This window comes from Sminthopsis crassicaudata, chromosome 4, assembly GCF_048593235.1.
Source record: "Sminthopsis crassicaudata isolate SCR6 chromosome 4, ASM4859323v1, whole genome shotgun sequence".
NCBI classification, from domain to species: domain Eukaryota; kingdom Metazoa; phylum Chordata; class Mammalia; order Dasyuromorphia; family Dasyuridae; genus Sminthopsis; species Sminthopsis crassicaudata.
This window is the reverse complement of record NC_133620.1, coordinates 102,108,076-102,222,065: the sequence shown is the minus strand read 5'-3', so window position 1 is coordinate 102,222,065 and position 113,990 is coordinate 102,108,076. Positions and strand designations below refer to the sequence as shown.

The following is a 113,990-nucleotide window of genomic DNA, read 5'->3' as shown; positions in this document are numbered from 1 at the left end:
TCTTCAGGCTTTTCAGAACTCACCCTGCTCATTATTTCTTATAGAACAATAATATTCCATAACCTTCATATACCATAACTTATTCAGCTATTCTTCACATGATGGGCATTCATTCAGTTTCCAGTTTCTTGCCATTATAAAAAGGGTTGCCACAAATTTTTGAACATGTGGGTACTTTTTTCTCTTTTATAATCTCTGGGATACAGGCTCAGTAGAGATACTGCTAAATCAAAGGGTATGCACAATTTGATAGTTCTTTTGGCATAGTTCCATATTTGGCATAGTTCCAAAATGATTGGATCAGTTCACAATTCCACCAACAATGTAATGTTCCAGTTCCAACATCCATTATTATCTTTTCCTGTTATCTTAGCCAATCTGAGAGATGTGTAGTGGTACCTCAGAGTTGTTCTAAGTTACATTTCTCTGGACCAATAGTGATTTAGTGTATCTTTTCATATGACTAGAAATATCTTCATTTGAAAATTATCTGCTCATATTTTTGACATTTATCAAATGGAGAATGGCTTGTATTCTTATATGATCAGTTTTATCTTTAGGTATGGATAGCATTTTTTTTAACCTCGGTGTACTCATTAAGAAATATAGATTGTCTCCCAAGTACTACTCTGGCTGCATTACACAAATTTTGGAATGTTAATCCATGGCTATCATGGTCTTTAATAAAATAATTGATAATTTCTATTATTTTTTCTTTGACCCACTCATTATTTAGGATTAGAATATTTGACTTCCAATGAACTTATAATCTTTGCTTCCATGGCCCTTTATTAAATATAATTTTATTGCATTATTTTCTGAAAGAGATGCAGCTCATATTTCTGCTTTTCTGCATTTGGTTGTGACCTAATACATGGTCAATTTTTGTGAAGATGTTATGTTCAGCTGAGAAAAAGGTATACTCTTTTATATGCCCATTCAGTTTTCTGAACCAGTAACATTTTTATAGAAATTGGTCTTTTAAGCAAGCTAAGATTAGATTCAGTTTTTTGGCTGCAACATCCTAGCGTTGACTCACTGTGCTTGTTCTTCCTTCCCCCTCTTGCACGTACTCAACTACTTCTTTAAACATAAGTAGTTCTTAGGGAAATGACAAATAAGCCAAAATCTAAGATGAATACTGCTGGGGCACTATATGCAGGGATCTGCATGAGAGATATTGTAAGAGCACAAACACTCTCCATACCAGAAGCAGAATTTGAATCAGTGCTCTTTACACTATCCCATACTGCTGTTGTTTGATTGGACAGGACTCAATCTTGGGTCCTCCTCAATTTCAGTTATTTGTTGACTGTGCTGTTATATAATTCATAACCATACAGTGGGTTGTATATGGCAGATATTGTATATAGAGGAATATTGGGGAAAAGATGAGTATTTGTTTCAGGGGAGGGTTGGAGCACAAAACTATAGAATTGGAGCTGGAAGGGACCATTTAGCTTAACAGACTCATTTTACAGATGAGGAAACTGAGACCAGGGAGACTAAGCCACCATGATAATAAATGGCAGAGCCAAAATTTGAATCCAAGCTCTCTGATTCCTGTGAATAATTATGGATCTCTTTTACAAGGCAATGTCACATTCTACAATTTAAATAAAACAACAGAATTACAACCTCCACAATAGCATCTGGAGAACTTCACCAGCTATAAAGAATCTATCATTAACTCTTTGTTGGACCTTCACTACAGTGGTGAATAACTTCAGCAAACATATGTTTAAAATTTAACCTGTTTAAAGTTATTTCTGTCATCTCCTTTAAGGACTTTTGTATAATATTTATATCTGTACAGGATATAGCTTGCTGAAGGGTTATTAAAGATCACACTTTATTCTACCAAATCAAATGAGAAGTAATATGTTCTACTTTAGAATTGTTCACTTTTTTAGGAAATTCTTCCTTACATTATTCTAAACTGACTTCTGTGTTTTCTGTTCCTTGCTCCTGGCTCTGCCTTTTTGGATCAAATTGAATGTAACTAATTCTATTCCATATGAAAAGTCTTCAGATAGCTATCATGTGTTTTTAAAATCATCTCTTCTTTAAGTTGAAATCTCCCAATCCTTTCAATTTATTCTTAAATAGTACAAATTTTAGGTCTTTCAATCAGCCTAGTTGCCCTTCTTGAGATACCCAGTTTATCAAACTTTGGGCTTTTTTAGTCAATATTCCTTTGTGAAAGGTAACTGATGTCAATTGATTGGCCAGTATTGAGGGGATCACATTGGATAAGGGTTCATGAGTAGCAGATGATATTAAAAAATGCAACTTTTCGAGGTTACTCTTGAACTTTGAAGGGAGAAATAAGCAGACTTTCTAGTTGAAGTAGGAAGAGGGGAACAGTCCCGAGGGGGTGCTATATCAGGATGAGAATGAATATTTCCTCATAATAGTTTGAGGGAAGATGGAAATGGATGACTGAGTAGCATAACACCCAACTAATTTCTGAGGACAGTCATAAACACGGGGTGAGAAAGGAGGGGTAGCAGCATCTGGGAATGGAGGAGGATCCCACTTGTTCAACCAATTTTGAGTCATTCATCCTAAAACACCATATCATTTGAATTGCCTCCCAACATTTATTAAGCATCTATTATAGCCAGAAACAGAGCCTTGTTTGCATTTACTAGGAAGCTAGCAGGATATACAGCAGGAGGAGGTGATGTTAGAATTCAAAAGAAAGATCCCAGCAGTGGAGTGGCCACAGAAAGAATGGATGACAGTGCATAATTCCAAAGGGCTTCATGGTTTTTGATGCCTTTTGTCATGTCTCATTTTCTCAGGTGATTAATGCAAGGATTCCAGGAATCAGAATATTGTCTCTGAGGCTTACTGTCTCTGTGATCTCAAACAAGTTACTTAAGCTCTTGGAATCTCAATTTCCTCATCTGTATGTTTTTAAAAATTGGATTATTTTTCCAGCTCTACATCTGCAGTTCTAGAATTCCTCATTGTAGTGAGGAGGAAACAAGCTAAAAGAGAGAAAGTTTTTCTGTAAAAAATGAGGGAATCAGACTAAATGATATCTAATATTTCTTCCAGATCTAATATTCTAAGCCTTTTTGATCTTTTTCAATAAACCAAGGGGGTGCGTTGTTAATGGCCAGTGCCCTCCCCCTCAAATTCCCTTGTTATTTGTGTGTATGTTTATGGGCATATGTGGAATTATGTTGTATGCACATATCAGAAAGGCAGTGTGGAACAGTAGATAGAAAGCTAGCTGAAGAGCTGGGAAGACATTGTACGAAGTCTTGCTTCTGACATAGAATAGTTGTGTGATCTTGGGAAGTTATTTAGTTTGCTTTTTTTGTTGTTCTTCAGGCTTGCTGTAATCCCATAGACCATACCGTCCATAGGGTTTTCTTGGCAAATAATGGAGTTAATGGAGTGTTTTGCCATTTTTTTCTCTTGTGGATTAAGGTGAACAGAGGTTTAAGTGACTTGTCCAGGTTACACAGCTAGGAAGTATCTGAGACTGGATTTGAATTCAGAACTTCCTGATTTCAGGTCTAGCACTCTATTCTCTGGGCCATCCAGCTGCCCTAGTGCTCAAGTTAACTATTTAAGACTATAACTTACACGAAGGTACCAACTTGCACTGTTTCATATACTAATGAAATCACAAGTTGAGTCCCTATTCCTATTCTTTTGTATCTATTGTCTTCCTCAGCAAGATTACAAAACTCTTTATATTATTTTTTTTAAGGGGAGAAATTATTTCTCTTTTGTCTTTCTTTTTTTTTCATTAAAGCTTTTTTATTTTGAAAACATATGCGTGGATAATTTTTCTACACTGACCCTTGCAAAACCTTGTGTTCCAAATTTCCCTCCCCCTCTTCCCCCCCACTCCCTCCCCTAGGTGGCAAGTAATTCAATCTATGTTAAACATGTGCAATTCTTCTACACATATATCCACAATTATCGTGCTGCACAAGAAAATTCCAATCAAAAAGGAAAAAAATGAGAAAGAAAACAAAATGCAAGCAAACAACAAAAAGGGGAAAATGCTATGTTGTGATTCAAACTCAGTTTCCATCTCTTTTGTCTTTCTATCCACACATATTAGGTGCTTAATAAATATTCATTGATTATTGGAGTGGGTGACCAAGAAATGTTATGAACCTTTCTTCTAGTGACTTCTTGAAGAATCAATTGTGGATTTGGAGTCCCTAAATCTGGGTATGGATTCCAGATTGTCACTTACTGGCTATATTTCTCTAAGTAAGAAACTTCAATTTTCAGATTCCTTCTCTGGAAAATGTCAAATTGATAAAAAATTCTTAATTTTTTTCTTAATTCTACTCTTCATCAACGGATGGAGCAGAAGCCTGATATCTTTACCTTGTTCTGCAAATGAAGGAGTGAACCCCAGGAGGCATGACCTCTTAACTAGATGTAATCAGCCTACAGAGAGAAAGAGGGAGGATCTGGCTTGGCCCATTGCATTCTGCACAGTCATCCTTCCTCATTCTTGGAGGGAATTCTTCCAGGGAAGAGGAGAGTAGCAAAACCAGAAGCAGGATCTGGGAGCAAGATGTAACTGAGTGTAAGGGATGGTAGGGTTGGTGGGAGCAGGGAAGAAAAAGTAGCAGGTTGTAAAAGCAGAACCTGGCACTCCATCCTCCCATAGCATCTCTGTCCAAGTGAGGAGTGGAACGAAGCCAGTCTGGTACTGAGGAGGCGTCATTCCTGCTGGGCTGCCAGCTGCCTTGGCTGTGGGGTCAGGAATGGCTGGAAGCCCATCTGTTTTTTTTCCCTGAAGGGGAAGAAAGGCAGGGAACAGACAGTCCTAAGTCCTGGGTCCTATCCAGGATGGGAGCTGTGTGCGCAAGTATATGTGTGTGTATGATAGCTTATTCCTGCCCTAACTATCCTTCTCTCACAAACTGCTGCCCCACAAACCTTTGTGGACTCAACCTCCTGCTATAGGTCATCACTTAACTCCTTATCCACCAAACTATAAGGAATTATTCCCTTCTCTAATTTCGCTAATCATTGATTGGGTATCTGTATTTTATTATTGTTCAGTCACGAACAACTCTTCAAGACCCCAGTTGAGGTTTTCTTACCAAAGATACAAGAGTGGTTTGCTATTTCCTTCTCTAGCTCATTTTACAGATGAGAAAACTGAGGTAAACTAGGTGAAGAACTTGCCCAGAGTCACACAACCAGTAAGCGTCTGAAACCAGATTTGGACTCAGGAAGATGAATCTTCCTGGTTCTAAGCCCAGTGCTCTATTTACTAAGTCACCTAGGTACTCTTCGTATTTACTAATTACATTATAATTTATATTAAAATTCATTTTGCACTTGTCTCATCTCCATAAATCCTCTTTGAGGCCAGTTTTTATCTTCTCTCATCTTTGAATGAAATTATACCTGATTGATTGCCCAGTCCTTGATATAGGTACTTGATAACTAGAGATGTATGGTATCTCAAGATTGTTTTATAACTAGATCTTTGGGAGGAAAATGTACCCACAATTCTCTTTAAGTTGAATCTACATTTTCTTCATTTTCTTAAGTCCAGACAAATGACAAAACAATAAATTGAGCCCTGATTTCTCAGGTGTAAATGCTCCCATTGAAAATGTAACAATTGACTCCTATTGATGCATTTTGAGTTGGTTTCAGCAGAACATTGATCTTCTATCCCGTACCTGACCACATCATTACCAATAAGTAGTTATTTGGCCTTTGCTTGAAGACCTGTAGTCAGGGGAACTCACTCCTATCAAGGCAGCCTGTTCAATTTTTGAATGACTTTAATTGTTACTAAGGTTGTGGATCTGTCTGTTTTTCTATCTGTCATTTGTTTATTTTTTATCTATCTATTCATTTGTTTATCTGTCTACCTATCTTTCTATCTATCCATTCATTTGTTTATCTATCTTTCCATTCCTTCATTTGCTTGTTGATCTAGCTATCTTTCTATCTGTCCATCCATCATTTATCTATCTTCTGTTTATCTATCTATTAATTTATCAATTTGTCTATCAAACTCTTTGATACTTTTGCTGTTATTTCAATGAGATTAAATCTGCCCCTCTGCCACTTCCCCTTATGGCATCTAGTTCTTCCCTCTTGGGAAGAACTAGATCAAGTTAATCTGTTTTTTGTAAAACAACTCTTCAAATACCTGAAGACAGCTAATCTAAGCCTTCTCTTCTCTTCTCCTGGCAGTCAGTCAGTAGGCCTTTGTTAAGTGCTTATATTTGCAAGGCACCTGTCCAGAGTACTCGAGATACAAAGAAAGTAATAGTCTCAGGAAGTTTATGTTAATGGAGGAGACATCATACAAAAGATTGGGCATATAAAATAAAGTATAAGTGAAAAGTAATAGATGTGACTGGCAGTGGAGAGACTGGGGAAAGAACTTCTACAGGGAAGGTAGGAAATAAGTAGGGAGAGCAGAGGAACAGGGGGGAACAGAGAGTGAAAAGGTAGAGTTGGAGCATTATGTGTGAAGAGTGACAAGATGGCCAGTGTCACTGATTATTTAGTGTTTTTGTTGTTCACTCATTTTTTCAGCCATGTCCCACTTTTCCTGGCTCCATTTGGGGTTTTCTTGGCAGAGATACTAGAATGATTTTTCTTTTCCTTTTCCAGCTCATTTTAAAGATGAAACCAATAGGGTTAAGTGATTTGATCAGGATCACACACCTACTAAGTGTCTGATGCCAAATTTGAACTCATGAAGATGAATCTATCCACTATCCACTGGATCACCTAGCTGCCTCATTAAGTATATAGAGGGGAGTAATAACTAAGAGGCCTTGGAAGGTAAGAAGGGGCCAAGTTTTGAAAGGCTCACAATTTTGGTTATTCACTTTTGGTTGTATTCTTGTTATCATTCTTCCCATAATGCAGTGCTTCCAAATGAACATTATTTATATCCAAGACCAAGGCCGAGGTCCAGGGGAACTATCAGCTTCCATATTCTAGACACACTACCTCTGTTAATGTAGCATGGGACAAATAGATTCTTTTTCTTGGCTTCCATAACTCCATTGATTCATATTGACCTTTTAATCTGGTATGAGCTGACAATAAGACAAAGACAAATAAGACATAAAATAAAGTTGATTTTTTGAATCTAAATGTAGGTTTACATTCACCTTTGTTAAATTTAATTTTCTTAGATTCTTCTTATCTTCTTAAATGGTTGCAGCCTTTCTAGACCCTTATTCTATCACTCAACATGTTAGCTTGAAGAAGGAAGGCCCTCAATGCAAGTGTGTATTGTTTTCACAAAGACTTTGAAAAGATGAGAAAGGTCTATGGATTGGTACTAATATTAACTCAATTGTCATTATCTGGTGATAATAATGTCAAAGATTTTGCCAAGCATTTGATATGTCTCTCAGATATCTTAAGAATCAATATCTCAAGTATTTCAAAATTGTTATTTCCTTGACAGTTATTTCCCCTGTATCCTTTGTATTTGGTCCAACTCTTATTCCCATTTTAAAAATTGCCATTTCTATTCCTCATGCATGTGTGTGTGTGTGTGTGTGTGTGTGTGTGTGTCTGTGTGTGATGTTAGGTCCCTCAATGTGGTGGTTCCATTGTCACTGATAGAGAAAAGATTTTGTTCTAGAAATCTTTACAGATCCTTGCCATTTTTCCATCTTTTGTTCACCTTCCAACTGCATTAACTATACAGAAACAAGATTCAGGCAGGATAAGTTGGAGATGGGAGATACTAAGATTAAGGTCTGAGAAAGGCTTCTTGAAGAAGGTGTGACTTCAGCTAAGACTTGAAGGCCAGATACTTAAGATATTGAAAGGTATACACTGCAGTGGTCCTCATACTTTTTAAATAGGGGGCCAGTCCACTGTCCCTCAGACTGTGGGAGGGCTGGACTATAGTAAAAACAAAAACTCACACTCTGTCTCCGCCCCTCAGTCCATTTGCCATAACCTGTTGGGCCGCATAAACGTCCTCAGCCGGCCAACATCTGACCCACAACCGTAGTTTGAGAACCCCTGGAGAGGATACAAGATTTAGATGTACTTGTTGCTCATTGATGGTTAAAAGGATGTTAGAGCAAACATGGACTCTCTTCTAACACAGTGTATCCATGACTATGTCTAAATCATGCAAGATGCTCCGAGATATAAAATCACAGAGAGATGGAAGTGGATATCTTCAACATAAAGAAGATCCAACTCACTTCCAGCTGATCGATGATGGACAGAAACAACTACACCCAGAGAAGGAACACTGGGAAGTGAATGTAAAATATTAGCACTACTGTCTATCTACCCAGGTTACTTATACCTTCAGAAGCTAATACTTAAAGTGCAACAAGAAAATTGGATTTACACACATATATTATATCTAAGTTATACTGTAACATATGTAAAATGTATGGGGTTGCCTGTCATCTAGGAGAGGGAGTAGAGGGAGGGAGGGGAAAATCTGGAAAAATGAATACAAGGGATAATGCTATAAAAATTACTCATGCATATATACTTGTCAAAAATGTATAATTATAAAATTAATAAAATAAATAAAATAAAATAAAATCACAGAGAGAATTTTGTTCCATGATCCTAAAAGTGAGAAATGTCAAGTGGGATATGGGAATTATCTTTTGTCATCTGGAGAAGAAAGCAGGTTGATATAGTAGATAGAATCTTGGTCCTGGAGTCAGGAGCACTGAGTTCAAATTTGACCTCAGAAACTTATTAGCTATGTGAGCCTAGGCAAGTCACTTAACCTTATTTGCTTTGGTTTCCTCATTAGGAAATGGCAAACTACTTCAGTATCTTTGCAAAGGAAACCCCAAATAGGACCATGAAAAGCCAGACATAGCTGAAAAACGACAGAATAGAGTTCAAATCAAATCTCCACAAGTAAGTGAAGAATGTCTACTGTCCAGATTGTGATGGACAATTGGATGGATAGCCCAAAGATACAGTCCATCCATCTATCTATACATCCATCCATCCATCCATCTATCTATCTATCTACCTATCTATCTACCTATCTATCTATCTATTAGACAATGGAAATAGGCCATGAAGTAGACCCAAAATTGACTAGGATAAGGGAAGCAGATTAGATTGTACTTGAGGAACTTCATAGAGCTTTTAATAAACCCCAACTCCTTACTGACACAAAGACCAACATTTTTAAACATTAATATTCTCCTGCTGATGCGGTATGACTGCAGGTCACAGAATTCCTGACCCATGTTCTCTGAACACTTACAGTTATTAGGCATTTAAAGGATAGCAGAGAGCTCCATGGTGGGTGTGAGTAGGTTGTAGTATATTACTGATGAGGAAGTATATATAGGAGAAGTGGTATAAATGTTATCAGAGATGTGTATGCTTTTCTCAAACCCAAAACAACCAGGTTAAGTGCCTCTGCCCTATTGGATTTCTTTTCACCCTGACAATAACTCCACTTCTACAATTTCTTCCTCTTATTAGTGAATGTCTCACTGAACCTCCATTTGACGGAACGTTCAAATCAACTCCTACACTCTCTTCAAATCTGGACCTGTGGATAATGCTCCCAGACTATCCCTTCCTCTTGTCCCTGTCTGGGTAACATCTGTAATCTCTCCCTCCTTCTATGTCCCTCACCCACCTCCTTCTTTCTAGGTTTGTGATATTGCAGGCTCATGAGGAGGCTGTTCTCTTCCCTGTCCTGTTCCTGCTTCACTCTGACTTTTTCCAGGGGTTACTCCCTTATGCCATCACCACTACTATCTTTCCCAAAGGCCTCATAATGTTAATTATAGCTCTACCACATGCAGCTAGATTGCCTTTTTGTCCTGTAAATTTTAGTGTTGGTGTCATTTAGCCTGGGAGCCTTTTATGCATCTGGTGCTCACCAAGCAGAGACCTTCCTCTGGGGGGCATGTCTGCTGGTGCTTAGGACAGGTATCCCTGTTCCCTAAAAAAAGTAGCCAAAGACTCAATATAGCTATAAGACAGTCCAAGTAAGGAAAGGGCCACCCCAAAAGTCTGTTTCCATCCAAAATAAGGTTGTGTGGATGTGGATATGTCCACACTGTCTCTTCTGGCTAGACTGGAAGTTCTTGAAGGATAGGAACCATTTTCACTTTTGTTGCTGTATGCCCAGAGCATTTTAAAATTTACTTGTTAAATAAATCCTAAAGAGACCTATCTCTCTCCCTTCCTCCTTTCCTCCCTCCCTCTTTTTTTCTTTCTCCTTTCCTCTCCCCTTTCTTCCCCTTCTCCCTTCTCTCTTCTGTCTCTCTCCTTTCCTCTTTTCTATTTTCTTCCCTCCATCTCTCTATTTCTCCCTCCCTTTCTCCCCTTCTTTCTCTCTATTCTCTGTCTCTCTCTTTCTCCTCCTTACCTCCCCTTCTCTCTATTCTTTCTGTCTCTCTTCATCTCTCCCTTCCTCTCTTTTTGACCCCTCTCTATGTACCTCCTTCCTTCTCTGTCTCTTTCAGTCTCTCTATCTCCCTTTGTCTCCCTCTCCCTCCCTCTCCCACTTCTCTCTCTCAAAGAGAGAGAAGCTTAGGAAAAAACTATGGAGCTGGGCCAGAAGCATTCTGAGATTTGATTCCAAGTACCTTGAATTGCTAGCTTTGCCCTTTCTGATAGGAGCTTCCTTGTTAGATGACACAGCTGAGCTAGATCCCAGCACCCACTGCCTTGCAAGGGAGTCCCAAGGCCCACTGGTATAGCCACTTGGAGCCCCTTAGCACTTTTTCAAGGTCATAAGCAGGAGTCCGAAGCCTAAGGCACATTACCTGATATTATTCTTAACTACGGGGTGTGCTGGAGCCAGCTGGGATCCCTTTAAGAGAGCCAACTGTTAACTCGCCAAATCAGGGCTTGATTTGTTGTTTTATTGATTATCTATACTTAAGAAAGTGATGAAGAAAATATTAATAATGAAGACTAAATGTAAAAGTGAGTCCCACATACATTTTTTTTTCTGGAGAGTTGATTGTTAAACATTTACCAGCACAGATATCAGTGAGAGGTACGGGGCAAAGGGCCAAGAAGCCCTGGATTTGAAATCTGTTTTTGATATATACTGACTGCGACTTTGGCCAAGACAATCAATCTCTAAATGTTCCAGACAAGTCTCAAGGACTCTGAGTCAAAGAAGGTCTTTTACTGGTTAGAGGAATTTCTTCTTCCAGGAGTTCTCTGCATCAATGAAATCATAGGTTCAGTCCTTAGCCCTAGTTGGCAGAGGCTGCCCCCTCCCCACCATCACCCCACACCTAATGCCCTTTTTGAGGCCATTCTCCTTGACATAACTATTGAAATCAATTTCTTCTGCATCAAATCTCTCCTCCCTTCAATCCAGCTCCCACACATCTGTTTGAACATTTGAACATTACTGTCACCTTTAAACTTTAGAAAAGACAGGATAGGGGCAGCTAGGTGGCACAGTGGATAGAGCACCAGCCCTGAAGTCAGGAAGACCTGAGTTCAAATATGATCTCAGACTCTTAACACTTCCTAGCTGTGTGACCCTGGGCAAGTCACTTAACCCCAATTGCTTCAGAAAAAAAAAGAAAGGATAGGCTCTAATTGCCCATTGGATAAAACACAAACTCCTTAGTCTGGCATCCAGCCAGCTTTTCCAATCTTTTCTTATAGCTTCCCACCTGATGCACCCTATATCCCTGTCCACTGACTGAGTGGGAGACTTGGAGTCTGGAAGAACTGAATTCAAATTCAACCTCAGACACTCAGCTGGGTGACACTGGGAAAGGCAATTAACTTGTCTTCTCAGTTTCCTCATTAGATTCCCCATCCAAAGGGACTAATAATCGTCCCTCCCTCCTAGGGTTAGATGAAGATAAAATAACTTTGGAAAATATTTTGCAAATGTTAAAGCAAAATACAAATGCTAGTTATCATCATCACCACCACTACCATTATTACTATCACCATTGCCATTATTTCTTCTACTACTACTTTTTTTTCTTTCTTCTACTACTACTACCATTACTTCTTCTAGTCCTACCACTGCTATTACTACCAAAACTACCACCATCACCATTCTTTCTTCTACTCCTCCTCCTCCCCCCACTGCCATTACTACTACTTCTACTATTCTCATTACCATTGTTCTACACTATTCTATTACTTGTTTCTATTTCTGCTCCTATTTCTACTCCTGTCATTACTACTACTACACCACCAGCACCACCACAATCACTACTATTATCACTACTACTACTATCACCATTAGCACTACCACTACTCCCATCTTTGTGCATTTACTCACACCATTTCCCATTTCTGGAATGGATCATACTCTTTTCCAACTTCCCATTTTTCAGCTCCCCTAAAACTATTAACTCCTCACTTTTTTGAGATTCAATTGAAATGTCACTTTCTCAAAGAAATTCTTCTTGTTTCCCCTCATGTAAAAATGATTTCCTTCTCTCTTCAAACATCTTCTAGTTCTTTGCTTGGTTGGACCTCTACGTATCTCTTAATTCAGTCCACTTGCCTCTTAATTTTTTCAAATCAACAAGCATTTATTAAGCACTACCACCACCATTACTTATTCTACTATTATTATGTTCAAGGCATTGAGGATACAAAAGGGAAAAAAAAGTCTTCATACTCAAATTGCTTATATCTCATCCCGACCCAATCCGCTTCCATTGCTACTGAGGGCACCATGATCCCCTTAGTCACTGAGATTTCCAACCTGAATCAGTCACCTGTATCTGTATCCTTTCAATGTCAAATACTGATGATTTCTTCTTTGACATCTTTCAACTTTCAAACCCTTCACCTACTTACACATACCTCATTCTAGGCCAGAGCTTCATTCTTTCAGAAAAGATTGTCTTCTCCAGCAGATAACCTCATTTACCATCCTCACTCTCCCACTTAACTTTAGTCTCTTCTTGTCTACTGTCTGTTTTCTTGATGCCTACAAGCACACCTATTTCTCCCCCCATCCTCAAAAAAATCCATCTATCCTTGGTATCATTCTCTAATTCTTCTCTTTTGTGGCTAAACTCCTTGAATAAGTTCTATACAATTTATCCCCTTTTTCCCCTCCATTCTCCTTAATTCTCTGCATTCTGGCTTCCAACCTCATCATTCAGCTAAAATTCTTTTCTTCAGTTACCAGTGATTTTTTAATTCAAAAATCTAATGGCCTTTTCTTGATCCTCATCCTTCTTGACCTTTTTGCAGCTTTTGACACTGTCTTTGACATCTATCTTCTCTCTAGATTGTCTTAAGCTCTCCATTAGTCTAGGAACTACTCAAAGACAGATATGGGTTTTTTTTTTTTTGTATCCCCAGAGGACATAATAAGTACATAATGCATGCTTATTGACTCAAATTGAATGATTTGATTCAGGTGTTTTTCTTGGTCCTGTGTCATTTAATATTTTTATGAGTCACTTAAAAGAGGACATAGATGGATGTTCTTTTGGATTTGCAGACGATGCAAAACTGGAAGACACTCTCAGTGACAGGATCACAAAATTCAAAATTATATTGGCTTTGGACTAAACCTAATGAACTGAAATTTTAAAATCTCAAGCAAGTTTTTTAAAGTCAGTTTCTCAAATACAATATTGTAGAGGCATGGCTAGACAATTCAGCCAAAAAAGAGATTTCCTTTTTGTAAAATGGCTAGTAAATTCAGTATGACTCATTGGGATATAATGCTAGTGAAGAAAGCTAATTCAGTGTTGGATTGCACTCAGATGTAGCTTTCAGGACTAGGGAAATAATAGTCTAAATACTACCTTGGTGATAAGCCTACTTATATTGTGTTTGGTTCTGGTTTTCATGTTTTAAGAAAGACTCTTCGATAAACAAGGGTCTATACAGAGGAGAGCATTGAGGACTGGGAAGAAGCTATTTGAAGATCAAAGGAAGGCATTTAGCATTTTCCTTCTTTATCAACAGCCAATCTACTAGGTGTAAGATAATACCTCAGAAGTATTTTAGTTTGCATTTCTCTAATCAGTGATTTAGAGCATTTTTTTTTTCATGTGGATACCAATAGTTTGGATTTCTTCTGAAAACCATTCCTCAACTGGGGAATGGTTCTTATTCTCATAAACTTGACTCAATTCCCTACATGGAATCTTTATCAGAAAAACTTGCCGAATATCCCTGCATTTCCTGCTTCTCATTTAGTTGCATTGATTTTGTTTGTGCAATTAAAAAATGTCTATGTAATAAAAATTATTCCTTTTATCTCCCACGAACCTGTCTTGTTTACTTCTAATCCTTCTGACTGGGGATATTCTTAAAACACAGCAAGTACTTGATAACTATTTCTACAGATTTGCATAAGTCATAAAACTTGGGAGAGAGATTAATATTGTTCTGTTTAGCTCTGGAGGGAATAATTATTAACAATGTGCGGAAATCACAGAGGCAAATTTAGATTTTTTTGAATGGAGGAAAAAAACCTACTTGTGAATAATTATAGAATCGTCCAAAGGTAAAATAGGCTGACTCAGGAAGTGGGGTATTTCCCCTTCACTAGATGTCTTCAAGCTAAAGCTGGAAGATCCCTTGGAGAGGGGATCAATGGTCAGGTAAGGATTGGACTGAATGACCTCTGAGACTCTATTAATACCTTCTCTGCTCCCAGATTATTCCTTCTATATAAATAACATATAGCTGCCACAACGCCTTTCCTAAGGTTTGACCACCTCAATCACCTCTGCTTAAAATATTTGGTGGTTCTCTTATCATCCCTTGGGTAAACTAAAATGTCTTTTGCTTGGTTTATGAAGCTCCATAATCTAGTTTTAACTCCCTTTCTAGCTTCATTTCCCATCACTCCCACCTCCTTCTCAAATGATGTTCCAGCCGAACTGAACTCATTTCCCAAACTTAATGTACCATTTCCCATCTTTCAGCTTTTGCTTAATCACAGCACACTTCCCTCTTTCTCTTCCAACTTCTTCCCTCTGAATTCTTATCTACCAATGAGAGAGCATGAGGGCAGTGGAAACAGCCCTGGATTTGGAGACAGGGACCTTTGGTTCAAACTCCAGTTCTGACATATAAGATCTTCATGACCCAGACAAGTTACTCTTTAGGTGAAAATTTCCCAATCTTATTAGATGAAGGTATCAGGCTAGGTGATCTTTCCAATTCTCATCCTTCAAAAGTTCAATGTGAATGTATATCTCCCCAATTATTCACATTTTCTCATTTTACATTCCCCTGTAACTATCTGTATTCTTTGTTTCCTGAGTAGAATGTAAACTCCATGAAGGCAAGGACTGTTTAATTTTTGTCTTGTTATCACCAGTTTCTGGTAGACAGTTCTGTACATAGTAGAAACTTAATAAATATTTGCTCGTGGACTATATGTAAACAGAGAAGTGAATGCCAGATTGTTGGAAGAAAGACATGGTACAATGAAAGAACCTGTCCAGAGGAACTAGGTCCATATCCCAGCTCTTAATGCGTGATTTATGTGATCTTAGCAAATCATTTCACCTTCTCAGGGTCTCATTTTTTTCAAGCTGTAAAACAAAGTTGTAAAAGGCTTAGATGACCTCTTGGATCTTCTATGGCCCACCCTCCCTAGTATAATAAGCTTTTTGTGCTGCCAGTTTTTCCATTAGATAGCAAGTTCACTCTATGTCCAGGGTCTTTCCTAACCCAATCCTTATATATAATTGCTACTGAATGAATAAATGGCCTTGATACAATGAGCAGTGACCCAGAAGCTGTTGGTTCTTGCTTTCATTTCCCAAGTAATCACACCCACTTCAGACATGATGATTTATTTCTGGCCCTTTGCCTGGTTGCATTCACAAAACATCAGGTCAAGGTGTCAGGGAACCCTCCTCGTAGAAAAGGCCTCGAGATATACAAAAATCAAATTCTCTCTTCATTAAAAAAAGACCTGCATAGACCCTGACACCCACCCACACTCTTCACACATTCACACATCTTTCCCCTTTCTTTGGAATCAGCCTGCTTAAAAAAAAATCACCTTGTCTTCAAGGGATCATTTGCTTCTTTTTTGTACAATATGAGTTAAATAGATTATCTGTCTTTGCACTGAGTCACAGGACAGGAGACGGACTTCACAGTACAGTTTAGGGAGAGAGGGGAGAAGGGGTAGTCCCTAGGTCCTCTCTCTGGGGAGAAGCAAGGCAGGAGAAACATGGCTCAAAGGGGTTGGTACTTTGGTGGAGCAGGGGGTTGGTGATGGGGATTCAGGGATATGGAGGATGGTTCTCACATGGCACAGAGGTGGGATGACATAAAAGTATTTCCTTGGAATTAAGGATGCAGAGAATGAAAGACTTGGACTGGGGAAATGGAGTGCTGCGAGAAAGATAGTGCATATGTCCATTTACCAGATCCATTTACCCGTTCTAAAAAAAGTATTCCAAATTTAGATTGCCCTTGAGGGTAAATAATTAGCTTTAGTGGCAGGGGGAATGTTGGAAGGAAGAGGCAGGACCCTTCATAGAGGCCAGTCCTAGTCAGGAAAATCCTTATCCTTCTCATTACTGTGACTGTTCCTGCCCTTGACCATCCTCTGGGGCAGCCTTATACACAGAAGATGGCCAGGGGCTCAGTGACAGCCCAGGACCCAGAGGCAAGTGGAGCAAGACCAGATACTGAAGAGGCATGGTGGCCCAGGGGGACTCCAGAGAACACAGAGATCAGGATTAACCTAGTTTCTGCTCTCACCCCTTTGGCAGACATGGAGTAAGAAGCAGCTAGGATCAGATGCTCAAATTCTGATGCTGTTAAGAAAGGAATATTAGGGATGGTCCCCAGAGGCAGGGCCACTGGAAGGAGATTTCCTGGAAACAATGAGCTCTCTGCTACCCGTCAATTTAAGGAAGTTCCATTCAAACTCAATGGAAACAGGTTACTTACTGGGGCAGCCTCTTGCTATATTTGGTATTAGAAGGAGATACTATTCAGTGGAGACAGCTGGGCACTATACCCTGTCAGAATGATAGGGCTGCCAGAAGGGGAGAAGTTAACAGGGCCCAGTGGTGGGGAATGGGGTAGGGGGAAGGAGGGATTTGGGGGAGTCCAAGCACTAACCCTCTCCAATCATGGCTGAGGCTGCTAGCTTCCCCAAGACTGGAGAGGGAAGCCGATGAGGGTTAGGGAATAAGGACCTTTGGCACAGAGAAAAGTGCCCAGGATTTTCGGGTCCTGGGGAGGTGAGAACATTCCTTTTTCTAATGTAGGGGGATAAAAGAAACTGGGGTGTTAGGGATTGAGGGAAGCTATTTTAGCCTTGAAGGTACCAATGAGCCAGCAGGGACATGCCTACAATTGGCCCTGCTTATGTCAGGGGTATCAGCCAAAATCTGCCTGGTCAGAGAGGCCTTGTGCAGAGGAGCTTCCGATCCAGGAGAGGTGAGGAATAGGGGCCAGCCATTGCTCCATTTGGGATATTCCATCTTCTCCCAGCTGAGCACAGATGGAAGAATCCTGGCTTTTCCTTTCTTGCCTCGTTTCCTAGCTTGGCCTGCCAGGCTGGAGCTGGGGTAACCCCCCTGTGAAATATCCTTCCAAACCACAGTGCTCACGCCCTGGGGAGAAGGAGCTAGGGGATGGATCCAGGGGCTCAGAACCCCACAAGAGGGCTTTTGAAAGGAAGGGGATGGGACACACCAGCAGCCAACAGTGCTAATGGACTTCCCTCCCATCCAGCTGGGACCCCCCTCCAATTCTCTATAGGCAACTCTGGGCCCCTAATCCCAGCCGTAGACAGTTATGCTGGGTACGTCTCATCACTTTTGTGGTCTGTGGTGTGGGGATGGGGTCATCTAGCTCAGAAGATACTCTGTCTTCGATTCTTTCCTCGACCTGAAAGACAGAAGAGGGGAGAAAAACAAGAGAGTGAAATCAGTAAGGAACCTGGATTCAGGAAAATAAAAAAAAAAAAAAAAACTTCTCAAAATGGGATAAAGGATATGGAAATCAGAAGCAATTTTTGTTAGGGAAGCAATGAAGTTAATGAAGGAATGTGCTCCAGGAACTACCCAAGAGAACTCAGGAAAAATAGGGCTTAGGGTACCAAGGAGGATTTCCCAACCCAGCAATCTAGAGTAGTTCTAGTGTATTTATTGAGAGAGGGGTGTCTCTGCATATTCATTAGGCAGGATTAATTGGGAGCCCTAATGGGTGGGATTCACTCTGTTGGGAGAGGAAAGCTCGATTTAGGGTTCATGGAGAAACTGAGGAAAGATCAAGCACCTGGATAGAGGAAGGAGTTGGGAAATGAGATGAGGCACACTAACCTACTCCCTCAGACAAGCTGCTGTTTAGGAGACTCTGCAAATCTCCATGAGAAGCATGGGGAGCTTACATAAGAGCCACTCTTCCTCCTAGACAGAGGACTAGGTATTGACTGAAACAGCTCATGGATCACAACTGAGCAACAGATCTGGGGGAGGAGGGCATGGAAAATAAGGGATGTTACCTGACTGCTGAAAGGATAGTCCCCGGTAACCTGGATCTTTCTGGAGCTGAATTTCCTTCAGAGAGAAGATGGAGGCAGCTGGGGGTAACAAGAGACAGAAGAGGGATGGGAGGAACAAAAGGAGAGGGAAAGGAAGATCATTAACATTTATATAGCACCTACTGTATGTCAGCCACTGCATTGAGAAACTGATTTGAATGTCACAGTAACCCTAGGAGGGAGATGCCCTTATAATCCCCATTTTGCCAATGAGAAACTGAAGCAACCAGAAGTTAAGTCACTTGGCCAGGGGACAATCTAGGTGGTCAGTCTCACAAAACTGGATAGACCAGAAAACATCCCCAGAGGTGCTTCCAGTGGGCACCTAAGTCTGTTTCTACCTCTAGCCCTTCCTATACCCATAAGTTCTATCCTTATCATTCACTTAACTTCTTCAACAAGTGGTTATTAAGCACCCACTATGTGCTGGCTGCTGCAGTAGGCACCAAGGTGGGAGACTCCTGCCTTTCAAGGAGCTTATGGCATGTATTTAGTTCGTTGGCTCACAGGTCAAGGACTGGAAGTGTTTATAGAGATCTGGTCTGACTTAGTCCTTCTGCAAATGAGGACAGTGGAGTTGAGGGAGGGGAATGGTGCCATTGATGGAAGTGTCTCCAACTTATCCCCTCATGTCTCCTCTCCTAGCTTGCCTGCTGGAAATAGGGGCATTCAGCTGTAGAGAATCTCCATTAACCAGGGTGGTCAACTTCCATGGGCTGGGGAAAAGGTGCCAAGGAGACAAGGCACAGAGGAGCAGGGCACAAGTGTTCTGTTTCACAAGGTTGGAAATGGCCCGGCCCAAATCCAAGACCGGTCCTAGGTCTTAGTATGGATGGGGAGAGAGAAAGGGACATGCAAATGTGGACTATATATGAGTTCTCTTGGAAACTGTGGGCTGAACTCAAAAGCTACAAAGAATGAGTGCTTGGAAAAGTACAAATAAATATGATAGGGAAGCTAGCAAAATGGAGAGAGCACCAGTCATGTCAGGAGGACCTGGGTTCAAATCTGGCCTCAGACACTCCCAAGCTGTGTGACCCTAGGCAAGTCACTTAACCTTAATTCCCATACCCCCCCCCAAAAAAAAAGAAATACGGAAAAATTTATGTAGAAAAAAATAGTAAATAAAGAACACAAAACCAACTGGTGAGCATATAGACCAGCTACGGAAAAGAAAAAGAGAGAAACTCTAAGGGAAAGGAAAGAGACAATGGAAAGAGATAAAATAGGAGAAAAAGCCTGAGATGTTAATGATTTGTGTGATTATGGCCATTTTCTAATACTTCAAATAGTTTCACATGTAAATAAAATTGTTTTTATTACTGTTTAAAGCTAAATTAATAATGAATTACATATATAAAAATCATATATATTTATATATATATAAATATATTTTATATATTTACATATATAAAAAAAGGTCAAGGAAAGTATAGTGAGGGACTAGAGTTTAGAGACTAGATAGCTAGCCTCAGACACCAAAAGACCCTGGTTCAAGTGTGACCTCTAACACTTAGTGGGATCCTGGGCAAGTCCCTTAGTTAACTGGCCCTCCATCCCCCAGCCAATCCCTTTGGCCATTCTATTGGTCAGGGCTTCTCTCAGGATGCCTTTCAGAATATTGGATGTCTTTCCATTCCAGCTAAAAGAAACCTTCCAGCTTTGCTTAATTACATTTTTCTCATCCGGCACATGTAGGATGGCACATGTCATATTTGCAAAACAAACTAAAATTGCCTGCTGCACGTGCCCCATTATCTTAAGTGACTTAAAATCCACAAAGAATTTAATTAAAAAAAAAAAAGTCTGCCCTTGTTAAAAGGAAACTCTGCATGTTGAGTCAGTCTACAGACTCCCCCTTAAGGTCAATTTAAATGTACAGGGGCCATATTCTTCACTGGCAGGGAAAAGTGTGTTGTTAACACGTGTATACAAACACACAAACACACACACATCCAGAATCTGAGAACTGGAGACTAGATCAAGGGCCCTGGTGCAACAAGAGGGATTCCCTATGAAAACCCAGGTCAGATTTCCCCAAACTTCACCTCCCCTCCCCTTTCTCTCCTTCTTTTCCTATCCTACCTACTGTCAAGTTCCTAGCCCCTCCCAAAATAGAGAAATCTCAGCTAATCTCATAAAAAACAAATTGAAAGAAACTGAAGAATATGTAGTTATGAAGGACTCTGGAGAAAGATTGGGGGGGGGGAAGCACTTTCCTTCTTTCCTTATAAGATGATGATCTACAGGTATAGAATTTTGTATATATTGAAGTGTGCTGATTAGGCCTATTGATTTACATTTTTTTTTAAATCTTTGTTTACAAAGGATGGATTTCTGGGGAGGAGATTCTGCAAGTGAATGCAATGTAAAAAACAAAAGATATCGATATCAGTGCTTAGGACAAAGTCTGGCACTTAGTAGGTATTTAATAAACACTTGTTGACAGATCATTAAAAATAAGATAAGCTTCTCTTTTTCAAGAGAAAGGATATTAGAGCTGGAAGTGACCTTACAGACGATCTTAGTCCAGTCCTTACATTTTACAATGAAAGAAACTGAGGTCTCAAGAAGGAAAATGACTTGCTGGAGGTTCCATAGCTCGAGACTGAATGAATACACTTTTGGCTTCCAGTCCATAGATCTTTCCACAAAAACATCCTGACTCCTGATACAGAGCCCTGTAGGCCCTTATGGGATCATGTATTTTGAGCTAGAAGACCTCATTTTTTAATAGATGAGGAAACTGAGACACAGGGAAGTTGAAAGAAATGCTCAGGGTCACACATTTTGTAAGTGTCTGAGACAGTGACTACAAGTCCAATGCCTGTCCAGTCTGCCATGCCAACTTCTTTAGACCCACTTACTGTCAGGGAGTTGGTGCACACGCTCCCCCAAGGGACCAAAGTAAGGGTGTCTCAGGGCTTCCTCTGCCGATATTCGATTCTTGGCTTCATACTGAAAAGCAAAGGGTCAAAGAAGTAAGAAGACCAGGAATGCTGGAAAGAGTGTGATTAGGAAGTAGCAGGGACAAAGGGGCAAAGGTCTCAAATGCCCAGAGAAAGGGGGCAGATGGGATTAAATGTTTTCTAGGCCATGGACCACAGGATTCAAAGCTTGAGGATCTTAGAGACCACCGAGTTCAATACCCTCATTTAAATGTAAAGAAGCGAGGCTGGAGGATGAATTCAGAAAGGCTTGGAGAGATTTGCATGAACTGATGCTGAGTGAAATGAGCAGAACCAGAAGATCACTATACACTTCAACAACAATACTGTATGAGGATGTATTCTGATGGAAGTGGTCATCTTCAACATAAAGAAACAACTACACCCAGAGAAGGAACACTGGGAAGTGAATATAAATTGTTAGCACTACTGTCTATCTAACCAGGTTACTTATACCTTCGGAATCCAATACTTAATGTGCAACAAGAAAATTGGATTTACACACATATATTGTATCTAGGTTATATTGTAACACCTATAAAATGTATGGGATTGCCTGTCATCTAGGGGAGGGAGTATAGGGAGGGAGGGGAAAATCTGGAAAAATGAATACAAGGGATAATGTTATAAAAAAATTACTCATGCATATGTACTGTCAAAAATATAATTATAAAATTAATTTAAAATAAGAGATATAAAAAAAAAGAAGCGAGGCTGGGAGGGGAAAGAGATTTGTCTCTAATATCAAGCAGTGGAGTCAGGTTTCTCGACTCCAAATTTAGACTTTCTACTATCCCACACTTTCTCCTGGATGAATCCTGGTGGTCCAAGGGACAGGGAGGATGAGACCCAGAGGAGGCAGTGTTCAGGGCCCATCCAACTCTTTGAAGTTTCAGCTTTGGCTTGCCTGCTACTCTTGGACCCCAAAGTTGGGAAGCCACTCACCAGGAGGAGACTGGTAAGTAGATCAATGCCATCTGTGTCCAACCTGTAACATGACAATGTCCAGATGGTGAGATGGGGAAGAATGAGCTGACAGAGGTCCTGTTCACCCACCATTTAAGCCTCATAGCATAGGATTCAGGACCCAAGGTCCGAAACATACCCACATCCATTTCGGTGCCAGGACTGCAACTAAGAGTTGGAAGGGACCTAAGAAGTCACTGAGTTCAATCCCCACTTGAGGAATGAATCTTTTCTACAATATAATGGTCATCCACTTTAAAGGCTTCCAAAGACCACCTCAATTTGTAGATAGCTGACTTCTGTTAAATTCCTTTTTATAGTAAACACATATCTGCCTCTATAACGCTTATTCATTGACCAACTGGTTTTGTACTTTGACAAAGACCTTGTTTGACAAAGGTTATATATGATGGGGGACGACAAAGATACTTGCATCTGATTTCCAGCTATAGGACAATAGTTTAACTGGACTCTGTTTCTATCTTCTTCATGGAAATGGTGCTATCTTCTTGCATTAGAATCTAAGATCTTTTGAGGGCAGGATTGTATTGCTTTCTTGTATTTCTTATCCCAGTCTTTGACACATAATAAGCATTTAATAAATGTGTGATCTATCTCTCTGTTGGTTAATTATTTCACAGAAGGAAGGGTAGGGACTGGCTTGTGTGGGTACCTGGGAGCGTGGTTGATGAGCGGCTGGGGTTTGTACCGGGGAAAATTGTAGGCTCGGAATTCTGGCAGAGATGTCACTCCTGGCCAGGTGTCCTCCGTGGGAGTCCCTAAAGAAATGACATGGTAGGGGGTGGCAGAATTGAAAATCATTGGGAAAGGGAGGGGCCAAGCAAAGAAGAACATAGATAGCTCTATGGGACCCACAGAAATCCTGCCCGTATTTGAGATGAGATCCTATAAAGACCTCTCTGCTGGTGGTGAGAGGCAGGTAACAGGCAGGGCACTCACCAAGCAGGCGGAAGATAAGATGCAATTCTTCCTTGACAGTGGAGCCAGGGAAGATGGGCCTCCCAGTAGCCATCTCGTAGAGGATGCAGCCCACACCCCTGTGGGGAACAATTAGGGAGGGAGGTCACTGGAGTCTGATGGGGCCCAGTTTTCCCCAGGGGCACCATCATGAAGGTCATACTTTCTGCAATAAACCCACACTGAAGCAAGGGAGTCCTGTGGGATGGGGATGAGTGGCAATCAGGGGAAAGAGAGAAATTCATTCAACAGTCATGTTATAAGGCACCAATTCCGTGCAGATCCTTGTGCTCAATGGGAAGGAAATGGGAGATGCAGAGTTAGCTAAAACTGGTTCCTGCTCTCAGGGGGATTACAGTTTATTTCTGATATTTATTAACTGCATGACTCTAGGGAAGTCATTTAATGACTTTTTGCCTAATTTACCCATCTTTAAAATGATATGGCATTGAACTTGAGAGCCTTTAAAATCCCTTCTAATTCTAAATCTTGGATCCTAATTCCCAAATCTTGCCTGTAGTAAGGAAGAATAAGCCATCAATGTAGATAACTATAATGCATATTTTTTAACATCCCATTCATCAGTTACTGTTCCAAACTTTCTATTCTTTCCTCAAACCTTCCATGAGTTCTCTTAACTCCATCCTCTCATCTGATACTTCTTTTTAAAAGTTTAACTAAATTTAAAATTTTTATTTATTTTAAACTTTAATAAAATAGGTAAAAGAAAAGCAAATATTGCCATAGGCACAGTTGAAAATAGGAGAAAATTCAAAATATAAAGCAATAAATTTCCTTTTCAAGAAAGCCTATATAATAAAAAAAATACACATTGTGTTTAGAGCTGTCCATCTTTTCTTTATTTCCTTGTAGATTTTCTTTTGTTCTCTGCCCTACACTTTTTATTTTATCCTTTTCCCCTCCCCACAAAGGCTAATTAAGCACAGATGTATATGCATTACATACATATATACATACATGTAACACATATATCTACAATTACACACAAATACTCATATGCATCTATGTAAAATAATACTATGCTTGCCTGTCTTGTTTCTTTGACGGTGGGCTAACATCTTCCTTCATAAGTCCAAGTCTTTTCATGTTTTTCTAAGTCCACAATTCATTTCCTACTCTATAGCAATATTTGAACCTTACCTATTTAGTTATTTAAAATAGTCTAAATAATATTGATTAATATGGTTGACATATAGTATAGTGCCCCTATTTTTCTCTTTTGAGTAAATCTATTTTAGCTTTAATCTTGTGTGAGATTATGATTATTGCCCCTGATTTTTGCAAGATAAATTCTAGTCATGATCTTTATTTTATGTTTGAGTATATTTGTTATTTCCTCTTCTTAACTCCTATACTTTATTTTTACCTGCTACCCTGCCCTCCTATTACTTAACCTATCCCCTCTTCCAAGGATCCCTTCCTTATCCCCCCCACCCTATCCCTCTTTATCCCATGCCCATTAATCTACATACTCTTGTATACTCTTCCCCTTTTCCCATTCCCTCACACTTTTACTTCTTTATAAATTCAGAAGACTTTTATTTCCTCCTAAATACATACGTTGTACTCTCTTTTACCTAGATCTGATGTGAGTAGTCTAACTGGAGAGAGTCTCCCCTCAGCCACAAGAATTGTCATCTCCCAGACAGTGTGGGAAGTTGGGAATCTGAGGGGGGAAGAGTGAGGGAACCTCTGCTGATAAGGGACGCCAGGGCCATCTTTGCTGCTGGGAGACACCGGGCTGGGTGAGAAGGAACCAGCACATATATGGTGCTGGCTTTGGGCATTTATAGGAGGGTAGAGTAGATCTGACAGGAGAACTGAACTGAAGGAGGATCTCCCTTATCATATCCACCTCCCTTTTCCCTTAACCTTTTATTTCTTTCTGAATTTAGAAGACTTATTTATTTCCTTCTGGTATATATATATTGTTCCATTGCTGATAAGAGTAGGATTCCAGAACTACTAGTCCTCCTCCCCCATTTCATTCCTCTGAGTTACTTCTCAAATTTCATTTGTTCAAGATAATAACTCTTTTTACCTTTCCCTTTATTTTTGCTTTTCAGAATTTTATCACACTAAGCTCTATTCCAATCTTTGTTTCATACTACCCAATTACTAATGATAACCTTAAATATACAGTTTACATTTTCATGGATTTTTTTGTCCTCATTGAGTGCCTTGTAATTAGTCTTTTTGTTTACTTTATAATTCTCTTAGATTTTGTATGTCAAATTTCCTATTAAGTCCAGATCTTTTTTGTCACAAAATTTTACAAGTCTGGCAATTCATTGTATATACATCTTTTGTTGTTATTGTTGTACAAGATTATATTGAATTTTGCCGAGTATATTTTTGACCACAAACCCAGTTTTTTTTGCTCTCCGATATATAGTGTTCCAACACTTGTGGTCTTTTAATGTAGCTGCCACTAGGTCAAGATCTAGTTATGATTGTGGCTCTGCTGTATCTGAATTGTCTTTTTCTTGTTGCTTGTAATATTTTTTCCTTGACCTGAGGGTTTTGGAATTTGGCTATAATGTTCCTATACAATTTCTCCTAGGATCTCTTTCAGGTGGTGATCAGTGGAGTTATTTTTCTATTTCTATTTTTCCTTTTTATTCTAACACCTTAGGACATATTTCTTTATTTCTTGTATTATTATATTAAGCTTCTTGTTTTGGATCATAGCTTTTGCACAGTTCAATTATTCTTATGTTTTTTTCTTCTTGATCTGTTCTCCAGAACAGTTGTTTTTCTTATAAGGAGTCTCACATTCTCTTCTATTTTCTCATTTTTTATATTTTGTTTTATTATTTTAGTCTCTTATAATTTTGCTGGCTTCCCCTTGACCAGTTCTAGTTTTCAAGGAGTCATTTTCTTTATTAAAATTCTGGATTTCCCTTTCTAATTGGTTGACTTTCTTTTCATAATCTTGTTTTTCTTGGATTGTTTTTTTTTTTTCATTTTCCCCCTCTTTCATTTTTTTGAGTTCTTCTATGAATTTCTTTGGGCAGGCAACTATTTGAGGTTACTCTTTGGGATAGGAGAGGCTTTTATTACTCCATTTCCCTCTGAAGATAATCTCCCATCTTTTCTATTCTCACAGTAACTTTCTATGGCTAAGTTCTTTCTTCTTTTCCTGCTCATTGTTTTTAATTTACAGGAACATGTTAGTGTAATCATCTCTATTTCTGAAGCGTGGGGATGGGGCCTCTGGCTTTAGGTCCTCCTTCATTTCAGTTCTTCTGTCAGACCCAGAACCAAACCCCCATACTATAAATGCCTGCAGCCAGCACCACATATGTGCTGGCTCCTTCTCACCCAGCCCTATGTCTCAGCAGCACAGCTGGTCCTGCTGTCCCTTTATCACAAGTTCCTTCATTCTTCCCCTATCAGATTCTCAACTCCGGATACTGGGAGATGACAATTCCTGAGGCAAGATTACCTCTCCCATTAGTCTGGAGGTATTTATACTTCACATGAACCATTCGATCTTTGGATCTTCAAAGGTGTCCCAGAAGGACCACTATTTTGACCTAACACTTGTTTATTTTTAATCATTCTCTGCTAACCAAGAAGCTCTATATAGTCTTGTTTATGGGGGAAATCTGGAGTTTGAAATGTTCTTCCTAGATTTTCTGTCCTCTTTGGGATTATATGACACAATCCTGCTTCCCTTTTGGTCTGAGTCTCTTTGCTAGTTACCTTTGCTGGTTGTTCATCCATGTCATTCTCATCAACTGTTGGAAATCTCTCAAGGTTCTGTCTCACATCCTCTTTCTATACTCTCTTTATGCAGATATCTCAGTGTTATTTTCATTCTTACACACTCCATATACAAAATCAGTTGCCAAATTTTATCATTTCTGTCTCCATAACATACATTCACTTATGCCCTTCTCTCACACAATCATCACCCAAGGTCTGGGCTTTTTTTTTTTTTTTTTTTACAGTAGTCTTCCTGTCTCAAGTCTCTCCTTGCTCCGATATATCCTCTATACAATTGTCACAATAATATTCCGAAATGTATAAGCCTGACCCCACTGTCCTCTCTGTCCCCTCACCATCCTACCAAATAAATTTTAGTGGCTCCCTATTACCTCCAACATCAGATACAAAACCCTCTTGGCTTTTCAAGCTATTCACAATCTGTCCCTTCCCTTCCTTTCCAATCTTACACTTGTCTCCCCTCCATTAAACACTAATGTTCAGCCATATTCGCTGCTCCTCACACACACACACCCTGCTCCATGCCCCATCTTGATATCTCTTTAGTGGTCCTTTCCCAGACCTACAATATTTTTACTCCTTACCTCTATCTTGTAGACTCCTTGGTTTCTTTCAAGACTTAGCTTAAATGCCACCTTACGCTGTACACCTTCCCTGGTCCTCCCACCCCTTAGTTCCTTCTCCCTCTATTCTGAATGTATGTGTACTTATTCTCATGCTGGTTGCATCTTCATTAGAATGTAAACTCTTGAGGGCAGGGACTGTCTGTCTGCTTTGTATCTTCAGCATTTAGCATGAGACCTGGCACATAGTAAACGTTTTTAAAATGCTTGCTGAACAATGTGTGATGCTCAAGTCTGACAACCCAGCTTTTTTCAGCCACACAATGATCTAAGACAATTCCAAAAGACTAATGATGGGAAATGCCATTTAGACTTGAAGAAAGAATTATGGAGTCTGAATGCAGATATTATATTCATTTTTTCCCTTCTGATTCATCTTTCACAACATGACCAATGTGGAAATTTGTTTAATATGATTGTATGCATATAACCTGTATCAGGTGAATTCCTGTCTTGGAGATGAGGGGAGGAAGAAACAAAAATTGGAAATGAAAATCTTAGAAAGGTAAATATTGAAAACTATCTTTACATGTAATTGGGAAAAATAAATTATGATTAAGTGAAAAAATGCCCCTGAAGGCCCCTTCCCCTTCTCTTCTTCTGTTCTCACTTACCACATATCGATGGGAGTAGAATACTCTGTGGAGCCCAGCAGGACATCAGGCGGCCGGTACCACAGGGTCACTACTTCGTTGGAGTAGGTCTTGGTGGGCACGGACTTGGCTCGGGCCAGGCCTGGGGACAGAGGTATAACTAAGCTGTCTGTCTGATGGAGATGCCCTCTGCTTTGCCCCACCCCCAGGCTGCCACACAGGAGGGGAGATGGAGCTGTATGTGCCCCTGGCCTGGACCTAGGCCACAGGGGAGCTGTCCCCTCACCCTGGCTGGCTCCTTGCTCTCACCGAAGTCTGCCAGTTTTAGCTCTCCCTTCTCGTTGATGAGCAAGTTCTGAGGCTTCAGGTCCCTATGTAGGATCTTCCGTCGGTGGCAATAGGAGAGTCCCCGGAGCAGCTGGAACATAAAGACCTGAGGAGGGTGCAGAGGAGGGGGGGGGGAATGTTATAAAAGTCCAATCTGGCAAGCTCAATGGTCTCTTGGGGTGAAGTGAGTCCCACATGGACGGGTGTGAAGAGAAGAAAAATACATCAATGCTAGCAAAAACTGATGGCCTCTCATCACCCCGTCTCTGTCTGGGTCCTCTCTGGTCTGGGGCTTTCTCTGAAGGGAGGCTGTCTTTGACAGCTACAGCAGCAAAGACACCAGAGTGTGGGGAGGTGAGGAGAGTTCCTGGAAATACCTCCCCCTCCTCCTGCTGGCATTTATATAGAGATGTAAGGTTTGAAAGGCACTATTTATACACAATCTGATTTGGGTTACTAAGGGAAACAGTGGACAGACTGAGCATTGGGGTATAGAGTCAGAAATAACTGAGTTTTAATCCCGCCTCAAGCACTAGTTGTGTGACTGTAGACAAGTCGCTTCACTGACCAGCCTCAGTTTCCTAATATAGGAAATGGGATAATAATAGCACCTCACTCCCAGATTCCTTGTGAGAATCAAATGAGATAGCATAGGAAAAGGCAGGCAGGCATTGGACAATGAGAATGTACCAGCAGACATGCTAAGTTTGGGAAACCCTAATGTGCCCTTTAATTGTTAGCCATTGTGCTAAGATGACAGGGAAAGATAATGATGAATGTTGGAGATGTGGGAAAACTGGGACACTGATGCATTGTTGGTGCAGTTGTGAACTGATCCCACCATTCTGAGAGCACTTTGGAACTATGCCCAAAGGGCTGTCAAATTATGTATACCTAGCAGTGCAGTTGCTGGGTCTGAATCCCAGGGAAATCATAAAGGAGGGAAAAGGTGCAATGTTCAGAGCAGCTCTTTCTGTGGTAGCGAAGGATTGGAAAATGAGCAGATGTTCATCAGCCGGGGAATGGCTGGACAAGCTGTGGTCATGAAGGGAATGGATTTTTCTTGTTTTATAAAATGATGAGCAAGCTTCACACGAACTGACGCCGAGTGAAACGAGCAGAACCGGGAGCACCGTACACAGTAACAGCAAGAGCGGGTTGATCGGCTGTGAGAGGCTCGGTTCTTCTCAGTGATCCAGAGCAGTCCCAATGGACTTCGGACAGAAAGTGCCATCTGCACCCAGAGAGAGAACTGAGGAGACTGAATGTGGATCGGCACGGGCTCCGTTCACTTCTCTCTGGTTTTCTTTTCTCTCTCCCATGGTTTTTCCTTTTGCTCTGACTTTTTTTCAACATGGTTCATAAAGCAATGAGTGTTAAAGACAAGCTCACTAATCCAGTCCCAGACACTGAACACTCCCTGGGCAAGTCACGGAACCCAACTGTCTCAGGGGAAAAAATAAAAGTAAAAATAAACTTATTACAATAAAAATTAGTTATCCATTATGATCCTTATTCTTCGAGCCTGATGACAGCCCGGTAGAATAAGTACTCCAGACATCACTGCCTTCGTTTTGTAGCTGAGGAATCAGAGCAAGGAGCTGGATGACTTGTTCCAAGCCGGGGTCCCACAGACAGTAAGCAAAAAGAACCCATGTTTTAGCGACAAATACAACACTCAGCCATGCTGCTTCTCCACTAGCAGGGGGCGGATGTGTGCCGGGAGAGCAGGGGAGGGGGGAGAGGGAGGGTTGAACTATACAAGGCAAGAAAGTCTGCTTTAAATGAGACTGGGCTGCTTAAACACATCCACATAGACTCAAGGGGAGCGTCCCTTCCAGCGAGTCCCCTCAGGAGGCTACGAATCTGTTTCAAAGACGCAGCTTTTGCAGAATCACTTTGGGAAAACTTTGTGAATATTTAGTTTTTTCTATTGCCATTCTATTTTTTATCTCTATCTTTAGAACATATTTAGCAGTGGTGAATCCTTCTATTCTGTAGGAGAGTTTCTCTCAAAAGAAAAGATAAAAAATCATGCAGCACTAAGTTGGGTGATGTTGTGATATTATTAATAGTAGTAATACTAATGTTAATAATAATTAACCTAATAATAATAAATAAAATAATATTAATAATAAATAAAACAATAGTAATAATATTAATAATAATTAAACAATAGTAATAATAGCAAAATGTTTAAAATAATAATAAATAAATAAAACAATAGTAATAATAATATTTAAAATAATAATAAATAGTAATAATTAAAATAATAATAAAGAAATAAAATAATAATAGTTATGATATTACTATGTTAGTAGTATTAAGACCAATAACCACAGGCGTGTGTACAGCATCTGCTCTGTGCCAGGCAGTGTGTTACATGCTGTATGAATGTTATCTTATTTGATTCTCCTAATAACTTGGAGGGGTAGGTGCCATTATTATTCTATCTCATTGTTAAAGACACTGAGAGAGAGCTTCCGTGATGTTGTGAATAAGGTACCTTCCTGGATGCCCAAAATGAGCCACGACTACAAAGCAACAGGCCGTTCTTTTCTGTCCTGGGAAATGAGAAAAGGGCTCGAGGGGGAGACCGCCAGGGTCAGACCTCATTTCCAGCAGTATTAGCCATGCGCAGGCTCCTGCTGGCGTTTGGTTTTCCCCTATATGACTGACCTCTGTCTAGGGTTAGAGGAGGAAAAGCAGCCTCTGAAGCCCTTACACGTTTGCAGATAAATGTGTTACTACTGTGAGTAGGACAGCCAGGTGGAACAGGGATAGAACCCTGAACCTGGAATTAGGAAAATTCCCCTTCCCGAGTTCCATCCGTCCTCAGACACTCACTAGCTCCTGACCCTGGGCAAGTCATTTAACCCTGTTTGCCTCAGTTTCCTTCTCTGAAAATGAGAGGACATGGCCAACCGCTGCTGAGAAAACCCCAAATGGGGTCTCAGAGTTGCACGTGATTGAAGTGATTCAACAACAACTATTGTTCTGGAGTTCAAGGCACCTCTAAGGGCTGTTCCTCAAATAGCTGAACCAGCAGTTACAAAACTGGAATCAGAGAAGTGCCTCTCCAGCTCACTGGGATTTATGAGCTCTGGCACATTGTATTGGTTGTTTTTAAAAGATCTGAATGAACCAGAGACCAGGGAACCAGCATAACATCCATGGATTGCAATAATGGAAATGAAACTAAAGGCGGAGTAATTATAATGGCCAATCTTAAAGGTGGAGGTCAATGAGTGCAGAATGCTACATACACGGTTGAGCAAAAATGAATGACAGAGATGGCGCTTAACTGTCTTTCTTTGTTACAAAGTTAACTGAATATGGAACAAAGTAACTGGACGTATCTAGAAAGGATTTATAAACAAGTCAACAATGTTTAAAGAAGAAAATTAATGTGTGGAAATATGTATAGAAGAATTGCACACGTTTAACATATATTGGATTACTCACCATCTGGTAGGGGGTAGAGGGAAGGGAGGGAGAAAAAAATTTTGAACACAAGGTTTTGTGAGGGTAAATGCTGAAAATTGTCTATATATATATATATGTTTTGAAATAAAAATCTTTTTCAAAAAAGGAAAATTAATGGAATTATTAATAGAGGATAAACGATAAAAGTGGAAAATAACAGTTTCAATCGGGTGCAATCACTCTATTGCTTAGCTATTTGCAGAGGATGTACTTCAAGGAAGGCATGTTTGGTTATTTACTGGGTTTGACATCTAAATTAAAATAAAATAGATGAAGTTTTTAAAGTCAAAAAGTCAGGCTTTGTGCAACTTGTGACTTGTGTGAGCTGACTGGAGGCAGCCGCTGCAGGGGCTTCTTCCTGCCTTTCCTTGAGGTCTGCTTTGGTGAGGGTCTGGGCCTAAGGTCAGGGTGGGGAGAAGGGGAATGGGGTCCTCACCTTGACATTGTGCATGCTCATGAGGTTCCCACAGTGGTCCAAGTAGTGCTTCAAGTCGCTGTCCTAGAACACAGCATCTGGCTTGTACCCACTGCATAACAGTCAGAAGGACCCTGGCACCCCAAGCTCCAGGGCAGGAGGCCTTAGTCAGGAAGAGCCTAGATGGGGAGGGGCTGGAATACTAGGTTCCGGCCCTGACTCAAATCCAATCCCATCTCATCATTCTATAGTCTAAAGGAGGTGAGTTCCTGCAGAGCTAAAGATTAATGGCTCTCCCAGCCAAGGTCACCCAGAGGAAAGAGAGACAGAAGTAGAGCTCTATGAAGGGACACAATTTCTTTCTTTCCTTCCTTCCTTCCCTCCTCCCTCCCTTCTTTCTTTCTTTTCTACCTTCCTTCCCTTCTTCCTCTTTTCTTTCCTCCATATTCTCCTTCCCTTCTCTCTTCTGTTCCTCTTTCTTTTCCTCCTTTTCTTCCATCCTCCCTCCTTTTCTTCCTTCTTCCCCTCTCCTTTCTTTCTTCCTCCTTCTCCCTTCTACAAGACCCAGCTCTGTCTTACCAGATACTCAAAGACAAGGGTGAGGGATCGTTCCGTGTGGATCAGGTCATGCAGGGTCACAATGTTGGCGTGTTTCAGATTCTTCAGCAGTGACACTGCAGGGAGATAGGCACATTTGGGTCTTCCAAGCCCCTTGCCACCCTGCTCACCCTGGGATTTTCCTTGGGCTTGGAGAATGCATACTCAGTCTCAGCACTCACCCACCCCATTTCTCCCATCTTATCTTGGGGGCACAATGCCAATTGTCACTCTTCCACCCCCACAAATTTCCCTCCCACATCACAAGGTGGCAAAGCGCCATGCCCCAGGGGTAGAGGTTTCAGGAGGGGCCCTAGTGAGGAGGCGAGGCAGCCAGCCCCAGATGCTTATACCCTCCCGGATGGCAGTGCATGGGGCACCCTCCTCATGCTCCAGTCGGATCTCCTTCAGTGCCACCAGGTTCTCAGTGAGTTTGCTTCGCCCTTTGAAGACAGTGGCATAGGTGCCCTGGAAACAATCAGGGCACAATTCAGGTCCTTCTTGCCCTTCTTGCCCAGCAGCCTGGAGTGTGACAATGACTGAGGATTCATAGCCCCTTCCTTTCATGCTTTACCTCCAGGCCAATGGAAAACAACACCATAAGACACAAGGTTTGGGGCCCCAGATGGGCCATGGGCACCAAGTCGGGCACTGGCAAATGGAGCAAGTTATTTCTTTTAAATCAAAATATCTTTTGCTAGATATATACCCCAAGATGGGCAGAGACAAAAGGGAAATATTTATAGTAGTACTTTTTGTAATAACAAAAAAACTGGAAGCAAAATAGATACCCAGTGACTGGGGAGTGGGAAACAAATTGCAATTCATGAACCTAGTGGAATATTATTATTTTATAAGAAATGATAAATATGATGAATATAAAGAAGCATAGGGAAATGTATATGAATTAATACAAAAGGAAGACAAGAAAAATACACAATAACCCTAACTGTAGGGCATGGTTATCTGGGAGAAGGAAGCAAATTCTAAACAAAGGTAATAAAAAATGAAAAATTCTAAAATGAATTAAAAAATAAAAGTCTTAGATCTGAACCTCATATACTTTTAAGGTCTTGCTAGACTTACAAAGGCTCAATGCTTAATGAGCAATGCCTCTTCTTAGGGACAAGGTCAGCCTTAATCAATTCTCTATCCTGGAAAGTCCCCCTCAGATCTCCCAAGAATGCCCAGCTTAATTGAGGGAATGCCCATTAAGTGGGGAATGACTCAGTCAAGTGTCTGTGATAATTGTTCTATGGGAAATGATGAGCAGGATGCTCTCAGGGAAAAAAACAATTTTGAAAATCCTCCATGAACTCAAACAAAGTGAAATGTGCTGTACACAACGTAATAGCAAGGTTCTGGGATGACCAGCTGTGAATGACTTTGCTATTCTCAGCAGTACAATGATCCATGACTACTCTGAAGGATTTATGGATGAAAAAATCCTATCCATGCCCAGAGAAGAAAGTGATTGTGTATAAGTAGTTTAAATTATACTCTCTTTATCTCTCTTTTTACAAATCTTTTGAAAACTTTTGAGAGTTTTCATTTTCATTATGGTGGGAGATCTGTTTTCTTTCACAACATGACTTTTATGGAAATGTTTTGTGTAACTTCACATGTGGTTTCTTAATTGTAGGTGGGGATAAGGGAGAGAACCGAGAACTAAAAAATCTTAAAAACAAATGTAAGCTAGTTCCTGTGAATCAGAATCCTGAAGGACCAACTTTTGCTAATAAATGGATTGGCTCTTCACTATGGGGAAAAAAAAAAACAGATGTAAAAAAAATGTTTTAAATGTAACTGGGGAAAAATATCAACTACATTAAAAAAATAATAAAATAAGGACAAAAAAAGAAGAAATTCCCAGCTCCTCTAAAAGCCCAGCTCAGTCTCTTACCTCTCCTAACTTGTCCAGTTTCACATAAGTTTCCAGTTTCCCAAAGCCGATATCTGACTGGAGAGGGAAGAGAGAGAGAAGTCATACTGTAGGTATGCTCTACTAAGTGGCTGTCATTAACTTTCTCCATGGTGACCCCACTGACTTCCCACAAATTCCACTCCCTCACTAACATCTCTACCCTAGTGTTAGTTCTTCAACAGAAAAGGGAATGAGTCACTCCTAGGTTGTATCGTGGAATGGAGTGCCGGCTTTAAAGTCACTTAATCTCATTCAACCTCAGTTTCCTCTATATTCCTGTATATATTATAAAATGAGGATTATAATACTGTCTACTGCCCAGGATTATGAGGATTGTTTGTTTTTATATATATATATACACACACACATATATACATAGCTTTATAAACATTAAAGTGCTCTACATAAATGCTACCTATTATTATGACCATTATTATTGTGTGGTAGAAATTAATGATGCTATGAAAGGGAAGGAAAGATTTTAACAAAGATCTCTAACAAAGAGATCATAAACTCTGGTTTATGTCTGTTAAATCACCATCATCATCATTTTTCCAGCCTAGCTTTGAATCAGGGAAGAGACCCTCCCCCCCCCCCCGAAAACCCAGCTCCCAAGTTCTATCAGCCAGTCTGATCCTCCCTCAAAACTCACTGAAGTGACCCATTTGCCCTGAAAACGGAGAGGGGCAGTAACCCAAAGTTAGTATGCAAACTTCCTGCATCCCATGGTAAAGAACTCCGAGGGTCTCTAATTCACCTCCATCTTTCCAGTCTGGGCAATTCAATGGGTTCAGAGCTGGATGGACTGACTTAGGGGTGTGAGCCTGCAGTGCAATATTAAAGGAGACTGTGTGGGATAGGGGAAAGCCAGGAATTCGAACCCTGCCTTCTAGTCCCTGATCAGTTATTAACTAGATATGTGATTTTGGTCAAGTCATTTAAAGCTCCTAGGCCTTGGTTTTCTTCTCTGAGAAATGAGGTTAGACTCATGTAGCTGGAGTCAGTGGGAACCAGCCAGAGCTCACTATTACATTTTCCGAGTGAGCATTCACACCTTAGAAAATGGCAAATTCTGTAATGGTTTTGTTGATTCTCTGAAAATGATGGAGAAAATGTTAATAATGTGCTGTCCCTGCCCACCCCCACCTCCCTGTTGTTAAACATTTTCCAACACAAGCCAGCTCTCAATGATCTCTTTTAAAAAGCTTTTTCAAACCTGACTTGCTTTGACCAGCAGGTGGAGCCACAGGCCAGATTTCCCCAGACAGGGAATTTGCTATCAAGACAGAAAGTGGGAACCCATTCAGCACCCCCTGGCTTCTCCCACAGGGAAAAATGCAGGCCGGAAGTGGGACCTTTCCCAGGCCGCTCTGCCCCTCCTCACCCTCTGTGAAGGGACTCACTAGGGATGCTCGGCGGGACATTCTGCTGAGGGGCTTGGGCAGCTCCGGGCTCTCCAGCTGAAGCTTCTGCAAGAACTCTGGGGGCAGGCGGATGTCCATAGGCAGTGAGAGCCGTTTGCTGACATCCTGGATGGGATAAAAGTCTTGGTGAAAGTCACAGAACTGGGGTGCCCGAAGGCTGCAGCCCCAGGTCCCGCCCTCCAGCATCCTTAGAGGCTCGGGTCAGGGGACTCAAACATCCTGGGAGCCTAGCTCCAGCCCTGCCTCTGAAAGGTGATGCGCTGTGTGACCCTGGGCAAAGAACTTCACCCATCTGAGCCTGTCTATTCCTATAAAATGAAGGTGTAGTCAAAAGTAGTTCAAGGCTCGTCTCTGACAAATTGGCTGGATGACTTGGTAAGTCTAGGCAAGCCATAATTTCTCTGCGTCTGCGGTAAATCTCCAGAGCTATAAGGTAAAGGAGTTGCTCATGTGTATCAGCAGAGAGTATTTCCTCTTCTGGAATTCTTTACATCAGCAGGCTGAAAATGGACAAAAAAATGGGGATAGTTGTACTTACATTATTTATTTCATAAAGATGTGAAACTCAAATGGAAAATTTGTGTGAACCTTAAAATATAATCAATGATTATGGTTTGTAAATACATACAGATAAAAACATAATCTTGTAACTCTGAAGAAATGATTTCACTTTTGGCAGCCTCAGTTTCCTCATCTGTAAAATGGGGTTAATAACAAAGCACCCATCTCCCAGGTTGGTAGTGAGGCTCAAAAAGGTATCCTGCCAAATTTAAAATGTCCAATGAATGCTAGTGATGAGGGTTTCCACACACATGTTCTGTGATCCTGTTGAGCTCAGAGCCTACCTTGCATGTAAGCAGGGAGTCCGTCTCTTACCTCCATGGAGAAACGGCGCTGGTTATGCTTCCGGTAGCGTACACCTGGGGAGGATTGCTGGTGGTTGTCCCCAACTTCCTCTGCCGGGGAGATGGCACTAGGCTCTGGCTGAAAGTCTCCTCCCACCAGGGGGCCAAGTTGCAGGTGCCCTTGGGCTAGGTCTAAGGGGGAAAAGGAGCAGGAGCTCTACCTGGGAAGGTGAGTTTGCCCCAGGCCTCCTCCTCCTCCCTCCTGGAGCAGCTGTCCACCTTTCCCAAGTGCAGGATGGGAGAAGTTCAAGACCGGAGGTGACATGAAGAAGTCAGGATTGAAATAACAGGGGCTTACTAGAGAGGTATCAGGATAACAGGTTCAATAAAGGGTTCGAATGCTGTCTCAGAGACTTACTAATTAAGCCTTTCTGTGCCTCAGTTTCCTCATCTGTAAAGTGAGAAGGCTGGACTTTTACTGTCCCTTCTAGCTCTAAAGCTCTGAGCCACACCCCCTCGCCACACCTACAGACGGGATACTGTGGAGGAATGATGCTCAGAACCAAAACCGAGGATTACTGAACCCCAGTGCCCTCACCTTCATTTCTCCGGCTGTTAAGTTGATTGAACTGCTCAGTAAATTCAGCCAGAGACTCCTCAATGGTCTCTGTTCGGGGCACAGAGAGAGAGAAGCGACGCTTGAAATTCTTCATCTTGTTCATGGTCAACTGGGGCCCCTGTCAGCTGGATCCTGTGTGGGCACAGAGAGACACTTTGAGCCAGGTGGGTCAGACCTCCCCCGTCCCCACTCTTCTGCCCTTTCTGTACATTTCCACAAGAGAACTGCAATCTGCCCCCTCGGCTCTTGAAAGCTCCCTCCTGCACACATCCAGGGCAAAGAACACAGGACCTGGAGTCCTCTGCAACTGCACAACAGGAAAATCTGAGTTCAAATCCTACTTACTGGAACCACGTGGCCCACAAAGCTGCTTCAGAGGCTATATATACAGATATACAAAGTATGTGTATGATATTTGAATATGTATATGTACATATACATACTATACAAATACTTAGAGTGACTATGGGGCAAACCCTAGAACACCTCAGAATCTCTCTGTCTTTACCTTTCAAATGGAGCTAATAACAGCATCTACTTTGGAGTTGTTATAAGGATAAAATGAGATAATGTGTGCCAAGTTTTTTGCCAAATATATGTGTATATATACACAGACACATATATGCATAAGCCTATATATGGACTATATAAATATATACACAGAGCTATGCATTTATACATAGTATGACAATATACATATACACACAGTACATATCTGTGTGCATATTACTTTGTTGTTCAGTTGTATTTGACTCTTCATGATCCCATTTGGGCTTTCCTTGGCAGAGATAGTTTGTGATTTCCCTCTCCAGCTCATTTTACAGATGAGGAAACTGAGGCAAACTAGGTGAAATAACTTATAGCTAGTATTTAAAGCCTAATTTGAACTCAGTTCTTTCTCTTTAGGCCTGGCACTCTATTTACTGAGCTATATAATTACCTTGATACTTAGATACATAAACACAAATCTGTGTGTACATGTGCATAAATATATATATGGGTGTCTATGAACACATACACATGTGTATATGTGCATGCATATTGTATATATGTATATACACATACTTATATTGTATAAAAATACACACACACACACATTTGTTGTTTGGTGCAGACCCCTGGGATTTCTTTCAATTCAGATCACAGCTTCTCTGTGGTTACAGTGTGGAGCGGCTTTGAGCACAGAAAGGTCACCTTACCTCTTGCTAGTCACAAAGCATAGACAAAGCTTGAACGTGGATGTGGCTAAGACTAACCCCTATGATCATTACACAGTCAAATTCATTGTCCAGAAAAGCTCCACAGTGTTGCAGAATAGACTTCAAATGTAACTGAAAAATGTTCAACAAAATAAATAAAATACCACATAAATACTGTTAATTTGTAATTTTCTAAGTCAACATGTGGCCTACAGGGATGTTTTCATTTGGCACTGATGTTACTGGTTATCTCCTATGACAGCTGTTATTATTGTTATTATTAGTCTAAATAAAGGGCATTTGTTTCTTTGCTCATGACCTCTGTGTGTAAATGCTCTCTTCCCCATCAGACTCGTAGCTCCCTGAAGATCCAGACTGCATCTCTGCTTGCCCTGAATTCTGTAATGTCTTCCCTAGCATAAAGGGTAGGGCTCTCTATATCCAATGCACGATGCAGACAGATCTTCTGATTTGTCTTAACTGATGCAATATTGTTTCTCTCACAACACTGAGGGAGAGCAGAAGCAGAGAGATGGATGGAATGGGAGAATGTGGACCAGAAGGGGGTTGATTCTCCCCTTCTGTGATAGTTATAGATCCAAGAGTAGTGAAAATAAATGTTCAGGGAGAAAAAGGGTTCAAGAAAAATAAAGAGCCCAGAGAAGGTGGCGTGGGAAGAAAGGAGAAAAACAAAAACTAACAGGTGTCATTCTTAGATGAAGGCTTCAGAGTTGAATTAGGAAATCTCTGTTCTCTCAGCTCAGGAGAACCAACCCAGCGATACTGTCAGCTAGCTGTGTGACCTTGGACAAATCATTCTGTCTCGCCTTATTCCCTTGTCTCTAAAATGAGCTTGAAGGGGCAGCTAGGTGGCGCAGTGGATAGAGCACCAGCCCTGAATTCAGGAGGACCCGAGTTCAAATCTTCTTTCAGACACTTAACACTTCCTAGCTGTGTGACCCTGGGCAAGTCACTTAACCCCAGCCTCAGGAAAAATAAAATAAAATAAAATGAGCTCAAATAAGACAATCTCTAAAGTCTCTTCCAGATCTTAGAAATCTTTATAGAAGGAAGTTCAGGCAAGCTCCTGTGGACACTGCCCTAACCCCTTGGAGACACTGCCTGCTGTCCCTGTCTAAGGTTCTTTCTTCTTTGATTCCCTTCCTCCCTTCTCCCCTCCTTTCCCCACCATTCTCACTACTGTCTCCACCTCAAACTGTTTCCTTCTCCCTTCTAGCCCTGGAAAACTGCCCTGTAGTCTGCTTATGACCCTGACTCAGATAGTCTTTGACCTCTCCAGAGCCCTCCCCTAAACTGAGATGGGTTCCTAAGGGGAGACACTCCACCTCACATCCCCTCTGGGCTTTTTACTTATACAGCAGTCAGAGCCAATTCCAGACTGGATATTTTCATCCCTACCGCTGGCCGTGGTATTGTTGCCATGGCAACCAGGCCCCTCCTGGATCCTCTTGGCTTAAGGGATTATGGGTCAGTACCATGTTTGTTTTGCTCAATGATCACACTCCTCTGTCCTCAGCCAACCTAGGGAGGTTCCACTCTCCTGGCCCACAGGAGCTGTTCCCTGCCAATTGCTGGGAAAAGACCTCAAACTCATCCAGGAGGGATGAAGTCCTACCAGAAAGGATGAAGGAACCTTCATCTTCATCTTTCTCTAACTTACAAGGATCCCCTAATGGGAAGCAATCACTTGACATCATCCTCTGAACTTTGTACTATATGCAAGGGAGAACAGCTGAGTGGTGCAGTGGATAGAACACAAAGCCTGGAGGCACAAAAACTCATCTCCCTGAGTTCAAATGTGGCTATGTGACTTTCACTTAATCCTGTCTGCCTCAGTTTCCTCATCTGTAAAATGAACAAGAGAAAAAAGTGACAAATCACTCTAGCATCTTCCCCTCCCCAAAAAAAAACCCCAAGTGGGGTCACAGAGTCAGACCCAATTGAAAATGATTAAATACTACAATATGCAAGGGAGGAAGACTCACTTTTGTTTGGGAACTTCAAGAACAAACACTTAAGAGATCCTCAAAGGCTGGGGAGAGAAAAGTGAGAAGGGGCTCATGGGCTCTCTCAGATGGTTATTGTTAGATTAAGTCAATCAGGACCTGAAGGGACCTTAAGAAATCCTCTAAATAAAATTTCCTCCTTTTACTAAAAGGGTAATTTTCAGAGCCAGAGGAGGATTGATTTGGCAGGGCATGCAAATGGCAGAACCCGGACCTCAAATCTGATATTATTTTCATTGTTCCTCTGTCTTGGTGCTTGAAAAACCCAAAGTGACCCTCAGAGGGTAATCCTTTGCTACTATAGAGGATACTGCAAATATGATGTCAGAGGTTCTAAAACAGCTCCCAAAGAGAAGCTCTCAGGTCATTATGAACAATGACTCCCTAAAGGGAACGTTTGATTCCTAGAAGGGAACAACATTCCTTTAAATTACAGAAATCTAGACATGAATGGAAGCACTCTATAATCTAGCTCCAATTTACTTTCCTAACCTTATTTTATATGTTCCTTTTTTCATGAATTTTATTTCAAGCATTTTTCTGTTTCAAACTGGCCTATTATTGTTCTACATATAACATTTCATTTCCATCTCCAAAGGACCAGGGGTACTGCCATTACTGAAATTCAGCCTGTCTTCATCTCTGCTATACAGACTCCCTAAATGCCTTCCAAGCAGGTCTCAAAGGGCCCCTCCTGCACAAAATCTTTCCTGACATCCCCTTTCTTACCCCATCCCGCACTCAGGAGTACCCAGTCATTGATGTAGTCTCCCTCTATTACTTGGCACAAGGGCAGCAAGGTGGCATAGGGCATAGGGCATCCTGGAATCAGGAGAATCTGAGTTTGTATCAATCTTCATATCAAGCTTCAGCCACTTGTGTGATTCTGAACAAATCACTTAACCCAAGTGCTTTTTAAGAAATTACTTTGGATATTGTGTACTTTATATTTACATCTCTGTGCAGCATTCCCCCAAGTAGGCTGCCAGCTCCCTGACATGAGGGAATATTTCATTTTTGCTTTTGTATCCACTATATCTAGCACAGTTTCTAGGGCATAATAAGCATTTAATAAATATTGGTTAAATTGAACTGACTTTCGGGGATGGGTTGGAGCCAGCTCATAGTGGCTTCCAAGAACTGATTGTTAAATTTTAGGTGTGGGCATTAACAACTCAGAAACTGGCAAACATTACAAATCCCAGCTTGATTTATTCTTTTGTTTATGAAGACAAAACATAAAAGTGTGGAACATGGGATTTGGATTTGTTGGGGGGTTTTTGGATAGCCAGCAGTAAAAACTTTACAAACATATCTCTATCTTACTGTGGTTCTCATGTTAAAAAAAATTCATCTTATTACTTTTATTACTTTATAATCATTTCACGGAGTAAAAGGAAAACATGATACTAATTGATAGGAGCAGGTATGCTCTAAGTTACAAACATCATATACATTTCAAAGATTAGGCCTTTGAGGGTGTAAAGAGCTAATGATTGGGAGATTGGGGAGAAGAAATTGGCTGAGACTTACTGTGAGTGGATGAGAAAAGCACAGCAGAGTTCCTTTCTGATCCACTTAAGAAGGCTTATAAAAGATCCTAACTACCTTTTAAAGGCATTTTCCTCTTCTCCGCACAACCAAATCATTTTGGTAACTGCTGGCCCAGTTAACTACACATATGTGTGGTCAAAACGTAAGTCACAATTTTTAAAAGACCACAGTCTTTTTTAATGGTAAATTAGTAATAGTAAAAATAGTGAAAAAATAGTAAATTAGAGGGGTGTTAGGAAAGTGAGGGAGCCACTGAGGATGGAGCTAGGGATGTTTGTATTATAGAAGAGATGACTGCCAGAACAGGGATGATAACAGCCTTCTAACATGTACAGGACTGTGGGTAGCAAAGAAAATCAGTGTATTTCTTTGTTTCCCACCTCCAGAGGGCAGAGGCAGAACCAATGTGTGGAAGTGCCAGGCAGACAGATTTGGCTCAAGACCAGGGAGTTATTTAATGATCAGAACTATGCAATGACAAAATGAGTTCCCTGAGAACCGAAGTATTCAAGCAGATCCTAAATAACAATGGACATTTCTATAGAGAGCTTTAAACTTTGCAAAGCACTTACCATCCATTATCTCATTAGTGACTGACCACCTGACAGAGATGCTTTCGAGGTCATTTCTGTATTTGGCAAGAAGTTGGTCTAAATGGTTTCCTAGAGCTCTTTCAACACTGAGACTTTCTGCCTTGACAGCTCTTTCCTGCCAAGGGATTCCTGTCTCATCATTTCAATGGGTCCTAAAATCCTACTTCCTAGAATGTCAGAGCTGGAAAGAACTTTAAAAATTGCTTAGTCCAATTCTCTTCTGTCAGGGGAAAAAAAACTGAGTTCAGGAAGTCTCACACAACATTAAACAGAAAGGACAAGAAAACTCAAATATAGCATAATTATAATGACCAAGCCTGACTCCAGAGAAGAGTTAGAAAAAAAGTTACCTTACTCCCTTTCTTGCAGAGACACAGAAGGGCTTATGGGTAATGAATACTGCATATCCTATCAGATCTGTTCAACTGTTGATTAGTTTTGCTGAAGTGCTTTAACTTCTCTCTTATTTTTTTTTAATTTAAAAAGGGATGACTTGATTGGGGGAGTGAGGTGAAGTGAGGAAAAGATACTTGGAAATGGATATAATGTAAAAAACAAAAGATATCAATAAAAAGCAGATTAAAAAATCATAAAATGCTAAAATTGTAAGTGACACTATGGGTCCAAAGTCCCATGCAAGGCAGTAATCTCTTCCCTAGAATCTGTGACAGGCTTTGCTTGAGAAAGTCTACCTTATCTTTAACTGTCCATCAGACTGGAAGGGAGGTATATGAAAAGCATTCACTCTTAATATCAATAATGCTTTTGTTATCCCGTCTGTGTATTTCATCTGTTAGACTATAAATTCTCATCTGCGTTCTGAATTCTAATCTAAATTGTTTTAGACTAGAAGTTTCTAAAAAGCAGTTTTTTCAGACTATTTCTATACAGTGCCCAGAATAGTTTCATTTATCAAAAAAAAAAAAATTTTTTTGTGGATGCAGAAATTTTTCCACCCAATTGGAATAGCCTTGGATCACTAAACTGCTGAAGAACCAAGTCTATTATAATTGGTCATCACACAAACTTGTTGTTGCTATGTACAATGAAAACTTTTAAAAAATTGATAACGAACATCAAGGGTAAATGACCATGAGATGACAAGATGACTGTGGATAAATGGAGTGATATATCTCCAATTTCTATCCATGTACACACATAACTCCTCCCACCATGTTGAGATAGCCTAGGTCCAGATGGCAAAATATCCATTATCCAGATGGTAAAACTAAAGGTCAGAAAAGATATGGGAAATAGTTCAGGTATAATTGGTATAGGGGTAGGGCTACAGGTATCCCCCAAGTACCAGAGAATCTTATTTTTTTCCTACTAGTAAACTCTTAGGACTTGGCTTTGGAGTGTCTCCCACTGGTTTCTTATTGTGAATACCTCTCCAGCAGTCCTGGATCCCTCACCATCCAGCTGGGCTCTCAAGAGAGGAAAATGCATGTTGTTGTTTTTTCCCCCAGCTCCAAAGCTTTCAGACTGATGAGTCATCCTCAGGTTCCCTCCCCCAATCATCCCTAGGCCTCTGGCTCCCTAGAACACCCCTTCCCTACAGCTAGACAATAGAAAGAATGCCTTATGTACGCATGATGGGAAGGGCAGAGTCTTCACTCAGGCCAGTGAGGGCCTGACCGAGTGCAGGACCTAGCTGTCCTGAGTCACAAATCAGATGTATTAGAATGAAGGGGGGAGATGTTGGGGAGATGTTTTTTTAAGAGACCACCAGAAGTGGGGGAAGCCCAAGGGAGACAAGAGGAAAAGGAAGAGTCCTCAAGTAGAAATGGGAAATATCTTTGCCCTAGAACAATAGGATAATAATAACTCACTTCTGTCTCATGCTATAAGGTTATAAAGCATTTTCCTTATGACAGTCTTGTGAGGTGGGTAATCAATCCATCCATCAAGCAAGCATTAAATAAACACTTTAGTGCTGAGGTTACTGAAGGTAAAATCTAAAAAGTCCCAGCCCCAGGGAGTTCATGTTCTAGTAAAGAAAACAATATGTACATTAAAGAGTCTATACAAAACATAAGAAAGGTGTTTCCATTGGCATAAGTAATTCTCAAGCCAGGAAATTCTTTCATCTGTATTAGACTATAAATTCCAATCTGCATCTTGTATTTTAATTTAAATTGTTTTAGATTAGAAGTTTCTAGAGGGCAAAAGCTATGCCTGAAGCATTTCTATACAGGACCCAGAATAGAGGTTTTTTTTTTTTTTTGTTTTTTTTTTTAAAGGTCTTTCTGATTTCAAAGCCAGCTCTGGCCTTGCCATGCTGACTCTGTACACAAAATAAATATGAGGCAACTGGGGAAGAAGGTACTAGCAATTGGGGAATCAGGAAAGTCTTACTTAGCTGACTTTCTTTTCTTTTTTTCATTTCTTTTTGAAGGCAATCGGGATTAAGTGACTTGCCCAGGTTCACACAGTTAATAAGTATCTGAGGCTACATTTGAACTCAGGTCCTTCTAACTCCAGGGTCAGGACTCTATCCTCATTTAGTTAAATCTTGAGGGGGAAAAAGCATTCTAAGAGTCAGAAGTTGAGGAGAGAGTGCATTTAAGAAGTGGAAGGTCGACTCATATTGGCAAATACGTGGGGATGGGAGAGGATATCTGTGAGAAATGTGAGAAAGTCAGTTTGACTGAACTGTGGAGTATTTGAAGAAAAATATATATAATAAGGTTGGGGAGGTAGGTTGGAGCCAGATTATGAAAGACTTTAAATGCCTAATAAAAGAAATAGCATGAATATTTTTATCCTTCTTTTACAGGAAAAACTGAGAAAGAGAACTTTTAAGGTTAAATAAACCTGCACATCTATGGCCAAATCCAAGTGTCTCCTGACTCCAACTGGAAATGCTCTTCCCTCTATCCTGTAACTCTCTCTCCTGATAGTATCATCCTAATAGTTTAATGATCTCTCTAATCATTATTACCTCCTTGTCTTACAGGGAAATAAAGGAAGAGAGGAGTAATTCAACTTGGGGTAGCTCTTCTCTAAATATAACTGGGGTCATGGCTTAGTTTGGGGGTCAACTCAGAAGCTCTAGACCTAGTGTAAACTCCATCTTTGCCCCCCCAAGGAGTGGCCGACCATTCCACTCTCTGAAATAGGACATCTCCATAAAGCCATCCTATAACCAAGGATTTATGGGGTGACAAGTTCAGTTTGTGGCTCAAGAATCCACCAGTAGCCACCATAAATCTTTCCCCAGTTTTTTCCCATTGTGGGAAGTAGGGAATTGGTTTAAGGCTTTCTGGGAAGGAAGCAGTCAATCCCCTAAAACAAAAGGGAACATGCTACAGCTACTCTTTTCAGGGTACCACACTAAACTCATGGGTAAAGGATTTCAGTCTTGGATTCAGAAGACTTAAGAGCAGAGGAGGGAAGGATTTTCTCCTCTGATGATGTCTATTCTTTCGGGAGTTTTAGCGGTAGAGAGATGTAAGTTTGAACAAACAAATCATTTGGCTGGTGAGAAGTGGAAGATAAAGAAATTAAGAATCGGCTATTCTCTGGGTTCTTTACCTTTTTTGTAACATGAACTTCTCTGGCAATCTGGTAAAATCTACAGACCCCTTCTCAGAAAGTTCATAATTGGAGGAAATGCTAAATTTAAGTCACAGATTGGGAAAAAATAAAGATACAATTTCTCCCCATTCAAGTTCACAGACTTTTCAAAATTTATTCACAACTCTTTGGAGGATCCATAGTCTTCAGGTTAAGAACTCCTATTCTAGGAATGCCCTTCAATTAGGGAATGGCTGAACAAGCTGTGGTATATGATTATAATGGGATTTTATTGTGCTAAGAGAAATAAGAAGAGGAATGATTTCAGAAAAATCTGGAAAGACTTACATGAACTGATACAAAGTGAGTAAAACCAGGAGAACATTGTACACAGTAACAGAAACATTGTACACAGTAACAGTAACATTGTACAATAAAATGAATGACAGCTCTTCTCAATAATCCAATGATCCAAGACAATCTCAAAGGATTCAGTTTAGAGTTTTGTTGTTTTTTCTGAGGCAATTAGGGTTAATGACTTGCTTAGGAAGTGTTTAAAGTCTGAAGTCACATTTGAACTCAGGTCCTCATAACTTCAGGGCTGATGCTCTATCCACTACACCAACTAGCTGCCCCTCAAAGGACTCAGGATAAAAAATGCTATCCAAAGAATTGATGTCTTCTGAATACAGACCAAAGCAAACTTCCTTCCTCCTTCCTTTCTGAATTTTATTTGAACAACACAACTAATATGGAAATGTTTTTCTGGCTGCACATGTATTTTTTAAGTAGATAGAGCACCAGCCCTGAAGTCAGAAGAACCTGAGTTCAAATCTGCTCTCAGACAATTAATGCTTCCTAATTGTGTGATCCTGGGCAAGTCACTTAACCCCAAATATCTCAGGGGAAAAAATAGAACCCCTGTTCTACAGTTGGGAAGAAGAGGATAGGAATTAGATCTGTAGCAGGAAAAATGATGAAAAGACACATGGGGAACAGGCAACTGGCAAAGAGATGACCACAACTAGAGAGTGGACGCCTTCTTTCTGCTAGGGACAATCAGGGTATTGAATCCAGCATAGTCCCTGGTATGACTGGTCAGCCTAAGTAGTGAATGAATTATTGTTCCTCAGGTTGAAACACAAGCTGCCTTCTGTCAAGTTTTCCTGGGGAGAATCAGCTCCCTGAATTTGTGGGGTGAGGGGAGGAGAGTCAGGAAAAGAGCCCTGTCACCTTGGTGCCGTCGTCTTCTCCTCAGCCCTAAGCTGAGGACAGAAGGTCTCAGTATGACCCGGTTTATAGCTGGACCAGGGCAGGGTGGAGTGGTACAGAGTGGCCTTTGTCCCTGGAGCTGAGGAGCCAGCCGGAGCTGTCACTGACTGATTGGTGCCAGGGTAAGGAGGGAGATGCTAGTGTTGGGGGTGGGAGTTAGTTTGTCTGGGTTTGTTAAGGAGTTAAAGGGGCTGTCAAACTGTCTGGGGTTTGTTGGGGTGACCATAGTTAGGGGTAAAGGAAGGGACACAGAATAAAGGTACCTAATTTGTCAAGGAAATCTCAGGTTTGATGCCCATCAGACTGGAGAGGGCTAAGAGTGTCCCTGCTTTGGGTCATGGGACCCTTCTTAAGGAACCATCTTCCTCCCCCTATCCAGGTCATTTTGAGAAGTTTCAGCTCTACTCTCCCAATCTACTTCCTTCTGAGCTGACAACAGTCTACCCATGTACTTCCTGCTGGGACAAGGGTGGAGGAGGAGGCGGCTATGTGGCATGGGCAGGGGAGGGAGGAGCTTGAGGGAGAAGGCCTGGAAGCAAGCCAAGCATTCATGTATTCACAAAAACCTAGATGTGGTTCACTCACTCTTGTTTTCCTTTTAGTTTGAAAAAGAGTAGGATCGTAATGTGTTGATAGCAAGAAGAGATTATAAAAATCGAGTCCAATATCCCTATTTTACAGATGAAGAAATTAAGACTCACAACGGGAGAATAATTTGCCTAAGTTTACATAGTGAGCTAATGGCAGACCCAGTTGTCCACACCATCATATTGTTCTCCTCCCCAAAAATTTAAAGGCTATTTTTCCCTGCCAACCCCTTTGCCATCAGTGGCATCTATTCTGACCCCAGTCTGACCTGAATCTTGATTCCTTGCCAAGCAATAAAAGTACCCCAAGAAAAGAATTCCAGGAAGAGTTCCTGGTTACAGGCCCTTCTTCCTACCCTATGCAGCCCTGAATGCCAGATCTATTTTCCTGGTTTTTTCCAACCAAAGGCAGGCTCAGCCAAGTTGGCAAGGATTTGCTTCCCTGGCACCCGAGATCTTCAGATGAAAGATGTAGGTGGAGGGAGGGAAATACAGAGCATGGTCAGCCATGGGGTGAAGAACTGAAAAATAGAAAAGACAAAGGGGATGAAGGGAAGAAGAAGGCAAGAGAAGCAGTGACTGCTACCCTTTTACTCTCCTGATGGTGAACTAACAATTCACAGCATCAGATAGAGCTGGGCCCAGGAATGACACTCTTTATTCCCCCTCCCCCTAGTCCTCCTCCCCATCATGGAATGTTGGTTTAGAAGGAACCATGGCGCCCAGATGGTCACTAAGTAGAGTGTCTGTCAGAGAAGGGAAGTTATTAACCGAAGGTCATGAAGTAATTGAATGACAAAGCCTGGAATAGTCCCTAAGTCTCATGACTCCCAAACCAGGAGGAATCTTTTCATTATATCACATTGCTTGAGAATTCAGAAGGTCATGAGTCAGTTCGGCAGAAACCCTTTTCCCCAGCCCCAGCAGGCCAGAACAAGCCAAGCCTGGTTCCCTTGCCTTTCCTCCACCCTGTTCTCCACCCCTCCCTCTACCCCCAAAAGTAAAGTATGCCCCACCCCCACTCAAGACCACAAAGATGAACTCAATGGTTTGGGGACTGCCTTGGGGACTAGAGGGCTGAGAGAGCCACAAAGAGATTGCCCAGGCAGCTCTGGCAGAGACTGGCACTGAGATTACTACCCTAAAATCAGGAAAGGATGGACCCAAAGGCAAGCTCAGAGTTGGACTAACAGGAGCAGGGGAAAATTATCACATGGCTAACGGAGGTAAGCTAGAAGAACAGGCAATAGCATAGTACAACAGGAAAAGGGCGCTAGGCCAGAGACCTGAATTTTAATTTTTACTCTGGTAGTAATGGGCTGAATGACATTTAGGAAGTCAATAAGCTTCCCTGTGCCTCAGTTTGCTCATCTACCAAATGGAGATAATAATCCCTGTTTTCAATCCATACACTGTTTACAGGGACCTTATGACTATCAAATGTATAAAACGGATTTTTAAATTAAGAAGGACTCTCTTGGTTTTTCCCTTTTGTTCTGATTTTCCTCTACCAACATGATTCATAAAGAAATGTGTATTTTAGGGGCATCTAATTGGTGCAGTGAATAGAACACCAGCCCTGAAGTCAGGATAACTTGAGTTCAAATCTAGTACTTAACACTGCCTGGCTGTGTGACCCCGGACAAGTCACTTCATCCCAATTGTCTCAGGGGAAAAAAAAAGAAACATGTATTTTAAAAAGTTAATATACACATATAACCAGAAAAAAATAATAAATTTTTAAAAATAAATAGAGAGGGATCACCTGGGATAGGGAATGAAACTGATTTCACTGGTCAAACTCAAATACAAATAGCTGCATATTAACCTGGAAAAAAAACAAATTAACATTGTCTATGTTGTATTTAAATTTTTTTTTGCTAAACATTTCCTAATTACACTTTAATCTGATGTGGGTAGTACTTGAGAGTTCTGCAAGCTGCCCAACTGAGCTTGACATAGCTAAAACAGGGGACTCCCAGGTGAGGAAAACTCTCTACCAATGCAAGTTGGCAGCTTTTCTGAGACATGTGTGAGCCAGTGAGAGGTTAAATGCCTTGGCCAGAGTCATACAGCTAATATGGGGCTGGACTTGAACCCTTCTAGGCCGGATCTCTATCCATTCAATCATGCTGGTGCCCCAAAGATTATCGCTAAAACTCCATGGGAACCAGAGGTGGAGTTGACAGTAGTTTGTTTTCCTTGGAGAAATAAGGCAGACCCATTTCTCAGCTGCAGAGAAGAAAACTGAGGTAAGGAGAAGGTTGACGGTCCTGACCCAAAGGAATGGTATCAGATTAGAAACTCTATAACCTGTGCACCCTTAGGCAGGTGTCTTTCCCACTATGGGCCTTAGGTCTTGACGGTCTCTAAAGTCTCTTGCAATCCCAGAGAGGCAGCCTGGATCATGGAGAGAACCCTAGTGCTAAAAGGTGAAGCTGCGCTAAGTCACATCCCATCTCTGACACTTCTCACTGAGCAAGTCTTTTCAGTTTCCTCTCCTGAAAAATTAGGGTAATCATGGTATCTACCTCATAAGGTTGTTGTGAGGCTCAAATGATGTAATATATTAAAAATGGGCTTTGTCAACCCTCAAGAACTACAAGAATGCCAATTAATTAATACAATAATGATGATGATCCTAAGATCCCAATGGTCCTTGCTCTTCCCTGTATCCCTCCCCCTCCCTTTTCATTCCCTAACTTTATCTATTGACCTCTATCATGGAGGTACCTGACCTAGAGGAGAATGACCTACCCCATTCTCCTTTCCTGGTCCCTTGACATTCAGAACCCAGACATTACTGGCTCAGACCCAGAAGGAAAGAGGAGGTGACTTTGAATTAATTCAGGAAGACAAGAAGGTCCAACAGCTGGTTCCCTCGCCCAAAGAAAACGTCAAAGTGAAAGCTTGGCCTGGGTCCAGGCAAATGTGTTCTATCACTCTGTACCTCCCTGCCAGCTTTAGGAATGTTTCAAAAGAGCAAAAGACCGTGGTCGGCTGAGCTTTACAGACGTCACAACCATCTTTGGACGTTTGTCTACATGTCTTTTTGGAGACATTCCCTTCCGACTGGGGAAACTTGGCCACGGTTCCAACAGGAGGATTGCTGATTGAACTGATAACATTTCTTCTTCTTCTCTACAGCAAAGATTATGGCTTGCACCAAACAGCTTTGTTCCCCTGTACCGGGTTTTAAGTCCCTGTGTCTTCATGAAGAAAGTCAAGCTCTCCAATGCTTCCCCAACAAAACTCTTGCTCTGGGGGGTGCTGTGCCCTTCCCCCTAGCTTTGCTCAACTCTCAAGGGAGATAGCTGTTAAGGTAGCAGAGGCTGGAGAAAGGAGGTGGCTCAAGACTTTATCCCCTCAGAGGTCACTTCCCCTGGGGAAGACAACTTGGAACTCTTCCTCCCTCCCCCACCCTTCTCCCTCTCCCTTTCTGTAGGAGATGCTTTGGAGGCAATGATTGGAATTCAAAGCAGACTTTTACAGCCTCTGTTTGGAATGAGGATTCAGGGTGGGATGACCTTCCTGGATGGACCAGGCAGTTCCACAGAATATCAAGTTAGGAGGCAGACTTTCGAAATCAATCTCTCCTTGCTCTAAAGTGGATGCTTTTGGACAAATGACCCTCTGAGGTAGCCTTGTTCTAATAACAGGCCAAAGGACCATAGATCTTGAACTAGAAAGGACCTTAAAGGTCATCTTACTTTCATTTTACCAAAGAGGAAACTGAGATTCAGAGGGCAGTCTTCCAAGGTCACACAGGTAGTAAAAAGCAGACCTGAATAGTTCAGGATTTGAACTCAGGTCTTCTGACTTAAAGGCCAGCACCTCTTTCTACTGTACTACACTGACTCTAGCTTTCCAGCAATGAACCTAAATCCCTAGATGTTCAGAGCTGGAATTAACCTTAGAGAGCAATCAACTTGTTTAATGCCTTACTTAAACTAAATGGTAATTTCCCTAAGATCACACAGTTAGTTAATACTAAGGATGGATTGTTCTTGTCCTGCATTACCAAGGAAAATCATTGATCTTTGTTGTATCTCACCTTCCCTCTTTGGAACAAGTTTGTTTTGGGATTTTAGCAAGATCCAAGAAGCCCAAATTAACACAATTCTGGTCTTTCTCTTATACTCTCCTCAACAGGTAGGGAATTACCAAGGCTATTCATTTATTCATTTAACCAATACGGATTGAGCACCTAATATATGAAATGCATATGGTAGTGATGTAATGTGATTTTAGGGGGACTTCTGTTCTAATAATAAATAAGTCCTAAATCTTCTGGTTTTAGAGCCTGCCTCAGGGACTTCCCACACTCCCAATGTGAGAACAACACTGTCTAATTCTGAATAGACCATTCCTCAATTCATTACTGATTGATAATCTGGACAGTGAGAACCAAATTCTGGAGACCACTCCTCTCCTACTTCTGAGTCACAGAATTAGCATGTCAATGATAGAAAAGCTGGATAAATGTGTCTCTTTGCTTCTGTTTCCTTGCTAATTTCTTCTGGAGTTAGCCCACTTGTAATGGAGTTACAATTACAATAAATTTTGGCCCTTGACAAGGAAATGAGTTCAAGTCTGCAAATTCTTTTGAGATACCTTACGACATTGGTCTGTGACTCCAAACTTTTGGAATCCTCTTCCTAACCTCAACAGTAGGTACTGTAATAGGCATATATAGATAGCTTTTATTTTTAAAAAAGGATAACCACAAAGATCCTATGAAGAAAGGTGCTGTCTGCATCCAAAAAACTCACAACCCCCCCTCACACCCACATTTGTGTCTAATGATAACCATCTCAAAGTTTGGGGTGAGAGGGAAAAAAGAAAATTATATAATAACTGTTGAATATTTGAAAGGAATAGCAAATTTTCATACTGGATCTACAATTTCAGGTGCAATCCTGGTTTTCTATTCCACTTTGTTATGGAAATACTTGTTTTATTTCTTAAGTTCAGAATAAAATAAAGAAAAAATTTTAAAAAGGATGGAAAGTAAAAGGTGGAATGATAGTGGTATATTTCAAAAGGAGTAATGGAGATTACAGCTCAGAAATTGATGGGAGGGATGAGACTCAATCACCTTTCCTAGAGATCTTTAAACTTCTAAAAGACTATCCTATTGTTAGGTTAGATAGGAGCCAGGATACTGCCAAGAGTGAGAGGTGGGGAGGATTATGGACAAAATTACTTCCAGCCAAAGAATCTGAAAATTCCTTAGAGCTTTGTCACAGACTAATGACAACAACAAACACAAAGCAGACAGTACTGAGCCCTGGGGGAGATACAAAGTTTAGACATAACATAGTTCTTGCTTTCAAGGAGTTCTCAGGCTAAGACACATATGCAGATAAATAATACAATAGGTTGGCTTGGTGACAAGGCTAGGTTCCATCTACTGAACAGAAAGGGGTCTGGGATGGGTGGGGAGAAACACTGTTGAGTCTCTGGAGGCAACATGGAGTCCTTAATGGAGAAGAAACTAGTTTTTACCCTGTTCTCTCTGGTTCCCCCAACTCAGTCTACATCCTAAGGCATCTTGAGATGACTCATGACCAGGAAGGATGCCCACAGCCCCACCTGGGAGAGCGCAGGAATGGGGGGCTGACTAAGGAAAGGGTGGAATCCTAATGGGAGGTTCAAACCTCACATTAAAGATGTCATCCTGCTAACAGGTAGGGTGGGGTCACTAGGGTAGGATAAAAGCTTTCTTCTCAGTCTCTTCTTAAGGGATAGATTTCTAGACACTCATTGTGCTGTCTAACTCCTTTTCTCCTTCACTTTAAACCCAAGCCCATCAGAAGACAACTTTCCCTGAAATATAATTATGAACACTAAAACATCTGGGAGCTTTACAGGACCTTCCAAATCTCTGAAAGACAAGTTCAAAGAAGCTTTAGCCTCTATCCTTAAGTAGAACCTCTCCCCATCATTCAAACTCCCCATTGTTTATTGCTATTGCTCAATCATTTTAGCCATGATTGATTTTTCACGACCAACCACATTTAGGGTTTTCTTGGCAAAGATATGGGAGTGGTGTGACATTTCTTTCTTCAACTCATTTTACACATAAGGAAACTGAGGCAAACAGGGTTATGATTTGTCCACATTTAGTGAGTGACTATGGCTTGTAACTAACCTCTTTAAGCTGTCCAGCAATTATTTTTCCCCAAATGTGAATCCCACCAATAGAATCTATGTTAATTTTATGATTCAATTTACTGCAAAAAAATTGTGACAGCTATAAAAGGAGACAAAGATGAAACGATCCTTGCTAATTCTTACATCACTATTAGCTTATGCCCATTTTCCTACTGCTCTGCTCTTAGTTTACATTCTCCTGAGCAAGTTTTACTTTATTTGTAAAGTAAATCCTCAGGCTCAAGTTATAAAACTCTCCTTGAGATATCATTCAAGAAAATCATAGCATTAAGGAACTGGAAGGGACTTTAAGAGGACATTAAATTCAGTCCCTTCATTTTACAGATGAGTATGCTGAAGCTCAAAGGCTAAATGCTTTGTACAGGGTTACACAACAGATAAATATCTACTGTGATCTTTGAATTGAGATCTTTGAATCCAGCTCTTCTGAATTCCTAGTCTGTCCACAATACCACACTCATACTCCCCTTCTCAATAAATTCCTTATTTTGGCACTTAAAGCCTTTACAGACTACCTTCAATCTACCATTCCAACTATATTATACATTTCTTCCCTCTGTAAGCAACTAGCTGATATAGTGGACAGAGCACCGGGCCTGGAGACAGAATTGTTTCTCTTACTGAGTTCAAATCCAGCCTCAGATACTTACCAACTTTGTGATCTGGAGCAAGCCACTTAACCCTGTTTGCCTCAGTTTCCTTATTTGTAAAATGAGCTGGCGAAAGAATGACAAATTACTCCTATATCTTTGTTAAGAAAATCCCAAATGGGGTCACGGAGTCAGATATTCCTGAAAAATGAATGAAAACACTTCCCTTCATGCATTCTACAGGTCCAGCCAAAATGATATTATTGTTAAATATATATGATACTCATCCCTCGTCATGCTTCTACTCAGGCCTGAAATGCAGTCTTTCATTTGCTTCCATCCTAAAGACTCCCTAGTTTTCTTTAAATTTTTGTTCAAATGGTCCCTTCTTTCTACATGTGATCTTTCTTGATTCTCTAGCTGATAATGACTTCCCCAAATAATCACTTTGTTTTATTTTGTATGTAGGATGTCCCAAAAGTCTTAGGGGAGTTTTTTGTTATTAAAAGTTTAAAACTGAGGCTTATATACATATATGTTGTCTTCCTGACAGATTACAATTCCCTCAAAGGCAAGGATTATTTTCTTTTTGTCTGTGTTCCAGTACATGGCACAGTGTCTGGCACATGGTAGGTGCTTAATAAATGTTTATTGATTAAATAATTGACTGAGATGTTCTTTGGGAAATTAGCCCAAAGGCATACTGCCCAAGAGATGAACTCAGAATTATAGGGTAACCACCAAATTCTGCTTATCTCTCCCTTTGCCAGAGACAGATGCCAGGATAGTCCCCATATGCCATTCATCTATACTGGGGCTGCCCTTCTGGCAGTCATCCCAGTGGAGGCACGGCTAGACTTGACCATTCCAGGTAGATCCATCTGCCTCCTACATACTCAGAGATTCTAATATTTCCTCTCTTGGTCTCACATTCATGGAAGAAAGTTCTTTCTTGGATATAATTTAAATCTCTTCTTAGACACGCCTGATGGTGCAATTCTGAGCAAGTTATTTAACCTGAGTTTCTATAAAAATCGGAATGATAATAATAGTAACAACACTAGTTCCCAGGGACATTGTGATGATCAGATGAGATACTATACTATATATAAATACTTAGTGTATGTAAAATAAAACTTAAAAGTATTATATAAATTCAGGCTACTATATTCTTATATCATTATTAACTTATGCCTATTTTCCTACTGCTCTGCTCTTAGTACAGGTTCCATCAATCAGCATATAGCAAGAGTCTACTACACAAGCACTGGGTAATGAGAGATAGATGGAAAGTTTCTCACCATCTTTTGTCTAGGAAGATATGGAGTGACAACCATTAAGTCACCTTCTCCTTGGCCTTCACTTTCCAGGGTAGAAGAATTCCAGTTCTATTTATCTTTCTGTGCAGGATAGTTTCCCATCCCCATATCTCTCCCTACTGCCACTTTCAGTTGTTGCTCAGAAAAGTCCCCATCTTGATGAAAGCATTTGGGTACAGAATCAAGAGTATTGGTTTTGAGGTCAGAGCAAAATTTCACCTAGGTTCAAATCTCACCTCTGATGATAACTATTTGTGGGAAGGAAGAAAGGAAGACAGGAAGGAAGAGAAAGATGAAAAGAGGGAGGAAGAAAAATAGAAGGAAAGAAAGAAGGAAGGAAGAGAGGGAGGGAGGAAGAGAGGAAGGAAGAAAGGAAAGAAAGAAGGAAGGAAGGAAGGAAGGAAAGAGGAGAGGGAAAAAGAAAGGAAGGAAGGGAGAAAAAAGAAGGGAGAGGAAGAAAGGAGGGAAGAAGGAAGAAAGAAAAGGGGGAAGGAAAGAAGGAAGAAGGAAGGAAGGAAAGAAAGGGAGGGAGAAAAGAAAGAAGGAAGAAAGGAAGGGAAGGAGGGAGAAAAGGAGGGAGGAAGGAAGGAAGGAAAAGGAGGGAGGGAGGAAGAAGGAAGTAAGAAGAGAGGAGGAAGGAGGAAGAAAGGGAGTTAGTAAGCAAACTAATTATTAAGTTCCTACTACTTATCTGGCACTATGCTAAGCCTTTACAAATATTATCTCATCTGAGCATCACAGGTAGGTGTTAGTATAAAATCCATCTTACAGATTAAAAAAAAAAAAAACTGAAGCAGACAGAGGTGCAGTGACTTTCACAGGGTCACATGGCTTCTGTCTGAACTAAGATTTGAATTCAGGTCTTTCTGATTCCAGGCCTGATGCTCTGTGCCCTATGGAGCCACTTAGACATGTGACTTTGACAAATCACTTAACACCCCTGAGAGTCTTTGCTCCCTCATATTGAAAACAAGGGAATTACCCAAGACAGGGCAGCTAGATGGTCCAGTGCACAGTGTCAGCCTGAATTCAGGATTCATCTTCCTGAGTTCAAATCTAGCCTCAGACACTAGTTGTATGACTCTGGGTAAGTCACCTAACCCTTTTTGCCTCAGTTTCCTCATCTGCAAAAGGAAAAGAAGAAGGAAATGGCAAAGCACTTCTTGCTGAGAAAACCCAAATGGGGTCATGAAAAGTCTGACATGACTAAACAACAGCAACAAAACAAGAAGGCCTCTGACGTCTCTTCCAGCTCTAGCTCTATGATCCTAGGATTTCATGGCACCTTTTGTCACATTCCTATTTATACTCCCTTCCTACTCTTCCTCTTCCCCCCTCCTCCCCTCAGTCCACAGGCCTCTTGCACGTCAATCCTGGATTCCTATAATAGCTTCCTAGCTGACAGCTAGTCTTTCTCCTCCTGTCTTTCACACAATGTCAGACTGAACTTCCCAAAACACTGCCTTCATCATGTCCTCCCCAACAGTCTGAGATTGCTCCCGACTGCCTATCTCCGTCCAAATCATACTTCTCTAAGGAATACTCTCCCTCAGTCCTCTATGACCTTCCCTCCACATTCATCCTCTTCTCAAATCTTTCCAAAAGATCCCAAAATTGGAAAGAATGGTAGAGATCATTGATCATTTGTACAGCATTCATGACAAGTGTTCTCCAGTTACTGTTTTGATGATTTTCAGGGAATCTTCCTTCCTTCTTTCTTCCTTTTTCTCTCTCTTTTTGTCTTTTCTTCTTTCTTTCTGGCAAGTGCAGTTAAGTGACTTGCCCAGAGTCACACAGCTTGTAGTGTCAATTGTCTGAAGCTGGATTTGAACTCAGGTCCTCCTGATTCTAGGGCTGGTACTCTATCCATTGTACCACTTTGCTGCCCTTTCCATCCCCGTTTCTGAATTTCCATTGCCCTGTTCTCTTCTCTAGGCAGGAATCCTCACCATTCCCATTTTCCTTCCTTTGCTTATATCGCTCCCCCCCCCTCGACTGGAAGACCTATTCCCGCCTTACCCTCATCCATTTATCTAACTCCTACCCATTCTTTTAAAGGCCAAACTCCTCCACAATTGTCTCAGATCTTCTTTGACTTTCTATCATATTGGCAGTTGAGCAAGTATTTGTCCCTTAAATGCTTCTATGGGTTAGTTTTGTCTCCCCCCAAGAACCTGTGCTCCTTGAAGACAGGGTCTGCTTCCAACCCTCCTTTATCATTCTCCTCTGCACCCAGCCTGGTGCTGGACTCATATCAGGAGCTCAATAATTACCTGATTAATATTGCAGGATCATTTGAGTTGAGGCGTTGGAAAGAGAACTCTAAGATAATGACAAAGGAAGCCTTGAACAGGGAGGGGGAATGTCTGGGCTTCAGACATCACTGCACTCGGCTTTATTCTGCCTGATGTGAGGGGATGCTTTCTAGAGCAGAGGGCTCCTCCCTTGGATGGAGCCTCAGTTATTCCCATAATCCTGGAGGAGATCCTGGAATGAACTGTTAGGGCTTTACGCCACCTTCTCTGCAAAGCTCCCCCCCACCAAGGAAGTGAACTTTCCTTCTTTTGAACCCATGCCCTCAACTCAATACTTATCAGTCTACCATATATGAGAGTCTAATGCCTCAATATTTATTAGCTGTATGTCCCTAGGCCAGTCAGTATACTTTCTGTTAAACAGGAATCATGATATGTGTAGTACCCAAGTAGCACTTATTAGAATCAACTAAGACTTAAAGGGTGTTTGTCTGCTATTGTGTAATCCATATCACAATCATCTTCTTAGAGATAAAAGGCCCCTTAGGGGCCATCTGGTTCAAGCCCTTCACATTACAGTTGAGGAATATGATGCTCACAGAGGCACAGAGCAATTACCCCAAGGTCACACAGGTGCCAGGCGGTCAACAAGCAGTGCCCTGATTAAACTTGGTTCATAGGACCATAAATTTCGAAGTACAGATGGATAATTAATAATGATGGAGGGAATAATCTGAGCTACACAATTTATTAACAAAATAGGCATAACAATTGGGTCAGTAGAGTTCCCAGTCTGAAGACCCTTAAGAACAAAGTGAAGCAAATTTTATATATTAAAAACAATTATTCAAAAATGTGTTTGATTGCTTAGTCATGTTTGACTCTTCATGACCCTATCTGGGGTTTTCTTGGCAGACACTGGAATGGTTTGCCATTTTCTTCTCCAATTTATTTTACAGATGAGGAAACTGAGGCAGAGTTAAAGTGACTTGCCTAGAGTCAAATAGATAATAAGTACTTGAGGCTATAATTGAACATAGGATCTTCTGACTCCAGGGCCAATGCTCTAATCACTTCACCACCTAGCTGCCCTATTAATCAAATAAAACCAATTAAATAAAAAAAAAATAATTGCCCAAGATACAAAATTAGGTGATGTAATTTTTATCTGGAGAAAAGAGTAGGGACTTTCCAAGTTGGGAGGGGAGAGCAAACAGGTGCAAATTCCTGAAATCAGATAAGGAGATGTCCCACTCCCCAAAGTGTCTGTACACAATAAAAGGAACATGGGAACAATAACCAACTGAATAGTATGGGCCAGTTTTCAGATAAGACATGTGAGGTAATTGAGATGTACAATTATGAGAAAACTTGCATCAGTGTTTGGAACTGATTGGGATTTTGTTCAGCATAACCTGGGTCCTTGATCAAGGATCTCTAAGCAACTGGTAGAGGCGGTCCAGTTTCCCAGCAATGCAGGAGTAGATTCAAACAATGCAATAACATTTTCTCACAGGACAGAAATTGGATTAGACCCATAATTAAATCAAAAAAGGAACTGAGCTAGATCCAGAATTGAGTCACAAATTGGAGTCAGTGTGCTTCACTCAATTCCCACAATTCCCTGAGAAGGGACTTTGGAAGCCATCTAGTCAATCTCTTGTTACAGATGAGGAACTGAGACCAAGAGAGTGTGTGAGTGTTTAGTCCAAGATCACTTGGGTAATTAAGAGCAGGACTAAAATTCAAATTCAGTTTCTCCGATTCCAAATGCAATGCTCCCTCCATTGGACCTGACTGTCCCCTCCCATCTCTGAAAATGCCTCCCCACCTTAGCAGACACTTGATTACTGCTTCATTATGGTCTAGAGATGAGTGTGGACTCTTGAAAAGTCTGTCAGTGGAGATCTAAATGTAGCAGGTCCTAACTAAGCAGGAAAGGCTAATCTGACATCCACAGACCAGCATAGTTAGGTTCAGAGTTTTTTGAGATTTCAATTACCAGGTTAGTTGCTGAGGGAGCTGGAACACACTTTTCAACCACAGTAATTCTTGAAGACTATCTTTTTCATTGCAGAGGGAGGCAACAGTAGATAGTGATACACTCATGTTCTATTTCTTCAATAGATCATGAATGAGTCCAACTTTGTACCACTCATTGGGTAGGGTTCAAGGTCATACAGCTAATTGAGTAGAGTTTGGATGCTCATTCCAAGAGTATTTGTACTACAGGTTAGCTATGGTAAAACCAGGGGAACCTATCTGGTTCTCTATAGACTTTAATGTAGTGATAGTCAACAACTCACCAAATGCTTGCACTCTCTGAGGAAGGCGTAATAAATACTAAGGTATGGCAATAGCTTAGAACATGGTGCCCACTCCAGACTCTAGTGCCAAGGACAGGCAGGGGTTGTTTGACACATGTGATTGCCTATAGACAGTGCTGTCCTAGAGATTAAATGAGACAACTTAGGGAAAGCTTTGTAAAGCCACTAAATAAATATTAACTATTATTTACGTAATTACTTACATGTTATCTGTAAGCTCCTTGAGGTCAGGATGTTTTTAATTTTCTTTGTATCTCCAGAATTTAGCACAGTGCCTGGCATATAGCAGGCACTTAATAAATGCGTGTTAATTTGACTTGACTTAATCACATCTCTCCTCTACAGCCTGCAATTACTTCCTATTACCTATCCCCATCAAATTCAAGCTTCTCTAAGGAGTGATCTCTCCTGATCCTGCATAACGTGGACATCGAATGCCTTTGTTTGGAAGCAAAGCTTCTTTCTGATTGGTGGGCAGGGGTCTGCTCTGCTTGGCCAGGCAGAGGAAGGCAGAACAGGCTGGCCCCCCACCATTATCTTGTTATGCTGAGGGAAAGAAGGGGGTGCAACCCAGGGGACAACAGATGGAAAAACAAGTCCTGGAGTCAGAATGGGGAACTGACTTGCTAGGACTTAGAACAGCAACAATAATAATATCTGACCCTCCTAGAACTCTTTACAGTACAGCTTTCAGTACCAATGACCTGACCGGGTTATTACAAATTTCAATGGTGCCTGTTGTACAAATGAGGAAAATGGAGATTAAACAGAAGTCAGTTACCTACAGGGTCTTGGTTGGAATGACCTAGAACTGCTCTGCTCTGGGTTCAAGTTCACTGCCCCTTCTACTTTGCCAAGCTGTCTCCATAAGCCCTTTCAACAGCTTTGGTAAAACTTGAGGCTCTGGAATGGGGGTGAGGGATTGATGAAATCAAAATTCATAATTTTGATATTACATAAGAACCTTCATTTAGGGCAAACTAAAACACAGTATATTTAGCTAGAGCCTTTTAGACCGATCCTACCTGATTCTCTGGAGAGCCTATCTCCATTGCCAAAACTGACCAGAAGAGAACCAACAATGGTCCCTCGGGGCTATTTACTCTATTTTCCTGCTACTGGATAGAATTCTAGCTCTCCTAGTTGAGTGTTTAAGGAGGGCTTACCTGCTCAGAAAGACCTTAGAGAAAGAGGATTCTACTCTCTCATTCATTCATTAATTCAATTGTTTTTTAAGCATCTAATGTCTACAAAGCACTATGATAGCTTCTGGGTAGAATTCTACCTCTCCTAGTTTAGAATATTTATTGGGAGCTTTACCTACTAAGAAAGACCTCCAGGGAAGGGAATTCTACTCTTATTCACTCATTCGTATTCAATTGTTTTATTAAGCACCTAATGTGTACAAAGCATTATCATAACTTCTGGGTAGAATTCTACCTCTTTTAGATCTGAGTGTTTATGGAAGTCTTATCTACCAAGAAAGACCTTAGAGAAGGTGATTCTACTCTTATTCATTTATTCATATATTCAATTGTTTATTAAATACCTAAAGTGTACAAAGCACTATCACAGCTTCTGAATTAGAATTCTATCTCTTCTAATTCTGAATGTTTGTGGAAGTCTTACCTACTAAGAAAGACCTCAGAGAAGGGGATTTTACTCTCTCATTCATTCATTAATTCAATTGTTTATTAAGCATCTAAAGTATACAAAGCACTATGATAGCTTCTGGGTAGAATTCTACCTCTCCTAGTTTAGAATTTTTTTGCGAGCCTTACCTACTAAGATAAAGAAGATTCTACACTTTAATTCACTCATTCATTAATTCAATTATTAATTAAGCACCTAATACATTTTTGTACATACATAACAAACCACTGTGACAGGTACTACAGATCTACAAAGATAACAAAACTTTGCCTCAGCTTCCATTAAGTTTCTTCTATAATCAATCAGTCAACAAGCACTTATTAAGCACCTACTACATGCCAAGATGCAAAAAGAAAAATGAAACCATTTCTGCCTTCAAACAGCTTTAATTCTTTTGAAACAACATGCAGGTAAATAAGCACATATATCATATATACAAAAGATTCATCAATGCTTGAGCATGTGCCAAGATTGTGCTACCAGGAAGTGGTTTTTCCCTGTGTCCCCTCAATTTCTCCTTCAGGGCAGAGAGTATTGGGGTCTATTTTTGTCCATGGCTATATCACGGCTCTGCTTCTCTCTTTCTCCTTTGACCCTGAGCAGAGGAGACTTTCAGAACAGATGGATTTTCTTTCAATCAGGAGGTTCGGTTGCTTCCTGTCTTCCCAGAGTGGTGCTCTGGTCTAATTCACCAACCACCTCCCCGCCTAATCCAGCAATGAGCTCCGTGGCCATATGTGAGAAGTGATCATAAAAGTCTAGGGACTTCTATTTCCTCAACTATGAAATGCTAGGGTTGGTGCACTGTTGTGGAAAGGATCCTGGATTTGGAACCAGAAGATTACAGTCCTGATTCTAGCTCTGGTTCAGATTTCAACACTAAGACTTGACCTTGGATAATCTATACCACTTCTCTGGATCTCAGTCTCCTCATTGACAAAAATTAAGTGATCAGTAGACTAGATAGCCTCAAAAGTCGCTTTTAGCTCTAAATCCATGACCTTGAGCCTAGATAATAAGGACGGTTTGAACAATGTTTCAAAGTCTGCAAAATATCTGGTCTTTTATCTCATTTGACTCTCATTAACAACCTTGTGAGTCTGGTACCACAGGTATTCCACTGACCGATGAGGAAACTGAGGCTCAGAAAGATGATGTGCCCAGACTGTGGTCAGTCAAGGACAGGGGCAGAATTCCCTAATCCCAACCTAGGGAGTCTATTCCCGTATACTCCTCTATCAAATTGCCTTACTTGGATAATCTCTATGGTCTTCTAATATTTTATGAGACTAACTCTTTCTGCATGGCTTGATTCTGAGATCTAAGCTAAAGCTTAGAGAGGAGGGAGGGAAGGAAGGAGAAAAGCTGACCTCTTTCTGTCCCCTCCCCTTGGACATGTGAAAATGCCCACTCAGCAGGTACTGTCAGAAGGGCACAGGGTCCAGGTTTGGGGGAGTCGGGCAAAAGGCAGGGAAAAGGAGAGAAAAGGTCAAAGCAGGACATTGTGTATGAGGCACAGTGTGTGAATGGGAGGGTGTTTTGGGGAGAGTCTGGCATGACTGTGTCCTAAAGGACCAAAGCTAATCACCCAGGTCTGGAGCAGAGCCCACTCCAGAACAGTCCAGAAAAGAACAGTGGCTGTAATTAATTAAGAATTGGGGAAGGCATTTTGCCCTGCAGGGGCAGTTCTAGAAAAAAAAAGAGACCCCAGGATGGGAGGGCTTTTGAATCCCCCCCCCATCTACTTACACCCCCATCATATCAACATGACTTATTAGTCCCTCCCTAACAAGTTAGTTAGTGCCCCTTTCTGACTCCAGGTCTCGTTTCTTCATCTGTTCTCTAGCTGCACCCCCTTCTTTCCCTTGACATAATAAAAAAGATAGTCACCTAGTAGTTCACCTTGAGGTGGTGGGCGAGCCTGTTCCTGCCTTCCTCTGCCTGGCCAGGCACAAAGCAGACCCCTGCCCACCAATCAGAAAGAAGCTTTGCTTCCTAACAAAGGCATTCAATGTACAAGGTCTTTTTTCTGCCCTGGAGGGCCCAAGCATGAGTTAGGAAAACCAGAAGGGAAAATGAGTGCTGGGAGTATCCCCATTAAGCCCGGAAGTCTGGAAAGAAGGGAAGGTGACGGGAGCAATGGTAGGGGCTGAGTTTTGGTGTTGTTTTTTTAAACCAGGAGTTTAGAAAACCTTTTCCTGAAGAGGGGGCAGAGGGCAGCAGAGAACAGAGTCCCTGGAACTGTAGAGGAAATAAATGCAACCTTAAAAGGCAGCTCTGTCTCATCCCAGTCAGAGTGTGAGACTCCCAGGCAAGAAACCTGACCCTGGCTGGAGATCGGCTCCAAAGACCTATCTGCTTCCCAATCCCTCCTATCTGGATTCTGATCGGTGCCAAAGGAATGAGAACTTCATCCTTCTGTTTCCTCTCCTAGTTCCATCCCTGCCCTCCCTGGGGGTCCCAGTGCAGAGATAATCCTCCAGTGTTAAAGCTGGATGGAATCATAGAGACCATCTAGCCCCTACCCTTATCTTATGGATAAAGATGAAGTGATTTATCGAAGTCCAATTTGTTTTCTGAAAATTCAGAGGGACCCTGGGATGGATCAAAACTTCAACAAACAGGCCAGGGGAGAGGGATGTCTACTTAGCTATACATCCAGGGAATACAGAGACTCTTACCTAGGCTAATACCATGTTGAAAGGGCTTTGTATGTCAACCCCTTAATCACAGCCCATTAGAGGAGCAAGAAAGACAGCCTGAAGAAGCCAGAGTAAGGACTGAACTCAATATATTTTTAGTGCTGGAAAGTTACCCTCTTTCTAGACAAGAATAGAAAGTTTTAGGGATCAGAATGGGACTCAGACATGACTTTCCCATCCCAAACACACAAGCAAAGAAGTGCTGAGATCTTCTCGGTCTCAACCCTAAGTTCATCTTCCCAGCCCCATCCTACAGGGGTAATGGAATAATTGTATAATTCCCTCTTTGGATCACAGATTTAGATTTAAGATCCCTATAAGGAACTTTATACATCATCCAGTGCAACTCCCTCTTCTTACAGAGAATTACCTAATTCCCCTCTCTCAAAATATCCATTTCAGTCCCAGTCAACTAGTACTTCCCTAGATCCATCTCTCACTGGCCCTTGGTTCTGCTCTCTCAGATCACTATAATGGAATGTATAAATACTCAGTGCTTGGAGGGGGAGGGGAAGGGACAGGAAATCTCCCGAGGAGCTGACACAGGATGGACAGGGCAAGGTGTCAATGAGTCATCGAGTCAGGCCCTGCTGTCAAGGAATCATGGAGGGCCAGAGGAACTTGAGGCAGGGAAGTCATTGAGAAGTGGCCCCAGTGAGACCTTTGGTGCCCAAGATCAGGGTGGGGCTAACCTCTCCTCCACCCAATACCTGCTCTTAGAACTCTCCTACATAACAATTAATTGCACAAATTAAATATGATTGACCCCTGGATCATGAATCCTTAGCTATCCAGACTCATTTTCCATTTCCCCTTCTACATCTGCACAGTGCACATCCGGAGGCCTGGGTATCTAGAGATGGCACAGAGGAAACAGAAAAAGGCTGTAAAGAAGGGTTTTCCCTCCAGTGTGGGATTTCAGTTATAACATCACCCTTTTCTGATCAGTTCCTGCCACCAGATCACCCCCTGGGACAAGGAAGACTTTTCTCCCACCCTCTGACAGAAGAGAAGGCTCTCCTCTCAGGGGTCTCAAACAGAAGTGATCCACCTCTGATTCTTAACTTATCTCCCCACCCCACTCCCCACACGTTCAGTCCTAATCCTTGTGGACTCAGAATCCCCTAACTGCACATCTCTCCCAGAACCAACCCCACCCCAAGACACTTCCAGCCCCTAACACTGAGCCTTTGCCTGCTGGCTGGAGGTGAGAAGTGGGGTACTCCTCCATCTGTCTACCCCAGATCCTCCATCCTTTTTCCACACCACCAGCAGACATTCATTCCCTGAGGAAGAATAGGCCACCAACTCTCACAAGTCTTGCCCTTGGGCTCTGGACTAAGTTCAACCACAAAACGCAGGAAGGTAAACATATGGGCAATCCCCAAAGCCTTTGCCTCCCCCTCCAGCAATATTTCATTGCCTCCAGCACACATCCTCAGTCCCTCAAAGCTCAGACAGAGCATTTGGCCAGAGCTCAGGCCTTGGGCTCTCTTCTGCATGGCTTCTAGTCCGGATGCCTGAGTCTCTTGGGTTCATAAAGAGACCCCTGCCCCAAAATCTTTTTCCATTAAAAGGACGATTAAAGCTTGTTGAGAAGAGCTTTAAAAAGCAACAACAAACTTTGCTTTGTGGAGTGGGTACTAGAGTCCAAGGGCTTCTAAACTGATCCGGATACATGAGTCCGATTACAGAATCCTAGAACGGAGGAGGTTAAGAGCTATGTGGGGTGGGGGTGGGGGGGCTCGAGAAAAGGAGGGTGGAGGTATCTGAATGTGAGAAAATGCCCCAGCTCTTACTCCCGACCACCTGGAATTTGGCGCTTTCCGGCGGCGCCCTTTGCCCCCCTCCAAAAATGCCACACACAGAGTCCGTCTCAGCTTCTCCTTCCACCTTCCGCCCCAGGGCACAGAGAGCGCGGCCCCTTTAAGAGTTTCTCCGCTGTACCTTGCTCCGTTTACACGACGGGCAGCACCCCCTCCTTCCCCTGCAAACATTCCCCCACCCTGCCCCCGTGCACCCCGGGCCGGAGCCGGACCCACCGCGCAGCTCGCAGGGCAGGACTCACCGCTGGGCGCCCCGGCTCCGCTTCGGATCCCTGCCCGGGGTGGGTGGGAGATGGGAGGAGGGCCGAGGAACTCAGTGCCCTGCGCCCAGCTGCTCTCCCCGCCCTGGCACGGCTGCGCCTTCCCCAGCTCAGGAAAGGTGAGCGGCTCCCCAGAGAAGCTGCAACCTGAGCCGGAGGGGGAGGAGGGAAGGAAGAAGGGAGGGAAGGGGGACGGGCGGGAAGGGGAGGAGGAAAGCAAAAGCCCAGCCCCCGGCCGGAGTTTTTCCACTTGTCCAAATTGGCTCCACCCCCTACCCAACCTCCTCCCGGCGCTGCCCTCCGCCGCTGCCAATCCCCGGGGCCAGCTCTGCCCAGGTGCCCACCCCCTCCTCCCAGCTCCGAGAGCTCCGAGACCGCAGCCAGCCTTAAAGATCATGTGGTCCAGCTTCGTTTACCAGAAAACGGAAAATTCTTTACCCAGAGTCCCACTGTGGAAGGCAGAGTCGGGATTCGAATCCAGTGCCGCGTCTACACCACGCTGTCGCCTCTCCAGTACTTCTGAAATAGGGAGTCTCCGTTGTGTCCTCATTCCTGATTCCCTTCTCCTTGCGGTGCTGCCCTGCCCAGTCCTCCCCAGCTAGAGATGCAGGGGCGTGAGGGAGGCTTTTGCTGGAATGTCTTGTTGCTTCTAGTTCTCCCCAAGCCCAGCTGAGCCAGCCACTTTCGTTCGAGGAGTGCTTCTGCTCCACCGCACTCAAATAGCATAGAATATTCAACCTCATAATTTTTATAATTTAATAATGTTGGCGAAAATTACCCCATTTATCTTCACAATATCTTCACGATAACTCTGAGAAATAGATGCTATTATTCTCCCCACTTTACAGATGAGGAAACTGAGGCAACAAAAAAAGTGACATGTACACCTACTATAGCTAGTATTTAAGCTGAGATCTTGACTCCAGTTCCAGGCTTCTATCCGCTGCTGACTAGCTGCCAACCCGGAAAATTATAAACTTGAAAATCGGTTTATTGTGTTCATTTGTGTGATGGCCCCGTTCCCTGCGGTTTTCTTGGCAGAGATACTGAGTGATTTGCCATTTTTTTTCTTCAGCTCATTTTACAGATGAGAGAACTGAGCTAAACAGGGTTAAATGACTTGCCCAAAGTCACACAGTTAATAAGTGTCTGAGGCCAAATTTGAACCCAGGAAGATGAATCTTTTAGATGCTAGACCAGAAGCTCTGCTTTTTTGACTTTGACACCTAGCTACCCCCAGAAATCAGTGGCCTGGGATTCAAATTCTGCTTCAGATAATTCTTGCTATAGGATAATGGGCAAGTCATGGCCTTTCAGAGTCTGGGTTTCCTTATTTGTAAGATGGGGATAATCATATTTACTACTATTATTAACAGAGTTTTGTGAGCAATATATTCTTTTTTTTTTCTTGCCTAAGGTCAGACAGTAAATGTCTGAGGTTGCATAGAAATTCATATCTTCTCTACTCCGGGACTGATACTATATCCATGTGACACCTAGCTGCCCCAAGAGAGCAATATATTCTGCAAACCTTAGAGGAATATATAAATTGAGTGATTGTTAATGAAGAGAAAATCAATTTTATCTTTCACATTAAGGATAGTCGAATAAGTGAACTAGTGTAGAAAGATGAAAAAACTATACCACAGATCTGGTCGTGTGTTCGTAATGGTCCTTTTTTTTTTTTTTTTTTTTTTTTTTTTTTATCTTGGTGAAAGGGTTATGGCCAGAAGGAATTTTCTCCAGAAGGGTCTACAATGTAATGGTTGTTCCCGACAATGACTTTGCCCAACATTTGCTGAGACCCAATTATTCCTTTGGTGTCAATAATAATAGGAAGCAATGGTCTTGCTGTTTGTACTCTGCTCCTGTTAGACTGGTCTCAGAGATTTTCTTTTAATTCTGGGCACCACACTTTCAGGACAGACATCAGCTGAAGACTGGGCAAAGGATGATCAGAGTTCTCTGATCAAACAGTATATGTTATACTATATAACATAATCATCGTAAGACATACCCATGCACAAATCGCAATTTTAAAATATTTGAGAGCTCAATAATCAGTTATGATTCCAGGGGACTAGTGATGAAAAATGCTACTCAAATCCTGACAGAGAAGGGTTTCACTGTCATGCCATGAGGATCTGAAAGAAATGGGAGTATTTGGTTAGAAAAGAGAAGATTCATGGGATAAAAAGGGTTAGACTTGTTCTATTTGGACCTAGAGAGGAGAACTTGTAGTAGTGAGGTGAAACTGCAAAGCAAATTCAGTCTTTCTCTCTCTCTCTCTCTCTCTCTCTCTCTCTCTCTCTCTCTCTCTCTCTCTCTCTCTCTCTCTCTCTCTCTCTCTCTCTCTCTCTCTCTCTCTCTCTCTCTCTCTCTCTCTCTCTCTCTCTCTCTCTCTCTCTCTCTCTCTCTCTCTCTCTCTCTCTCTCTCTCTCTCTCTCTCTCTCTCTCTCTCTCTCTCTCTCTCTCTCTCTCTCTCTCTCTCTCTCTCTCTCTCTCTCTCTCTCTCTCTGTCTCTCTCTCTCTCTCTGTATATATATATATTTTTTTTTTCTGTTTGTACATATTTTGTTTATTTGTCTTCCCCAGTGGAGGAGTGTAATAAGCTCATCAAGGGCATCATTTGCTTTTTTTTCTATCCCCAGCACTTAGTACAATTTCTGACACTTAGTGGGTGCCTAATAGATGTTTGTTGACTAACTAATTTCATGTAAGAAAATACAATCAGAACTCTACGAATGTAGGATGGGTTGGTCCTCATCTGGACATCTTCAAGCAAAAGCTGAATGACCCTTTATCAGGTATGTTGGAGAAGGGATTCTTTTTCAGATATGAATTGGACTACTTGGCTGTTGAAACCCTGGCCTACTCTGAGATTCTGTATTTCTTAGAGGTATCCTAGTATTGGAAAAAAATAATTCTAGGCTCAGGGACAGGAGCCTACATCTGAATTTTGGCTCTTACACAGTAAGTAGGAAAGAATGAAGGAAGCAAATTTACTAAGCACTTACCAAGTGCCAGGTACTGAATTAAGATTACTTAGTAAGATCAATAAGCAAAAAAAAACCTGGCCAAATCACTTAATAATAATAGCTGACATTTATATAGCGTTATGAGGTTTGCCAAGCATTTTACATGTCATCTCACTTGACTTTAAAACAACCCTGTTTTGATTTACATCAGGTTGATCATCCACTGTGGTCAAGTCTTGGGTTTTTTTTTTTTATTTCTACAACAGATATAATACAAAAAATAAATATAACAGATATTGGCAGTGTAAAAAGAGACACATTGATGCTGTGTTGGTGAAGCTGTGAATTGGTCCAATAATTCTGAAGAGATCATTTGAAACCATGTGCACAGAGTTACTAAACTGTGCATAGCCACTGACCCAGAAATGCTGCTACTAGTTCTATATGCCAAGGACATCAAAGAAAATAGAAAAAGTCTTATATGTACAAATATATTTATGGCAGCTCTTTTTATTGTAGCAAAGAACTGGAAGCTAAGAAGGAATGTCCATCAATTGGGAAATGCTTATCCAAATTACAGTATGTGAATGTACTGGAATAGTATTTTGTTGTAGAATTGAAAAAAAAAAAAGTCAGTTTCAAAGAAACTTGGGAAGAACTGTATGGACTGATGCAAGATGAAGTGAGCAGAACCAAGAGAGAAATTTATACTATATAACATGATCATTGTAAGAGACACCCATACACAATATTAAAATACTTGAGAGTTCAGTGATCAACTATGATTCCAGAGGACTAGTGATGAAAAATGCTACTCAAATCCTGACAGAGAAGTGATAGACTAGATACTCAAAATAAAATAAAATACATTTTTAGACTTTGTTAGTGTGATATTTGTTTTGCTTAATTCTGTTTATTTGTTATAAGGAGCTTATTTTCCACTTTTCTTTTTTGGACAAGAGGGAGATGGAAAGAAAAAAAAAAGAAATGCCTAATGATTTTTTAAAATGAAAAAATAAATGTAATATCTGGTACATTTAACTTATATGTAAATGAATTATGATCACAGCTGACATTAACATAGCATTATTGTTGCTTTTCCTTTGTTCTCGAAGAAGACCATGACATCAGACAAAAGATGCCATGACATGCAAATGAGTTGGATTTTTTTTATTAAAGCTTTTTATTTTCAAAACATATGCAAGGCTAATTTTTCACCATTGACTCTTGCAAAACCTAGATGGCAAGAATCCAATATATGTTAAATATGGTAAAATATATGTAAATCCAATATAGGCATACATATTTATACAATTATCTTGCTGCACAAGAAAATCAGATCAAAAAGGAAAAAATGAAAAAATAAAATTCAAGCAAACAACAGAAGAAGTAAAAATGCTATGTTGTGATCCACTCTTAGTTCCCACAGACCTCTCTCTGGATGCAGATGGCTCTCTTCATCATAAAATCATTGAAACTGGCCTGAATCGTCTCATTGTTGAGAAGAGCCACATCCATCAGTACTGATTATTGTGTTATCTTACTGTTGCTGTGCACAATGATCTCTTGGTTCTGCTCATTTCACTCAGCATCAGTTCATATAAGTCTCTCCATGTTTTTTTTTCTGAAATCATCCTGCTGATTCTTTCTTATAGAAAAATAATATTCCATAACATTCATACCATAACTTATTCAGCCATTCTCCAATTGATGGGCACCCACTCAGTTTCCAGTTTCTTGCCACTACAAAGAGAGCTGCCACAAAGATTTTGGCACATACAGGTCCCTTTCCCTTCTTTAAGATCTCTTTGGGATATAAGCCCAGTATAAACATTGCTGGATCCAAGAATATTCACAATTTGGTAACTTTTTGAGCATAGTTCCAAATTGCTCTCCAGAAAGGTTGGATCCGTTCACAATAAGTGAGTTGGATTTAAGTGAGGGAGGGCTGTGCACAATCACCAGCCTCACTTTTTCCTCTGTAGACATCTGGATCAGTGTCCAAATATAGATTAGAAAGACTGAAGAAGGTTTTTATAAAGGTAATGTTACATAATGTCTACAGAGCTGATCTTGAAGCCAGGAAGACCTGACTTCTAATTCTACCTTTTAATGCATACTAGCTGTATGAGCCAGGACAAGTAACATGACCTCTCAGCACTCTCAGGAGACTCTCTACGATCATATCTGATCTTTATAGAAAAAGGAAATTCTTCACCTGGCATTTCTTTTACCAATGAAATCACAGCTCTAATCAAAATGAACATATTTTGTGCTGTACTTAAAATGTCTCATTTGCTCCTCACAGCAACATTGCCTCAACTCTGAGGAACTGAGAAGTGGACCATTCATACAAGGTGGGGTGTGGGGGGAGATGAAAGTGACCAGGAAAGGGGGAATGAGGGGCTGGCTTGGAAAGAATGTTGGGAATGGATTTATTTTTTTTCCCAGGAAGCTATGAGCTTGAGGTACATTATGAAGATTGGAAACTCCCATCTTCTCATTCTCCAGGAAAGGTATATACTTATATCCAACAGAAGCTAGTGAAAGAACAGCAGGAAAATGGGAAAGATGTGTGTGTAGGGGGAGGAGGGAAGCCTAGGGGAATATCCAAAGAAGGGCCTCTCCACTCTGCTTTCGTTTTGAGTTTTTGTATATTTAGAGCATGCAGATTTCCCCAGCACAGACACTTTATATAAAAATAAAGGCGATAAACAAAGCTGAAGTGTCAGGATGCTAATGACTCCACCAGGTTCCCAGAGAGGAGGGGCCTGGGCCCTGGTTCTGACTGGGTAATTCATAGGCAGATAACTGAAAAAGGCCATTGGATATAAAGATGAGGGGAGAGCCTCTTTTGGGAAGAGATGAGGTCAGCTCTGAGACCAATAAATCCTGCCTACTATGGGGAGGAGGCTAGGTAGAAGGGAACAGAATTTAAGTCCTGGCAAAGGGAAGAAGGACAGAGCTCAGGTTACCCATACATTTGAGCCCAGAAATTCAAGTAATTATGCACAAAGCCTGAGGAAAGCCAGGAAGGTCAGGAAAGGCCTTATGTTCTGGGTGGCACCTGATCTGGGCTTTCAAGGAAACTAGAGATTCTCAGAGGCAGAAGACCAAAGAGGGCATTTGAGGCATAGGGGACAGCCTTCAAAAAGGAATAGAAGGGGGAAAAAAGCATAGAAATGTTTGTCCATGTGTGAGGAACAGCAAGGAAACTAGTTTGGCTAATCCAAGAGCACATGACACAAGTGATATCTAATAGACCTAAAGGTAAACATTTATTAAGCTCCAGTGTATAAGGGATGTGAAATTAAACAATAATAATTCACCTCTATTATGCTTTCTTTTCTCACCTTAGACTTGAGATGTAGATGATATAGGTATTATTATTCCCATTTCCCCCCTCATATTTTTTCTAATATACTGTGCTGTTTCTCATACAATACAGTTCTTACCTTTCAAGAATTTATAATCTAATTTCAACATGCCTATATAGGACTGGTAATAAGACCTACAACTAGATGAAAGCTTAGGAGTGCCTTTAATCCAATATATTCATTTTACAGAGGAGAAAACTGAGGTGCACAGAGCGGGAGGCAAATAGTGGAGCTGGGATTTGAAGCCAGGTCCTGTGATTTCTAATTTTTACATTTATGTGACCTGGAATCTCCCACTTGTTGAAGGAGAGTCTTTAAGCTAAAGCTGTATAGCTTGAATGGCCTCTTCTCTCCATCCTTTGGGTCTTCATCCTCCATTCATAGGAGAGTGAAGATAACAAGCGCATTACTAATGGTAGAAAAGCTGTTTTCCTTTGAGTCTGCAGAGTACTTATGTCTCATAGGTTGGATTGGAAGACTGAGGTTGACCCAAAGCTCCTAGCTGATGGAAGAGGGCTCTGGATGCTCTGAATCTCAACCTAGGGACTTCCTTTGCATTCTAGAGCTAGGAGTGAGAGGGCTAGAAAGGGACAGATATACCAATGGAGGCTAGAATACTGGATGCTCTCAGACAGATGTGTATGTTTATACAGTGGATTTGCAATGCTTCCAAATGCCCATATTTCTAAACTTTGGGCTCTTTGTTTCACAGGGCACCAACACTCAAACTCTGTGTGTGAGTGTGTGTGTGTGTGTGTGTGTGTGTGTGTGTGTGTGTGTAACTTATACCTTTATGTATACGATTGCCCAAGCCTAGCTCTACACTTCCTCTCCAGACACAAAGGAATCTCTTCTCTGAAGGAGAGCTGCACTTCTTACAGCCCATTTCCCCTTCTCTGCAGATGTTTCCCACCAGCCAGGAAACCTGGCTCATTACCATACAATTCCAAAATAAGGGGAGAGGAGGAACTCCTGAACATCTCATTCAGCTCAGTCACTTCTAACCCCAGTCCCCCATATCCCATTCACAGAGAGGCTTCTGGCCAGATGCGGAGTGGGGGAGGGGTCAGGGAAGGACACAGAGCTTCTGCAACCTTTTCTTTTCCTCTTATCCAATTCTAGAGGGATGTGGGAGGTGGAGGCTCTTGTAATTCCCCAGCCCCAATGCTGAGATAGAAAGAGATCTGAGTAGCATGACAATCTCAGCCAAGAGCCCCAGGGATGACAGCAGTACAGACCTTTCCTCCTCCCCATTCAACTCCCCCGCTCGGCTCCCAACAACATGCCTGCTGCTCTGCAGATTGGACAGGCATCCCTGGCCCCCGGCGAGATCTGTGGGGGAGCTAGAAACAGTCTCCCTCCTTGACTATGTGGGTAGCAGAGGAGAGTAGCGCCTTAAAAACCCAAGCAAAAACATTCCTCTCCCCTGCCCCCACAGATGATCCAAGATATAAATCAAGAAAGCTGAGGGGCTTCCCCCTTTCAGCCTATCATCACATGGCCCTGATGGAGACCTGGGAAACTCCTTGGCTTAAAAAGGCTGAGGTCTCCCAGTGCACAGGAGTCATGATCCAGAACTGACCACTGGACCCAGATGTCTCTGGAGGCTGGTGACACAGCCCTCCCTCCCTCCAATCCCAATCATAAACTCATCTTCCTGATGCTACAATCAGCAGCAACATGCTCCTACGTTGTAAGGAAGAGCTGGGTAAGGTCACCGTGGGCCTGTGTGGTATCCTGGAAGCAGCAGTGAAGTTAGAACTGGAGATCAGGAGTTCAAACCTTAATTCTGCTACTTACTCCTTGTCAATACTTCCCTTTCCAAGGTCTCAGTTCCCTCTCTGCTGGACGACAATATGAGACCAGATGATCTCTAAACTCCCTGCTAGCCTGGCCTGGTCAGCTAGGGTCATCTCACGCTGGCCGGAGTCAGATGATTCTCTTGGCCAACAAGGGTTGCCTTTTCCTTGGTCTGTGTTACATGGGAGCTGATGAATGATGCTAAGATCCTTGTCATTCATGTTACAGCCTTAGTTCCTGTGGTGAGAAGGACAAATAAATGCAGCTAACATGTATTTACCTGCAAGGCAAGGCTGTTCAAAATAAGGAGCATGAGAAATCGGCTCACTAAACCTCCTGAACTTCCTCCTCCTCCCCATCTCCAATATGTGCTCCTTGAGACCACTTCACATCGGATGAGGGCTGTTTGCCAGGGGGCAGGCTGAGCATGTAAACACAACCATCCAATCACAGCCCTGTTGATCCTAGCAACCAGCAGAAGCCATTGGACCCCCCCCCCCCCCCCAACACACTTCTCTCTAGTAGTACTCTCTTATATCTGCCTGAGTTTTTTGCTTCTCCATGACTACAGAGGCCTGGCAAATGGGAAATTTGTGCTTAGTAACAGGGCCAAAAACCAGGGGAAGGACTAGGCATCTGTAGGGCACAAAAAGGGTTTTGAAGCCAGGAAACTGAGAGAAGTATCACTTTTGAGTCCATGTCAAAACCCTGAGCCTTAGTTCTTCTTTCTAGAACTGGGATGAACAATGCACACTGTATATAGAATATACAGTCATGTGTCTGTATATAATACATATACATACCCATATATGTATATACACATATACATATATATATATATTCAATAGATATTTCAATACTCAGTTGGTAATAGTTTATGGAAGAAATAGTTCAAGGGCTTTTGGGATCACTGAGGGAGGAAGAAGTGGTTGAATCCTCTGAATGACTGGGAATTATATTGAATAATCCAAGATACAGGTATATCTTTACATATATGATCTGTATTATGAGACTAGCTTCCTTGCACATCTAAAACAAAAGCAAACATAGCAAAAAATAATCAGAGCTGCTTTGGAGTCATATCAAGGAGGGTCTAGTTGTGTTAAGTCATCTTGCATTTATTAAGTGCTTACTGTGTGCCAGGCATTGTGCTAAGCACAGAGGATAGCTAAGGAGTTCCCAGTCTAATGGGTGCAAATAACCATGTATAAACACACCCTATACTGGAGACATTGGAGATAATCTCAGAGGGAAGGCACTATAGTTAGGGGGCATTTGAGGAAGACTTCCTGCCCAAGATAAGATGTTAGAGGGGATTTAAAGAAAAGCAGGGAAATAAGGGGAGAGATGAGGACACAGCTAGAGAAAAAACACCAATGGAGTGTCTGGTAAAAAGAACAACAAGAAAGCTGGGGTCCCTGGGATGGAAAGTTTGTAGAGGGCAATTAGGCCTAAGAAGAAAAAGGCTAGATGGTACAGTAGATAAAGCCTAAAGTCAAAAGAACTTGAGTTCAAGTTCAACCTTAGATACTTAATACTTCCTAACTGTATGAACCTGGGCAAGTCACTTAATCCCAAAACTTTGTTGTGCCTTGCAAAAAAAAAAAAAACAAAAACCTGAAAAGGTAGAAATGAACTAGATTATGAAGGAGTTTAAAAACCAAAGAGAAGTTTTTATGTAGATCCTTTTGACTCGATTATCCTAGATAGGGTATATGAATATAGATGAGTTTCTTTGATAGAAACTGAGTGATTAGACTCAGCCCCTCTTAGAATAGGTTCTCTTCTCATTATAATATTCATTCTTCTTATCAATCATTAGCCAATCAGCATCAATTGCCTCAGGAATATCCACTCTTCCAAGGGCATAAGCATTGAGGTTACATGAGGAGTCTTTGGCATTTGAGAGTGTCATTGACCCTTTTTATTAATTATTGCTAGCATGATTAATAAAATAATTGCCCAGAAACTAAGTTACCCGTTGCAGGGAGATAGCTAGAGGGAAAATAAGCAGATAAGAGCTCGAATGCAATGTGTTGAGGAAAGACATGAGGGCCAATTAATCTATTGAGTGTGGGAAGGAGAGTGTGTACACTTTCTAGTGAGACTGGGTTGGGTTCAGGTTAAGAAGGACTTTGGAAGCCTAATGGGCGTTTTAGTTTATCTTAGAGACTACGGGGAACCACTGGACTTTATTGATAAGGGGAATGAATTTTCAACCCTTCACTTTAAAAAAAATTCATTTTGGCCACTGTCTGGAGGATGGATTGAAAAGAAGAGAAGACTTAAGGCTGGCTCACCAATTAGGAAGTCATTGTAATAATACAGGAGAGAGGTATTGTTGTATGAGTCACCAGATGGATGTAAAATGTTGTAGAAGTAACATGGAAAGACTTCCACTTAGATCAAGGTCTAGACATAGAATCAAGAAGATCCAAGTTCAAATCTTGCCTCAGACACTTAGCTTTGTGACTTTGAACAAGTTTCTTCTGCCCCAGTTTCTTTATTGGTAAAATGGTGATGATAATAGCAATAGATTTGATCCTCTAGGGACTCTAGGACTCTTGTGGTATCTGTGTTATTTATTAAGGGACCATAACATCAGGGTGTAGATGAGATAACAGAAAAGAGGGAAGTTGGTGGAGGCATTGGCCCAAATCCTAGAAGAGGGGGTGGATGGTGGACGCTGATGAATACAAGTTTGAGTCTATCTATTAGCCATGTTCTGACCAGGAGTCTAGGAATGAAACAGGGACTTTCTGATTCTTAGTCTTTTAGATGAAGAAACCAAGCCAGAGAGATTAAGTAAATTGCCCCAAATCAATTGCCTGGCTTCAAACCTATATCTCTGTGCCCAAAGGGCTATCAAATTGTGCATACTTTTTGATCTAGAAGTATATTTACTGAGTCTGTATCCCAAAGAAATCATTAAAAAGGGAAGGGACTTACATATACAAAAATGTTTGTAGCCGCTTTTTTTGTAGTGGCAAAGAACTAGAAAGTGAGTGGATACCTGTTAGTTGGGAACGGCTGAATGAGTTATGGTATATGAATGTAATTCATATTACTGGTCTATAAGAAATGACGAACAGACTGATTTCAGAAAGGCCTGGAAAGATACACAAACTGTTACTGAAGGAAGTGAGCAGAACCAGGAGAACATTGTGCATAGTAATAGCAACATTGTATGAAGATCAATTTTGATAGACTTAGCTCTTCTCAGTGACACAGTTTCTAAGATAATTCCAATAAACTTTGGATAGAAAATACCATCCACATCAGAGGGAGAATTATGGACACTGAACACAGAATACCACTGAGAAAATAAATAACTTAGGTTTCCTAAGACACTGAAGTCTTTCTACTATACTGTAGGATTCATCTACTTAAAATCACAAGATTTAAAGCTCTTTGGGATCTTTGAGGTCAGCTAGTTCAACTCTCATTTTTTTTTAAGAAGGACACTGATATACATAGAGGGCAAATAATTTATCCAAGTTCACACAAGGCAATAGTGGAAGAGCTGGAATTTGAACTTTTTGGTTTGATTTAACCAGAAAGGACTTATAGAGAACTTTAGTTAGGGGTGATACAGTACAATAGAGGATGTTACATTCTATTTTCCCAGTAAGAAAAGTTTTTAACAACCATCTCCTTTCTGCCTCTCAAACCATCCTGGCTTTAGGTTGCTTTGAGAGCAGTCTCATCCATAGCAATTAGACAACTGTAAATTACAGAGGCAGAATGTGTTGGCTTCCTATCTGTTGCTCATTTGTTAGCCAGGATCCAGAGAGGCTACGTACACCCTCTCCTGGTGATGAGGGCCAAAATGATGATTGGTATTTGTGTCCTCCAAAAAACCCAGACTTTTGCCTCTCCTATCTAAGCAATGTTGTTTCCAGGGATTTTTTTTTAGCAACAAGGACATTGTCATAGATTTTCCTAAAGCTTCAGTCTGAAAACATATCTTTTTTTAAAAATTTAATTACAATTTTTATTTACCAGATATATGCAGGGGTAATTTTACAGTATTGACAATTGCCAAACCTTTTGTTCCAATTTTTCCATTCCTTCCCCCTCACCCAGATGGCAGGTTGATCAATATCTGTTATATATGTTAAAGTATAAATTAAGTATAATATATGCATACTTGTCCAAACAGTTATTTTGCTGTACAAAAAAAAAAAATAGACTTTGGGATAGTGTACAATTAGCCTGTGAAGGAAATAAAAAATTCAGGCAGACAAAAATAGAGGGATTGGGAGTTCTATGTAGTGGTTCATTGTCATCTCCCAGAGTTCTTTCACTGGGTGTAGCTGGTTCAGTTCATTACTGCTCTATTGGAACTGATTTGGTTCATCTCATTGTTGAAGAGGGCCATGTCCATCAGAATTGATCATTATATAGTATTGTTCTTGAAATATATAATGATCTCCTCGTCCTGCTCATTTCACTCAGCATCAGTTCATGTAAGTCTCTCCAGGCCTTTCTTAAATCATCCTGTTGGTCATTTCTTACAGAACAATAATATTACATAATATTCATATACCACAATTTATTCACCCATTCTCCAGTTGTTGGGCATCCACATAGGATGTCCACTATGGAAACCCATAGTTTCCAGTTTCTAGCCACTACAAAGAGGGCTGCCACAAACATTCTTGCACATATGGGTCCCTTTCCCTTCTTTAAGATCTCTTTGGTATATAAGCCCAGTAGTATCACTGCTGAGTCAAAGGGTATGCACAGTTTGATAACTTTTTGAGCATAGTTCCAAATCACTCTCCAGAATGGCTGGGTATTCACAATTCCACCAACAATGTATCAGTGTCCCTTTTTTCCCACACCCCCTTCAACATTGTGCATTATCTTTCCCTGTCATTCTAGCCAATCTGACAGGTGTGTAGTGATATCTCAGAGACTGACAATATATCTCAAAAGAAGTAAGAGATTCTAAGTGGAGGTGAAGTAGGAGTACAATCTGGAGAGAGAGAGAGAGAGAGAGAAAGAGAGAGAGAGAGAGAGAGAGAGAGAGAGAGAGAGAGAGAGAGAGAGAGAGAGAGAGAGAGAGGAAATAAGGAGACAAAAGAGAGAGGGTGGTATGTTGAGGAGCAGCAAGAAGGCCAGTATGGTTAGATTGTGTGTGGGAAGGAGAGAGTATGTGTAATAATTTTTTGGTGAGACTACTCAATAATGTATCTCCTACTCAATAATGTCCAATGGTACCCTAGTACCTCTAGGTGTGAACAAATCCTTCTTGACATTTAAAGCCCTTCACAACTTGGTTTCAAACTCCCTTTCCAGCTGGATTACAGAGTATTCTCCTTCACTCATATAATGCCTTTTCATCATTCCTTATATTTGTCTATTTTCTGTCCCGTTGCCTTTTAATGGTTTTCCTCTATACCAGGAATGCATTTTCTCCTTACATCTGACTCTTGGAATCCATAGTTTATTTCAAGAATCATCTCAAGCACTGTTCTCTGTGTGAAGCCTCCTTTGACCCCTGGTGCCTTCCCTGAAAAATATCTTCTATCTACTTTGCAGTTTACCTTTCTATCCCTTCTCGGTCTTTGTATATCTCTGTCTCTCAGTGTCTCTCTGCATCTCTCTTTCAGTCTCTTTCTGGCTCAGTCTCTCAATCTCTGTCTCTATCTTGCTTTATGTCTATCTGTCTCTTGCTCTCTCTCTCTCTATGTCTCTCTCTCTCTCTCTCTCCATATGTATATATATATATATATATATATATATATATATATATATATATGTATGTGTCTCATCAGCTAGATTGTAAACTCCTTAAGGATAGGATTTGCCTCCTAGTGGGACACAAGAGGTGCTTAAAAATGCTTGTTGATTGATGAATTGGAGGATTGAGAATCATGGAATCTTAGAATGTGAGAACTGGAAGAGGAAATAGTCCAAATCCCTCCTTTTAAAGATAAGGAAACAAACATTCAATAACCTGCCCAATGGGACATATTTTTGTGTATAGCAGTCAGGATTGAATTCATGGCCACTGATTCAAAAACCTGTGTCCTTTTTTACTGTAAACATGCCTTTTTTGATCCTTGAGGCTAAGGAAAATCATGCAGTGAGGGTCATAGCTCTATCATTGGGAATTGAGAATTGGGAGACAGCATAGTGCAATGGAAATAGAGTAAGGGTTCCAATCATAGTTATGGCAAGGGGGGGATCTTGGGCAAGGCACTTAGCCCTCTGGACTTCAGTGTCTTCCTCTGTAAAAGAAGAGATTTGGACAGATGATGATTTACAAGGTCCCTTCATGTTAATAGTTATGATCCAATGATTTTCCTATGTGATTTTTAAATTAAAATTGAGAAAACCTCTGGGAAGAGGAATGAAAAAATGTGAATTGAGAAAAGGGCTTTTATCTCTTTTTTTCTCTGCTTTCCAAAGAGCAAGAAGGAGGAAAGTGGCAAAGGCTGCAGCAGGGAGGGTGAAGATTGGCCACCAGGAAAAACTGGCCCCTAACGGAGGAGAGGGGGGAGCCAGTAGGCTTGGAGTTTTTTCCATCTTACACAGATATCTGTACAGAGAAGGAGGAACCTCACTTCTCCCATCAGCCAGAAAAAGGGGAGGGAAGTACCATATGGCTGGGATGCTGCAGGGCAGCCAGGGGCATGGATGAGATGAGCATCAGTGGGCCTTGACTGTTGATGGAGACTGATTTCTGCCAGCTGTGACCTACAGGAGTATCTCATCAAAGCACTGTTGCCATAGTGCCAGGCTCTGATCAGGGGCTGAGGCCATCTTCTGTTGGGGCCAATTTGGAAACTACCAGGAGGAATCCTGAGTAGGACTGTGTCATTGTCTAGAGTGACCTCCCATTAGAAGGAAAGAAGCTAGATTTCCTAAGATCCTTTTCCCCCCAGGGCATTCATGACTCTGGCAGGAGACAGAGAGCTGCTTAGCAGTTCTGACAGCCTGAGCTGATGGGGAAGGACAGAGCCAGAAGGAAAAGCAGGAAGGAAAAGAGCAGAGATGAAGGAAAGAGAACTGCCCAGGAAGACGGAGGGGATGTGGGAACCTGAGGCGTCAGAAGGTCTGGGTGTCAGAACAGTGACATTGCCATGCTGTTTACATATATTTTACATGATATTTTATGTTAAAATGCCACATGGAGTTTAGTGATCAATACATAGGGGGTGCACAAGACAATGTTACAACCTGCTAGAAAAACATTCCTCTGGTCCCTGCAGTTAATCAGGTTCCTCTCCCCAGTGTGACCTCCCATCTCCTGATTCTTCTCTCCAGTGCCAGCCTTTCCTTCTCTCTTCACGAGTCTCATTTGATTTGAGGAGGGGAAACATTCTAGTTGTGACTCATTATGAGATTAGCTCAGGCCAGACTCATCCCTCCCACTCTTTCCTTTCCTCCTGCTGGCCCAATCTGCAGGTGTCCTCCCTCCCCTGAAAGCAGAGGTTCTTAACCTTATAGATCTGGGCAGTCATAAATGCATAACTTTAAATGTATATGATGAGAATTGCAAAGGAAACCAATTACACTGAAGTACAGTTATCAAAAAATAGTCTCAAACAACTTTCCAGACCCTAGGTGCGGAACTCCTCTCTTAGAGAATCTGATCTGGGAAATCTCTGCCATAGAGAGAGCTGGTCAACTGCAGGAGAGAGATAAAAGCAGGGGCCCAGAAGAATCCCATTTTCTGGGGTGGGAACAGACAGCTGGGCTGCAAGTGACCTAAGGCCTTTCCCCTCTCAGAGTACAAACCAGCTGTGGAGCCAGTCCCAACCTCCCCAGAGGACTCCACAGGAATGTGGGCCCCATGGGACCTTGTCCTTAGCAGCATCGTGTGAATCAACCCCTCTGGAGACAAGCTGTTCTCTGGAGTCTCAGTTAATTTCCCTGGGGGCCCCTCCCTGACTAGCTTCCCTTTTTCTATTGCTTGGAATGGGCTGGGCCTGCAGTGGAAGCTGGAGACCAGCCAGGTGTAGCCTAAGGGAATGGCCCTGGGACCTGAGGAGTAGAGAGGGGGAAAGAGAGGGTTGATGTGGACAGAGAGGGGCTGGGACGAAGGAATGAAGGGTGGAAGGTAGAAGGAAGGATGCTTGTGCAAGGAAATGCCTTCCACACCTAAACCCTTCACCCCAGACCCCCAAGGAAATCTGTTAGGTTTCCACTAACTCTCTGGGTTGTATTGGTTAATAAATGCTTGCTTCAACGGGACAAGATTTAAAGAATTTTTTTAAAATATGGAATTTAAAGGGAAAAAAGAAAAATTCATTTATTTATTTACAACTTCATGCATTGATCAAAAGGATCTGGCTGCTTTGTGAGACAATGAGTTCCCCATCACTGGAGACGTTTTAAGAGAAGCAGAAGACCACTCTCATAGAAGGTTATAGAGAGCTTTCATGATTCAGGTTGGACTAGGTTACCCCTGAAACACCTTCTAATGTCAAGATTCTATGACTAAAACAAAACATTTTGAAGAAACATAGGAAGAAGCCCGCTGACTACTTTCAGAAAAAAAAATCACATTCTGATGCTGGCATTTACTACCCTTCTGACATTGGGCAGGGCACTGAAATCTCTATGGGTCTCAGTTTCTTCATCTGTAAAATGAAGGGCTTGGACTAGCTCAGGATCTCTTAACTCTCTTGTGTGATGGGCTACTTTGACAATCTGAGTCAGGACAAGTTTTTAAATTCATAAAATAAAACTCAAAGGAAACCAATTATATTAAAATAGTTATCAAAATATTTTAAAAATATATTACAATTTTTATTAAATTAAAGCTTTTTATTCATAATATGTACATGGATAATTTTCAACATTCACCCTTACAAAATCTTGTGTTCTAAACTTTTCTCTCACTTCCCCTTACTCTTTCCCCTAGACAGCAAGTAACCCAATATATGTTGAATATGTGCAGTTCTTCTATACATATTTCCACAAATATCATACTGCACAAGAAAAATCAGATCAAAAAAGAAAAAAATGAGAAAGAAAACAAAATGCAAGCAAAGAACAACAAAAAGAGTGAAAATACTATGTTGTGATCCACACTCAGGTTCCACAGTTCTCTCTCTGGGTGCAGATGCTCTCTTTATCACAGGATCATTGGAACTGGCCTGACTCATCTTATTATTGAAGAGAGCCATTTCCATCAGAATTGATCATTGTATAATCTTGTTGTTGGGGAGTATAATGATCTCCTGGTTCTGCTCATTTCACTCAGCATCAGTTCATGTAAGTTTCTCCAGGGCTCTCTGAAATCAGCCTGCTGACTTTCTTATAGAACAATGATATTCCATATCATTCATATACCAGCCATTCCCCAACTGATGGGGATCCACTGAGTCAATACAAAGAGGGCTGCCACAAATGTTTTTGCACATGTGGGATACTCTGAGAATAAACATTTATTGAAAGGAAGTGGAAGGGCAGGTAGCAGCTCTACAGCACACCTGAATGATCAGCTAAGTATAGAAAGACTCCACCTGAATGAACAAGCATGGCCAGTGCATACAGTCCTGAGCACATCAGGTACAACAAGATAAAACCGAGAAATGGAGTGAGCAGGGAAGTGGAAGTAAGATGCACTGAGAAAACCTGGGGTGATGAGGAGAAATGCCTGAATGCCCCTGGCTGATCCAACTGAGGACTCTGCTTAGCAAGAGAACTATCTCCTTAGTAAAGGAGCAGGGCTGGTCACTCCTAAGAGTCAGGTCTGATTTTCCAAAGTAGGGACAACTACCTCAAGCTACAGGTGGGTGAATGGAAGGGTGTGACCATGCCTTACTCAGGCTTGTTTTCTTGGCTGGAAGATTTGTTAGTGGATTCCCTCAGGTTAGGAATCACTTAACTCTTTCCTGATTTTTATAAGCCCTAGAGCAGCTAACTAACCACTTGGTGACTTAACTGATTTCTAATCTTAACTTCCTAAGGGGAAACAAAGCACCTTGGTGTGAGCATCCCTGTGTCCCTCCAGAGGCAGCTGGATGGGAAGTTCAAATCCAGCATCTGGCACTTACTATCTGTGTGACCCTGGGTAATCCTCAGTATCCTCAACTGTAAAATAAGATATAATAATGACACAATAGCACCTACTTCCCAGAGTAATATTTGTAAAGGCTTAGCACAGAGCTCAGCATATAGTGGATATTTAATAAATGCTTGCTTCTTTCCTTTATTATTTTTTCTCTTTTACTTTTTAGCATTTTTATTTAAAGTTTTGAATTCCAAATTTTATCCCTCTCTAGTCCCTGAGATGGCAAGCAATCAAGTATATTATACATGTGCAATTATGTGAAATATTTCCCATCATTCTATGTGTGAAACATTCCATATTCTACAAGAAGAAAAAAATGAAAGAAATTGAAAAATAGTACTTTTGATTTGTATTCAATCAATGTCAATTTTTTCTCTAGAGGCAAATAGTATGTTTCATTCTTATGGGGATTTGGGGGATTGTCTTCAACTACTCTATTGCTGAGAATAACTCAGTCAGTCACAGTTCTTCATCAAATAATGCTGCTGTTACTATATACGATGTTCTCCTGATTCTGTTCACTTCACTTTGCATCAGTTCATGTAAGTCTTTCCAGGCTTTTCTGAAATCATCGTGCTTGTCATTTCTTAGAGCACAATACATTACATTAAATAACTATCCTTCAGCAACCCCAGCCACCGGAGACTCCAAAGAGGAAGTCCCATCCTTCCATGTCTTGGTATTATTAACTGGGGCAGCATCAAAATGGATACTGTCTTATTAGTGAAAATAACATGTACCTTAAGGACCATGAGAATTTTTCATCCTACTTGGCTATTGGAAGTTCTTATATGTGTTGTCTCTCCAATAGGAATGTCAGCTCCTAGAAAAAGAACAAATTAAAAAATCTCAATTAAATGCCAAATTTTAAATTCTGAAAATAAAAGGAGAGATTTCATAAGATTGAAAGTAAGAAAACTATCAAAGTAGTAAATAAAACAAAGAGTTGGCTTTATGAAAAAGCCAACAAAACAGACAAACCTTTAGTTAATTTTGAAAAATTAACTTAAAGAAGAAAACTAAGATTAATTTAGATTAAGAAAAAAAGATTAGGAAAAAAGGAAAGAAGCAAATCAAATTACTAGTATCAAATATGAAAAGGGTGAGCTTATCACCAATGAAGAAGAAATTAAAGCAACAATTAAGAACTATTTTGCCCAACTGTATAGCAACAAATCTGATAATCTAAGCAATGGATGAATATAGATATATGGATCTATCTCTCTATCTCTCTATCCATATTGCCTAGATTAACAGAGGAGAAAATAAATTACTTAAATAGTCTCATTTTAGAACGTCAGCTCCTGGAGAACTGGCACTGTTTGGCCTTTCTATTTGTGTTCCAGGGCTTTGTCTAGTAAACACTTAAATGCTTTTTCATTCATTCATTCACTAATTCATGCATTCCTGGTAGGCTTCCCCAAGATAGTGCTACTCAGGCCAAAAGGACATCTAGTCCAGTTCTCCAGGAAGGATTGCTAAAGCTCACATTCATGGAGTTCTGTTCATGGCTTGAAGACCCATCTTCCCAGCAAATGTTCTAACCTTTTACTGACTAAAGGTCTTTGGTGCTTAGGAAGTTCTCTCAATGGTTAGCTCCCATTCTTCCATCCGTAGCTTGGGGTAAAAACAGAGGCAAGAAAGGGAGATACCAATCCTAGCCTGTCTCATCTTTCCCCAGGATGTACAGAGTCCTTATTCCTTTTTGAGCTAATGAAAAAAGCATGTCATGGGACTAACTCATGGAGAACATTGAACCACTTTGGCCCTGGTGACAATCCCTGGGAATTGGACCACTACCAGCCTGGAGTTAGTTTATCAGTTCATCATACATAATTGCAAGCCTCTAAATCTCTTCCCTCAGCCTCCTTTCCCTCCTGCCCCCAGGTGATTCACTTTCTCAGACTTTCCAATGGACATCTCTTCTGTCAGCCAAGATGGCCCTGCCCTGGCAAGGACTGAGGGCTTCCCTACTCCCACCCATAGCTGGCTGCCTTCCTAGGAGAAATAGGCTGAGATAAGATAGATAGGATAGGGAAATGAGTCAAGAAATTAAAGGGATTTGCATGGACCTTCCAGAGCTACCAGTCAATGTAGTTATCAAGGACATGATATAGAGAAAGAAATCTCAGTGACACTCACCCACCCTCTCATTAGCATTGATCTAAAGGATCTGACCTCCACATTCTCTGTTTATTAGCTGTTTTTGTATTCCCTCACCTCAAAGGCCCTGGCTTCCAATAATGTGTCCTGTTTATTAAAGCAGCCAAGCACACTGATCCAGCTCCACAGGAAGATGGAAATCAGCAGACAGGTGAAGCAAAACATGGTTTAAAATGGAAAACCTCATTCTCTCAGTGATCTGTTCTCCCACTCCCCTAGCCCTAGCCCCAAACAAATAACAACAACCAAAAAACCCACAAACCCAGGCCTTTTTATTCCTCTACATTCTATATTCTCTGGTATGGGGATGGGGAAGGGAGTTAGACAATGAGGATGGGGCTGCATGTAAGGCAGGGAGTGGTGAGCCTGTAAAGAGAAGGGAGGGGGAATCTAGAGCATGAAGTCTGAGACTTTATCTTTTAGAGAGGGGTATTAGAGAGGATATCATATATAATACATTCATTAAATTTGTGGTATTTGTGAAACACTTAGCACAGTTCCTGGCACATAGTAGGTGATTATCAAATGCCTATTTCTTTCCTTCTATTCATTTATTCACTTAACAAACATCTATTAAATACCCAATATTCAGTGTGCCCTCACTAAAGTACTCCCCTTGGCCATTATGGGATAGAGGTGACCATGTATTCTTTTTTTTTCCATAATTCTAGTAAATCACAAAATCCTATCATAATCAGTGGGATAGATATCATTATTCCCTCTTTCACAGATATGAAAACTGAGACTTAGAGAGAATAACTGACTTATCCAATGTGATGACTAATTTAATGAACAGGCCTTGAACAGAGAATGTCTAATTCTTTCCAAGTCATCATGTTGCCATTTTTTCACCAGAGGTGTTGGTGACCAAGTATTCTTGAAGACTTTCAGAAGAGTGTAAGGTAGAAAGGGTCTTGCTGGCAGCCTCATGGTATTTCTGTAGACTCAGGACCATCCCACCCAAGTACTGAGAGGCTCATTCCCAGTGGTTTGAGCACCTGCCAACAGGAAGTCATTCAAACATCTGCAACAGTACTCTAGGAAGGCCTGCTATCTCAAGTAGGGAAAAGAGTATTCTCCTGAAATGAAATAATGAATACTTAGGATATTCAAATAACTTCTGGTCTAACCTTCCCATTCTACAGAGCTGATACTTTCTTGAGCTGTTAGATCTTCTTTGTCTAGATAAAGGTAGACAGAAGTATATAAGCCCATGGATACTGAGAGAACACAAGCAAAAGGAGAAATGTGAGACTTACTTTATAAATATATGTGCACAGGGCAGCAGTGGATAGAGCACCAGCCCTGAATTCAGAAGGACTCAAGTTCAAATCTGGTCTCAGACACTTAACACTTCCTAGCTGTGTGACCTTGGGCAAGTCACTTAACCCCAGCCTTGGGGGGGGGATATATATATATATGTGTGTGTGTGTGTGTGTGTGTGTGTGCACATGTATATATATATGGGTCATTCTCTGCAAAAAAAAAAAAGTGTCTGAATGCACCTGTATATGAATGACTATGTGTGTGTATCTGTGAATTACCCTAGAAGGATGCTATTTGTATCTAGGCAGAGAAACTGATAAATGCATAGGGTAGGATATCAGTGTCAGATAGAATGTCAGACATCACAGGGTTTATAGCATAGAGCATCTCCCAAAAGTCTGAATTAATATATATGCTTAGGGATGCATTAAGACTTTTGGAACACTGTCTATTAATATGTAGGGAAAGCTAGGTGGATAGAGTCCAACACCTGAAGTCAGAAAGATTCATCTTACCTGAGTTCAAATTTGGCTACCTGTGTGACCTTGGACAAACTGCTATTTGCCTCAGTTTCCTCATCTGTAAAATGAGCTGGAGAAGACAATGGGAAATCATACCAATATCTGTGCCCAGAAAACCCATGAAGAGTCAGACACGATTGAAAAATAAAACAGAATCAATATGTAGGTATACTTTAAAGGATTTTATTGATGGTATACTTTAAAGGATTTGTTGATAGATGCTGCCAATGGGGTAGATCCCAATCTCGCTGTCTGAACATTTGATGACACCTAACCTGTATCCTCCTATAAATAAAAACTTCATAGAGATTCTTCCAATACCTTAAAAAGCCTTCCTGTAGGTTAGGACTCTTAATATGGCTCTTTAAATTTACTTTTCTTAGGAGGGGCTGTGGGAAAACTGGGACACTGATGCATAGTTGGTGGAGTTGTGAAAGAATACAACCATTCTGGAGAGCAATCTGGAATTATGCTCAAAAAGTTATCAAAATGTGCATACCCTTTGACCCAGCCATACTACTACTGGGCTTTTATCCCAAGGAAATACTAAAGAAGGGAAAGGGACCTGTATGTGCCAAAATGTTTGTGGCAGCCCTTTTCATAGTGGCTAGAAGCTAAAAGATGAATGGATGTCCATCAATTGGAGAATGGTTGGGTAAATTATGGTATATGAATGTTATGGAATATTATTGTTCTGTAAGAAATTACCAACAGGAGGAATACAGAGAGGCTTGGAGAGACTTACATCAACTGATGCTGAGTGAAACGAGCAGAACCAGAAGATCATTATACACTTCAACAATGATACTGTACGAGGATGTATGCTGATGGAAGTGGATTTCTTCAACATAGAGAAGAGCTAATCCAATTCCAATTGATTAATGATGGACAGAATCAGCTACATCCAGAAAAGGAACACTGGGAAATGAGTGTAAACTGTTATTTTTACCTTCTGAATCCAATTCTTCCTGTGCAACAAGAAACTTGGTTCTACACACATATATTGTATCTAGAATATATTGTAATATATTTAACATGTATAAGACTGCCTGCCATCTGGGGGAGGGGGTTGGGGGAAGAAGGGAAAAAATCTGAACAGAAGTAAGTGCAAGGGATAATGTTGTAAAAAATTACCCATGCATATGTACTGTCAAAAAAAGTTATAATTATAAAATAAAATAAAAATTAAATTAAAAAAATAAATTTACTTTTCTTTTCTAAATAAAACAGCTAAGTGGTACAGTGGATAGAGTGCTGAATTTGAACTCAAGAACACCTGAATTCAAAGATAATCATAAGCTATGTGATGTTGGGTCTATCTTTTCACTTCTGGCTACCTCAGTTTCCCCATTTGTAAAATGGGGATAATAATAATACCACTTACCCTTCTGGGTTGTAGTAAGGATAAAATAAGATAATATTTGTAAAATTATTTTATAAACTTTAAAGCAATATATAAATGATAGCTATTATTATTTTGGAATTATATTTCAATAATTCTATTTCAATGGAAATAGTTTCCTTTGTAGTTCTATGTTTTTTATGCATTAAAAACTTAAATATGAAAACATTAAAACACTGGTCTGCCAAAACATCTATTGGATTAAAAAATAAAAATAAAAAAGGTAAAGAATCTCTGAGCTGGGTCTTTTTGCCTTTATAGATAGCATGACAATGTGCTAACTTTGGAGTCAGTTCAGGGCTTGACTTTGGTTGAGCCTTGAACAACATTCTAAAACTAAGTTTTGTTTGTTTTAAGCTACTATATGTAGCTTAGCCTTCAAAGTCATGGGCAGCTAGGTGGCTCCACAGTGGATAGAATGTCAGACCTCATCTTTCTGAATTCAAATCTGGCCTCAGACACTTATTAACTGTGTGACCCTGGGCTAGTCACTTAACAGGTTTGCCTCAGTTTATTCATTTGTGAAGTGAGCTAGAGAAGAAAATGACAAACCACTCTAGAATCTCTGCCAAGAAACTTCCCTCTGCCCCCCAAGAGGAGGTGGTGCAGAGTGGAACAGTACCGAAGCAGATGAAAAAATTAAATCATAGCCAGAAGGGATTCCCACAACAATAAAATCACTCAGTCTCTCCAAGTTCTATCTCTCATTCTGTGATTAACCCAGTTTCCTTCAAGGTTCAGCTCAAACATCTCCATGATCCTCCCCAGCTGCTAATGTCTAACCCACAAATTACCTTGGATTATTTCATCTCTACCTATATTTGTTGGTATTGCTTCCCTTGGATTGCCTGTCAAAGACAGGGATTGTCTCATTGTTATCTTTTTATCTCCAGTACCCAGCTCAGTGCTTGGTGCATGTTGATTATTTGATTAAAATCATATTCCTTGAAAGTATTTCCTGGATTATATCAATGGGAAAATGCATAATAACACTAATAATATATATAATATATAATATAATTATAACAATATTTTATAACATTTCATAATTTAGGAAAGAGGAAGGGGAAAGAAGCAAGCATTTGTAAGATTTATTAAATGCCTACTTTATGCCAGACACTATGCTAAGTACATAAAAATATCTCATTTGAGAATAATAATAGTTAATATTTATGCATCCCTTGCTATGTTCCAGGAATTATTTTTTTAATTAAATTTTTTTCCTGAGGCTGGGGTTAAGTGACTGGCCCAGGGTCACACAGCTAGGAAGTGTTAAGTGTCTGAGACCACATTTGAACTCTGGTCCTCCAGACTTCAGGGGGTGCTCTATTCACTGGGCCACCTAGCTGCCCCTTGTTCCAAGAACTGTTAAGGACTTTACAATTATTATCTCATTTGATCCTTCTAACAACCCTAGCAAGTAGGTGCTTTACTACCTCCATTTTAGAGTTGAGGAAACTAAGGTAGACAAAGACTAAGTCATACTGCTAGTCAATATCTGAATCTGAATTTGAATTCAGGACTTTTTGACTGCAGGTTAAGCTGTACCTCCTAGCTGCCTTGAAAGAACACTTCCAATATATCTTTTGATGCTGAGAACACAGAGAAGCAGATACTATCAGCATTATTGTCCCGATTTACAAATGAGTAAATTTAGACCTGGAATGGCAAAATGACCTGTCCAAGGTCATACACCTACAAAGTAGCTAAGGTGAAATTTTAACTCAGATCTTCTCACTCTAGGTTTAGTACACACACACACACACACACACACACACACACACACACACACACACTCACTATTTGTCTCCATTAATAGTTGACATGGCCAGAGAATTCATGATCCCAATGAACCATCTCCTAGTGAACCTTTCTAAGACTCAGGACCAAAGTCCTGCCTGGGATTAGAGTTAGGACTCTAACCATGTGAGGACTGCTTAATTTGATGAGTGACCTTGAGAAAACATGACTGTATAAACCAGCCTCATCCATGGATACTTTTCCATTGGTAAGAAGGTGGATACATGCTGTCACCTACTGGCCACAAAGAATCAGGGCTCTCAGAACTGCCCTTTAGTTGGGCTGTTTTTAACTAATCTCACATTGAGATGAATCATCTACTATGTGTGTAAGACATCTTGAATAGGCTGTAGCGATTTGGGCAATCACATATGTTTGCATATACACAATAATAGATACACACATTTCATATATATATATATATATATTTATATGTATGCATTCATGCACATATTCACAAGCCTTGGACTTAGGAACCTTACAACCTAGTGGGGGGAATAAGATTTCAAACACTAGCCTAATCTATACAGCATATTCAATCCAAAGAAAGAACTAATGGAGTCTGAATGCAGATTAAAACACACTATTCTCACCTTATTTTGTGGTTTTTTCTTTTGATCTGTTTCTCCTTTCAAAACATGAATAAAATAGACGTCTTTTACATATTGCACATATATAGATAGTCTATATCAAATTGTTTACCATTTTGGAAAAAATATGCAACTGAAATATTATTTTTAGTAGAACCCCCCCAAAAAAAGAATAGCACCAAGGACAGGAAAGTCACTATTTCTTTTTTTTCCCCATTTTTAAAAATTAATTTTATAATTATAACTGTTTTTGGACAGTGCATATGCTTGGGTAATTTTTTACAACATTATCCCTTAGACTTACTTGTGTACCCAATTTTCCCCTTCTTCCCTCCACCCCCTCCCCTAGATGGCAGGCAGTCCCATACATGTTACATATGTTATAGTATATTCTAGATACAATATATGTTTGCAGAACCAAATTTCGTGTTGCACAGGAATAATTGGATTCAGAAGGTAAAGATAACCTGGAGAAAAACAAAAATGCTCATTTCCCAGTATTCCTTCTCTGGGTGTAGCTGATTCTGTCCATCATTGATCAATTGGGACTGAATTAGATCTTCTCTTTGTTGAAGATATCCACTTCCATCAGAATACATCCTCATATAGTATTGTTGTTGAAGTGTATAGTGATCTCCTGGTTCTGCTCATTTCACTCAGCATCAATTGATGTAAGTCTCTCCAACTTTCTCTGTATTCACCCTGCTGTTCATTTCTTACAGAACAATAATATTCCATAACCTTCATATACCATCATTTACCCAACTATTCTCCAATTGATGGACATCCATTCATTGTCCAGGTTCTAGCCATTACAAAAAGAGCTGCTCCAAACATTTTGTCACATGCAGGTCCCTTTCCCTTCTTTAGTATTTCTTTGGGATATAAGCCCAGTAGTAGCACTGCTGGATCAAAGGGTGTGCATAGTTTGATAACTTTTGGGGCATAATTTCAGATTGCTTTCCAGAATGGTTGGATTCTTTCACAACTCCACCAATAATACATCAGTGTCCCACTTTTCCCACATCCCCTCCAACATTCATCACTATTTTTTCCTGTTATCTTAGCCAATATGACAGGTGTGTAATGATATCTCAGAGTTGTCTTAATTTGCATTTCTCTGATCAATAGTGATTTGGAACACTTTCATATGAGTGGAAATAGTTTCAATTTCATCATCTGAAAATTGTCTGCTCATATGCTTTGACCATTCATCAATTGGAGAATGACTTGATTTCTTACAAATTAGAGTCAGTTCTCTGTATATTTTGGAAATGAGGGCTTTATCAGAAATTTTAACTGTAAAAATGTTTTCCCAGTTTGTTACTTCCCTTATAATCTTGTTTGCATTATTTTTGTTGTACAAAAGTTTTTTAATTTGATGTAATCAAAATTTTCTATTTTATGATCAATAATGATCTCTGGTTCTCCTTTGGTCACAAATTCCTTCCTCCTCCACAAGTCTGAGAGGTAAACTATCCTATGCAAATGAAACATTTTTAAAGAAATTAATCTTAAAAATTGTTTTAGCATGTAATTGGAAGAAATAAAATGTTTTTAAAAATAAAAAATAATAAGAAAAACATCTACTTGGTGTTTTACCATGCTATAAGACACTTTCCTCAGAAGACTGTGAAGTACCAAAGGTAATATATTTATCACACCCATGTTAAACTGAAGGAACGTCACAGAATCAGAATGGTCTAGAGCTTACTGAAGACTCAGAAATCATTCAGTTTATTATCTTCATTTTATAACTAAAAAAGTTGAAATCGGTGAAATAAGTGGCATTAGCGAAAATATTTTCTGACACAACTCTTCCACAAAATTCCAGCTGCCTCTTAGGTACATAAAGAAAGATGACAATTCTAGGAAGTGTGTGATGTGGCAAAAAACAAAACAGAGGAAATACTGTGGCTGAGGAATGGGAGATGTTCATGGTATACAGGTCAAGGCAGCTTCACAGAGGAGATTGGCCTGACTCAGGCTTGGAAGGTTGGCTAGGAATAAGTTAGATAAGGAATGGGGTAGCAGATCTGGGAAAAAGTTGAAGATTTCATAGAATTACAGGAAGATACAAGTAAAAATATCCATCTGGCAGTTAGGGCTGCTCGCTCTTAATTCCACTGCCTTCCTGTTTATTAGTTCTTATTTATACTGCATCTAGCTGGTTTTGTATATTTGTTTGCATGTGATTTCTTCCATTAGCTTATAAGCTCCTTGAGGGTAATGACTGCTTTTTGCCTCATTTTTGTACTCCCATTGCTTTGCAGAGTGCTAGGCATATAGTAGGTGCCTAATAAATGTTGATTGATAGCTTAGGACAGAGGCCAAAAATGGTGATAGAATTTGGAGATTAAATCACATAGAGACTACAAATAAATTTGGATAAGTTCTCCAAAAAAAGAATACCAAGATATAAGGCCTAAACACTATATATAGTTATTTCTACATTAAGAAAACAGAGGAAAATCGGGAAAGGAAGCAAAGAAAGGATAAATGAAAAAGCACTTATTAATTGCTTACTATGTGTTGGACTGACCTGAGAGGCAGTAGAGGAAAACAGACCCATTGAGAAATGAATATCTTGGCTGTCTTATAAGAATAAGAAGGAAAGGAAAGAAAATAAACATTTACTAAGCACCTGCTGCATACCAGATATTGTGCTGTACCTTATGAATGTTATCTCATTTGATTTTTGTAATTTCCATTAAAGGTAGGTGTTATTATTATTCACATTATATACTTGAGGAAACTGAGACAAACAGTGATTAAGTGACTTGCCCAGAGTCACACTGTAAGTAAATGCTTGGGACCAGATTTAAATCAGGGAGATTTCAATTAAGAAAAGGGGACAGCTGTTGGAAGGTGTGAGGCTGCTCATTGGGGCTAAAGAGAAGAAATACTGGAGAAATCAGGAGAATGCAGGTACTTAGAGACCAAGCCAGGAGAGTCTCCTTTGAGACCAGAGGTGCCTATTTTGTTAATAAAGATCCAATGTCCTGGGGTGGATCCCCCCCACACCCCCCAAGAGCATAGGAGTTTCTTGTCCAGAGTGCAGATGCTTATCCTCTATGTGGCCACTAGAGGGCAGAAGGGGCCCATTAGCAGAGAGGGGATCCAGTATGCATCCAAGATGGAAGCTCCAAAAACTGGGTGGTTTTCCTTAGTAGGGGACACATGTTCTCCTTGACCCTAGTCTTACAGATACCTAGAACACTGAGAGGTTCCATGTTCCCCCAGCCAGTATCCAAAGTAAGACTTGAATAAATCATTCTGCTTCAGAAGCCGGATGTCTATCATCCCGTGTTATTTTTGCAGATGGGGAAGATTCTCTCTGTCTAGCTCTTCTCTTTTCTTTTTCTATCTATGTATCTGTCTGTCTCATCCCAAAAGTCTTAGTTCAAGTTTAAAACTTAAAACACATACTAGTGTTTAATAAATGCTAGTTGACTGACTGACTGCATAGTTATTTGCATGTTATCTCCCCCATTAGACTGGGAACTTTTGGAGAAAAAGGACAGGATTTTGTTTTGGGTTTTTGTTGTTGTTGTTGTTGTTGTTTTTGTTTTTTTGCCTTTCTTTGTAATCCCCTCTGCTTACACATAGTGGAGGGAATGTCATGACTGTGTATCCAGATGGCAACTCTTTCAACATGCTGAAAAACCTCATCATCCCCAAGAATTAATTCAACTGTGACGAGACAGGAGAGTGTGTCATATCTAACTAAGATTAATTTCAAGCTAAAGTGCATAGCCACCTGCAAATACATTCCTGCTTTATTTCTTAGGTCTTTCCTAAGCCCATTAATCAGAAAGTTCTTTTGGGATTGTGGGTGCTTGAAGTTTTTCCCTTAATGACTTTTCTCCTGCCTTTTTGTTACTTTTTGTTTACTAATTATTTCTCTCTCTTTAAGAAGAGTCACCTGCCTTTCCCTTCTTAGATTGAATTTGGTGTATGTTCATACATGGAGCTCTTTTATGGAAATAGTCCAGGGAAATTTAGATGTTTCACAATAGTCAAACCCTCCTTATTGCTCCCTTTGAATAGGGAAAAAAATCAGTCCCCCATCTTGAGTCATTGCTCAGTTATGTGGGATGGTAATGTCCTTTCTACTCAACTAGGGAGATATTTTACAAAAAACAAAAAAAATAAACAATAACAAAAAAACTTTTTTTTTAAAATTTCTTCATTAAAAGAAGAAATATAAAAAAATTTTCAGAGATGGTGCTTATTTATTTGTCATTTGTTATTCTTAAGTGGCTAGAGAAATTTAATATTTGTGAGTAAAGGTCAATGGTATACCGGAAAATCAGTACTTTATAGTAAATGTCTTTGGCAATGTATTTCATATATTGAAATTTACTCAAAAAGTTGAATAATCATCATATACTTTAACAACAATACTATATGATGATCAATTCTCATGGACGTGGCCATCTTCAACAATGAGATGAACCAAATCAGTCCCATTAGATCAGTAATGAACTGAACCAGCTACACCCAGCGAAAGATCTCTGGGAGATGACTATGAATCACTACACAGAATTTCCGATCCCTCTATTTCTGTCTGCCTACATTTTTTATTTCCTTCACAGGCTAATTGTACACTGTTTCAAAGTCCGATTTTTTTTGGACAGCAAAATAACTGTTTGGACATATATACATATATCGTGTTTAACTTATACTTTAATTTAACACATGTAACATGTATTGGTCAACCTGACATCTGGGGAGGGAGTGGGGAGAAGGAGGGGAAAGTTGGAACAAAAGGTTTGGCAATTGTCAATGTTGCAAAATCACCCCTGCATATATGTGTTAAATAAAAAGTATAATAAAAAAAAGGAGTAACTGTTTCATTTTCGTGTTTGTTGTCGTATTCTCAGTGGCCACAACATTATCTGAAACATAGTAATAAGTCACAAATGATTGTGCATTTCATTCACCCATCAAGAAAGCATTTATTAAGAATCTACTAGCACAGTGTTTAACCCCTGTGTTAAGTGCTTGGGATAGAAGCCCCCAAATCATACAATTTCTTTCTGCCTTTAAATCAACAAGCATTTATTAAGCCCCTACTTTGTGGCAGGCACTATGCAAAGCACTAGGGATACAAACAGAAGCAAAAAGATAGTCCCTCTCCTCAAAAAGCTTACCAAATTCTGAGAGGGGGAAAGATAACACAACCTTGGAACTGAAAAAGGAAAGGAAAGACAGGGTAGTCATAGGCAGAGAATTCAAAATGCAGCTTGGGAAGAATGGTTGATCTGAGATCCTTTCTCTAAATGGGCTCAGAGAATGGCCCAATTCCATCTCCATAAGAGAACTAAGGACTAATGTTCACAGAGAAGCAAAGAAAAGACACATAGAAGATTAAAGCACCATACTAGGGAAGGAGGAGAGTACAAACAATTGAGGGCTTCAGAAAGGACCTCTTGAAGAAGATGATACTGGAAAGGAGCTAGAGCAGAAGGGAGAAGTAACTTTTCTGGCATGGGCAATAACAAAGGTACAGATGAATTAGACCCAGTGGTCCTCAAACTTTTAAATAGGGGGCTAGTTCACTGTCCCTCACACTGTTGGAGGGCAGGACTATAGTAAAAACAAAAACTCACACTGTCTCCGCCCCCCAGTCCATTTAACACAATCTGGAGGACCTCATAAACATCCTCAGTGGGTTTGAGAACCCCTGAATCAGAGTCTGAGGAAAAGTCACTGGGGCAGTGTTAGGGTTCTGACAAGGTGTTAACTGGGTTATTAGCATGGTACTTAGCTGTTCTCTAGTTCAGAGTTCACACCTTTCCCTCCTTTAAGAGTTCACACCTTTCCCCCATTTAAGAATTCACACCTTTCCCCCTTTAAGAGTGCACACTTTTCCCCCTTTTAAGAGTGCACACCTTTCCCCTTTTAAGAGTGCACAACTTTCCCCCTTTAAGAGTGCACACCTTTCAAAGAGCCTATAAAAGGGCAAGCCCACTGGAAGCTCCAGGAGATTCAGAGCAGGATTCAGTGGGGAGATTCACTGGACCAGAAAACCCACAATCCCACCCTCTTGGAGTCTGATCTATTCCGACTTGTATTTTGGGGCTGGCTTGACACACTGGGAGGACATTGAGAGGCTGAAGCTGGCTGGAGGCTGGAGGACAAATCTTTGGATTCGGAGACATTCCAAGGGAGCTCTTGGAACCAAGGACAGAGGTAGGCTCTAGTAAAGCTCACAGGGCTCAGGAAAAGATTCAGGACTTTGAAAGACAAAATCAGGAGGCTGTTGTAGGTGGGGGGAGCGCCTGGAGCCGAGGATCGTCCTTGTCCCGTCGCCGCCGGCTGCGCCTCGCGCCTCCCCTCCCTCGCTGCCCACACCCCTTCCTCCGTCGCAGTGCCTCAGCGCAACCATGTCCAAGCGGCACCGGCTGGACCTGGGGGAGGATTACCCCTCCGGCAAGAAGCAGGCCGGGACCTATGGGAAGGATCGAGATCGGGACCGGGATCGTGAGGATCGTTCCAAAGTTCGTGACAGAGAATGTGATAGGGGAGACAGAGAGAGAGAAAGAGAGAAAGAGAAGGAAAAGGAATTGCGTGCCTCTACTAATGCTATGCTCGTTAGTGCTGGATTACCACCTTTAAAAGCAATGCATTCAGCACACTCAACCCACTCAACACATTCTGCTCAGTCAACACACACGGGACATGCAGCACACACATCACTTGCACAGTGTATTAATCCATTCACTAATCTACCCCACAGTCCTCGTTACTATGACATTCTAACGAAGCGGCTTCAGCTCCCTGTTTGGGAATATAAGGATAGGTTTACAGATATTCTTGTTAGGCATCAGTCCTTTGTACTAGTTGGTGAGACCGGCTCTGGTAAAACAACCCAGATCCCTCAGTGGTGTGTTGAATACATGCGCTCCTTACCGGGCCCCACGAGAGGAGTGGCCTGCACACAGCCCAGGAGAGTGGCTGCACTGAGTGTGGCTCAGAGAGTTGCTGATGAAATGGATGTGATATTGGGCCAGGAAGTCGGGTACTCCATTCGATTTGAAGAGTGCAGTAGTGCAAAAACGATTCTCAAATATATGACAGATGGCATGTTACTTCGAGAGGCTATGAATGATCCCCTTCTAGAGCGCTATGGTGTTATAATCCTCGATGAAGCTCATGAAAGGACCTTGGCCACAGACATTCTCATGGGAGTTCTGAAGGAAGTGGTGAGGCAGAGATCGGATTTAAAGGTTATTGTTATGAGTGCTACTTTAGATGCAGGGAAGTTTCAAATGTACTTTGATAACTGTCCCCTTTTAACTATCCCTGGCCGTACACATCCTGTTGAGATTTTTTATACTCAAGAACCAGAGAGAGATTATCTTGAAGCAGCAATTCGAACTGTGGTTCAGATTCATATGTGTGAAGAGGAGGAAGGAGATCTTCTTCTTTTTCTTACTGGACAAGAGGAAATTGATGAAGCCTGTAAGAGAATAAAGCGTGAAGTTGATGATTTAGGTCCAGAAGTTGGTGACATTAAAATCATTCCTTTGTATTCCACACTTCCACCTCAACAACAACAGAGAATTTTTGAACCTCCTCCTCCAAAAAACCAAAATGGAGCAATAGGACGAAAGGTAGTCCTGTCAACCAATATTGCAGAGACATCACTGACAATAGATGGTGTTGTGTTTGTCATTGACCCTGGATTTGCAAAACAAAAGGTATATAATCCTCGAATCAGAGTGGAGTCTCTTTTGGTGACAGCAATCAGCAAAGCTTCTGCCCAGCAAAGAGCTGGTCGAGCTGGCCGTACAAGGCCTGGAAAATGTTTTAGACTTTATACAGAGAAAGCCTATAACACTGAAATGCAGGATAATACTTATCCTGAAATTTTGAGGTCTAATTTGGGTTCAGTGGTGTTACAGTTGAAGAAACTTGGTATAGATGACTTGGTACACTTTGATTTTATGGATCCACCAGCTCCTGAAACTCTGATGAGAGCCCTAGAGCTTTTGAATTACCTAGCTGCTTTAAATGACAATGGAGACTTGACTGAATTGGGATCCATGATGGCAGAATTTCCATTGGATCCACAGCTCGCTAAAATGGTTATTGCAAGTTGTGACTACAACTGTTCCAATGAGGTCCTATCTATTACTGCTATGTTGTCAGTCCCACAATGTTTTGTTCGCCCCACGGAGGCCAAGAAAGCAGCAGATGAAGCCAAGATGAGGTTTGCCCACATAGATGGAGATCATCTGACACTGCTGAACGTTTACCACGCTTTTAAACAAAATCATGAGTCGGTTCAGTGGTGTTATGGCAACTTCATTAACTACAGGTCCCTGATGTCTGCAGACAGTGTACGCCAGCAGCTCTCGCGAATCATGGACAGATTTAATTTGCCTCGAAGAAGTACAGATTTCACAAGCAGAGACTATTACATTAATATAAGAAGAGCTTTGATTACTGGGTATTTTATGCAGGTGGCACATTTGGAACGGACAGGGCATTACTTAACTGTAAAGGATAACCAAGTAGTGCAACTACATCCTTCAACTGTTCTGGATCACAAGCCAGAATGGGTGCTTTACAATGAATTTGTCCTGACAACAAAGAATTATATCCGGACATGTACAGATATCAAACCGGAATGGTTGGTGAAGATTGCCCCTCAATATTATGATATGAGCAATTTCCCACAGTGTGAAGCGAAGAGACAGTTGGAACGCATCAATGCCAAACTCCAGAGCAAGGAGTAATCACAGTACTGAAGCAAGTGCGAGAAGATGAGACAAATGAACTCAAAGTTCAACTTGTGCTCTTCAAGTTGGTTCAAAAATGGCCTTTATTTGAAAGCTTTTTAATTTTTCTTTACATTAAATATTCCATTCTGAATTCATATAGGAAACATTTATGCCTCCCTTAAAAAAAAAGACAAAATCAAAGATCTGGACTTTCACTCCTGCTTGAAGGAAAGTGGGCAGACTGTTGTTTGCCATTAGCCTGCAGACCTGGTGAGCCTTAGAAGCTAGTTGCTGAAGCAAGTAGAGATCACTTCATGGCATTGCATTCATGGAAAACAGACTCCGATTGGATAGTGCAATGGGACCACAAAAGATTGCTTCTGTGCATCTTCAGGCCCCGGTGCTAAAAGAACTACAGTAACTGACAGAATCCAAGATCCACTACATAGAATTGCCCATCTCGCTATTTCTGTCTGCCTGCATTTTGGCTTTCCTTCACAGGCTAATTGTACACTGTTTCAAAGTCCGATTGTTTTTGGACAGGAAAACAACAGTTTGGACATGGATACATATATCATAATTAACTTATACTTTAATTTAACATATGTAACATGTATTGGTCAACCTGACATCTGGGGAAGGGAGTGCGGGGAAGAAGGGAAAAGGTGGAACAAAAGTTTTGGCAATTGTCAATGCTGCAAAATCACCCCTGCATATATGTGTTAAATAAAAAGTATAATTTTTAAAAAAAGGAGTAACTGTTTCATTTTCGTGTTTGTTGTCATATTCTCAATGCCCAAAACATTATCTGAAACACAGTAATGAGTCACAAATGATTGTGCATTTCATTCACCCATCAAGAAAGCATTTATTAAGAATCTACTGGCACAGTGTTTAACCCCTGTGTTAAGTGCTTGGGATAGAAGCCCCCAAATCATACAATTTCTGCCTTTAAATCAACAAGCATTTATTAAGCCCCTACCATGTGGCAGGCACTATGCAAAGCACTAGGGATACAAACAGAAGCAAAAAGATAGTCCCTCTCCTCAAAAAGCTTACCCAATTCTGAGGGGGGAAAGAGAACACAACCTTGGAACTGAAAAAGGAAAGGAAAGACAGGGTAGTCATAGGCAGAGAATTCAAAATGCAGCTTGGGAAGAATGGTTGATCTGAGATCCTTTCTCTAAATGGACTCAGAGAATGGCCCAATTCCATCTCCATAAGAGAACTAAGGACTAATGTTCACAGAGAAGCAAAGAAAAGACACATAGAAGATTAAAGCACCATACTAGGGAAGGAGGAGAGTACAAACAACTGAGGGCTTCAGAAAGGACCTCTTGAAGAAGATGATACTGGGAAGGAGCTAGAGCAGAAGGGAGGAGTAAGAACTTTTCTGGCATGGGCAATAACAAGGGTACAGATGAATTAGACCCAGTGGGCCTCAAACTTTCAAATAGGGGGCCAGTTCACTGTCCCTCACACTGTTGGAAGGCAGGACTATAGTACAAACAAAAACTCACACTCTGTCTCCGCCCCCTCAGTCCATTGAACACAATCTGGAGGACCTCATAAACATCCTCAGTGAGTTTGAGAACCCCTGAATTAGAGAGTCAGAGGAAAATCATTGGGGCAGTGTTAGGGTTCTGACAAAGTGGTAACAGGGTTATTAACATGGTACTTAGCTGTTCTCTAGTTTAGAGTTCACACTTTCCCCCCTTTACGAGTTCACACCTCCTCCCCACCCTTTAAGAGTTCACACCTTTCAAAGAGCCTATAAAAGGACAAGCCCACTGGAAGCTCCAGGAGATTCAGAGCAGGATTCAGTGGGGAGATTCACTGGACGAGGAAACCCACAATCCCACCCTCTTGGAGTCTGATCTATTCCGATTTGTACTTTGGGGCTGGCTGGACACACTGGGAGGACATTGAGAGGCTGAAGCTGGCGAGAGGCTGGAGGACAAATCTTTGGATTCGGACACACTCCAAGCGAGCTCTTGGGAACCAAGGACAGAGAAAGGCCTCTAGTAAAGCTCACAGGGCCCAGGAAAAGATTCAGGACTTTGAAAGACAAAATCAAAGATCTGGACATTCACTCCTGCTTGCCATTAGTCTGAAGACCCGGTGAGCCTTAGAAGCTAGTTGCTGAAGCAAGTAGAGATCATTTCATCACACTGCATTCATGGAAAACAGACTCCAATTGGATAGTGGTTTGGCACCCCAAAACATTGCTTCTGTGCCTCTGCAGGCCTCGGTGCTAAAAGAACTACAGCCACGGACAGTATCCCACATCACAGAAGTGGAGGAGTTTCACATCAAAGCAGAAATGTTGGAGCCTTTGAGAGACAGGGATGACCAAAAGATTCAAAAGGAGGAGTATCGTCGGAAGAAAGGCAATGCTTGTCAGCAAGAAGCCACCAATGCATGGGGAAAAGGAGCTGGATTGGATGAATACCATCACTTCCATCTTTCAAGCTGCCTGGAGTGTTTGGGACTAGAAAGCAGCACCACTGAAGCTGTCAGATTGGCATCTGCAGAAGACCTTGCAGATCTTCCTCATGGTTTCAGCAGCAGCCAAGAAGGCAGTGTTAAGCCAACTTGCCAACCTGGACGAAGGAGAAGAGTCAATATTCCCGAGAAGCCACCGAACATTTTACTCTTTGTGGGCTCTGACTCTCAGAAAGGACAGCAGAGATTCCAGCAGCTCCATTCCCTTCTGAAGGATTGTATTGACACTGATTGTTATGTCATCTCCCAGCTGAAGGAGAAAAATGTGCTCAGCCATCCATGGCTGCATCACTGTTTATTGTTGATCATTGCCACAGAAGAGCCTATTTCTGAAGCAGTTTCCCAAAAGTTCATCTTGTACCTGTCCCAAGGTGGGAAGGTTTTGGGGCTATCTTCCTCCTTCACGTTTGGTGGCCTACAGCTGAAAAGCCAAGAGGAACTGAAGAAGAGCATCCAGACATTGGTTTTTTCCAAGGCTGATGACAGTGAAATGAAACTGAATGTAGTGACAAGTGGGATCCTATTTGAAGAAGGCCCTGGACAGCTGCCTAGCCATCCTGGACAGCTAGAGGGTTACTTAGAAAACGTGCATCGAGACAGGATGATTGTTCACCTGCCTTGTGGAACAAACGGAGGAGAAGCAATTCTCTGTCAGGTGCACTTGGAAATGTCTCCCAGCACTTTGATAGAAGCTCCAGCTGCCTTTAATTTGCTGAAATCAAGCCATTTCACCCGATTGGAAGTCCTGAAGGAGATCCTGAGGGTCCTTGGCCTAAGGTGTGAATTAAAGAAAATTCCTCCCCTGACTCCTCTCTATTTGCTCACAGCTGATGAGGAAGTCCGAACTTCTTTTATGCAGTGGCTGGCAAGAAATGTGGGACCCGAAGGAGTAATGCAATTCAGCAAGCTGACCCTTCAGTTTGTTTCATCCCATCCACCAGAATTGGAAGTGACCCCATCTCATATGCCAGTTATCACTGCCACAGAGGATTTTGCCCCAGAACATTTTCACCTGGAGCTCTATCAAAAACATTTGCACACAAAGCAACTGGGAAAGATCATTCTGTTTGCTGAAGTGACTTCATCCACAATGGATCTTCTGGACGGCTTGATGGTTGAGGTGCCACCACACCTGGGTTTAGTAGCGATTGCAGCCCAGCAAACTCAAGGAAAAGGTCGTGATGGCAATGTCTGGCTTAGTCCTGTGGGATGTTCTCTTTCCACCTTACACCTCCACATCCCCCTAGATTCTCATCTGGGTCAGAGAATCCCATTTGTTCAACACTTGATGTCTTTGGCAGTGGTGGAGGCAGTTCGATCCATTCCTGACTATCAGGACATCAATTTAAGAGTCAAGTGGCCCAATGATATCTACTACAGTGATCAAATGAAGCTTGGGGGAGTGTTGGTCAACTCAACGCTTATGGGATCAACTTGTCATATTCTTATTGGCTGTGGAGTTAATGTGAATAACAGTCACCCTACTCTTTGCCTCAATGATCTCATCATAGAATATAATAAGAAACACAACCAAAACCTCAGTCTGTTACGTGTGGATTATCTTGTGGCAAGAACAATAACTGTGCTGGAGAGCCTACTGGATGCCTTTCAGGACAAAGGACCTACTGCCATTCTTCCTCTCTATTACAAATACTGGATACACAGCGGTCAGCAAGTCCGTCTGGGAAACGACGAGGGCCCACTGGGATGGATTGTTGGGATTGACGATTCTGGCTTCCTTCAAGTCCATCGAGAAGGAGGGGATGTTATGACTGTGCATCCAGACGGCAACTCTTTGGACATGCTGAACAACCTCATCATTCCCAAGAATTAATTCAACTGTCCTGAGCAAGAGAGCAGAGTGGGCCATATCGAAGTGAGTTTCATCTCAGGCAAATGTGCATAGCCACTTGCAAATACATTCCTGCTTTATTTCTTAGCTCTTTCCTACCATTCATCAGAAAGTTCTGTTTGGGATTGGGGATGCTTGAGGTTTTTTTTCCTTAATGACTTTTCTCATGCGTTTTGGTTACTTTTTGTTTACTAGGGATTTCTCTCTTTTTCAGAAGAGTCGCCTGCCTTTCCCTTCTTAGACGGAACTTGGTGTATGTTGATACCTAGAGCTCTTTTATGCCAACAGGACAGGGAAATTTAGGTGTTTCACAATAGTCAACCCCTCATTATAGCTCCCTTTGAAAAGGGAAAAAATATCAACCCCCCTTCTTGAGTCATTGCTCAGTTATGTGGGATGATAATATCCTTTTGACTCAACCAAGGAGATATTTTGAAAACAAACAAACAAACAAACAAATAAATAAATAAAAGCCACACAAAATACAGAAAAAAACCTTTGTTTTTATTTCTTTATTAAGAGAAGAATTATAAATAATCTTTCAGAGATGGTGCTTTCCTTATTTGCATTTGTTATACTTAAGTGGCTAAAGAAATTTAATATATGTGAGTAGAGGTCAAAGATATAGTGGAAAATCACTACTTTATAGTAAATGTCTTGGCCAATGTAGTTCATATATTGAAATTTACTACAAAAGTTGAATGAATATCATATAGTTCAACAACAATGCTATATGATGATCAATTCTCATGGACGTGGCCATCTTCAAAATGAGATGAACCAAATCAGTCCCATTAGAGCAGTAATGAACTGAACCAGCTACATCCAGCGAAAGAACTCTGGGAGATGACTACGAGTCACTACACAGAATTCCCGATCCCTCTATTTCTGTCCGCCTGCATTTTGGGTATCCTTCACAGGCTAATTGTACACTGTTTCAAATTCCGATTCTTCTTGGACAGCAAAACAACTCTTTGGACATGGAGACATATATCGTGTTTAACTTATACTTGAATTTCACATATGTAACATGTATTGGTCAACCTGACATCTGGGGGAGGGAGTGGGGAGAAGGAGGGGAAAGTTGGAACAAAAGGTTCGGCAATTGTCAATGCTGCAAAATCACCCCTGCATATATGTGTTCAATAAAAAGTATTATTAAAAAAAAGGAGTAACTGTTTCATTTTCATGTTTGTTGTCATATTCTCAATGCCCACAACATTATCTGAAACATAGTAATGAGTCACAAATGATTGTGCATTTCATTCACCCATCAAGAAAGCATTTATTAAGAATCTACTGGCACAGTGTTTAACCCCTGTGTTAAGTGCTTGGGATAGAAGCCCCCAAATCATAGAATTTCTGCCTTTAAATCAACAAGCATTTATTAAGCCCCTACCATGTGGCAGGCACTATGCAAAGCACTAGGGATACAAACAGAAGCAAAAAGATAGTCCCTCTCCTCAAAAAGCTTACCCAATTCTGAGGGGGGAAAGAGAACACAAACTTGGAACTGAAAAAGGAAAGGAAAGACAGGGTAGTCATAGGCAGAGAATTCAAAATGCAGCTTGGGAAGAATGGTTGATCTGAGATCCTTTCTCTAAATGGACTCAGAGAATGGCCCAATTCCATCTCCATAAGAGAACTAAGGACTAATGTTCACAGAGAAGCAAAGAAAAGACACATAGAAGATTAAAGCACCATACTAGGGAAGGAGGAGAGTACAAACAACTGAGGGCTTCAGAAAGGACCTCTTGAAGAAGATGATACTGGGAAGGAGCTAGAGCAGAAGGGAGGAGTAAGAACTTTTCTGGCATGGGCAATAACAAAGGTACAGATGAATTAGACCCAGTGGGCCTCAAACTTTCAAATAGGGGGCCAGTTCACTGTCCCTCACACTGTTGGAGGGCAGGACTATAGTACAAACAAAAACTCACACTCTGTCTCCGCCCCCTCAGTCCATTGAACACAATCTGGAGGACCTCATAAACATCCTCAGTGGGTTTGAGAACCCCTGAATTAGAGAGTCAGAGCAAAATCATTGGGGCAGTGTTAGGGTTCTGACAAAGTGGTAACAGGGTTATTAGCATGGTACTTAGCTGTTCTCTAGTTTAGAGTTCACACTTTCCCCCCTTTACAAGTTCACACCTCCCCCCCCTTTAAGAGTTCACACCTTTCAAAGAGCCTATAAAAGGACAAGCCCACTGGAAGCTCCAGGAGATTCAGAGCAGGATTCAGTGGGGAGATTCACTGGACCAGGAAACCCACAATCCCACCCTCTTGGAGTCTGATCTATTCCGACTTGTACTTTGGGGCTGGCTGGACACACTGGGAGGACATTGACAGGCTGAAGCTGGCTAGAGGCTGGAGGACAAATCTTTGGATTCGGACACACTCCAAGCGAGCTCTTGGGAACCAAGGACAGAGAAAGGCCTCTAGTAAAGCTCACAGGGCCCAGGAAAAGATTCAGGACTTTGAAAGACAAAATCAAAGATCTGGACTTTCACTCCTGCTTGCAGGAAAGTGGGCAGACTCTTGTTTGCCATTAGCCTGAAGACCCGGTGAGCCTTAGAAGCTAGTTGCTGAAGCAAGTAGAGATCATTTCATCACACTGCATTCATGGAAAACAGACTCCAATTGGATAGTGGTTTGGCACCCCAAAACATTGCTTCTGTGCCTCTGCAGGCCTCGGTGCTAAAAGAACTACAGCCACGGACAGTATCCCACATCACAGAAGTGGAGGAGTTTCACATCAAAGCAGAAATGTTGGAGCCTTTGAGAGACAGGGATGACCAAAAGATTCAAAAGGAGGAGTATCGTCGGAAGAAAGGCAATGCTTGTCAGCAAGAAGCCACCAATGCATGGGGAAAAGGAGCTGGATTGGATGAATACCATCACTTCCATCTTTCAAGCTGCCTGGAGTGTTTGGGACTAGAAAGCAGCACCACTGAAGCTGTCAGATTGGCATCTGCAGAAGACCTTGCAGATCTTCCTCATGGTTTCAGCAGCAGCCAAGAAGGCAGTGTTAAGCCAACTTGCCAACCTGGACGAAGGAGAAGAGTCAATATTCCCGAGAAGCCACCGAACATTTTACTCTTTGTGGGCTCTGACTCTCAGAAAGGACAGCAGAGATTCCAGCAGCTCCATTCCCTTCTGAAGGATTGTATTGACACTGATTGTTATGTCATCTCCCAGCTGAAGGAGAAAAATGTGCTCAGCCATCCATGGCTGCATCACTGTTTATTGTTGATCATTGCCACAGAAGAGCCTATTTCTGAAGCAGTTTCCCAAAAGTTCATCTTGTACCTGTCCCAAGGTGGGAAGGTTTTGGGGCTATCTTCCTCCTTCACGTTTGGTGGCCTACAGCTGAAAAGCAAAGAGGAACTGAAGAAGAGCATCCAGACATTGGTTTTTTCCAAGGCTGATGACAGTGAAATGAAACTGAATGTAGTGACAAGTGGGATCCTATTTGAAGAAGGCCCTGGACAGCTGCCTAGCCATCCTGGACAGCTAGAGGGTTACTTAGAAAACGTGCATCGAGACAGGATGATTGTTCACCTGCCTTGTGGAACAAACGGAGGAGAAGCAATTCTCTGTCAGGTGCACTTGGAAATGTCTCCCAGCACTTTGATAGAAGCTCCAGCTGCCTTTAATTTGCTGAAATCAAGCCATTTCACCCGATTGGAAGTCCTGAAGGAGATCCTGAGGGTCCTTGGCCTAAGGTGTGAATTAAAGAAAATTCCTCCCCTGACTCCTCTCTATTTGCTCACAGCTGATGAGGAAGTCCGAACTTCTTTTATGCAGTGGCTGGCAAGAAATGTGGGACCCGAAGGAGTAATGCAATTCAGCAAGCTGACCCTTCAGTTTGTTTCATCCCATCCACCAGAATTGGAAGTGACCCCATCTCATATGCCAGTTATCACTGCCACAGAGGATTTTGCCCCAGAACATTTTCACCTGGAGCTCTATCAAAAACATTTGCACACAAAGCAACTGGGAAAGATCATTCTGTTTGCTGAAGTGACTTCATCCACAATGGATCTTCTGGACGGCTTGATGGTTGAGGTGCCACCACACCTGGGTTTAGTAGCGATTGCAGCCCAGCAAACTCAAGGAAAAGGTCGTGATGGCAATGTCTGGCTTAGTCCTGTGGGATGTTCTCTTTCCACCTTACACCTCCACATCCCCCTAGATTCTCATCTGGGTCAGAGAATCCCATTTGTTCAACACTTGATGTCTTTGGCAGTGGTGGAGGCAGTTCGATCCATTCCTGACTATCAGGACATCAATTTAAGAGTCAAGTGGCCCAATGATATCTACTACAGTGATCAAATGAAGCTTGGGGGAGTGTTGGTCAACTCAACGCTTATGGGATCAACTTGTCATATTCTTATTGGCTGTGGAGTTAATGTGAATAACAGTCACCCTACTCTTTGCCTCAATGATCTCATCATAGAATATAATAAGAAACACAACCAAAACCTCAGTCTGTTACGTGTGGATTATCTTGTGGCAAGAACAATAACTGTGCTGGAGAGCCTACTGGATGCCTTTCAGGACAAAGGACCTACTGCCATTCTTCCTCTCTATTACAAATACTGGATACACAGCGGTCAGCAAGTCCGTCTGGGAAACGACGAGGGCCCACTGGGATGGATTGTTGGGATTGACGATTCTGGCTTCCTTCAAGTCCATCGAGAAGGAGGGGATGTTATGACTGTGCATCCAGACGGCAACTCTTTGGACATGCTGAACAACCTCATCATTCCCAAGAATTAATTCAACTGTCCTGAGCAAGAGAGCAGAGTGGGCCATATCGAAGTGAGTTTCATCTCAGGCAAATGTGCATAGCCACTTGCAAATACATTCCTGCTTTATTTCTTAGCTCTTTCCTACCATTCATCAGAAAGTTCTGTTTGGGATTGGGGATGCTTGAGGTTTTTTTTCCTTAATGACTTTTCTCATGCGTTTTGGTTACTTTTTGTTTACTAGGGATTTCTCTCTTTTTCAGAAGAGTCGCCTGCCTTTCCCTTCTTAGACGGAACTTGGTGTATGTTGATACCTAGAGCTCTTTTATGCCAACAGGACAGGGAAATTTAGGTGTTTCACAATAGTCAACCCCTCATTATAGCTCCCTTTGAAAAGGGAAAAAATATCAACCCCCCTTCTTGAGTCATTGCTCAGTTATGTGGGATGATAATATCCTTTTGACTCAACCAAGGAGATATTTTGAAAACAAACAAACAAACAAACAAATAAATAAATAAAAGCCACACAAAATACAGAAAAAAACCTTTGTTTTTATTTCTTTATTAAGAGAAGAATTATAAATAATCTTTCAGAGATGGTGCTTTCCTTATTTGCATTTGTTATACTTAAGTGGCTAAAGAAATTTAATATATGTGAGTAGAGGTCAAAGATATAGTGGAAAATCACTACTTTATAGTAAATGTCTTGGCCAATGTAGTTCATATATTGAAATTTACTACAAAAGTTGAATGAATATCATATAGTTCAACAACAATGCTATATGATGATCAATTCTCATGGACGTGGCCATCTTCAAAATGAGATGAACCAAATCAGTCCCATTAGAGCAGTAATGAACTGAACCAGCTACATCCAGCGAAAGAACTCTGGGAGATGACTACGAGTCACTACACAGAATTCCCGATCCCTCTATTTCTGTCCGCCTGCATTTTGGGTATCCTTCACAGGCTAATTGTACACTGTTTCAAATTCCGATTCTTCTTGGACAGCAAAACAACTCTTTGGACATGGAGACATATATCGTGTTTAACTTATACTTGAATTTCACATATGTAACATGTATTGGTCAACCTGACATCTGGGGGAGGGAGTGGGGAGAAGGAGGGGAAAGTTGGAACAAAAGGTTCGGCAATTGTCAATGCTGCAAAATCACCCCTGCATATATGTGTTCAATAAAAAGTATTATTAAAAAAAAGGAGTAACTGTTTCATTTTCGTGTTTGTTGTCATATTCTCAATGCCCACAACATTATCTGAAACATAGTAATGAGTCACAAATGATTGTGCATTTCATTCACCCATCAAGAAAGCATTTATTAAGAATCTACTGGCACAGTGTTTAACCCCTGTGTTAAGTGCTTGGGATAGAAGCCCCCAAATCATAGAATTTCTGCCTTTAAATCAACAAGCATTTATTAAGCCCCTACCATGTGGCAGGCACTATGCAAAGCACTAGGGATACAAACAGAAGCAAAAAGATAGTCCCTCTCCTCAAAAAGCTTACCCAATTCTGAGGGGGGAAAGAGAACACAAACTTGGAACTGAAAAAGGAAAGGAAAGACAGGGTAGTCATAGGCAGAGAATTCAAAATGCAGCTTGGGAAGAATGGTTGATCTGAGATCCTTTCTCTAAATGGACTCAGAGAATGGCCCAATTCCATCTCCATAAGAGAACTAAGGACTAATGTTCACAGAGAAGCAAAGAAAAGACACATAGAAGATTAAAGCACCATACTAGGGAAGGAGGAGAGTACAAACAACTGAGGGCTTCAGAAAGGACCTCTTGAAGAAGATGATACTGGGAAGGAGCTAGAGCAGAAGGGAGGAGTAAGAACTTTTCTGGCATGGGCAATAACAAAGGTACAGATGAATTAGACCCAGTGGGCCTCAAACTTTCAAATAGGGGGCCAGTTCACTGTCCCTCACACTGTTGGAGGGCAGGACTATAGTACAAACAAAAACTCACACTCTGTCTCCGCCCCCTCAGTCCATTGAACACAATCTGGAGGACCTCATAAACATCCTCAGTGGGTTTGAGAACCCTGAATTAGAGAGTCAGAGCAAAATCATTGGGGCAGTGTTAGGGTTCTGACAAAGTGGTAACAGGGTTATTAGCATGGTACTTAGCTGTTCTCTAGTTTAGAGTTCACACTTTCCCCCCTTTACAAGTTCACACCTCCCCCCCCTTTAAGAGTTCACACCTTTCAAAGAGCCTATAAAAGGACAAGCCCACTGGAAGCTCCAGGAGATTCAGAGCAGGATTCAGTGGGGAGATTCACTGGACCAGGAAACCCACAATCCCACCCTCTTGGAGTCTGATCTATTCCGACTTGTACTTTGGGGCTGGCTGGACAC

The 113,990-nt window shown here is 41.2% G+C and overlaps 1 protein-coding gene and 1 pseudogene across 3 annotated transcripts; one reads left to right on the top strand and one right to left on the bottom strand.

Moving 5' to 3' along the window:
• Positions 1–15,751: 15,751 nt before the first annotated feature.
• CDK18 (cyclin dependent kinase 18) lies at positions 15,752–67,996 on the bottom strand. 3 transcript variants are annotated; one of them, XM_074308957.1, is made up of 16 exons: positions 67,825–67,996; positions 37,962–38,114; positions 37,395–37,555; positions 36,498–36,623; positions 35,074–35,130; positions 33,524–33,638; positions 33,153–33,247; positions 32,595–32,657; positions 28,655–28,778; positions 28,367–28,487; positions 23,359–23,456; positions 23,072–23,177; positions 22,378–22,420; positions 21,352–21,442; positions 18,446–18,523; positions 15,752–17,829 (listed from the first exon to the last, which is right to left on the bottom strand). In XM_074308957.1, the coding sequence occupies exons 2-16, from the start codon at positions 38,083–38,085 to the stop codon at positions 17,795–17,797; spliced, it is 1,437 nt and encodes a 478-aa protein (XP_074165058.1). In that variant the 5' UTR covers positions 38,086–38,114; positions 67,825–67,996; the 3' UTR covers positions 15,752–17,794. The 3 variants fall into 3 exon arrangements, 2 of the variants coding, with proteins under 2 accessions (XP_074165058.1, XP_074165059.1); XM_074308958.1 differs by having other exon boundaries at positions 67,799–67,927; XR_012489074.1 differs by lacking the exons at positions 15,752–17,829; positions 22,378–22,420 and having other exon boundaries at positions 18,444–18,523; positions 67,825–67,972.
• A 32,163-nt stretch (positions 67,997–100,159) lies between these two features.
• LOC141565630 (biotin--protein ligase-like) lies at positions 100,160–106,849 on the top strand (annotated as a pseudogene).
• Positions 106,850–113,990: the final 7,141 nt, after the last annotated feature.

What these genes read in the sequence shown, in the direction of transcription:
- CDK18 (XM_074308957.1), bottom strand. Translation starts at nt 38,085, where the DNA reads ATGAACAAGATGAAGAATTTCAAGCGTCGCTTCTCTCTCTCTGTGCCC. An exon ending in AACTGGACAAGTTAGGAGAG is followed by an intron (nt 33,639 to 35,073) that starts GTAAGAGACTGA and finishes GATTGTTTCCAG; the next exon opens with GGCACCTATGCCACTGTCTT. An exon ending in TCTTATCTTCCGCCTGCTTG is followed by an intron (nt 23,178 to 23,358) that starts GTGAGTGCCCTG and finishes TCATTTCTTTAG; the next exon opens with GGACTCCCACGGAGGACACC.